This window comes from Leuresthes tenuis, unplaced genomic scaffold, assembly GCF_036924035.1.
Source record: "Leuresthes tenuis unplaced genomic scaffold, fLeuTen1.0.hap1 SCAF_17, whole genome shotgun sequence".
In the NCBI taxonomy this organism is placed as follows: Eukaryota; Metazoa; Chordata; class Actinopteri; order Atheriniformes; family Atherinopsidae; genus Leuresthes; species Leuresthes tenuis.
The window spans coordinates 17,227,905-17,339,152 of record NW_027325371.1 but is presented as its reverse complement, the minus strand read 5'-3'; the positions used below and the strand labels follow the sequence as shown (position 1 = coordinate 17,339,152).

Here is a 111,248-nt window from a genome sequence, read left to right as displayed (position 1 = left end):
CTCAACCCACCTGTTGGTGGCATCAGACCTGCAAGCTCCTCTGTTTTTGATGAGATGCACACTCACCGTTTCACAATAGGAGGCATGTAAGCATCTGATCCTGTTCCAGAGCTTTTAAACCATCAGCATGGGAGAAAGATATTAAAAGAGGAAGTAAGTTATTTGCATCTTATTTCGCCGTTCCAAAAGACTTGTTCCAAAGACCCAGGTCTCTGGAACAAGTCTTTAATGAGTCCTGCCCACTCAAGAATATATAGGTGTGGCTATAATATAATTAGACTAATGCTGGTTCCATGAACCCAATGTTGATAGCAACAACTCACTTAATATATACTAACAACAACTGCTCCACAGAGGGAATCTGTGATCAAATGAGCGATGAGGAACCAGAAGAAAAAGACTCATTACACCACTTACAGTTCAGCTATTTATAAAGAGAGACTGGGTCTCGTGGGGATGACAGAAGAGGAAGAGAGGAGAGAAAGAGAGCAGAGGGAAAAAATAGTGAGAGACTCTCTACCCTCTCTACCTCCAGCCTGATGGTGATCTCCATCTCTCATCTGGCAAAAAACACCCACACAGCACCTTATGACCTGGTTCTCTCCTTCACTCAGTCCCTCTCTCATCTACAGTATGCCTCTCAGAAGCAGGGAGATTGATCCAACATTACAAAATGCTGCTCTCTAGTGGCTACAAGCTGCAGCTGAATTGATGTCATACTGTAGACTGTTCTGCTTCTCAGTTGTATACCACGCAGCAATTTCAGCCCTTTCTCTATCTTCTCCTTGGAAAACACATCCTTTGCATTCCTTTTTATCCACAGCTATCTGCATTTTGTGAGAATCTGGACTTTTAACATGTCTTTGCTCAATGAATCTATCAAGAAAATAGAGGGACAAGATTTTTGAGAGAACATATTTTTGACACTTATTATTCTGTCACTAGAGGGAGACAAAGTTCCATATTTGCACTTGATGGCTGTTGTAAACTGACACAGTCAGTGCTCACTGACTGGAGTTAATCCTGGGTCGGTTTTCATCTATCATTCCAAAGACATGGACAGCTGGTTAACTGGCAAATGAAATCTAGCTGTAAATGCTGTCGTTCTTGGGTGTTGTGGACGACAGGATTACCTTCAGCCCCGTTTTACCCTCTACATGTTAAAGTGGATATAACTAACGGATAGATTGATGACACTATTGTGAGCTCAGTTTACGGCCATGCAGAGCATGTAATAGTTAACATGTTCTAAAATATATAATTCATTCAACATGTCATGGAAACATATTTGTGAGTGGAAAGACAGTAAATTGTGGTAATGCAGTAGAGTAAGAAGTCATTGTCAACATTTATTAGATTGCAGTGTGTTAGAAACCATGGCAACAGAAAGAAAGTTGAACTTTGTCGAGAAGTAATAAATCTAGTTTTCTCTGGTTGCTGTTCCCACTGGCTATTTTTAGTTCACTGATGTCTTTCAGGTGGAGCTTTCATTCTCTCAAAAACGAACTTTGCAAACACTTTGAACTTGTTTTTGAGCCACCGGCCTTCTAGGATGTATGACTTCCTCTTTGGCGTGCAAGTATTTGTATTGTCAAACAGTTTGACAAAAGCCAAGAACTTATAAAACACCATCTCTCTTGTCGTTGCTTTCATGCCAGTACAGTCAAAATGAAGCGATAAGCCCCAGCAAATTTGCATGGCTTGGCACAAGGAGAAGGAGAAGGAGAAGGGCCAGCTTTTTTTAATGTCTTGACCAGAAGCGGCTTCACTGCCAAGAGGCTCTCCTGGTTGCAAGCCTTGATCAAAAACTGACTGAAGCAGATCTTTTCATTTAGTTCTTCATTGTTTTGTTCTTGAAAAAACAAAACAAAAAAGAAACTCAACTGATAAAGAAGTCTGTGTCTGTGCTCGGGACTGCTCTGGAGCCACGGGAGCTGATTGTGCAAAGAGGCATGTTGCAGAAGCTGCTCAACAAAAAGAACAAAATGACACACTATCAGCGATCAGTCAGAGGCTTCTTCAAATTCATTGTAAAAATGACTAGTACTTAGCCTTATATGATGACTGTACTATCACTATTTTATCAATAAGACAGTTTGTTATTGTTCTCTTTCATATTTATTGAATTAATTTGAATTATCAACTGTTCACTGTCAAAAAAAAAGAAAAAGTTTCTTAAGGTATTAATGAAGAAATATTTTATACTCTTAGATTTACATACAGACATTTGTCAAAGACCTGTGGGCATCATATTTCAAGTTAAATGATTCATGGTAAATGGTTCAAGTTAAATTTAGAGTTAAATGGAAATTCAACTGAATCTGAGATTAAAATCAAATGTCATCGACAAACAATCTGCTGGTGGTATCAGGGACTTGTCATCAAGCTAACTGAGAAAAAAAGAGCTTGTTGCACAAAAAAGGTGCGCTTGTTATCATGGTTCATTTTCTTAATCCTCATCCCAACCGTTTATCTTATCATAGTATCAGCATAAGCACACAGAGTGCTGGGTAGCATATGAAAAGTTGACAGTGAGTCAGGATGCCTGGATGTTGGCATTATTTGTGATAAGCTAAGGCTGTTTGCTCAAAACTCAATTAAACACAGACAAATGTCAGAGTGGTATCAGTCTTTTATCTCTCATTCCATTTCTCAGCAAGGATACCAATAAGCAGGCTTCCAAAAGATCTTGAGCTTTTCCTTTAGAATTTAACAATAGCCACCAACTCCACCCACAAATGAGTTTTCCTGTACGTTTTTCTTTTCTTCCCTTTAAATGGCTCACCTTGGCTTTCAGACCTCTGTAACGGCAGAATGTATCATTTCTATTTCTAATGCTCACTGTGACAGTATGCCAGCACTCATGATGCCAGGACCTTAGGCCACAGCAAATGGAATCCAACTGTTAGTCATTTCATCACACAGCCTTGATTTGAAACAATGGCTTGTGATAACTTGTGAATTTGAAAACAAGCCCAAAGTCAAATATGCACTGTCTCATAAACAGGCATGGCTGAGTCCATGCAGAACACCTCCAGTTTGTTTGGCATAGGGTTTTGTTTGGGGCATTATGGCCTTTCCCCACCATCTTGTTTTTGTGCTGAATAATCCAACATTATCCACGTATTCAGCCAAACCAAAACTGGTATTAAGCAACTCCTATTTATGCTTAATGATCTATAACCTTTCTGTTACTACACTGTCCTTGTTTTTAAAGATCTGGCAAAGATTAATGAGCTGAACCAAATTTAACATCAAAACACATGTGAAACTTCAGATGACCTTTCTTAAGAGTAATTTACTTTATAAACCCAAGTTCTAAATTTGAGTGGTGGTTTTGCATCTATCTGCCTGTACTTACTGTAAGCACTTTACAGACATCCTCTTTTTCTAAAATTCAAAATTATTATGGAGAAGTGTCATTTCCTTTTTCTATGGTTTTGGATGCCAAACCAAACTCAAACTCACACCGAAACCTCTGTACCATGGGCAGAAAGTACTACATAATATCAGTCACTGTTTTAGTTTCAGCTTATTCCCTTTTCTGTTAAATGACCAGCAGCATTAAGCTGAAGTCACTTTCTTTGCATCTTTTAAGTGCTTTGAAAGTCATCTGAGCGATTCCAGGAGCATTACATAAGCATTTCTGGACAGGCACTTGTCTTAGTACGAAAGCAACGTCATCTATAATGGTACTATGCTAAATGACTGTTATTGGAAAAGATCTACCATGAAGCTATTAGCAATGCTCAAAGAGATCAACGGAAACAAGAAAAAAGAAACACTCACGGTTCGAGTGTGTATACCACACACACCATTTCCAAAAGTTGGTATGTTGCACTAAATGTGAATAAGTATAGAAAGAAGCAATGGAATCTTGGCAAACTATATATTCATCTGAAAAACTTCAAATGTAAATGAGGGGTCCACAACATCAATGCATTTTTCAGATTAGTAGTTGGGTGAATTAAAACCTACAACCAAATGCTACTAGGTTAACAGAAGATCACATGACTTGTGTTGAGTCAATGTGGAAGAAGGACAATCACAGATATGTGGCATGATAGTGTGTCTGAGTTTTTCTTTGTGTGGGCATACTTGTGTATTTGTCAAAGGTTAACTCATAACTATTTGTTGGAAAGACTAGGCTTATATTTAGCAGCTAAATCTGTAACTGTGTGTGTGTGTGTAGTATTAGTAGTACTATGTGTGACATGTCTTCATGACAACTATTGAGAAGTGGAGTCATAATTCCAGTACTGAAACATACATATGTGAGTTGTAAACTTAAGTTATTAGAAAACATTTAAAGACAGCATCTCTAGTCATAGTAGTGATAATGATATGCAGACAGCTGATTTGGAGTGATATTTAATGTAGTATTAGTTCTTAGTCTGGGAGCTGACAAAAAACAACAAAAATAATTTTGTTTTGAGTCCTGTCCTGGTTTTGATCCTTTTTCCTGTCTTCAGTGTCATGTTGTCTCTTAATGCTGCAGCATCATACATTAAAGCACTAACAGGTCAGGGAAAGCAGGTCCCCTAGTCACAGTGGGGAGTCAGAATCTGATCAAATACACAATACTGTGCCTACATAATACTAGTATTGGTACTAGTCACATTGCTGGCAGCTGTGCAATAGTCTTGAGGCACTTCTCATTTCTATATAATTTGCTTCGAAGATGCCAGACTTCCTAGTTTCTTTTAAATAGGTCTTGAGCAATAGTTATCCAGGATTTGTGAGTTTTTTTTGTTTTTATGATCACTGTTTCCTTTTTCCACTTATTTTCAGTCCATTTATCATACCTAACAAAGAACTGGCCAATGAATCTAATCTAGGAATCATGTGAGCTTAGAAAAGGCACCTAACTCAAGGAATGCGCCAGCATTGTATCTACGCATAACAGCCGATTTTAAATAGTATTTTCCGCCACTTTGGATACAGCCTGGATACATCATTTGTTTTAGCTGCATCTGAAAAAATTCAGATATGGATATTTTTCATTCAATTCGCCGTATGGTTTGGGCACCACGACTAGCTCTACTTGGTAAACTTTAGGAGAAAAGACTGAGGTATGCCAAGGAAACAATTACTAAACTGAAAATTAGGGTAACAGGTCTTATGGAGGGATGAATCCTCCTCAGAGCCCAGACCTCAGCACTGGCTTGCAAGTTAATGTTTCCAGAAAGGTCTTCTATGTTTTCCCTAAAATTCAAATAAATGGGGCATTGTACCAGGTAGCACGGAGTCATAGACTTTAAAGGCTTTGTTTCATTACCTGTTGCCATGGTATGAAGACTTTCACTTTCACCTTCCCAGAAAAAGGACCATTTCTGACTAAACAAGGCTGTAAGAATGAACGCACATATCAAAACCCACACATATAAATAAACTCCCAGAGCATACATTGATTTAGTGTGTGTGCATGTATAAAGAATATAGAATATAGTGCAGTTATCTGCTGTTTGTGATAAACGTAAGGGCATTAGTCACAGCGTGTTTGTGAATCTTTGAGTAGAGTTTGCCTCACATGTGTGCGTGCTGTCAGTACTGTCTGGTCATTATTGCATACACAGAATGCATAAAAGTCCACGTGATACAAGACGATGGTCCCCGCCCCTTCCCAGAACACTTCAGGACGAGTGTGCTAATTGGCAGATGGTTAGATTTTACACTGAATTTGTATTTAGAGTTTGAGACTTTCTTATTTTTTCAGCAAAGAGCAATCTCAGATTTTCACCACTTCTGTGGCAGATGAGGTCTGGGACAGTCTGGGCTTCTCCATCTTCCCTTCTGGCAAACTGAGTTTCTGAATATCTGCATCATAGTTGAAGCTTATCAATGTATTTGATTTTAATGACTAGAAACTTTGTTTGCATGTGGCTGCAAAGCCAAAATAGATACAAAAGCTGCATTTGTAAAGCAGACTTCATCTCAGCTGACCACTGACCCTGTAGGTCAACGGTATCCATTTTTTCTCTGAAGAGGGATTTTTGGAAATGATTGCCTGTTAATCTTGTGCTCAGACAGTTAAACTGCTGTGTGTTTTGTCTATATAGTTTATAGAGTAAATTTCTTATTGATCCAAGTGAAAAGTTGTTAAGCAGTATGGCTGTAAGTTAGCAACAGATGCTAGTAAAGAATGCTTTGGGATCAATTGTACTGGTCCGAGCCGGAGATGTACACAGCTTAAGCTGTGTGTGTACTGCTTTAAAGGGAAAAAAATCAGCTAATTACACCCTGATTACTTATTTATATATTTACACGTTACATCCAGTGTTGAACAGGCCCGAGTTGGTAGAACATTCTGGTGAAAAGCGGTTGCTGCACAGACAGTCTTTTGTTTTTAAAGGTTTTTGGGGACTAGCAGCCTTTTTTGAAAGTAGGAAAGGGGGGCACAGAGAGTGCAGGAAGACATGTACCAACGGGCCCCAGGTTCGTGTCCTGGCCGGGGGGGCTGCGTCGAGGAACCACAGCCTCTGTACATGGGACACCTGATCAAGTTGTTGAGCTAATAATAACAAATATCTTATCAGACAGCATTTCTTCATTAACAGTCAGAGTACTGTTTGTAAAATGTACTGATATTCAGGTTCACGACGACAATGTTTCATCTCATGCTTTGTGGGACAAAAAAACAACAACGACTTAAATTTCAACTTCCAAGGTTTAATAGCCCGTGTGTAGGAAAATGTTGCAAGAACACAACAAAAAAAAAAAAATACAATTACGTATGCCTTTCCATAACATTTAGAATTGCTTTAGTCAGAGATTTGTACACCTGTACAAGAAAAACATAGCTCAGAAATGATGTAGTGCGAGCAGGCCTCTAAACCACAGCTCACTCCCCCAGGTCTTAAAAACTTGGGGAATTTTAATTTTTTTTTTTTATCTGGTAGACATCCTGAATGAAATACAGTAAACTTTATGGCTGGCTTATTACTCAGACTCAAAAACCACAGACAAATACCATGAGAGCAGAGATGTGGCTGAGGTGTGCTAGGTTCCAGTCAGAGAAAAGGCTCGGTCAAAGTGAAGCTAGCAGCAGATCCAGAGAAGCTTTTTGGGCCTGATTAGCAAATGAAGCGGCTGAGCAGGAGGAAAAAGAAACAAAAGGAGAGGAGGTTCCTCTAAGGAACTAGGAACAACTAGGATTTATAAGGGTGTGGGAAATGATAGATCTACTAAAGCTACTAGATGTAATAGCCTGATTTTCATATCTAAAAGCAACCAATGAAAACAGCACAAACTCTACCTCAGAACTGGAGATCAATATAACATCAATAGCACATAATTACTTTTTTTTTTTTTATTTAGCTGCTATTTAGCCAAAACTCAAAGATTGGATTCTGCTACCCACAGTCAAAAGCAGTAGCAAATAACTGACTCATGTCAACTGTGGGATTGCTTGGGAACATAACTTAAAAGTGATATGCTATGTGTGTCCAAAGTTAATAACTACAGAATCATTTTGTTAATGACAACCTGTGTCACCTTAACAGGAAGAGGTTTGAACAGTCATACTTATATTGTTGAATTTTATCAGCACTAGACCCAAAAGGCTGCTCAAATGATGTAGCAGCAGCTGTTTTTCTGTCCTAATTGGTCCTTCGAGTCATAGAAAGTTCTATTTGTAAGCATTTAGATCATAATTAGTGGTTTTTGCTTTGTGATTTGGTTAACCGAAAATCCCCAAAATTAATTATTTCGGCTCTCAGAAGAATGTATTTGAATGTACTTCAAATGCTGCACTTTGAGTTGGAGACACCTACAGTACGGTATTGGTACTTTTACATTATTTAACTTCTGGGTATTTACCCCAAAACAGTGCTTTGTCTGTGCTTTAAGTTGAGGTTATTATGTCAGCATCACATGATTTATGGATATGATCATTTACCCGTGCTGTTTTTTATCATTCCGAAAAAGCCACAATGAAAGCATAGCTGTGCGATTTTCTTTCCCAGCGCTGATGTCGACGATAGCAAAAAAATCATTCTTTGACCTCTCATCAGGCCTACAGCACTTTCATCAGCAGTTAGTACTGCTGCTTTGTGTGGAAATAGACAACAGACTCCAATGTGGTTAAATGCTGGTTAACAGTTGAAAGGCTGATACATTTTTCTGGAGAAGAAGCTCCACCCTGTTAGTAATATTTGTATGTCTTGTTCAATGGCTGTGAGATTCCCCAGTAAATACCTACTATTTGAAAAGTGTGGCTGTTAGACTGGTTTCTGAGCGCCACTCTTGTAAATGAGCTATTCAGGAAATGCAATTTGAGATGAAATTCAGCTTAACATATGTGATCTAATGAGGAAACTGATGTCTTGGGAGGTTTTGTTGGCAACCAGTAACACTCAAAAGTGTAATGGTTCCCAGATATAGAAGGAGTTCATTAATAGCTGGTTTAACTTTTACATTAAGCCAAACTGCATTAACACACTATTATCAGAACTGAACAACAGATACGGATACGTTTATCTCCCGTGTCTTCTGCTTTGTAAAAGAGAAACATTACTGTGTGTGTCCCAGTGACTTCATAACTTCCTTACAATAATTGCCAGAGATTATCTGAAATGCAGCTGGAACTCCATACTTTCATTTTCATCCAACTGTAGAAGATGTTTTTCTACCGGACCAAATGGATCAAGTTTACTGCTTTGACTTCAGCCAAATGCACTCCAAGGCCTGTTGGCTCTTCTCTTCATTCAAAGTAACAGTTACATACAAAACAAAAGAAACTGTCTTGGTTTCAACACTGTGCAACAGAGGTTGAAATTACTATCTTTTTTGGCAAAAAAGCTGTTTTTGTCCAAAGGATAGATAGCGAAGATTCCAAAGTTACAGCACTGAAAGCTAAACTAAGAAGTGTCTCATTATTGTGTGCGTGTGTGTATCTTTTTTAACAGCCTTATTTATTTTGTCTTGATCACCATATGTTATTGTTTTATTTCACTGCATATGAGCTGTCATCATTGGCTGATGACTGACCTGAGTCAAAATGAAATCCAAAACCAAATCAAAAAGGCTAACCATAAAGTTTTATGGCATCTTTAATATGTATCTGGTTTACAGCACACTGCGAAACACACCCAAGGCTCAAAGGCTTGACAAGAGCTCTGTAGCCATTATATAAAAAGTGCACTGTTTACACGATGACACTCACTATTCCCTGTAGCAGCCACTCGTGCCTTACTACTGGACATCAGGTATACAAAAATGAAAGCATGGCAAACTGAAAGGGTTAGAATCCTCATCCCGAAAGTACAATTTATTATGTAGCAAGGCAGAAAGGGGAGGGTGAGATTCCCTTTACTGTAACACTAGGGACTGTAATGATGAAAATGCAAGATTAAGAAAGACAAATACAAATGAAGAAAAGGTAATGACCAGTCTTTCAACACTAAAGAATGAAAGTAACAAATTATTAAACATTGGCCTCATTGTAATGATCTTGATATTAAAAAGAGTATAAAATACAAATGATGATAATATATGTATGATAATATCATGATCTGACCCCTGCTAATAAAATCTAAATGCATATAATTTTTGTCTTACTTATAAAGTTACTTAACTCGTAGTTTGAGTATAAATCAGTGGCCAAAAGACAAAAAGCTCAAAGGTCAAAAATGGCACGAGAAGTGTCTGAGAGCAGGATATTCATTTTAAATTTCTACTGATATCGCAATAATATTGTTATTGTGAATGCTTTTGGCCACAATAATCTTGCAGTAAAATCCAATATTGTGACAGGCCCAATGGGGAATAATACCAGTCACACCTTGTCACCAGATGTGTAAACGGTTATCGCAGGTAAACTTGCAATAAAAACAAGGAAACTGTTGTCTTTAGCTTTGAAAAATCCACACGTGCAGAAAGAAAATAATCTCTTTTCAATGAAGATGACAGAAGAGGAGTGACACGTGGAGCACAAAAGACAGTTTACCTCACACAAAGGCATAGCTGCTGCCACACCACCACAGACTCACACACCCTGTTCACATTTTATTTTGCCAGTGCTGTTCCAACATGTCACGGGTAAAACCAGATTCAATCTCTTTGATTTAGATCCAAACCAAAAGTCGATGGGACAAGTTGATTAATGGAGAAGTGACCTGTTACCAGTATCTCAGATACAGATCTGACACATTTCAAGCAAATGACACACAGTATGGCTGTGAATCTGCTAAGATTCAGCAGCAAATTGAATGGTAGTTCAAAGGTTTCCCCTGCTCTGCAAATAACATTTGTAACTGTTTTTATCGCCAAATGAAGATATATTAATAATTGAAACTGCTTCCAGGTAATCTCAAAGCAACATACTGATATGTGTATTGTACAATCAGAGCTGTTAGTTTTGTTTTCTTGCGATCAACGCATGCATTGGATGCAGCTTGCGTGCGGTCATACACGCACAGTCTCATTATTCTGCAAGCATCAGTGTTTAGACACAACTCCCGCTCTGCTCATGCCGGCTCTCCTTCAGTCTCTCCCCGTTTCACAGAAATGAAACTTATGGAACATACCAGGAGCCAAAATAAACACGCAGTGCCTGACCACAGGCATGCAAAGCAAATGTCCATGTGTTTGCAGTGTTACAAAACTGCGTTACACAGAACGAGATGGTGGTTATTTAAAATACAAAAGCAATGCATGAAGGAAATCCATAAAACTAAGCAACAGAAGCAGGATCTGAATAAGCTGTACACCCAGTGCTAGAGTTAGGATGTGTTTGTCATTAAGTTTTATCCTTTATCTCATTACTATCCGAACAAGACAGAACTGAGCAGAGAATGTAGTACTCCCTTGATCTACGCCGCCCTCTTTTTCTCTCTTTTTCCTTTTTTGTATCGAGCTGCAGCGATCGTAAAAGTAAAAAAAGATCAGACACACAACTTGCTCGAGTTATCAGCAAGTCTTTTATTGAGTCATGAACGTATCTGTGCTTATTGGAGCAACGTGCACACAACACACAACAAAGATGCCCGCACCAATATATTCAAGCTGGATGAGGTGCATACAAATAAGTGGCAGGCCTCTGTCTGCTGGCTCTCATTTCACAGTAATGAAGAAGTTGTGTGGCTCAGTTTTATTTTGATGCAACAGGCAGAACATGAGCAGAGCTATTGTGTATAGTAGAACCACTAATCTAATCTGAGACACACTGAGGTCACACAGCTTGTATAAAAGGCTGTCTGCAGCTGCTTCTTTAAACAGTGTCAGCTGACCTTCAGTGTTTCCCTAACTTTCATTTCATCTAACTGACTCCTTTGGAACCTAACAACATGCCAACTTTGGGGTTTGACATTTCATTACCTGAAATGTGATGCCCACAGCTACCATCAGCAGCCTTTTACATTTTTACATATCATGCAAAGATGACTTTAACAGCAACAGGATTCTGCAGCAGGGAAAAAAATCAATTTAAAAAAGTTAATCACAAAGAGTAGGAGCACATATCCAAAGTCTGGGATACCTCTGTCATTAAGCTATAAAGACGTCACCACGAATGTGAATGGAAACACCTCATTATTCTGCAATGAGCTACTATGCTATCTTTTTTTCTAAAGCTATCAGTTAAATGCATTATTCCTTTGACATGAATCACAAATTAAACCATTTATAGCCAAAGCACGGCTGCACTGTGAACAAGCGTCTGTTTTGTTTGCATGCAGCTAAAATCAAACTATAAAAGGCTGGAGACGTCTGGAAAGGGTCCCTTCAGACTTCCAATTATTTTCAGCTCCATCCATTTCCTCATGCCTCAATGCCTTGTAACGTGCACAGTCAGTCGCACACAATGAGGAGAGATAAAAAGAGAAGAATAAGGAAACACACTGAACGAGTTACAGACCTACGTAATCACGCTCGTCTGCTTTCATTTCGGTTCGCATGATATAATTAATTTATATATAAAGCAGGCCAAACGTTATGGCAGCGGCCTGACTTACCGAGAAATTGTACAATCAGTTTTACCCCGGCTGATCACATCTAATGCTGATCATATGTCATACATAAAAGAAAGAAAAGAAAAAAGTAAATAAATAAGAATTCTGAATGAAAATAGCTATGCGGCGGCAGTGAAACACATTTCTGATAAAAAAAAAAAAGAAAAAAGAGTGAGATGTGACATCATATGAGCTTGTTAGGGATGAGTCATTCTTCATGTGTGGTCTGTGCAACATATTTTAAGCAGAAGAGGTTCCAGTTCAAATGGAAGCAGAAGTTCCGCAGAAGCAGCACCAGCAGAACTCTATTTGCAGCCCCTGGCCAAATAATTCGCCCTCTATATTTCTCTCAGAAAGATGCGATCCATCGTTTGATCGTGCAAATGTTTGTTCTGTGACCACGACGTTTGGGTGATTGCTTGGCCATACAAATTTTATGCAGCAGAGATCATAACGCAAACAGCGATCTTCTGACTACGCTCACACATTTCTTTGTCCTTATAAATATTAGGAGCCTTGTCTACATGCAAAATCAGCTTAAACTGCGTTTAGCTTAATATGTTGTTTCCATAAAGAGATTCCTGGCATGTGCCTCCAACGTCCTATAAATCGGCAATAAAACAGCTTTAGCGAATCACAGAATTTGCGCCAAGAGAGCGCATGACGGTACACCCTAACGCCAAATCCAGAGATTTAAGGAAAAATTCGAATTACTAAAATCTGTCACCTGTCTTTCTGTAAACGCCCCGCTATCATGTGGCTTCTGCCCTTTTCTTGAAATTCTCCAAAGCATATCGGAGTTCAATTGAACTGAAACAGTATGGGGACGGCTCGGCGCTGAGTTTCACTTTCGTTTCTGTTTCAGGGAAACTGCTGGGCTGCCGCTAAAGCCTGCAGCTCTGGGGGCGGTGCGATCTGCGATGCACATATATTACCAAGTTGTGTTTACAGCGCATACATGCACAGGTACTGACGGGCGAGGAGCACAGCCAGCAGGTCTACGGGTCACCTCCGAGCTGTCAGACACGACTCTCCCCGTTCAGCCTGCGTTACGGATTACCTGCTGGATACTTGCCTTTGGGGCGCAGCATCGGCACTTTGGGATTATTGATGAAAGGATCCTTAAAACGTCGCTGATAGAACAAAACGGTGAGGCTTTTTTTTAAATCACTGGAGTTTTGTTGCACTAATAGTTTTAAACGGGGTGAATGAGGGGGGAGGGAATAGTGTTTTGTTACGACCCCCCCCCCCCCCCCCCGCACCTCCCGTGGGCCCCTCTGCAGTGGAAGGAGAAGAATACAAAGTGTTGTACAAGCTTGTGTTTCTTGGAAAGGATAAACCATATGGATAAACCAAACAGGCTGCTGAAAGAGGATCGATTTGCCCTTGTGTGACGCTACAGGTTTTAGTTTTTTTTGGGATTGGCAGTCACTAACAAAAGAAACAGTCTTGCGATCACAAACAGTTTTAAAGACTCGGCCTGTAAGATGCTCAAAAAAAGGCCAGAATTTTTTTCCACATTCAACTACACTTGTCGATCATGGCCTATTAATGTAATTTTTTCTTAGCTTTTAGATCATTAAAGTTTCAGCTTAAAGAGATGGATCACTCTTTACATAGACTGCTTAACTTGTTGCATTTAACTAATGCGTAATGAGAAGTATTGTCTCATCCTAAACAGCAGGTTCAGACAAGCCCTGGGGACTCATTATGTAGCTTTTTGTTGTAGTGTTTCTATCCCTAAAATGTTACTATGGACAGAAAATATGCTTAATTTGGAATGTTCAAATAGCTTCAATTTGCTGATCACTTCAAAGAGGGTTGTTTCTGCCTTGTAATTAAATTCTAAAAGAAGAACTGGTACCGGGAAAATGCTGCTATAAGCACGATAAAAGCAAATGTGTGTGACCACAGAACAGCGAACTGAATGTGGGTGACATCAGAGCTGATTGGAATTCAAGTCATATGAAACACAGCACCTTTAAATGGAAAGAGGAACAAACTCTCTTCTTATCATACAGAAACTGAATCATACACATCTCTTCTTTTAAGTGTTACAAAGTTCCAAAGCTTTTAAACTTGTGTGTTATTGGTATCAGTCACATTTGTTGTCTTCCTATCTTTAATTATTCAGGAACAAATTAATAACCCTTTCTTTGTTCTCCTTTGTTTCTTTCAGAATGTCAGTGTGGTGGTTAGAGATGGGAGAGAGTCTGGGGCCTCTCTCCTCTGTAGGATGGTAGCCGACAGCACAGTGGAAGGCCATGACAAGACGTCAACCTTGTCGACTTCATCATCACCTCGTTCAGAGTCAGAGCGGCTTCAGCGTCAGGCCAATCCTAATCCAAATCCAAACTTCACTCCTGCGCCTACCCGCTCTGAATATCAGACTCACTTCCGCACTTTCTCCTCCAGAGAGGACTGCAACATCATCACAGATACAGCAGCCAAGCTTGAGCGCAGCGGCTTCTACTGGGGCCCTCTAGGAGTGGAGGAGGCCCACCGTATGCTGCAGGACGCTCCGCTGGGCAGCTTCCTCATCCGTGACAGCCGGCAAAAAGACGTCCTCTTCACCCTGTCCTACCACGCTAAGAGTGGGCCGGTCAGTGTGCGTATCAACTACAAGCAGCAAAAGTTCTCACTGGTCGGCAAGGACTGGTCTTTCCCGACCCTCTTTGCCCTCTTAGAGCATTACATCAATTCACCCAAGAAGAGCCTGAGGATCCCGTATAGGAAATGGAAGCCGACGCTGCAGGAGCTGTGCAGGAGGCGCGTCATGGAGCTGTGTGGCGGAAAGAGCGGGATTTCAGAACTGCCAGTCACACATGTTGTCCAAAACTTCCTCTTGGAATTCCCTTACAAACTGTGACCAGCTTGCCATGTAAAATTCTGACTGTTTTATTTCTAATTTCAAGATGGCAGTTTTTACCAACCAACGGTACACTGGAAGGGATGGTAAATCCCGTCCATCATGTATCAGAGGTTGAGGTCGCATCGCCGTGGCTACTGATGAAAGCATCCAACTCTTTAGTGCTGAAAAGCTACGAAGTGCATGTGAAGAGACAATATCATACAGGTCAGATACAGGCAGCCACCAGTTGGTTCTCTAATAACATTTCAACATCTATTACCTCTAGAGACTCAACTCCCAGTTGCACATGGACGGAGCATCCTATGGTCCTTATGAAGTATGAAAAGTGGGAAAGTGCTGCATTAAAAAGAAATTACACTCACTGTGGAGCTAAAGAGGAACTGGTGGGCACAACTGGGACTGTGGTTGCCCTGAAACGTCAAAGGACATTAAAAGATTGGACTTCTAAATTTTCAGAGTCATGGTGGAGGGTACGGTTGAAGCCATCACAAACAGATGCACCATTGAGATTCAGTTTTGTAGCAGATTTTAATACTCTAATGTTGTGTAATATTTACATCCCACCTGAATGTTTTTCACCACTGAAGACTCATATCAGTGAGTGCACACTCTGTAACCCGGATGCGATGTTCTGGAGGGATGTCAGGTGGCACAGGAGACTTTACCTCTGACATTTCCTTGTACTGTACTGTATGCGGAGGTATTTCACCTCTTATTGAACTGTCTCTGCTAAGCAGATGTTTGGGCTAGTTTAGCTGCGAAGCTGAATTCCACATCATATTTTTATATTTTTTATTTTCTTCTGTCATATTTTGAATAAAATGTATTTAAATTGACTCTGCTTGATTTTTATTTAGTCGAGTATGGAACTTCTGTTCGTGTCATGTCGTGTCATGTCGTGTCAGTGATTGGAGTTCTTTAAAGTGATACAACGAGTGAGGGGACTATCTCACACACACCCTTACAATACTTGTCAATACTGCGACACGGATCATTTAAACAGACAGACAGGCAAAAAAATGTAGACAGGTATTGTACAGTATCATCACCGCAGTGAGTCATCGCTGTAGGGCAAAGTGGCGGGTGGGTGGAGCTGCTTTGGTAGTAAACCGATTGTCACATTTACACACACACACATACACTTACCAGAAACAGGCCCAGGGCTGACACATGCTGATGTGTGTGAGCGAAAGAATGTGTGTGTGTGTGTTGCACTTTCAAGTTAATGTGGACACGGTGCAGATTAAAATTTCCTCAAGAGGAAGTGGGACATTTTTTGGGTTAGTGGTTATGTAGAGAGACATGCTAGATCAAGGTCAGAGCTGGTTCAAGTTTAATTTTAGAACTTTACGTAATAAAATAGTAAAGACAATCTATAAATTGTATGTAAATGAGCAGGATGGAGTACAAGTAATGCGAGAAATTCAGTTTAGAACTTTTGTCAAGCCAACGGTGTACCCACAAGCAAGCCTGTAAAAGTGAAGCTGCTGCTGTGGAAAAGATCTTAAAGATGGCTTTACTAAAGCAAAGATACTCCAATGATCCTGGCAATATTAATCCATTCAAACAGACGTAGTGTGGGTGTGTGATTCATAAATGTGCGTGTATTTGACAAGGATATTGCTCAATATGCTTTGTTTGCATTACGAGTTCCACATCAGTGATGCAGCTTTCCCAGCATGTAAGTCATTACTTAGTCATTTAGCCCAGTGCCAGGTGGTCGTCCTTAATGCCAGACAATAAGAAACCCACACTTGATTTAACCTGAAAGTAAATTACTCATGGGTCTAACCCAGCAACCTATTCAGTCACCTATTGACTTGGCTAGGTGATATCATGGTAAAGTTGGTCACCGGCAAATAAAATTAGCAACCCACTGGGCGGTTATGAGGCAAGATGAGACAGTGTTCACTTTTCCATCATAGCCTGCTATCCCTAAATTAGGGCCTGAAGCCATATTCTGACTTTTATGGCAACAACATTTAAACAGCAAAGACTGGGCAAGATTCATTTACTGTTTTTCAAAGAGCCCATATTCAAAATAGAAAGACTTTTTTTTGTATTTATAAGGAATATTTTTAAAAGGTTTCACACTTCCTGTAAATACTATTTAGTTCTGCTCTCAACACCATAATCAACCATAAAACGAGCTGGGGTAATTTGGACTCTCTAAAGAATGCCTTAATTTCCTAGATGTAGGCAACAAAGTATCCATCATGCCACTGAGCATTGGCTGAAAGGATGTGTTCTCATTCCCCTATTGTTCACCCTGATGTCCCACTACTGTAGTGTAAAGTGGAGCACAAAGCAACTTGTAAAGTATGCAGATGCCATGATAGGGATGGGCATAATTCAGAATAACCAGGAAGATACATACAGAGAGGGGGGGAAGAACAACCCGTTCCTGAATATCAATAACACCCAAGAAATGATGAGTAATGTCAAGATGAAAACCCCATGCACACCCAGATTTTAATCAAAGGATGTGCTGTGTGGAATGCTCGACACCCAGCTACTGTGCTTTCGTGTGGCAGACTATCCTGAAGCTATTCTGATCCACACCTCTCTAGTGAAAAAGGCCCACCAGCACAACTCTAACATTCCAGACAGAGAGGCCCTGAGAGGAATGGACGAGGACAGCAGAGATGATGATTGGGGTCACACTGCCCTCTGCAGAGGAGCTGGCCCAGAAACACCTACTCAGTAAGGGGGTCAGTATCTTAAGGGACCCCACTCATTCCATGCATTTTACATACATGCTATTACTCTGTATCAGCACCTCATTTAAAAAAAAGTTGCATGTGTAAAATGACACTAACCAAGCCAAATGCGGAAAAAGTCTTATGTGGTTCCTTTGGGGTCAATCTTAGTTTTCACTGCATCAGAGTAAAGCTGCTATTGCTCCATCTCAGCAGTCAAAGTGTGCTTACCAAAAAAGGTTAGAATATCAACATACTTCGAATTTGGGTGGTTAGTTTGACCACAGATGCTAATAGCAGCTGAGACGACCTCAGTACCATCCACTGAGTTGTAAACCTTTGAGTGCAAATGCTTATGGAGCCAATTCTGGGTTAAACACATAAATAAGTTATAGTTAGAGAACAGTTTGTACTCTAACTATAACAACTGTATCATGGGTGAGATCAGTTGCTGGCTACTGTGTGTGTTTTGTCTAATCTGATGTTAGAACCTCGACATGCTGCCAACCTGCCTCTCATACCCAACCAGGACTCCAAAGCTAAAATTAAACCTTACCATAAGGCTTTGTAATGGGGATTTTTTCTTTCTTTCTTTCTTTTAACAAACTCTCTTTGGTCTAGACAAGCTTAACCAAACACACACACACACACATACAAACAGGTGAGTCATATTGAATATAATTCTCACAACTTGATTAAAGTAAAGGTTTACCAGTGAGAGGCTATCATTATATGAGTAAAGAAGAGGCTTTTTAAGTGTGGAACACTTAAGCCACTGATTAACACACGTGTCACTGTAACACCTTAAATTATATAGTTGACGTCAATGCTTCTCTCACTTTTTTTTTTTTAAATTAAATTGAAATAAACTATTCAAGCACCAAGTGATATTTAGGTGTGAGATCTGCGGGCCCAGTGATGAGTGAATCATGTGGCAGTTTCATTCAACCCCTCTGTTTTCAGGACATTCCCGACTATTTTGAGAAGTGAAAGATGAGGTGAGGTTTCTGTGAGTCTATGCTTATCAGCCGATTTCTGTGGAATCCCATGTCTGGAGTTTTCTGTTCTTTAATCAGACACACACATATTCTTCTACATAAATTAGTTAATGTCAGAGACCTTTAGACACATTGCATGTTCTTATAAAGAATAGGGACATGCTGTTTGCTGAATATATCCTAACACCATGACTTGAGAACTTCTAAATTGGAGGTTAAAAGCTCCACAGACAAGCAGCAATGCTGCCTCTGGCCTCTGTATTTCTCCTTGAGATATGAAGAAAGAATTCCCAGAAGTCTGTTCAGTCATCCTCTTCCCTTGTTTCCTCCAATTCTCCTTCATCAGGCAAGTCAGAATTTGGTGCCATAATCATTGTAGATGTACAGGAAGAACTAGTCATGTAAGATAAGAGGAACAAAAATAACCTTCCAAATGGAGGTGCTGCCACTGCACCAAAAGCCACCGAAATCAGCAGAGACGTCGCAGTCTGATCTGTCATACTGATGTTGGGAAAAATAAAATAAAAAAAATTCTGCTTTTAAGCCGAGCTTCATCTAATTTAATGGTTTTTCAAACAGCTTCTAGAGCGTGGCCCCCAAGAAACTCAAAACATCCACCATGAAATGTTCCTAGTGTGGCAAGGAGCGGGGAAAAATAAGGAATTGTATGGGCCAACAACACCACATGGGGACTTGCACCCCAAGATATAACAACTGGAATACAAATATGTATACGAACACAGGGTCGTGACTGAGGAGGCAGAGACAGGAACGTAAATAAACAAATGCATTTATTGAAAACACTGACGAATAAAGCAAAAGTAAAACTGCTCCTGCAGAAAAAGGAAAAAAAAAGGTTAAACACAAGATACATAAGTAAGATGAATTTTATTAACAAAAAGGAAGCTAAAAGGCAAACTATAACAATACTAAATTCCAAACAACAGAAAACTAAAATCAGTGGGCTGGAGGCTCAGTGGGAGGCAGACTACTGGGTGAGTGTGTCCCTCCTTCTTAACCTGGGATGCAACCCTACAAAAAGAAACCACTACAACCACACTAGAAGTGCCCCAGTGTCTACTTGCATGCAAAATGGGAAATGAGGCCCTCACCACGGTGCCTAGCCTCCCACCTGATGACAATCAGGCCACACTGAAACTCAAAAGAACAACAAACAAAGAGGGTTAACAAAACCAGCAACTTAATCCATAAAAACAATATTACAAATGTAAATGGGACAAAAACACTTAAACTAACCAAACTGGATAAACAAAGAAATACACAAAACAGAACAAAGAGAAACAAGCCAAAAACTGTATAACAGAACTGTAGAAAACAAACTAACAAAACAGCACAGCAGCAAGGAAACCTAAAAGACAAAACAACACATGTTAGTGAGAAGCCAGATTTTAATGACCCTACTCACCACCTTAATCAGGTAACCGCACCAGCTCAGCAAGAGGCTGAATGGAGCCATTTTGAACCTTTATATAGTCACCCCACACAACATGGAGAGGAGCTAAGGGAGGTGCCAAAGAGGTGGCCACCTGGGTTGCATTATACAACCCTTGGGCCCACTACACTAGCACTACAATATGCCATGATCACATGTATGTTGCCTTGCTAATTGCTAAGCTAAGTTAGCTAAGTCTGTTTTGCTGGTAAGACCCTTTGGTCCTTAATTATGTATTTGTGAAACCATTTACAGTATATAAAATACTAATAAACAGTTCAAACTCCAAACTTTAGTCCTTGACATTAAAACATGTTATATGCTCAAATGTAATTTCAATTCAACAGCAATACCAGGAAAACCATAAGACAACCTTCACCAAACGTTCATATTTAGAGCTGCCATACGTGAAGACGCAGACGCACGGTGTTCGAAAAAACCTGACAGCACAGAGAAGTCGAATCTGTCTGAGATCTCTTCAGTCAAAACTTCAATTAATGCTGCGACTGTGGTTTGGTACAGAGAAAACACACATGGTATCGCTTCAGTACCAGGAACCTATTCACGCTTACGCACACACAACCAGACTTCCCTGAAGAGAGGAACCGCGATAACACATGCAGACCGCAAGATGACTGGGGGCCCCTGCAGCAACCACAGACAAGCAGAGGACATGTCATTTCCTTAGACTACAAACAAGTGCTCTCACGCAGGAGTGAAAAAAAAACCCAAAAACTATTGTGTTTACACTCGTTTGTAGAGCTGCAGTGCATAAAGTCAGTTTCCTTGAAAGACAAAGACAAGAAGAAGACAAGAAAAAGAGTGGCAGTGTGTTCTTAAAGCTTTTGCAGCTTTGCCATTATAATCAAATTTGGGCATTTAAAACCCAATCTCTGCTTTGCATTAAATGGAATACATCAGCCTTACAGACATTCAGTGAGCCCCTGCGGATAGCATTTCTGCTTTAAGTAAAAGTTTTGCACAGTCATGACGTGTGTGTGTGGTTGGGGGGGGGGTGCCTGCAAAGACAACGACAAACTACACCACGACTGTTCTTAAGTAGAATAATTTATTGCAGGTCTTTATTTAATCCTCTTTCAGTTCATTAACAATAATTACAAGTTTAAAAGCACAATGCATTTACAAAGCATACAAATATAATCACATACACACACACTCACTACAATCAGATAATAATGGAAGCTTGTCATGGCATGTTTTAGAGGTCTCCAGCGGTCGCAGGTAACGTGTTCCTCTGATCAACTCTACAAACTGCCCACAGCCCCCCCCCTCAGCATGTCAGTGATCACCACTATCAGCCTGCTGCTATTTACAGTAGCACAATGGAACGGTTTAGAGACCCCCACTCATAAAACAGAGTATTGCTCTGGATTTCTCATTTATAAACCTGCCGAGGACTGAGCGGAGTCGCAAAAACAAGAATGACTGAGCAGTCAGACTTGAGCCGGGGGATGATGGCACAGAGAAGCGGGAGCTGGAACAGGGAGGTGGGAGAGAAAAGAGGGCAAAAGGGAGGAAATGAGGAATGCGAGTGTGCTTTGTTCTTAAAAATGCATAAATCAAGTCAAGAATTAAGGTTAAACACACCAATCCCGTTGATGTTAAATAAAAAAACCAAACAAACTGCTGTTTGGAGAGAGAAGTTATTTCTTACATTCACCTCTCCCCTCACTGGTTAGCGCTTATGATTATTGCAGTTTATTCGTCCGATTCAAGGAGGGATTTGCCCTTCAGGTCACATCAGGGTAGTGTCTGGTCTCTTTAAAACTGAATAAATGGTCTCCTTCCTTTGTTGGTCTCAGTAACATTTGAATAACTGGTTTTAACCCTCAACAGTGACCCCGCTGTGTGATCCAACCCAAACGCAATGTTTTCGTCGACCTTAATCACTACTTAAGGGCACATCGGCAGCTGGGCTGGATAACCCCTTAGATTTTCCCCTCCCGATGAAACTGAGCTCATGTTATCGTCTCAGAGGCAGCCAGCAGGTACATTCAACCGAAGTGTTGCAGCTGTGATGTGTGGCGAAGCCGTAATTCAGACGGCGTCTCTTTGAAGTTGACACACAAACCTTTTAGCGTATAAGACACTGCAGAACTCTACAACCTGTCACTTTTATTCACACCAACACATATTTCACAGAATCATCTTCATATCTCAAACAGTTACTGGCCTTTCAGTTAGTAACCTGCACAGCTATGGCCTGAGCGAATGACTGCATGAACTGAACAGAGACGACGTTTGAATTGTGGCGGACAATCATCACCATTGCTCCCTGGCGTGAGTCGTGGTGACGAGTGTCAAACCGTCTCCACCAATGAGACGATTACCTGCAGGATTTCATGTACCGATTTGAAGTGAAAAAATAAAAATAAACAGACATGGTAGTAACTGCTAATGCATCTGACGTGCAACGACGAAGAGGGGAATGCAGCTAATAGCGTGTACAGCGTGTAGCATAGTAGTGACCACCCCTGCAAAAGTAGTGGTGATCTGTTATGTGACCATAAGATGCAAAAATAGGTCTTTGAAAGTGGGTGAAAAAGCTCACAGAATTAGCATGTGGTGGGTGGGTGCGTGTATTTGGGCTGACACACAATCAATCAGATGAGTAGAAAAGGTTGCTGGTTGCGCGGCTTGACGCGTGCCGAAACCCGGCCCAACACACTCGAGTGCAAAGACGACCAAATGTGCTTTGAGCCCTGCTGGAGATCGACCGCGGTCCGCCTCGTCCTCTGTTCTCTCTGGGAGTAAAAAGAGTCTTTCTTCATGTGCAAACACAAACGATGAGATGCCTCCAAAAGCCTCTTAAAGAGTATTTACATCACACACTACCGACGGGTGGCAGCATGAAAACACACTGCAGCCAAGCTGGATGTTCTACCTGTCACACTGCACTTTCCCGTGTGTGTCAACGAGAAGACTGCACAGATGTGACCGTGTCCACGTTCCTTAATCCAGCTCAGGTGAGTCTGGCGTTTCAGAGCGCATCTCTGCATCTTCTGTCTTTAGCACAGAGTCTGTCGCTGTCATGTCGTCCCCTTCGTCCAGCTGCTCTCCATCAGCAGGTGCGTCTTCCCCATCTGGCCCATCTGCTCCCTCTGGAGCCTCGTCAGTGGGTGTGATCAGCTCAATTGTCTCAGTGGTTTCCTCTTTTACCGTTGCATCGGTCTCGGTCTCATCAACAGGCGACTCAGACTCCTCCTCTTCATTGACCTCTCCTTTCCCAAGCCATTCTTTCTCTTCCTCCTCCTCGGCAATGATGGCGTCTGGTCTCTGAAGGGAGAGAGCCGCCGCACATGGGTGGAGGTGTGGCGAGTCGGCTGGGGGCAGCAGCGTCAGTGACTCCACGCTCAGGGTGTCTGCGCTGCTGTCCGTCAGGAGGGAGATGGTGGGCTGTGAGGCCGGAGTGAGGCTCGGTGCCAGAGCAGGAGCCAGCGCTGGGGTAGAGGAAACCAGAGCTACTTCTCCACCTCCTCCTTCACTTTCTCCACCTGAAGACGAGGGCGGGGTGTGCTCCAAAAATGTACCATCGTCTGAGGGAAGATAAAATGAAGCGTGAGACAACTGAGGAGAACATATTCTTAAGAATTGTGAGACAGATGGGTGGAGTCTCAGTGCAGTCCTTAAAATGTTTGGTCTCTTTTGCTCATGTCACTGATTCTCACGGTGGAGACCTGAACAAGTGGAACATGAACGAAAACTTTGCAACAGACACCTATACAACGGATTGAACTTGACTTGGACGATAGTTCACTCGTTTTCTTTCGCTGAAAAGTGCCCTGAGAAGGTCTTTGTTGGGAAGTGGCACAACTGAACTGAATTTAATGGGGAAACTATATTCAAATAGAGACCCCAAACCCAGAAACACTTTCCAACAAAGGTGGTTTGATAGTTTGTGGTTATCGAAGCAGAGAGGTGGGAGTGTGATGATAAGGGGCTGTTCCATAGATAACACTTACTAATGGTGCTATGAATGACAGATGTAATGACTCATAAGATGAGTCTTAGAGTCTGCAGAAGCATTGGAGAAATGTTTCCGTGTAATGACCCAAAGCACATAAATCAGCTAAGTTTCTAATGAGGGAGTGAACACTATGGTCTGGTCTAATGTGACTGATCGTTTTAGGTATTTTAAAAAGAAGGGTAATATGACAAGGCAACAGGGACAAAGAGCAGCTGAAACAGAATGTCTGTCGGAACAGGGAACCTCTGGAAGGAAATGGTGGAACAATTGAGTCAACCATAACAAACAGGCTGAATACTGAAAAAATATTCAGTACTAAAGACAGTAACAAGAGACGGATCTTTTATATTGCATCAAGATCCTCCGGCAGAGGCTCCATTTCAAGCACAGTAGATCTAAACTCAGTTTGGTTGAGCTCCTTCTCTTCTTTGCCACGTTGAATAGCTGCCTTTGTAAATGTAAATGTAGTCTTACTTGAAATTCTCAATGCTGTTCTTGGTAGAGGCAAATCCATTTCCTCCAACGTGTTTTTTAATGTTTTATTATCTCACCCTGCTTTCTGTTCTGTATAATCAGTACAAAATGTAGGCTTAAGGGCACCGGGTGTTTACATACTCTCATATATCACATACACATGTCAATATGCCACTGTGACACTGTGAAACACCCCTACAAACTAATGTGGTTTTGGTGGTTTGCGTATTTAGTTACACCCAGGAAGGTATGTAAATGCACAAGTAATGCACATATGCTTTTGCTCGCTGCATCCGAGCCTCGAGGAATTTACTCTGTTATGAATTACTATCTTCTTTACATTGGAATGTGCTTTATCATCACACGTCTGCATATCTTTAGTCTGCAAAAAAAAAAAAAAACCTGCGTACCACCTGTGGGGCTCTGTGCTGATATGGTGCTCGCCGTAACAGAGTCGCATCTTCCCGTGCTCCCGCTGCCACTGGAGGGCGGCGAGGGGGATGAGAGGGGCGACGGACTGTGCTGAGGCACACAGTGGGCCACTGCAAAACCTGCAGATGACGCAACATGGAAACGCACACATACCGGCTGATTATCACTGCGGCCACGTTTATCTCATTCAACCATTTTCAACTCCCTGACAACACGCGAGCAACGCTGAACACGGGGCAGAAAGTGACCTTTGCCCTGCTGACAGGTTTCTTTCTCTTTGTGTCCACACAGCTGAACCTCATCATTTCCACTGACATTTTCTCACTACAGAGTTAAGAGTCTCCAAGACTCAAAATTAAAAGTCTTAACAAACACATCTGATGTTCTTTAGTGAGTAAAGCATGGACTTGTAACACATCTTTACAATTCATATATGAACATTAGCATGCAGATAACTGTCACCTGGTACTTTGTCGACCGAGGCAAACACAGATCTGTTTGCCGTGGGGTCGTTGGGGGCCCGTCTCGACTGCTCGTAGAACCGGAAAGGCAGGCCGCTGGGTGAGGCGTTGGCCGTCTGACCGAATCCCAACACGTCTGTTGCACTGGGCTGAACCGGCAGGTCGAGCAGAGCTGAACATACAGGAGGTGACACAGAGTAACATTAACCCTTGGGAGAGCTCGTGTTACAGTAAATAATCAAATGTAACCTGAGAAAAAAAGCAGAAAGATTCTTTTTTTTTGGTTTGTTTTTGTTTTTAGTTGGCAAGAACTGTTGGTTCTGTGAATGAGTTGGGAAAGAGACATTTTTTTTTAGTGCAGTGGCTGCTCCCACAAGGCCAACATCCTCTTTGATTTGCTGCATTGACAAGATTTCATATTTGTCAGCTTTGCGTGTTTTTCTAAAGATTAAGACCACAGCAGATGGGAGCAACGGGTAAAACCAGTGAACATTTACATAACAAAAGGGTTCCTTAAAGTTTTTGTATCCAGGCCCCCTTTGGCCAGTAACATTCACACAAGATTTACACATTTATGCTCCTGACTAAGATATTTAAAAGCACCCCAAAGGGAAAAGACAGAAAGGAAAGATGCAACTTTTAGATGTTAAAGTGAGTTTAAAAAGTCTGAGCCGATGATCATCCTGGAAGGTGGAGGTGCAGGAAAAGAAAACAAATTAAGGAAGTCATTTTTAACAACTCAGACAACATCTAATTCAGGGGAATGACAACACGAAGCCTCTGAGTAAGATTGGTTTTCACTTCTTTTGTGCAGTAGTTTCACTTGTAAACTGATTTAGCTTTTTTAAAATGTGGACTTTTCAATCCATTTCTCAGTTGAGAATAGCGACAAAAAGATTCCTTTATGTAAGGTGAGCTATTCTCACTGGCTTAGCTGCCACTGAGCATCTCTTGATATTCTTACTGTTCTGAATACTTTCTGAAGGCAGCTTCTGAAACACTTTCAGCCACTTCAGCAGCGTTTTTGGTCTTTCACCTGCAATCCTCTGCATCTTCATGCGTCGGGCCTGGATGCGACCTTTAGCCAATCTCTGCTTGGCGATGATGCAGCGGATGTGGTCAGCAAAGATGAAGGTGGCCTGCAGGATGGGCAGGGGCTTGGCATGGGGGTTGGAGCTGGGTTTGTGAATGACAATATTCAAAGCTCTGCTGTCATCCTCGACCCCAGACACCTGCATGTCCTGTTGAAAGAGGGAGTGAGCAAACAACAAGAGAGTTAGAGTTCCAACTCCTAGACAGAGAAGAGGAAGAAAGGCACAGAGACTGGAAACAGAGGGCAATGAAAGGAATGAAAGATTCAAACGGGTATCAAGGGAGATGAAAATGGAAGAGCGTATTAACTACAGTAACACTTCTTCAACAGCGGTTTCACAACAACATACCCTTTACAGACACTACATTCCATAACCCTTCTAAATAAATAAAAATGAAATAAATAAATCCAAGGTCAATTTCGCTTGAACTGTTCTGGAGTCACTGACACCACAGTCATTCTCAGAGTTGTGTAATTCCCACGAACAGTGTTTTTGTAAGCTTGGTCAAGGCCGAGTTCCAGTGAAAAAACCCCAAAATGAGGAACCCTGGAAACCAAAAAATATTAGGACTGTGACGACTTCAACAGAACAGAAGTTATGAGAAACAGGAAGGATTGATGTAAAATGACTGATGAGGGAATGAAAAAGGCACATAAGGGCAGATGGACTTAAGAAGAAAATGACATGGATAAATGACTCAGAAAAGGCTGGTTAGGCCATATGAGGTTGTGAGAAAGATGGAACTCTATTCTCATAAAGACACACACACAGACCCCAGAAAAAAAACGAACAACACTTTTCTCTTACTTGCAAAAGGCCGGCGAACTTGACGACACCCCACCCAAGACGTTTGGTTTCCGGTTCAACCAGACTCATCTGGTACACGTCTACAGCGAGGAACCTCTGGGCCTGGCCGCCATCTTTGCTGACCACCATGCAGGCAATCAGGTCACTGTTATCTGACAAAAATGACAAGCACGGCGTCAACTCTGCTCCCAGAACGGTTTGCATATCTGGAAGACTGCAGATGAATCATAAAGACTGTCGATTTGTGATTTTGCAAAACCGAGACCACACAATGCATACAAAATACAAAGTGAGAAACATGGCCGCTCGAAAAAAAAAAAAAAAACTAAGAAAGTGTGGACAGGAAGCATCCCGTTTTCAGCATTCCAAATATATTTGATAGGATTGATGATCTTTCTCGAGCTCAGACAGGTTTCACTGGTGAGAATCTTTGCATCCACACAGTATGCTTGTATACAAAGACAGATAAAGGTCAGTCTAAAAACACACAGACATGAAAAGAATGGCAAGGCTGCTTTGCTCCCACGTGTCTCAGAAGAGCATGAAGAAACGATAAGCCCACACCTTCACCTTGGTGCACCAACACACAATCTGGAACTACCAATTACCTTATCTGACACTTCTGGTTTTGTCTGACATGCCGCCCACTCTGACTGGCTCCATGTAAACGATGCAAACGCATTTCTACTGTGACTAATGCTATTCAAGAAAAACTTGTTGGATCCATTTACCCGAGTAAAGCCGAGTGCTTGTTCATTCGGGTAGTGCCAACAGTACACATACGGAAAGTGATACGCTTGCTCTGAGGACATACCAGCTCTAGTTTTGGTGGTTCCGTCAAGACCAGGCAGCTGTGGGACACACAGAAGCTTCAGTCTATCTTACACGGGGCCTATTAAAAGATCAAAGGGGATTGCCAGGAACTCAATAACTACTGAAGCAGAAAGCAATGAAAAGTACCTGCAGCTTGAGAGGTAGTCCCCAACTTCCTATGCTAACAAGGGTAAACTAACAGCCAAAGAAATGATGGGGAAGTTGGACTGCCAATGCTGAGAGGAGATGGGAAATAACCCCCGCCACCTTCAATGTTTTCTAAACCTAACTGCAGAACGGTGGCAGTAACCCTCTGGTCACATCGTTTCTTCATTTGTATCTCCACAGAATTTTCACCAAACTTTCCAAAGTGGAAGCAACGCGTAGAATAAGACGGTTGAGAGGAAGAGAAGCTGTGGCTGTAGGGCAAGGAGGAGGAAATGTACACTTTTCTTCCTGTATGAGCTCACCAACCACCTTTGCACAACAAAAGAAAACAATTACCCACCAACTACAATTGAGAGGGAAATAAATTTGGGCTTCTCAAAATCAGGTTGTCACCTGGGTGTGTTTGGGAATTAAAGCACTCATGTATACACCCAACCAGACTCAACTGGGCTAAAGGCTCTCTGTGCATGCCCCAAACTTCCTTGTTTTTGCGTCTTTTTGTAAAAACAGTAAAGTGGAAGTGTATATAAACAAGTTTTAAGTTTCTTTTGTCACATGGCTGAGCACATCAGAAGCTCTGACTGAATATCAGCCCATTAAGACTTAAGGATCAATTTGAAACGGCGAATATACTCACAAGTGCAGCGATCTCTCACAGAGAAAGTTCGAGACGCCTTTTATTCACACAGCAGACACGCTTAGATCAACAGCCAGATTCCGCTCCCGTGCATGTACGAACTTTCACCCCGGCTCTATTCCGCTGCGCATGTCACCATGGGGACTGGCAAACGAAATGAGCAGGGCTCGCACCACTGACCACAGAACAGTGGGAGTGCAGTGCTTTCTTTTTTTGACATATGGTTGCATTTTTGCACGTGGCTGCAGGAGCACATTCCTGACTTTGAGAGCTCTATAACAGGCCTTCAGACTGTTTGGAAAGACAAAGACAGCGGACTAAAGAAGGGGGGAGGGGTTCGCGGTGCTTGTTAACAGATGCTACACTCTTTTACACTTTCCAACAATAAATTAATCATTGTTTCTTAATAATTTACACTGCAACAAGGCAAGGCAAGTTTATTTGTATAGCACAATTCAACAACAAGGTGATTCAAAGTGCTTCACAGAGACATTAAAACAGAAGAAACAAAAAGCATGATTTAAAATTTAAACAAAAGAAGGAAATAAGAACAATAGATAAAATCAGAAAAAATTATATATATGAAAGAAAATCAATAGTTAAAACATGATTCCGTTTTGAAACTCAAGCTTATTCAAATGCAGCTGAAAATAGATGTGTCTTCAACCTGGACTTAAATACAGCTGATCTGAGGCTTTCTGGGAGTTTGTTCCAGACATGTGGAGCATAGAAGCTGAATGCAGCTTCTCCATGTCTGGTTTTGACTCTGGGAACTGATAAAAAACCGGGGATACAATTTCTTCTTCGCATTACTCCATTCAACTTAAACAGAAAGCGGTTAACTGGTCAACGAGGACAGAAATGAAGTTTTTTTTTCTTTTTCTTTAAGGGTAACTGAACTCGTGGTGGTTTCAACCACTGACTGTGTTCTGAAAGTACTTTCAAAACAGACAAATTGCAGGGAAGCACCTCTCGGTGACATATTTGGTTTCATTAGGTGCAGAATACCATTTTTATTAGTCAAGTGACATTTTATATTCCTCTCCAAGGAGCTACTCGAAAACGTGGTTCTTTGTGGCTTCTTGGGTTTTGTGACCCGAGTGACAGAGGAGAGTAACACAAGAAACAAAGCAAGATATGACATCAGCTTTTCAGTAAAACAAACAAAAAAAAAAAAACGCTCAGATGACTGCTTCCCTGTCACGAGGACAGACAACAGACCCATTGTGCTCACTGGTGTGAGAAAAAAAACATGTGACTCCGGATGATTGGTTGCATTTTTTTTCACCGTTAAGAACAAGATCCAAAACGTCTGTTGTAGGATTAATAACATGTGACTTTTGGAAGTATTTAAAAAAAACAAAAAACAGCCATATCGACGATGCAAAGAGGTTAGCAACACAAAGAAAAACTGAAAAAAGTCCAGAGGGTGCATCGTGAGTTTTATTAGCTTCAAATCCATCTGAAAGCCGTTCTCCCACGTACAACCGTACTAATGTGAAGCGATTGTCTCAGCTATATGAAACCAAGACCAGGCCCACTGGCTCATATTTTATAAATTTGGGCAACCGCAGACGCAGTGCTTCACATGCACAATACGGAGGTACAGGCGAGGAGACACTCCACGATTCATCAGTCATTAGATGATGTGCAGGGAGGCGCTGTCTAATGGTCAGAAATAAACGTCTGTGGGCGGTAGGTTTACCCCCCCCCACCCCAACCCACGCATGAGGGAAAACCCTCAATTAGTCTGTAGGAGGGTGTTCTTAGTCAACCTTGCTTACAAGCAGAGCCACCATAGGAAAGTCTTTTTCAATCACACTTCCATAGAATTAGAAGCAACACAGTTCTTCATTATTACTAACTGTTTAAGATGATCTTTTAGTGGGAGGTCAAACTAAAGGGCAGTCACGCCACACCTGATGTCATCTTAGAAACTTGTCCCCGACCCACATCTGCCACACAATCTTCTGGCATTTGGAAGGAGAAAAAAAAAAAAAAAAAAAAAAAAATCAAAGCAAGCAGTCTAAACCTCTGAACTGAAAGTAAAGCTGCGAGGAAACAATTTGCTTTCAGTAGCTTTTCATCTTTCATCAAGTGTTTTCTTCTATTCGTTCTATTTAAAGAAAGAGGAAAAGTTATTGATAAGTATCGGCTTTTTATGTCTCATCCTACGAATGTAAACATGCAGAAAAAAAAAAATCATTTGAATCATTATTCGCTTAGCAGATGACTTTCCAAAAAGTACAGAAACTCCAGCTGACTCAACACAGACGAAATGATAACGTTTAAAAGGCCACAACTGCCCACATCTGGTACAGATGGCAGACTCACCGCCGCTAAATAAATAAAACCGTGGAACCGAAAAAGAAACAAAAAAACCCACCAGTCGTCTCTGTTTATAATTCAGTTTAGGAGACTTAATGGTATGCTAATACCATAGAATACAATAGAAATGGCAGGATGTTTTCTCACACAGTCTAGTGCATCTGTACTTGGACAAGGAGAGCGGCCCAGTCGACCTGCAGCTTGACTCAACTGTGCGTGTAAACTACGGTGGTTCTGCATAGTCCTGCACCAACCGAGCTGACCATCTTAACTGAACACGCTGATTTTGTTTCATCCGACCAAGATCGTTCTGCAGTCCAGTGGAAGCCATTTACAATCCCTTTCATTATAATGCAATCAGAACTCAATTAGTATCAGTCTGATTCATACACAGCGACTACTACTGACTCTTTTCATTTTAAATGACAACAACAATAGCTGACTATCAAAAGGATGAGCATACGCTAATTGTGACTTTGCTGTTAATGACATGCGGGCAGCTCCACGTGGACAGTTTACATTATACGATTAGCTCAGTTTTTAGCACAAACACGGCAGCAGACATGTTAACACTGTAAGGCTGTGACAACATTTTGGTTCTGCGTTATTGCCAAATACGTCCACTTTAACCCACCCGCTGTTCCTTAGGGAATTCACAAAAAACAGTTATACACCATCAATGCACACCGCAAGCCAATATTGTGGAATCAACTGAGAGAAATTACAGCTACAGCACAAGCTGCATCCACGATGCTGACGTTACAAGAAACGTCTGCCGGTCCAGATGAAAAGTTCTGGATCAGATTTCAGCCCTGTGCAGCCTCTAAGCTGTCTCCTGCAAAGAGAAGCAACACCAATATTTACCCCATCTTTGCTGCTTAATGTGGTTTTCTTTGTGGGAGGCGGTGGTGTTCATTTGTTAGCAGCATCTGCTATTGTTGCATTAGCCAGTAGGTTATTCGTGGGTTGGCCACTCTTCCTGTCCTTCTTTTGTTAGCGCCGAGGCAGACTTGACACGTACGTGTTAAGCTTTTCTTTTTCTTTGTTTTTTTTTTTCACCTATAAAGAGAACCTTTAACCCAGTTCTCATGTATAAAGATCTTCATTGGTTAATAGTTGCCACTGGAAACTGAAAATGAACCGACAGCCTCTAGATTAATCTGCACATGCACATTTGCCTGGCAACGTCCCACTATCTCCCAAATTGTTTCCAGATGTCCCTGAATGCAGCAGTTTACCTCTTTACTCCTAGCTGTTAGTAGGAGTACCCTACCAATAACTCAAGTATAGTATATATATATGATGTATACATGCGTACAATACAAAATAAGAGACAAACACATGCATGCACAAATAGTGTGCATGAATCTATGGATTTGCAAAGTTTGTTTACTGAGAGTACGAGACTGCGTCATCACTCCGGTTTACATGGCTGTGCAGCTGAACTTGTGACAGCAGCAGCAAACCACATGAGAGTTTCTATAACATCAGTTTCACACCTGAAAACTCTTCAGGTTATCGCAGCTTGCGGGAAGAGCGCCTGCGTGCTCATCGTTGTGTTGCTGTGATCGTCAATGATGACATACGCCTGTATGCAAAGATGATTTTTAAAGACGCCTCATGCATGTGCGTTAACAGGTTAGTCCCTTCTCTGCAGAGAACAATCAGTGCAGATCGTTGAGGTTTTGCCAGACATCTGTATGCTGCAACTGTGGACTGAAAAACTCTTTTAGAAGAACTCTGGCTGCGTTTGCCATTTTATTTTCATTTGTTGTTAAAGGAGCAGTGTGGAAGTTCCGCTGTTCGTCAGATTCTGTCATTTCCGATTGAGCATTGAACGCAACATCCATGTTGTGAAGAAACAAGGCCTGAGGCTGGTGCAGCACACACTACCCAATACATCCATCACTCAAATGTGTCAAGATGTCTTCTCCATGGAGTGAAACCACCTTCTCAAGTTCTGAGGTTACTTTTAGAGATATAAATTATAAATAGATGTTACATTTGGTTCGATATTCTGTGAAAAGATAACATACAGTGAATGTCACTGTTCGTTGTTCTGCATTAAATTAGTGTTTTGTGTACCCCAGGCAGCTACCTGCATGGTAATAAAAGCTAAAATTAGCAACGTAAGGCTAAAGGCTGTTTGTATTTAGTCTGATAGAGGGATAGCATTAGCAGACAACACATTGTAACTGGCTGACATTCTCTTCAAAGCCTCTTACCATCAAGTTACACTTTCATTGAAATCAGCTGATCTCCGTAACATGACGCAGAGTAATTTCCAGCTAACAAAGCTACTTAGTAGTTTGGTGCACAAACACACGTGAATCAACAGTTTTCAACAGGAACTGTTTAATCAGATCAGCTGATTGTATGCAAAGGAGCGGCGAATCGCGCTTGCGCCATCCTTTGTCCCTTCTAGGCCACTGTAATCAATATGGTGTCCTTCCGGGTAAGTAGAGCGGACCGCGGTAATGTAAATAAAAAGGCAAAAACTAGTGATAAAAACGTAACGACTCGTTTCATACGTCGACTATATAGCACTAACAACATAGTTATATGTATTATATTCCATTTCTGTTAATAAAACCATAATCATTATCAATAATATATCAATATCAATAATCAATCACAGCTCCTTTAAGGTGAAACTGCGCTAAGTTATTGTTTTGTTTTTTTTGCCATGAAGCATGACTGTGCTACTCCGTGTGGAACTTACTGAGGTCTAAGACATCATCCGTCTTGATGAGGTCTTCAGGCCGGGTCAGAGGGAGCTGAGTCTCCGGCTCTCCCTGAAGCTGCAGCGACAAGGACCGCAACATGAAGAACACTCGGATCGCCTGAGTGAGACGGGGAGAGAAATCCCACGTTACAGCGAATGACTTCTCTCAAACTTGCAGTCATAACAAAAAAATCCCACAGTAAATAGGACACAAGCACTTTGACGGTAGATATTCAGACTGTATTCAAAGAAAACTTTTTTTCCAATGAAGAGATCTGCTTTGTCAGGAATCTGATAACCTGTCGGACTCTTAAATGTTGTGTGAAGTGTGGACTGAGCTGGAGCTTGTGTGTGGACGCACCCTGCGAGTCTTCTCCACGTCTCCACACGGCAGTCTCTTCACAAAGTCGATGCCAGTCAGAGGGGTGCCAGTGGGTGGCAGCAAGATGGAGGCGTCCATCAGCAAATACTCCACATTTAGCGGCTTGCTCTAAAAGAATCATAAGGGGATGAGTAACCAGACAAATATGAATCATCATTAACAGCCACAGCAATGTGTGAATTCAGGACCACAACACTAATAACAATCACGACAAAGGAAGGGCTGACCAACCGTCATGCTTCTGTATTCATCTTCAAACATGTCGAGAAAGATTTCTTCTCCCTGTGGCGATAGAAACCAAAGATCGTTTAAAAAAAAAAAAAAGACAACAAAGACAACAAGTGGGATTCAAGCAATTCATGACAAAAACGTCGAGCGCGTTTCTACAGCGCCACCAAACCACAAAAACTCTTATGGTCACAGACACAGTGCCTGGAAAGTCAACCAAAGATTTGTGACTCAGGATATGAAGTGCGCTCATCTCGAAAAGTAAAAAAAAAAAAGGCAACAAAAAGGTTTCAATCTCAGTAGAAACTCTCATGATAAGTTATTTGACGAGTCCTGCTTTATCTTTCTTGCCTTTACCACGATGCATTTATCCTTTACGTCTTTAAGGTGAAACAGCAAAACTGTTTCAACTGTTCCAGTTTACTAACACACTACACTGGCTTTTTTGGAGTTGATAATTGCATTACTATTCACATCCCATCTTAACAATATAAAACAAACATATTTTGCGTACAAAGTGCAAAAAACAGAGTACCGAAGAGCACGTGATTACTTGGCAGTGGCTGATAACTATCACTCTCTGCTGGGACAATGCAGCGAAAGCTCTTTTTTTTGCATTTGTGGTCAACCTTGATTGCTTCACACTAAAACTGTGCACCTGGGCTGCTGCATGCAACACAGCCCAGAGACTTTCAAAACAACAACGGTTCCTTAACTGGAAAAATGAAACTACAACAGGCCCCCTTACTGGAAACCTGACAGTAAGAGCAGCATGCAGTGGTGCTGTGTTTTCTATCACTCACAGAACCACGGGAGCCGAGGAGGACTTCTCAAATGACACCCCATGAAAAACATGCCATGACCCATAACAGGGTGTGGATATGCAGCTCTGAGAGTCTACAGCATGGTGCCTGTTTGTGTTTGTGTGTACACACGCGTAGTTAATCTTATTCCATTTACTCGTCCGACGATGCGAACACATTCAAAATCCCCTTCAGGAAAACTTTGGAGACACCACATACTTCTTTACAAAGCCTTGCCCCCATTAGGCACAAGATACCTCCCATGAAGTCTGTTCCAAAGTAAAGTCATGAAAAAAGGTCAATGCATCCCATGGAAATTGCAGAGAGCAGAGTATTTGAAGAAAGATGACATCTCCGGGGACCTCAGGAAATCATCTGTGGGCAACTGCTGGTATCAAAGTGCGTTTCATTGAGAATGAGGGGGCACAAATGTGGACTGAACGAGACAGCAGAAGAACTCTAGAACAAAACAGCAGCTCGCCAACGGAGCTGTAAACAAAGACTCATGTGTAAACCATGCACACATACAAAGAAAATGCAAAGTCCCCAAATCATCATACATGAAATATCAGAAGGCAGATACACAACTGGTTTTATCATTTCTGAGAACCAAGTTTCACAGGCTAAAACGGCTCCAAAGCATCTGGCATAATTATTTCCATTTTACTGGTACTCACAGCCAACAGTGAGCACCAGTTAAGTGAGCAGCATTTCCTGCTGCTGTGGCGTGGACATATCCACGCATGTCTGGGGCTGCGGTGCAGAAATGAACCATAAGTAAGACACCCGCTAACAGGTATGTGAGCGCACAATGAACAAGACAGAGGAAGTGATCCTGTCAAAGCTGCGTAATAAAAAAAAATAGAAAAATTTAAAATCGGTAAGATGTGCGTGACAGAATGCATAAACGCGATCGTGCGTACTCCGTGAACAACGTGTGCTCTTTGGGTGCAAGAAGATCGCACAAACTCAGCGGCTCAGAGGATGACTGGCTTATGGTCTGGTTTTTGGAAACAACGGCTGCCGCCCTGCGTTCGTGCTCCATCGGCTCCGCTTTTCCAGTGCCTCCAGCTACGACACCCGCGCTCAGTCGATGCACACGGACCTCTTCTTTACCCCGTTACATATCAGAAGGCCTCTTTTTTTCAGATTTCGACAGCTCTGCGTTTTATCGATGACGCTCTGTGAGTCAATCTGTCTCAGTCTAATAATACATAAGACATTGTTTTCCAAGCATCTACATCCGTGATGAGCATTTTCATCTCACTCTTACGCTCTTCGCTTTTCCAGTGTTGGTTGAACAATAGGTGCATGAACAATGGGAAGATTTTCTCTAGTCCTGTTCAGTCATTTCTGTGCTCATTCCCACATTAGGATCAGACATGAGCAGTTTTACACACGTGGACATTTCTGTGTGTCTATGCATTCTTTTCAAAAGATGCAACCACGCCCTCTTTAAAGATAAAAAGCTGCACTGTGCCCCAGGCTATGAACTGCATACCAGACACACAACACATCCCGTTCATTTCACTGACACCGTATGCAGTGAAACACACAGCAACAGTTGTAAAGACTGAAAGAAGAACTTTGCATCGGTCTATCTTGCTAGACCATAAAGGAGAAGGCCAAATCTAAATCCAGCATCTGATTCCAAAACTTATATCCAGAGACAATCAAAGTGAAACAGAAAGCTGCAGCTGCAATGAAAATAAAGTGTCCCATTATCTGTTATCTTATCGTGTATGGAAAAACACACTTTCAGTTGTGCCTGCCATACTTTCAGAAAAATCCCTCGACTTATAGTCATACCGACAACAGGCTCCACTTTCATTTACAAGGTTTTTTCACACCAAACTTAAACGGTTTTTGTTCAGCTTTTGTTTTGACACTGGTCTGTAATACAAGAACTTCCACTTGTTCCATTTCCCCCTTCGTCCGTTCCCTTTGCCAAGACCGTCCCATTTTCTGTATGAGAGCTGCAGTCCTGTTGTGTAACAGAAATCAGCAAAAGAGGAATGTAAATTATTTTGCAACAATATGACTTGCAAGACAATGCGCCCCTAAATGTTTTCAACTGTCTACTGCACTGTCCTTCCTTCCACTTTCTTTCTGTTTATGGAATGTGTGTGTGTGTGTGTGTGTGTGGGAGACAGGGAGACAGGGAGAGAGGCACTTATTTTGTCGCTCAGCGGTGCAGATGCGTAGCCACTCGGTTCACGAGTGTACTGCACAGACCGTCTAATGGGTTGTGTTACTGCGTGTACTCACTTTGTAGAATCTTCGCAGTAAATGCAGACTCTCCTCTCGGGCGCCCTGCGGAGAGAAACACGACAGTCCGGGACATCTTTTAGCTTGGACACCCACAGAGGTAGACAATAAATATGCGAGAAAATTGGATATAGGATTTGATAAAACAGAGGGGGGCAAAAGGTGGAGCTACATCAGCTCATAAATGATATATTTGCAGCACTTTACTTGCAATGCTTTATCCGTTTTGTTCAATCCGTTAAAAAAAAGAAACCCACATCTATCTGATGGACTATCTATTGTCTCTGGACTTCTTCTGTCAAATAGCGAAGACTAAAGTTCTAGGTTGCTCACATAAAAAGGGATGTCAATCTATCTTCTCATCCAAGTCGGCACCCTATATGTGCCAGTAATCCCAGTAAAAAAAAAAGTAAAACGCTTTACTCATTAGGGGAAGTTACGCATTCACGGACTGTTGTTCCTGAGAAATTTCAGCCTGCGCATGAAACAACAATCCAGGGCATTAACGGGAATCCGAGAGGTTGAACTCCAAGTAAGATGGTGTTATTCCTGTAATGCATGTTCCTTAAACAATAAACCGGTTGCCAGAGAGCTTAGCAGATAAGTTACAAGGATATGATTTTCTTCCTGTAAGGAAGAAAATTATGATTTATGGTCACCTTTCAGCAATGGTGTAATTGAAAGTGAATATCAATGCTGGCATGTTGTACAGTAACTTTATCTGTAACATGGTTATTTCCCCTGCAGTGAAGCAAAAAGCGAACCGGTAGCATTTTGGATAAACTGGCTGAATCTATAAAACAACTCTAATTCATCTACAGTCATCTACAGTTTTCAGGAATTTTGCATTCGCTGGTCAAGTGATTAAAGGCTGGAAGTTGAAAACAAACCAACCAAAATAAAAGCAAACTAATATAATAAAATATTATCGCAATTTCTTCCAGAAACCACAAATATTGCAGTCTCCTGTTTAATGCTACTGTGTAAGATGGGGGAAATTCCTCATTTAGAAACCCCCAGTGACACTGATAGCAGTAGTATAGCGGTGAGTATCCTCACCAGGTCTGCTGGTAATGTAATAACAAATCATTTTAAAATGACCAAGCCATAATTTCAAGTCTAGTTTAAACAATGTCAGTGTTGCAAATGATTGACGCGTCGACAGCTGCTCAAGCACTTCCTGGAACTTGGTGTGAAAGAAAGAGACGGGGAGGATTACACTTAAGTGACTTTAAAAGGAAATGATCGTTTTTCCCAGAATTAAAAGCCAGAAAAACCTGCTGCTGTGCAAGATGGAGTGAGAAAGAGGAAGAGGAGTCAGAGGGAGTATGAGGGAAGGGCTAAATATGAAATATGAGTGCCAGAGCATCGGAGAAGATGAACCATAATATTTTAGGTCATAACTGAGCTGTTACTGAGAAACTGCAGTTCTGAATTCTGAGAAAGTGCAAATTCATATGGAAAGGAGGCGTTTAACTTGTATGATTGAAGCTGATTTTCACTTGCTTCTTCTGCCCTCTTTTACCCGGTATTTTACTTTTTTTGGGGGGAGGGGGAATCGAAACACACCTCCAGGCAGGCCAGATGGACATCTTTGATTATACAGTGGTTTCCAGACAGCACAGACTGCTTTAATAACAGGCAGCTCAGCTCAAGGGTAGCCAGGCGCACTTTGCCATCTAGACAAATGAAACAAAGACAGATGAATAACGTGCGTAATATTTCCACACCAGCTAGAAGAAGCTAAAGGATGTTTCCACAAATAGTGGAGTCATTTCTAATCTGGAGCAAATGAATCAAAAGTGCTCTTATCATGAAATGTTCTTGTGGTTTTTGAGCTACAATTATCTTACATTTCAAGCCTCCAGCAGAGAGACAGCTAATAGTGTGTGTGTGTGTGTGTGTGTGTGTGTGTGTTACCTGGCTGTGCTGCCTGGCTCATGACTCTAATCAGTCTTTCTACAAGCACCAGACTGTAAGAGTTCCTCTCTTGGTCTGGAACTGGCAGCTGCAGACGCTCCAGAAGATCACGGTTTACACCTAATGAATGAACAATGACAAGTTCAGTTCTAATCCAGTATCAAAGGAGGACTGATTCTAGTTCACATTACAATACTAATATATACATATTGAGTAGATTTGAAGCCCAACCATCTGCAGTATGAGAAAATAGTAAGGAAATCCTTCATGGTGCACTGTCTCAATAAAGGTAATAAATAACACAACATTTAGGTAATTAGTCTTAGTTTTACATTAGAATTCCCCATTCAATCAAAGGTCAAACTGTTAAGATTGTCTGAAGAGAGACGAGACTCTCAATGGAACATTCCCCATTTTTAAAACCAATGAATTGGTCTGGAGGCGGTGCTTTTAGGTGCTTTTCCAACTCAGCAGCTCCATAACAGGTGTGATTTCCATCTTAAGCTGTCACGGGGATGCGTGTTGTAAGAAGTGAACCAGCTACGCGACACTTAAAGAACCTAAAGTTACCTCTGCAGCGTCAAGCTGAAGTTCAGTTTAGAACAAGACACTGACAGCTTGATAGCTACGTTACTGTCGCTGTCAAGTCACGAAGATGAAAACGTATTCATCTTAAAGCATTTAGTTTGATTTACCAGGTTCCCAGAATTACAATTAGAGACATGAATTTACTCGCGTGCATGTAGTTCAATGCAAACTTTTGGAACCTTTGGGTAAAGTCTGCATTTCGTCAATTAATCCTCAGAGGTTGCCATGAACAGATCAGAGAAAAAAAACTTAGCTGATGACGAGTTGTACATGCAGCCTCGTCTCTCTGAAACAAATGATACTTCCTTCCAGATATTCCTGTTGCATTGTCATCAGGCCTGAAAGCTCATCCACTTCATCTGCAAGTGATCTCATATTTTCCGTGAGGATCAAGATAAAAAGACGTAACTTCTTTCTGTTTTCCTCTCTGCTTTGTTCCTGCTCTGAAGCTCTGAAGCCTCGATGTCTCCTCTTTAACACATTTGAATTTGGGGTCTTGTTCCAAGCATTACTTGGGCTTTTGAAAGGCCAATCAGCTGCTCCCTCGTGCTAACAACTTATGTTGATAAAAGTGCAAGAATTACCAGCGCAGATCACCCCAGGAAGCACAGCACCCAAACCAGGGTTGAGAAATGTTTACAAATCTGTTTTTTTTTCTTCCCCCTCAGAAAAAGGCTCGCTCTCGTTCTCATGAGGATTCAAAGAAAGACACAACATTTTCCGGAGCTGCTGCAGCAGGCTGCCACTAATGCATTCAAGAACAAGGGGCCAAGAAACAAAAAAATTCTGAGAATAACACTAATCAATGCCTGCAAGCAAATAAGTGCTATAAAAAGACAGAGCACTTAAAGCTTGCAATTCCGTGAGCTTTGCTTTGTCTATTAAAGCAGAGGCTTCACAGAACTGTGGGGGTGAAGATGAGGTCCAAGACAAGGGAGAGCAAAAAAAAAAACCTGTAAGATAAGAGTACATGTCTTTTGTCTGACTCATGGGATGCCAACCACTGTTGACTACTCACTCACTTCAAGTGAGTCTTCGCCTCTTCAGCTATCTATACGCTACCCTTCAAGATCTCCTCTCAGCATTCCGACCACCATGCAGCAACCTACACACTAAGAATAGCAGCTTTGACATAGATTTAGGGGTGGGCTTTCTGTGAATGACTGTAGATTTAAAAATAATCCGTTCACAGCACTTGCAAACCCACCCGCTTCACCAAAATATGTCTCCACTTGACACAAGTGAAAGAGTCCAACTTTCACCGCGACACGGCTTTAGTGCTACACATCATCGCTGTTTGGTTTCAGTTCTTTTCAGCAGGAAAATGGAAATGACAAAAGAGTGGGGCTATACAGTTCTATTGTGCAGCTCTGGCAAATGGGTGTACATACGACAGTCATCATATGGAAGCCTTACCTACAACCTCATAATCAACGAACGCGTTCACTGAACACGTTCGTTTTTTTCTGAGAACACTGAACTGAGCCTTTATTCGCAACCTAGATGCAAAAAAAGAACTTGAACTCGTTCAGATTACGTGAGGTCCTGCAACAACATGTCGGTGTCACTGCCTACATTTTCCCAGCGCTACACCTTCTTCACACTACGTTCCCCACGATGCATTGCGCACTCTGGCATGACAAACCAGCAGTGCTCTGCGGCAACGCCGGTGCATTCCTGCTGTAACAATGGCAAGTGAAGGTGAAAGGAGAGAAGCTGCAGGTGCATCGTCTACTTGTGATTATTTAAGACTCCTCTGGTCACACTGCCTGCAGTCTCCAGGGGTGGGATTTCCCAGCAACAGGTAGACAGATTAATAATGAACTACATTGTTGGGGAAGAAGTTATTCAGACATATAAAACAAAAAAATACAAACAATTTGGTCCCTGTGCATGTCCATTCGGTGTGATAGAATTTAAGGTCTATTATAATTGATGCAACTGACTATAATTTCTTCTCTTTCTCGAGTTCAGTCGTTCATTCTCACTTCTAACCTTTAAAAAAAAAAAAAAAAAAAAGTAAATCAACTGAACTTTGAACAAGTTCAAAACTGAAAGGGTGAACTATGAACACGAGCTACACTTCTTTAACCCGTGGGAACTGAACTTTGAACCAGTTCATGAGAGGCATGAAGTTGCACAAAACCAACCTCAAAATGAACTCTTTATCTCTGAAGAAACATTTGAATAAGCTACAGTTGTTTTTGGAGAAGGTGTAGACAGACGAAGTTCATACAAAGTTCAGAACTGTGGATGAACAGAGAGACCCACCTTTGCTGTGTGAGACAGCATAAAGCAGGCAGAGGACGAACAGGGCATGGTAGTCGTCATGGGTGCAGTCAAGGGCACTGTACACCATGTCTAAGAACGGTCTGCGGGGAGAGAGAGAAATCAGTCCACAGATAATTCGGTTCACGTCTGAACATCCATGTGCTGGGCATGATTAAGGTGCACACGCACCTGCTCCTCTGTGTGTGCGTGCGCGTGGCAGCCGCCGTCTTCTCCTCATCGGTGATGTTCTGCTCCGTCAGCTCGGACACTTTACACTTCTCCATCACAACCATCTCGATTTCTGTGCACAGAGACACGCAGTTTGTACTCACTTACATAAGCGGGCCAATATTTATCATGTACAACGACATCCTGGACCTTCAACACACGCACAGCTCTGAAACAACTATGGCCTCTTGTCACCAACGACTATTAAGGTCTGACGTATGAGTCTGACGTAATTCCTTCTCTCTCTTTGTGGTTCGGAAAAAGATTAAATGCATTGAAGCAGCAAAGAAGAGTTAGAGGTGTCCTTTCTATTGAGCACAGAGCAGGTTAAATTTACTGTATGGAATAGAAGGAACATCTAATTCAGTGTAAACGTCACTAAACTTACCATCTAATCTTTCAAAAAGTTTTTAATTTGATAACTTATTTGATCAATCTCATTTTGAAACCAGCTTCAAAATGAGACCAGCTTCTAGGTCTGCAGTCCACAAATCAACACAAATCATTTATGTGCTCAAATCAACACCGTTGCAAACAGTTATGTTCATTTGGGCCTTAAGATTGTGTATCCCAGCAAAGACTCCAACAAAAGGAGTCAAAGTCCAGAAGAAATAATTTCAGATGAGTGAGATGGTCCTGTTAAAAAACAACCAAAAAAAAAAAAAGCAAACAACAACAACAACAAAAAACAGATGCTGTGCTAACAAACAAACGCACGCACGCACGCACGCACACACACACACACACACTCAGAGCAGGAGTGAGGGACAGGCGGAAAGGTGAGGAGCACAGGATGGGTGGTGTGTCACTGTGGGAATGGGCAGTTTGTTGTCATGGAGACCGTATTGAATATGATCAGTCGTAAACATGGGAAAATCAAATACCAAACAGGGGAAAGAGGGAGGCCTCATCGTGCTTCTTCATTTTTTTTTTTTTCTTCTCCTGAACTGTTTTATAGATTTAACCGATTCATCTTTTTTTGCAGCAGCAGAAGCATGGAGATGATCAAAAGCAACAAAGCGGAGCACACGTATTATCAGACATGTTGTCGATTAAAGTAAGGCTGCGTCGTCTTTTTTAAGGAGCTCTCTCTTTTCGGTTTGGAGACAAGGGGTGGCTGCTGTGGTGACTGTTGGAAGACCAGGCTGTATGGGAGATTACACATCTGACTGATGGGAGAGAAGAAACACAAACACAGTCCTATACTGTTGTGTGCAGTGAGACACACACTCACCTTCCGCCATCTCCCCACTCGCTCTGCTTCCCTTAGAACTCCCACCTCCTCCTCCCTCTGTACCTTTTCCCTTCTCCCTCTCTCCTCCTCTGCCATTGTCCTCATCCCAGCCCTCTTCTAGTCCTCCTCCACCACTGCTGCCACCTCCCCCTGCTCTTTCGTCATCCTCCTCCTCGCCCAGGTTCTTATAGTTTGGCCTTTTCTGTGTTCTCTTGCGGCCTCGATGGCGGGACAACTCCAGGGAACGCTCCAGGGACTCGGGCGGTTTGATGAACCGGCGCACTGCTCCCGCACTGGCCTGCTGGGTGAGATAGGGGCAGAATGGACAAAGAAGAGAAAGGTGAGAGGAGTAGGATCGAATATCTGGAAGTGAGGATCACAAAGAGATGATTTAATCAACTCAGCAATATTTCACATCATGAATTCAGTTGATCTTGGCTGTTCGTGTTTGTCACTGTTGTAATATAGCACAATACCGCTGAGTAAGTGCTGAATAGGTGATGTGGATGATGGTTCAAAATGGGTGAGTAAACAGGGTTGAGCTTATTTTCTGAGATGATTCAGTTCTGGAGAAAAATGTGCAAACTCAAGCTGCTTGGAAGAGATCTCCTGTTTAGTAAGAGCAACATCATTATAACCCTTCTCTGGTAAATCTACAAGCAAAAAACACTTGATCGGACACATTGTTTAAAAGGGGCGTCAGTGTTTTCATGCTAAATATGTAAAAAAAAAAAAAAAACGGTTCCAACTGAAACTTATCCGCAAAAAAGCAGACTGTTACCGTAAAAGCCTCCGCACTATCACGGTGATCGAAGTCCTTTAAAGAAACAAACCACTTCCTGCCTGAGGCACTTTTTCACAGTCCAAGAATGATCAACAGACACAGACACACACACATACACACAGATCTGATCACTGGTTTGGAGGCCATTTCTGTGAAAAGACATTCTTCTCATACAGCCTATAAACTTGCACCATACCACACATGCACAACCCAACAGGAAGCAGCTGGTAAATGATAAGATGTTAAGCAGCAATGGGAACGCTTATTTACAGTAAACCTGAAGAACTGTGACAACACCAACACCATAAATTCTTATAATAAACTGCTTATTCAGAACTTCACGTTATAGTATTTGCACCATTAAAGAGAACACATAAAGTCAGCGCGGGGGCTGAAGCAGTTGGCTGAGAAATAAAACCAGAAATAAACCTGTTCAAATCCTAATGGATTTTTCTAACTGGGTGCTTTGGCTGCGCTGAAAGGTTCAATTGAACCTTAAAGCCTTAAAGCCCTTAAATTGCACCAGTTTCGGCACATTCGGCACGCTGCCAAATGTCTTATCAGCTAAAACTAAAGTCAGCGGACCAGCTACAGCTTTACTGTTACTGCACCTTGACATCCATTACCTAATAAATTCAGTATATATCGATAGAGAGGTAACCGGTGTGTGCAGTACTATGGAATGCTGTCTATGTCTACTATTTTTGTCAAGAGCCATTTGTTCACTATACACTCCAGAGGAGAATAACGTAGATAGTTTGATGGTTAATTCAATGGTTTAATGGTAAATGACTGTACTTAAAGCAGAACTCCAGTCGAGTTGACACTAAATGGATTTAGCAGGTAGAGAAAATGGATGGACTTCCACTCGGGGGAGCCAGGAATCAAACCATTGACCTACAGCCGCCCCTTAAAACTGATGGCTACAGGTTCACAAAGATGTTGCTACCTTTCTTGCTCTGAGCTAACAGCAAAATGAACGTCTGACTAAAAGTTATGGTTGGACAAAACAAGACATTCAAATCCAGATAGGATGACGTCGGTCGCCGACCAATTAATCAAGAAAAAAACAACTAATTAATAGATTTAAAGAATAATGTTGGTTGCAACCCTAAAATCAACACGTTAAATATTGTTCCTGAGTTCAGTGGTGCTGTTGAAACGAGAAGTCAATAAGTATGGTTACCAGCACGGTTGGGTGGAGCGACAGTAAGAGTTCGATCTGCACATTATAGTGATTCGCCTTCCCTGTCCCAGGATACGTGCACAAGAGGGGCATCGACTTATTGACCGAAATACACTCGTCACTGCCGCTACTCTCCTCCGCGGGAGGCCATCGCACACGTAAACATAGCCGAAGTCACTGGGTCTGGGTGTATTCGTCTGGTTTAGAGAAACTCGATTTCGCACACTTTCACATGCATTTTAGAAAGGTGCGGTTCTAGTCCGACTAACACAGTTTGTTTGATCCCTGTGCCACTCAGGTGTGCTCATTGGACTCCAGTAAGATCCCGTCTGAGCGGTTTCGTTTCTTGAAAAGTTGCAGCTCTGTGACAAAAGACTAAGAGGAACATTGAAACTAGGTGGCCCCATTTAATTCAACAGCGTGCGCTCGCACAAACCACCAAACACATGCGCACATGGCCAAGCTGGAACACACTGTATGTGGAGCCTGCTGTACAGGTTCAAATCAAAGGCCACTCACTTCAATCCTTGCACAGGGTCAGCAGCAGTTTCTCAGCATCACTCCAGCTGAACCACAAACAAACGTCGCATTATGATAACCTCCTTCCTTATTCTCTCTCCACCTCATCTTGCGTTCTTCTTCCACTTTGCTCTCGTGAGAGCAAAACTGGTCTCATCACAATTAAGCACAACAGAACACCTTTACTTTAATTCGGCCAGCGGAGAAGCATTCACTGAGGTATTCTTTAATAGGATTCTGTCAAAGGTTTTTTTCTCTCCTTTTTTTCCTTTAGCAGGTTTCTGTTTCAGATCAAGTCGACTTTATTTTTAGGCTTTTAGCCTGAAACTCGATAAAGCCTCAGACCTACAGGTGAGCTGGAGAAGAAACACAAACGAAACAGCTAGATGTGCCTGAGCAGGACTGTACTGGAGCTGCTGCTCAAAACACAGCGTGCATGCTGTCAGACACAAACCACACACTAGTAAAGTGTGTGTGTGCGTGTGTGTTGCACCTGCTTGCTGACAATGTTCTGGTAAACCGCTCACAGTCTCAGCCGATGCTGAGAAATTAATGGAGGTCAGGGAGCATGCCCTACGCACACAAACACATGCACACACACATGCTTAGCAGCCCTTCAAAATAGGGCATCGTTTGCAGATCAAAGATAAACTCGTACATATAAATGTAAAGTAAACCAGCTGCATGCGCTTTGACAAAAAAAACAACAAAAAAAACCCAACAAAACCCGGAAAAAAAAACAAAAACTTCTATGCAAATACTGACATTATGTATCCAGCTGGTGCAAATGCAAGAAAAAACATCTACAAAAGCAAGAGAGAAAGAAAAAAAAAAAAAACACTTCTTCCAGGAAAGAGATCTGGGTTAGGTGAGCCAGCTCTGTCAGTGTTCCATCATGTGACCAAAATTTCCTGCCACATCACAGACAAACAGGAAGTGCCATTTTACCACCTGCAAAGACACGGAGCCTGTGCCTCATCTGCCTGCTTTTCATCTACAATAAATCAAACAATAACACAAATCTGATGTGGCAGACACAATCAATGTCCACCTTCCAACATACATGATAAATAATAATAAAAAGAAAAGAATTAAATACTCAGATCATCTGTTAAGCAATATTTGTAACCCATCATAGCTTAGGTGTTATGTACTTGAAAAAAACGGAATGGAACTGACATCAGTGCAGGTTAAATCTGATTAACTACAAAAAAGCAACATGGTAACCGGTTGATAAGCTTATCCGACTCCTTAATGCAAGCTCGATACAACCCTGTGTGAAAAGAATAGGTAGAATTAACTGTCCCAAAAGTCTATCACAGTGGATTCACCTCAATTCTACTTTTCTAGCTTATTTCACCAGTTAGATTTTAGGACCAATAGTTTCAATGGTTTCTGTAGTTTGGAAACGCTTGTTTATTCCTCCACTAAATGCAGGTACAAGTTTGGGTATGCCTCTCCTTTTGTGGTACACCATAACTGTAAAGATATCACGCCTCGTGTCACATTCACTTAAAAGGTAGGCTGCTTCTTACAACAGCCACAGACTGAGCATATACAGACACACACAGCAGAGAATAACCACAAGGGTTCTCAGAAACGCTCACTATTTCAGCACACCCACCTGCCAGTACAAACAGATGGTCAAAACCAATCAAAAGTGTGTGTGTGTGTGTGGGGGGGGGTGAAGGAAGAGAAACTGCATCGAGGGAGGAGAAGAAAAAGCGAGAAAGAGAGAGGTGAGGGGAATCGGATGGGGAAGTAAGGGGGACACAAGGGGTATACTGAAGACTGAGAGCAGATAGAAAGGGGGAGAGGGAAATTACACGACCGTACAGACTGAAATAAAAAGAAACATTCAGAGGAAAATATTACAGAAGCAAAGTGCGAAAGAATGATTCAATTCAAGGCCTAAACAGGAGAGAGATGGGCAAAGAGAGAGAGAAAAAAAAAAGGGCGTTTGAAAAACCAAAAGAGCAAAAAAAGGTTAAGGAATTTGCATTTTGTTATTTTAATGTGGGTGAAGTATGGAGAAAACCAATGACCAGGCCATCTCATAACCACCCCCAGGCGCTTCTGGAACTCTGATGTGCGGTTGCACGTGTAGGTGTGCGCTTCTCATTCAAGCACTGTACTCCCAGGTTCATTTTTTCATCCCATCCACGGCACAGTCTACACCACTGAGCAAAATGTTGTTATGGTTATGTTCAAAACTGTGTCGTGGTTAGACTGCATACTGCTCAGTCCTGTATGCTCACGTGAACGTAGCATGAGACTGTGGGGGGAAATGTACGCCTGTACATATTTAATCATATACGTGTTGTTTCGAGTGCCTGTGGTACAGATATATATGTTACCGTGGCTTTCTGCGCGCTGTGTATATCCGTCTGAGGGGTGAAGACGGACAGGTCTCCATTAAGAATAACATCTGCGAGGGCGTGGACCAGTGGCTGATAGTGGATGATCAGAAACACCTGGAAAACAAGCAGGAAACACTGAAACTTACACACATTTACCACAACAGGGTTTAAATGTTTCTTCTCTTTAAAATTAACTATCAAGAAAAGGCTGTGATAAGCCAATGACTAAACTTCCCAGAGAAAAGCAACTAAAACATTTAAGGAGACAAACGTATGCCAACTTATAACAATTTTACAGTTTTTCAGTTTAAGTGGGAGGCATTTGATCTTCTTTAGAATGTAAAATGCTGACAGTCTATTCTACTCTTTGAACATAATAATAATTGACCACATATTAGGGTTTAACCTGTACAAAAAATAGGAAGAATGACCACTACACCAGTATTTTGGTGATGGCTGGTGGTCGCATCTAGAGTGTGTGTGTGTGTGTGTGTGTGTGTTGCTTACTTGAGACAGCAGGTAAAGGGACACTTGAGGATTAATCTTTCGCTCTTCAGACTAAGAAAAGAAAAGGCAGAATGCATAAGATCAAACATGAGGAGAAACAAACCAGTTTGAAAGTCATTTAGTGGTTTTAGGAGCTTTCGCAGTTTTAAATACTACTACTACTAATAATAATACTTTTATCTTGCACAATTACCCAAAGCTGTCCCCCCTTTTTTGGACAGAAATGGAAAAATAAAAAATAAAACACTCAGATGACACACACACACAATAGCTCATAGTTATCATAAGTATGTTGCGTTTCCAAATAGAACGCGTGACAGAGATAAAAAGAGAAGCTCTATGGTCACTTCTGCATCTGAGAACACGTCACTCCAGATTTGAATGCTTTCAAAAATCTGAAATTAAGCAACTTTAATCAAAATGTCAACATCGGATACTAAAACGGCCTTTAAACAACACAAGCTTTCCGCGCCGGACCCGTGAAGCTCAGCGTGACAGAGTGCATGTCAAAATGTGCTGGAGGCTGACGCACCGTCTCGGGACTAACCAATGAGTACACGTAGAGGGGCAGGAAGAGACGGTTGAGGAGGTGGTCGGTTAAGACGTCGTTAAGGAATTCGCAGTTGATGATGAGGATGTCGTTCAGGTAGTGGAGATGGTCGAGGTGCTCTGCCACCAGGTCGCTTAGCTTTCCTCTGTTCTTATGCCTGCCATAAAGCAATAAAAAAAAAGGCACTCAGTGAGAAACACTGACACAAAAACACACCAATTACAAATAAATCCATCTTAAAATGCAGAATGTACAATCTTGTGCTTATCTAATGAACTGCAGGAACTTTAGCGGCCGAGAGAAGCCTGACCCCTAGAGGCTAAAGCGAGGAGGAGACCGAGGGAGGACTTACTCTTCGTCCGTCTGCACACACTTGTCCAGTTCAATGACATGGCTGCCGATAAACCACACCAAATTGCTGAAGTAGGGAACCGCAGTCTTATCTCGAATGTAGTGCAGCATGTGCTGGTTGTCCACTAGAGAGAGTGGGGGTGAGGAAAGGGAGTCGTTACCACGGTTGTCCACAGACGTCACACAACACACACACAGAGCTACTCATCTGTAAACACACCGAAATCCCAGGGGAAAATACCAGAATGTGACGGTTACATGTGATCGGAAACCAAAACACGGACAAAATAAGTAAATCAACCAATACAGAGTTAATAATACAAAAACAAAACAATCAATCGGTAGTATAAATGAAGTAAATACTACTGGAAACAACAGCTTGTGAGTTTCCAACAGTTTTTCTGTCCACTTGTTATCAGAGCGGAGGCGGGAGTGCCTGAAAGCAGATTTCACCCAACACTACCTCGTATTAGTAGTGCAGTTCTACCAGGAGTTAACTCGAGCCAATTTTATGAGGTTGAAAATTTAATAAACTCTTTAACTTTAACTACTGAGATGAAAAAAATTAATTAAAAAAACCTGAGAGCGTGGAGTTAGAAAGGGGTGAGATTGGCTCTGGGAAGTAGCTCAAGGCTACTTTAGCCTCCAGCGACAAAACTAAACCAAAAAAATATATATAAATACTAACCCTAACTCATCATCCCCCAAAATATGAAAACAAAACAAACAAAAAAAAAAACATGTGGGGCTCAGCTAAAATTAAGTGATCTGAACAATTTGGCCACAAAAAAACCCCAAAATAATAAAGCATGCAGGTTTTTCTGCATGTAAGCAGATGGGTGACACATGATAAATGATTTAGCCGAATTACACACACCCGTACAATTAAAACAAATACACCATTAGGAACAAACAGGGCTGGGTAACAACAAACAAGGGATGAATATGTTTTTTCTATTTCTTTTTTATTTCAATTTGAATCTTCCAAAGGTAAAAATCGGGTGATTTGATCACTCGCTGTAGAAATGCTCGCTCTTTTTATTAATTTTTTTTAAATCAGTACACCGTATGAGCAGCTGTAACAGCGTATTAATGTCCATTCAACATGTTGCTTGGATACCCAGCCCCAAGAAAAAGACTGAATGAATGGAACCAACTTACATGAAACTGTAGTTAGGCAGATGGGGCGCGTAGAGGGAGAGGAGGAGAGAGACAAGGAGAGGAAGAGTGGGAGGAGTGGTTGGAGAGGGGGGGGGGGAAACAGACACAGGGTTAATGTGAGTAAAGGGGCGGCTGTGGAGGGGTGGAGGTTGGGAGGGACCCTGCAGGCATCAAATAAACTGCAAATAATGACACACTTGGAAAAGGAGTTTCAGTGTCATACAGACATGTTAAACCTCCATTTTTTTTCTTTTCAGTCCCCCCCCCCACAGACTTTGCTGAATGTTCAAACCTAAATTTGATCACAGATCAATCAACACTGGTGCTGGAAGAAAATCCTCTCCCAGGCTGTCATTTGTTGCAGTGACTGTACCAAGGAATCAGTCAGCAGCATCAATCAGGGACATGTTCAACATTATGAAGCAGCAGTTGTCTTCTCTGGAACATACTCACCCATTCTCAGAGCTATCCAAATCATTTTAAACCGAACTTAAATAAGCAAGAATTTGAAAAAGGTAGAATTTGACGACTACTGATGCCGTGTAGTCGGCCTTTCTTCCCGATGCTTATGTTCTGGATGGTAATATGACCATTTTAAGACACTGGGGAGAAAAATGCATCGGTAAGACTCGCTGTATTCACCGATTCTTCTCTTTTTGACAAAACCCTTGCTTTAACATGGCCCCTGACCAGCCCAAACCCTACGGTTACATCATGGGATTTCAGTTCAGCTGTAGTGAAAGTCAGTTGCGCTAACTCTAAACTGCTGGGAGTTGCAGAATCAGGATGCCAGAGACGATGCAAGAGAGCAGAGCTGTTAGGGTACAAAGTGTTACATGCAGAACAAGACTGAGTAAGAAAGGCCAGTGTTGAAGAAACTTTATCACGGAACACAGTTTTAACATGTATTGTGGAAGGAAGCATGATGTGGGGACAGAGGCTAGTTCCCCTTGAATGACACAAGCCGGCGGTGTCCCCTCTGAGGAGCCCAGAGAGACGCACAGAGAAGAACAAAGCCACTGAAGAGAGTTAGTAAAGCATCACTGCGGTACTGCTACATGACATTTTGAAAACCCCTGCGGTGCACGAAAGACCAACAACAACAACAACGTTACATGCTGGGCGGAGTAGATTTGATGAGGATTTAGTTTTGTCAGTGAAGCAGTGATGCTGAACTCTGAGATCAACTTAAACCCCATCGGCTACCGTGGCAGGCGTTTTAGTGAAGGCAAAAGCAAGATTCTTTTAAACTTGAGAAAATCTCTGACATCTCTCTGAAATCCACACATATTGCTGAGTTTAGAGCATCAAAATCAATGATAGATGGGTTGCAGTGGGTAAACAGTTAGATAAGGCTCAGTATTTATCTGCACCCAACGGAAATGTGATTCTAAGGAACCAAAACTCATTGAGACTTCAGACACTAAGTGTACTAACATGTTGCATCAGGTCTTAATGATTTAACATATCGTACATTAACTGTCAAACAGGCTTTTCGCTTGTTGAAACTGCAGTCACTTCCAGGTTGAATGATATATCTCAACGCCTGTAAAGACTGAATAAACTCAGATACACTGTCAGATTAACAACTTGCCTCCTCCCAGCAGTGAGCAAATATTAATCTGTATTCTACTCTGGGCCACCACAAACAAAGACCTGATGTCTTGACGCTGACCTGCATGACATCACTGCTGACATCACACTGCAAATCGAAGGCAACGGAATCTCAAAAGTCAACGAAAGAAAAGAAAAGCATCAGACTGTGTATTTGTTTCAGCGGTACCTGTTAGTCATGCTCATGCACCAGAAGAAGAAGCAGCAGCAGCAGCAGCAGGGAGAGGTTGGGAGCAGAAACAAAGGCGGTAGGCAGTCCCAGCATCCCCCGAGTCTGTGTGTGTATGCGCACGTGTGCGCTTTTGCGTGTGCGCGTGCATGTTCTTGGCACTCACCTTTGTAGACGTTGAGTGTGATGGTGCGGACTGCGATGCGGACCATGCTTTCAGGGTGGTTGAAAAACTTAATTGCTTCGGTGTACAGGGCAAAGTCATTAGTGTGCTGTGTGTGGGAGACAGAGAGGGGGCGCCGGTGAGCAAGGCATTGCACCGCCGCACTCAGGCCGTGAATGACCACAGAGAGAGAAAGAAATCAGCTGGATAGGAATGCTGGGCATTATCTTAATTCCATTAGGCTTAATGAGAATAACACCAACATACTATCATATACAGTATCTTCTACTGAAAAATGCAGTAATTTGCACGGGAAACAAAAGGAAGAAAGGAAAGCAGAGGTTGTGTTGAGGTGTAAGAGACTCCCACCAGGTGAGTTCTCCAAAAAGAGACTAAAGTTGGACTTCTCTACCCTCATTGCAAAACTAGCCGACAAGGAGACCTTGTGAAACGAAACGAAACTAAAATCTGACAAATTAATCTTAGTTTAGGGGTTTAGCATTTAATCACGCCGCACAAGGCTGCCGCAAATCTGCAAATAACCAACAGATAAATTAAATCTCTCTCTGTGCCCGAGCCTGATCCACCACCCTACCCTTCTTCAGTCACTGCGACTTCTCAGTTATCACAGCTGAGACTCAGGGGGGGGGGGGTTAAAACAGTCAGAAGTCACAGCAAAGGAAGAAAGTGTCCCTGAAACCAAAACCAAACCCAAGAGCTTGTACTCAGGATTTGAAAATCTGACTTGTGTAGGCCTGACAAGAAGAGCGGACGGCAATCCAATGGCGCCATCTGGAGGAAAATAAACTTTAAATCCAAAGTGTTCTTATAACAAATGAAGAGAGAAAACCATTAGAAATGTGTTAATCATAAGAGGTTTTAAACTGCGGGGGAGAACGAAAAAAACAAAACTGGACAAACTGCTGAAACTATCAGCATTCCAGAAAGACAGCTTGTAAACCGGTTGTTAACTGGCACAAAAGTGAAGTCAAACTAAATAAAGAAACTAAATAAAAACGTGCTCTCAGATCTACACAACAGGCTTGGTTTCTGGCTTCAGGGGTGCAGCTTCCATCGACAGTACACCATTAACTTTCCCCGGCGCACGCGGGCCCAGTGGAAACACTAGAGACACCACTGAGAAAGAGACAGGCGACAACATCAATAACTGCTGAGGTGGTCGAGAGCATTTTGGATTAACATTCGTCACCCTGCACACACACAGGCTGCAGCGAGTATCTGCTCTTCGTCAAACGTTTGGCTCGTGTTCTAAAGATGAAAGAGTCTGCTAAAGCGACCACTCTTCACAGGAAGCTGCCGTTTTGACAGGAAGTGTGCTGCACATTAGAGAAGAGATGCGGCCTGATAAGGGCCAACTGACGCGAAACGCATGAGACAAACAAAGCTTTAGATTCTTAACAAATACGCTGCCTTAAAAAAAAACATTGGGAGAACTCTGTTCACGTACTGCAACTTTTATGCATGGTAATCAATCTGGGAAAAATCCACACTTTCAGCTGGTATTAGCATTACTCCGATATCGTTCTTTAAACTCATCCTTCCTTCTTCATAGACTGCCATGCAGAGTGTGCATTTTCTCTCATCCACCCATCCCTCTGTGGCCTCACCTCGTTGTAGAAGAAGTGCACTGTGTGGTTGTTTAGTTTGAGTGACAGAGTCTTGAGGAATGAGATATAGTAAGCCATGATCTCCTCGTCTGAGAAGTCAAACTTGTGGACGATGATGGAGTTGACGTGGTTGTTCGACAAAAGATAATCTGTAAGCGGAGAAGGGGAGATTAAAATCTACCACAAAGGTAACTTGAACAGACTTGTTTATGGGGCACATAGTTTAGCAGAGGAGGCTTTTTCTGATCTGGCGACATTCTTGGTAATGGTAAGAATCTCAGAGTCTTTTCAGAGTCGCACACCCTTACAAGACTGTTCCATCACATGTTCAGGAAGGAGTCTTAGAAGCATCCTTGAGTTTTAGAAATAGATAGTATGTCATCTGATGAGTTATTGGTTGCCAAGTAACAAGAAAGACAAAAAAAGAAATCTGTACCAGCTGCTATGCACTGAATATTAAAAAAAAAAAAGGCTGGCGACATGACTTGCATTAGTTACCTTACAAAATGCAAGAGAAAAGTGTGTGAAAATCTGCAAACGGTACATTCTGGAGCAGTGTTTCTCAATTCCGGTCCTCAGGACCCACTGCCCTGCATGTTTTCGAAGTTTCCCTCCTCCACCACACCTGATTCAAATGATCAGCTCGTCATCAAGCTCTGCAGTGGCCTGATAAGGAGCCATTCATTCGTATCAGGTGTGGTGGAGGAGGGAAACCTCGAAAACGTGCAGGGTGGTGGGTCCTGAGGACCGGAATTGCCTGCCACAACACAAAAACTCTCCACTCAGTACAAAGCATGGAGTACAGACGACACTTTATCCAAAGGACAAGCCAAACAACCGATCAACATTAGTTAGTTACAGCTGACAGTCTGCTGCTGGCCATGTCTGTCGTTTTAGTTAGTGACAGCTGAAAGAAGAAAGAGGAAAAAAACAGAGACAAAAGCTGCCTCTTCCTAAGTGCATGTAAATACTTACAGAGGGAAGTCTCATGGCTGATGTTTTCAAAAAGTATGTTGAGTGTCTGGAGGAGCTGGACACAGACGTAACGACCAGACTTCTGACGCAGGATGTTCAAGAAGAAGGCGAACATGTTCTTCTCCAGGAAAAAGCTGAACACAAACGATAAAGAAGTCTTTTCACGTGTAAAATGTAAAAGAACATTCACCTTTGTTTCATTGTTTAATTTAGTCTTAACTTGTTTATTCTGTTTAGCAGAGATATGGAATTTTCCCACGCACAAGCATAAACGTTGAACTTCGCTCAAGTCGAGATGAGTACGATTCTCAACATAAACAAGTCACAGCGTTGGACAAGAAAAGCTCCCAAGTTGATGCAAATATGCCCCTTTAACTCCCACGCTGGGCCACATCTGGAGATTTTTACAGCTAAAGTCGAAAGGGGCGTTCACAAAGAAACTGAGAGGGACTTACTCGAACACGGAGCTGTCATTCTGGTCCCCCCAGATGAGGATCTCTGTGATGGAGCGGATGGTCTCGACGAGGAGATTTCGATTGTGGTCCGTTACGGTGGTGTTTTTTGTCAGAACGTGGTACATGTATCTGACAGAAGGGGCGTAGAAGACAGAGGTTGAAGTGCAGCTCTGTAATCATTTTCTAATATACAGCTTAATGTGCAAAAGTCCATTTCTGTACAAGTATCCAAGAAAATGGATGAAGCCACTTTTTGCAGTTTGTGTAAACATAAATTGAAGTACAGTGTGTAGAAGGCAAACAATATGAGGCAAAACAGAGTTTGTGCGACGCTAATGGGCTTAAAACATAATATTCGGTGTGAGCACAATATTTCTTCAAAAACAAACGAGGTAGACAAGCTTTCTTGTCATTTCTTTAAGTAATCTTCAGGGCTAGTACTCCAGGCTTGTTGAAGGACATTCTGGTGTCATTTGTTATACTTCAGCCTTTTCTCCCCGTTTCCCTTCCTTAAGAATGGCTTCTTGACAGCCGCCCTTCCAATAAGACCATTTCTGACGAGGTAAGGTTGAACAGCAGATGGGTCAAGTGAAGTGTCAAATGCATCTGTCAGGTCCTGTGTCAGCTCATTCCCAATTTTCTTTTTCACATCTCTTAAGGACACCACTTTCAGATAATCCGCTTCCTCAGCTTCACGTCGTTTTTAAGGCTTGCCACTTGTTCTTTTACCCTCTGCTTGTGTGCCCATCTTTTAAACGAAACAGTAACGACACATTTTGCAGTTGTTCAGGCACATATGAGGAAGCTGTTCCACCCGTCTGGTCGATTAAATCAGATTTACACCGATAGCCTCAGTTCCATTGAAGTTTCCAGCCTATGAGGAATTTGTCTTCATGCAAACTTTATACAGTGAGTTAAACAAAACTACATCTTCATGTCTACATTATTTATTGTCAACATGGTGTCCAAAGAGCGTACCGTGATAGCCACCACACCTGTGTGCACCCACACATGAATTTCCACTTATTCTTAACAGGGCACCTATTGGGGTGGGACGACTTTAAGTTTAGCCCCTCTATTAAGTTCGTGAAATCCAGCTACCCAGATCATTTGCAGCATAGCCAAATTCAACCTACCCCGTGGTCTAATTAGCCAGAATTAATAAGACCCATGCAGACTCTTGGGGTGTAGATGCCCAGGTTTACAGATGGTCGTGGATCTAATATCTAACAATATAATACACTGACTTTGTTCAAAACTATTAGCAAAGACTGCTGACAACCTTTACGTGCTAGCTTAGATTTAGTCTAACCAGAGCTGACAAAAACAGAACCACAGAAAACTTTATTATTATCTAAATGGGAAAGTAATTAGTTGACGTGTCTATTGATATTTAAACCGTTAATAATTGGGCTAATGTTAACGCTGACAGTCGTTTTCAACTGGTGATTGTAGTGGCTAACATTAGCTTAAGTGATGCTAACTACTCACTTTAAATGGTCCAAGGAGTGGATGTTTTTCGTTTTTCCCTGTCCTCCGACCCAACTCCGTGACCGGCCAAACATGTTTGCGATCTAAAGGAGGCTGTTGCTTCGCCGGGCACGTAATTTTGTAAAGGTTAGTGGCTGCACATATCCATAGCACCCACTCTCCCGTGCGGATGCCTTCTTAGCAAACAGAGGGTGACAGGCGGAGATGGTAGCACTGTGGGGGTCATTGCGTAACGCAGTTTATAGATTGTGTATGGGAGTTGCTGTTCTCTCCGCGCAACTTGTCCATTGAGGCCCCACAGAGAAAGCGAGGGGGGAAACTACAATGTTTAATGTTACGAGTGACGATTAAAACACGCGACTAGAATTTCGTCACAATCACAACACTGATTGACATCTCAAAAACCAATCAGGGTAGAGTTTGCTAATCAGTGAGCCAATCACATTCTGAGGCTTCAAGCGTCGTTTTGTTGTCGGCTCTGTTTTGATGCGGTTAGCAAAAATGTTAGAAGCAATAATTAGACGTTAAGATTTGTTAGAAGCACGTGTCTCTGAATATCTCGCTTCGACTGGGGATGCGTTTAAGAAAACTCCCAGGAATTTTTGTGTAGAAATGTTCGCGTTTGTCTCGGCTAACCTTGCATGCTACTGTTTTTAGCCCAAGCCAGCTGGCATGGCGTGAATTCCGCAAACCCAAGGAACCAATGTCAAGAAGTCTTCGAGCGAGCTAACTTGACATTTTAACACTTTCCGACGGTTATTATTAGCAATGAACATTGCGTCGTTGAGTCTACCTGCTTCCCTGTTGTTTTCTTCTGGACTGTACAGATAGAAACTGCCACCGAAAGGCTTCTTCGGTCGCCGTTGTAGGACGGGATTACCCGAAATGGACGCATCAGCCCCATCACCCCAAACTGATTTCTAGTGGTACAAACAGCAGTTCGACCACCACATCCAAACCATCCATACACAAGAACTCGTGGCTGTCTTTCTTTTCTATGACACATCCAGTTTATGCCCAGCTAGATTCGGTGGAATCGCTCTTGGACGAACTCCCATATATGTTTTATTTGGGCCTGTTCTTTGTGAACGTCCTCATCCTCTACTATGCCTTTCTGATGGAGTATATCGTCCTGAATGTGGGTATAGTATTTCTGCCTGAGGATATGGACCAGGCGCTGGTGGACCTCGGGGTGCTGTCCGACCCCGCCTCTGTCCCCTACGACACAGACACGGAGCTGGATGTGTTTGAGGGATACCTGGAATGACGAGACGCGTCTGTTGAAGCAGGGGTCTGGGCCAGTGTGATGCTGTTGCAGCCTCCCTCTCACAGATACATTTGAGTGAAAAAGTAAGAGACCGTTTCATTGTCGAGATTTTAAAGTCAAGTTGGATCCCTTTTTATGTTTTCTACATGAATTCTACAAAAAAAAAAACCTTTATTTGTGTGTCTGTATTCTTAGGTCCCTGCTCAAAGGAAGGTAGCCTAAGGGAGCGATTTAATTTTATTGTTTTCTTTTTAAACACCACTGGCCATAAGATGAGTGACTGTCCCATGGGAAGAGCCCTCTCTGCTAGATCAGCAGTGTTGACTCTGGTTGGACACCAGAGGGTCAGCACTGGCACCTGTGACCCTCACTTTGGACACAATGGAAAAGGACGCACGACGTGCTGCAAACCGAGAGGGACAGCCATTCCCTTTATCTGGAAGCTGGAGCATGTTTCTTGTCGCCGCATTTGTTCAAATCCAGCAGCTTGACATCTAAACCAAGCATTGATCCAGGCTGTGCGGGATTCGGTAGTTTGCTCAGCATGCAATCCTATAAGAACTTGTCTCACTCACAGTGTTATGTCCTGCACCGCGAGACATTTCAGAGGAACTGGCAAAGAGCAGGGAGACGACATCCCCTGTCGGCATGTTGCTTCCGACACTCTGAGATCAACTTTTCCCACAAGCTTTTATGCAGAACACAGAATTCATTGCTGCTTTGCAGGCCTCACCTCATTCTCAAGGCTTTAATCAAACTGTGTCTTTTTGACCTTAACCATACTGTATTTCAGCGTCAGGGATGTGCACTCTCTCAGGAGCATGGTTAAGAGGTTTGGGTGTCCTGGCAGACATTACACTGCCACTCGAGATGGGCTGTGAAGCTGCCGGATGGAAGAGAATTCAATCCTTTTTTTTCTTTTTATTATGTCCTTGTCACACTCTTCACTGTTATGCAGAATGTATTCAAGTCACCAGGCAGAGGTAGATACAGTGCGTCTGTGTTTCACCTGTATCACGAGCAACTGGGATCAGTAAAATGTCAGTTTCCACGGTAGAATAGTATTGGCTGAACGTGCCAAATTTCAAACTTCAAAATCGGCGCAAGAGATGTGTTAAAAGTTGTCATTCTTTCTTTGTTCAATACTTGTTTTCGTGATGACCGCAAGCTCCAGCAGAGTCGGTGCATGATATTGTGCGTTTTTAAAAGATTTGGTTTAGGAGAGAGAAAGAAAATATATATGTATATATTATGTTTTATTTGCTTCTGTTTAAATTGTTATGAATTCAGGATTCCTTTTATGAAATGTATGTTTTCAACAGCAATAATAAAACATGTCAAGTGAGGGGCCAATTACATAGTTAATGAGATCGTTTGTGTAATTGGGTTGTTTTTAACCTTTCTGCTTGTTGGATCATGAATGCTGTGAAAGATGGCAGCCGTGTATGAGATGATGATGACCGAAGGATAACTTAAAAAAGAAAAGAAAGGTGAGGAGTTAAAGCCCAGCTAATAATTAAACACAATTTCTTGCAAAAAAAAGCAACTGCACCAGTAGGGACAAAAAATTAATAAATATATGTATATTTCTATACACATAGATCAAAGGTGCCTCAAAGTAGTATATTGGAGGAAGAATGGCATTGTTTACATAAACCAAAGTGTGCCTGTAGTTAGAGTTTTGACTGAGCAAAATTTGCTCTTAACAGTAGCCTAATCTTCATTCATTCAATCCCCAGTTACCCAGCGAATAGTTATGTTTGATTTTCCAGCAGCAAGGCAAGGCAAGTTGATTTGTGGAGCAAAATTTGTACACAAGGCAATTTAAAATGCTTTACAGCTACATAAAATAATTCCATAAAACAGAAAAATATTCATTAATTGAATCAAAAGGAAAGAGTGCAGATAAAATACTTTCAGTTGTCATATGCACAGCTAAAAAAAGCCTGGATTAAACGTTATCAGAGTTGAGGCTTGTCTCACATCTTCTGAAAAACTGTTGCAGATTTTAAGAGCATAAAACTGAAGCTCAGCCTCACCTTGTTTAGGCCTGACTCTGCACACCAGCGGGAGACCGAGCTGGTTCATATGGCTCTAACATGTAATTTGGCGCTAGACCATGAAGAGACTTGTACACAAGCTGAGCAGTTTTAAAGTCTACTCTCTGAGCGACAGGAAGCCAGTGCAGAGACCTGAGCACTGGACTGATATGGTCGTATTTCTTGGTTCTAGTCAGGACTCAAGCAGCAGCGTTCTGGATGCACTGCAGCTGTCTTACAGCGCGTTTAGAGAGCAGACCGTTACAGTAGTCTAACCTGCTGGAGACAAATGCATGGATTAGTCTTTCTAAGTCTGGTTTAGACACTGTTCCTTCGATTCTGGCAATGTTTTTTAGATGGCAAAAATGTCAATGTCAGTAAAACGAGTCAGCAGGCTAATTATACTCACTCCTCATTTTTTAAAATTAGTGGCAGAGATGTATACAAATATGTTTTCGGTAGCCCCATTGAGGCGTGTATAAAATTCAACTAATGTTCGTGTCATTTAAACTGACTGACAGTAACTCGGAGACAACGCGACTCAGAGGATGTTGAAATTTTTAATTAAAAGGGATAAATATCCGATGACTGTGAACCGATACAAGCAACAGGTTTCAAAACCGTTGGGTGGGTCTGGAGCTCACCTGCGTGAGTCTGACGTCGTGAAGTACGTCACCGTCAACTATTTGCTTAAGATGTATTTCGCGTTGGCAAAAAAAACAGGTTTGGCTCGGTTCTTGTTAACGCACAACCATTCTGTTGGCAATCATTTACCATCTTTTAATTGGATAAGTTCTGCATGCTTCGGACTTTTATTTTATTTGTAGCTGTTAGAAAGATAGAGACAATTGGAAAACACTTAAAATACATTAAGTAACTCACAATGGAGCAGTGTACCGTGTTCACTGCCGTTGCTGTAGTTTCATGTTGATGTTAAAAGATGTTTAACCGAGTGCGTCTCTGACAAAGCTATATTTCATGTGGCTGTCATTTAGGCAATGTGAAATGATAAAAATCACTGTGAACACGTGTTACATTTTTCATTTTTTTTAGAAATCAAACAGCAAATTGTTTTGAATTCTTTTGTAACGTGTGGCAAAGCAAAAAAAAAAAAAAACAAAAAAACGCACTGGATTTGGCCATTCAGGTAGGAAAAGTATTGAAAGGAAATAAATCTTCCCACAATAAGCGTAGCGGGACATTAGTGCGTTGAATTACCACAAGGGGGCAGCGTTGAACAGGTAGAATTCCGGCAGCAGCCAGCTACATCTACTCTTCCATTTGGTGCTGAAGACAGCGCTTCAGTCACTTGCGGTTACCTAAAAAGTTTTATGTTCAAAGGAACGCATTTTTTTAAAGTCTTTGACGGCACATAACCTGGCCACAATGTACATTTCACAACAACTACTTATTGAAGTTTTAAGAACTTAAGTTAGCACGTGGGGCACGCCGTATCAGGCCGGGACTCGAACCCCGGTTGGCCTCGTCGAGGAACGAGAGTCTTTGTGCAACTAGTTTAGTTATACGGACCCCACAGGTCAGTATCGTCCTAATAAAAATAAGTAAGGCCCTCCTTAAGAAGACAGTATGGTAGTGCATGCAAGACCTACCTCCTGTAAATCGCTCAGCATTAATGTTCCCTACATAAATCAAAATTATTCATGTCACGTGCACTGATGCACACCACCATGGATGTTAACCTTTGAACTCTATGCTCATAACAACAGGATTCCTACACAGTCTTAGAAAGAAAGGGGAAAGTATGAAATTCATTCTGAAGTTAGTTTGGATGTGTATGGAAAGAGAGGCCTTTGGGTTTCCAGACTAGTTTAACTTTTTTTTTTTTTAAAGACATAGAACTGTGAGTCTATCAGAATGCTTTTCACATAGATTGTATAGAAATGAATACAGTTTCCATGATGTCATCTACAGTTGCAATCAAGATTATTCAACCCCAAAATTAGCAACTAATATTACAAGTGGTTTCTCCAAATCAAACACAAAATGCTACTTTTGACTAATGCAGTCACAAAAATAATCAACCCTGTCTTGTCAAGCATCTTCAGTACTTAGTGGAGCACTCTTTTGCCATTGTTGACCTGCTGCGTAGCCAGATACCAGCTTCCGGTGCTGTTCCTGAGGAATCTTAGCCCATTCCTCATAGGCAAAGGCCTCCAGTTCACTAATATTCTTAGGTTTGTGTCACCTTCTTCAAATCCCACCAGAGATTTTCCAATGGGGTTCAATCAGGTGACTGATGGCCACTCTTGCATCTTTCAGGACTTGAACCAAGCCTTGATGGACTTTTAGGTATGCTTGGGATCATTGTTCTGTTGTAAGGTCCAATGACGCCCAACCTTCAGCTTCCTCACAGGCGGCATGACATTTTCCCCCAGGATATCCTCATACTTGTTTGAGTCTGATGTTGAGGGTTTTTGACCGCCTGCCTCCTCTGGTGGCAACTGTTGATAGCTTTCTCTGATAGCTTTCTTTTTCTGCCACACCCAGGTGACGTAGCTACTGTTCCTTTAACTTTAAACTATGCTTCCAACTGTATCTCTATGAAAATACAGCACCTTTGCTATCTTTTTGTATCCTTTTCCTGGTTTGTGCAAGGCAAAGAGCTCCTCTCTGAACTTTTTGGACAATTCTCTTGACTTAGCCATATTTCTTTTTTTTTTTTTTTTTTTTTTTTTTTTTTTTTTTTTTTTTTTTTCTTCCCCTTGTCCTGTTCAGCATTATGGCAGCAGAATTGTAGTCTGAATACCTTTGATGCCAAACAGATTTGCTTTGCCAAGGGAAGTTTTATAAATGTAAAGCTCCCCTTGATGCCCATTTATTTATTTTTGTTTACAATATATAACATGTAATAGAACTGAACCGGACCGGGGGACAAGGAAAGAAGAAGAGGAAAGAAGAGGAAACAGAACAAAAATAGAAACAAAAACCAGACAACCAGCTGCTACACCTGTAAAAAACAAAACAGACAACAATCCATGGCCTCTGAGGGGAATCCAGCCTTAGAGCCACCAGGAGCACCTGAAAGCAGACAAGCAGAGAAAAAACAAACACACAAACAAACAAAAACAAGCACAAGAAGCGGCAATCGCATACAACACAGCTGTGGATAGATGACCTGAGACGACATGATAACACATCAACTGCTTAGCGAGCATGCTACTGGGCTAATGAATGTGTGTGTGTGTGTGTGTGTGTGTGAGAACATGCAACACCCATGGCACAGGATCTACATGGTAACCGTGGTTAGTTATGAGTGTATAAGTGTACAGGGCCACAATCCACAGCCCCCCCCCCAGCAATCAGAAGCAGGCAGAGAGGGCCACAAGACCCAGGCCACCAGCAGCCCCCACGGAGCACAGAACCCAGGAAGCCCACCGCAGGGACAACCACGCATCCACCCAGAAGACGGCAGAGGAAACCCCCGGATAGAGCCCCCATAAGCATAGGGCAGAGGCCCTCAGAGAGCCAGGGGCAACAGCCCACCGACCCCGCCAGGTCCCAGCCGCCCAGACATGGGCCGTGCACTGGACCCGGGCCCCGGGAGCCCGAGCGCCCCCAAACCCCCCGGCAGAGGCCCCACCCAATACCCAGGAGGGCCAAGTGCCCCAGACAGCCACGCAGTGGGTCAGCGCCTGCCCCAGCACCCCTGGCCAAGTGCCCTGGGAGCCAAGACGTGCCCACAGGTGGGTGAAGTCGCGAGCAGCGGAGAGAGGCAATGCCGCCCCCCCATCGGGAGAAGCACAGGCAGGCCAGGCCAGGCCAGGCGACAGCAAGTCCCAGATCCAGGCCCAATCATTACCACACACACTTTCACGTCCCATACATCCACACATCCTCCCTCCCTCGACTCTGCTGGGGTGTAGTGCAGCGGGCACACCAGGGGGCCAGCAGCCCCCCAGCCACCACAGACCCCGAACCAGCAGAACAATTAATTAATCCTCTTGGCCCCTCCCGCCTCGAGCAGCAACCAGGAAGCAGGGGTGTGGGAAGAAGACCCCTCCCCTCACCCTTCTGGCTCTTCAATATTTTCTAATAGTGAGCGATAAAATTGAGGGGCAGCCAAACTTGTAGGACTGGGAGCGCGGCCCTCTGGGCAGCCTACATACCCAAAGAGCCCCGCCCACCAGATGCCACTCAGTGTAACCACCCCCCAAGACCTAATGTGTGTGTGTGAGTGTGTGTTTGATAAGTAGTAATGTCTAAGGTGTAATTAAAACAGGGGCGGGGAACTGCAGAGTGCAACCAAAGGGGACCACCTACGTGGCCCCATCCACTACACCCCACCGAACACACACGGCCCCAAAACCCTTCATGTGTGAGTGTGTGCTGTGTACAGGAGCCAGAAGGGAGAGGGGTATGGGGATATACACCGGGGGGAGCTACTCTCCCCCGGAGAAGGCAGCCAGGGACTGGCTGCAATAGGCATCCCCGCTACCTGGGAGCCAACACAGGGCAGGAGGGGCTGATGTCCACCAGGCTCGGGGCCTGCAGCGACCATATTGCGGGAGCTACTGTACCCCCAGAAGGTACCCATCCCGCCCCACCCCACCCCACCCCGGAGGACCTCTACAAACAACAAACAAACAACAACAAAAAACAAACAGACAAACAAACAAACCACCCGGTCACACCAGTCGCAGCAGCCCGGGCCTGAGACCCACCATCACCCAGACCATCACCCAGGCCCCCCCACCCACCCCCCCAACAGGGGAAAAGCACCGCCCCCCCCCCACCGCACGCCCCAACACCCTGAAAAAAAAAACAACCATCTGCGGACACCTTGGAGGTCCCAGAGCAACAAGCCCGGCACCAGGACCTGCACCAACCCACCCATACTGTGGCGCGTCCAGGACAACCCAGCCCCCCCAGGCACAGGCAGGGCCCCCCCCCGGGCGCAAGGCAGCGCCCAGCCACCAGGGCCCAGGCCCAGCACCACCACCCATGCCGGAGCGGCCCAGCCACCCGGCATAGAGCCAGCAGCCACCACCCCAAGGCCTCTAAGGGACCCCGCCCCACACCGCAAGACAGTCCCACCCGCAAGCCCCCAAAACTGCCCTCCAAGCCTGACACACAGTCCCCCCCAGCAATGACCAACCCGGTCCCCACGACCCGAGAGACCACCAGACGCCCGAAGCCACACAGCCCCCCCCAGCACACACCCAACCGCCCAGAGCGACGGGACAGCAACCCACCACCACCACTAAGTGATCAAGCTAATCAGAGGGGACCAGAGAGAATGAAATTCAGCCAATTGATGTTTTGAGGAGGCAGACATTGTTTCCATGCTAATATAATCTAAAAGAAAATTTCTAAACTGGTTAATACACAGATTGTTCTTCGCTTTCCAGTTCATGAGAATAGTTTTCTTTGCGATACATAACACTGTGAGAACCATGTGTGCTGAGTTAATTTCCATGTTGATGTTGTCTAAGTCACCCAGTATGCACAGTGTGGGGCATGCAGGGATGCTACACTTTAGCCATGTTGATAGGTCCGCACAGACTTCAAGCCAGAACTTCTGGACAGGCGCACAGAACCACAAAGCGTGTGCATAATCATCAGGTGTGTTATCTGTGCAATGTGAGCAGATGTTTGAGTGTGTTAGACCCATCCTGAACATCCTTTGTCCTGTATAGTGTGTTCTATGAAGGATTTTGTATTGTATGAGCTGTAAATTAGAATTCTGAGTCATTCTAAAGGTGTTCAAACATATTTGTGGCCAGAAGCTATGACTAGAACTGATGGATAAATCTGCCTCCCATTTTGAGGACGGTAGAGACATTGTGTCATCTATTTTAGACAATAATTTATATATTTTTGATAGTAGTTTTGGGGTGCAGATGCTTAGAAATTCTGCTACCCTAGTCGGGAGTTGTAAGTCTGGTTGGTGGGGGATATATTTCTTTGTTATTATAGACTTAAGTTGTTGATATTCTAGGAATTTATTGCTGCCTATCTCGTGTTGTGATATGAGCTCATCAAATGAAATAAAATTTCCATTTTGGATTATATGTTCCAGATGTTTGATTCCTTTGATCTTCCACAGAGTAAAGTTTAGCATTTTTTTGTTTTGCAGTATGTCAGGATTGTTCCAGATGGGTGTAAGCTTACATGGGACAATTGAAGACTTTGTTATTTTAAGAAATTCCCACCAGGCTGTCAGAGAGGTGCTGATGTTAATGCTTTTGAAACATTTGTGATGTTTTACGTTTTGACTAATAAGTGGCAGGTCAGAGATTTCCAGATTATCACACAATGCTTGTTCTACATTTATCCATGGTTCATCTATTGGGCTAGGTTTAAACCATTTTGATATATACTGTAACCTATTGGCTAAGGAATAGTGCTGAAAATTAGGTAAATCTAATCCACCACAGTCCTTGGTCTTCTGTAGGGTTTTTAAACTAATACGTGGTGGTTTGTTTTTCCACAGAAATTTGGAGATGCAAGAATCTAGTGACTTAAACCAAGTAGCAGATGGTTTTATGGGGATCATTGAGAACAAATAATTAACTTTTGGTAGTATCATCATTTTAATGGTTGTAACTCTCCCCATAAGTGATATAGGTAAGGACTTCCAACGAGAGAGATCGTCCTCTACTGTCTTTAATAATTGCACATAATTTAGCTTTGTTAGCTCTGAGAGCCTGGAGGAAATGTTTATGCCTAAATATCTGATATTTCCTGACTGTAAAGTGATTGCTGGTATATTCTGGACTCTGCAGTTAATGGGCAGAACTGTGGTCTTAGACCAATTGATAGAGTAGTCAGAAAGTGCTGAGAATTTATTTATGAGTGTGATCGTGTGAGTGAGAGACGTTTGAGAGTTCTGAAGGAAAAGTAAAACATCATCAGCATAAAGACTTATTTTATGCTCAATATTTTGGGGTTGGATGCCTTTAATATTTCTTTCTTGTCTGATAGCAGCTGCTAAAGGTTCGATGAAAATAGCAAAAAGTGATGGAGAAAGTGGGCAACCCTGTCTTGTACCTCTCTGCAGACTGAAGTTTGGAGAGGTTTGATCATTTGTCCTCACACACGCATTTGGGGAGCTATATAATATCCTTATCCAGTTGATGAAGTGTGACCCAAACCCAAATTTGTTTAATGCTGCGAATAAAAATTTCCAGTTCACTCGATCAAATGCTTTTTCTGCATCTAGAGAGACTATTGTGGTTTCCAGGTTGTTGATGTTAGAATAGTCTATGAGATTAATTAGCCTGCGAGTGTTAGTGGATGAGTGTCTACCCTTTATGAAACCTGTCTGGTCAGGATGTATTATAAGTGGAGTTATTTTTTCTATTCTTTTGGCGAGGGCTTTACAAATTATTTTGAGGTCTGCATTTATTAGAGATATTGGGCGGTAGCTGGATGGAAGTATGGGGTCTTTTCCTGGTTTCTGTAGCAAGATAATGTTAGCAGAGTTCATGTGTGGGGATAATCTGCCATTCTGCTTAACTTGTAATACCATTTTGTGAAATGCAGGTGCCAAAACAGTCCAAAATTCTTTGTAGAACTCTGCTGGAAAACCATCTGGTCCCGGGGCTTTGTTACTAGGCATATGTTGAAGGGCTTCATGGAGTTCTCCTATTGAAAGAGGTGAATCCAGAGCCATTGCCTGTTCGGTTGGTAATTTTGGAAGGTTGATATTACTAAGAAACTGATCTATGTTACTATCTGATGGATCATTTTGTGATGAATATAAGGTTTTATAGAAGTCCCTAAAAGCATTGTTGATTACATCGGGGTCATGGGTGACATTTCCTTTTGAGTCTTTAACAGAAGTGATTGTTGTTTTCTCTTTGTTTCTCTTTAGTTGGTTAGCTAGGAACCTTCCAGATTTATTTCCGTGCTCAAAGTTCTCCAAGCGAAGTCTTTGTATGAGAAACTGTGTTTGTTTATCAATAATTTTGTTTAATTCAAGTTTAGCTTTTCTTAATTCATTCAGTGTGTGTTCCTCTTTGGAGGTACTGTAGACAATTTCTAATGATTTAATCCTGAGTTCTAAATCTGATATCCTTGAACTTTCCCTCTTTTTCTTATTTGATGAAAAAGAGATTATTTTGCCTCTCATAACTGCTTTTCCGGCTTCCCAAAGAGTACAAGCTGACATTCCTGGCAGGTCATTATTTTCTAAATATACAGACCATTCCCTTTTGAAATAATTAATAAAATCAGGGTCTTTTAGTAATGATGTATTAAATCTCCAATTCCTAGCTGGTGGTGTAACTCTGTTATTCTTCAGTGTGATAGAAACTGGAGCGTGATCACTGATAGTGATGGGGTGGATTTTGGTGTCTGAAATATCCCTCAACAAGGAACTGCTAACTAACAAATAATCTATTCTTGAGTATGAGTGGTGTACCGGTGAGAAGAAGGTGTATTCTCTAAGAGTGGGGTGGTGGGAGCGCCAAGCATCACAAAGACCAAAATCTTTCATATACTGTTTAACAATATTCGTGGACTGCCAGTTCCGCTGACTTCCTGAAGTACTGAGTCTGTCTAGTCCTGAGTCTAATACCATGTTAAAGTCCCCTCCTATGATGAGTGTGTTATCTGAGTGATCAGAGAGTGAAGTGAAAAAGGAGTGAAAAAATGAGGGGTCATCCACATTTGGACCATATATATTTGCAATGCATAAATTCATATTTTGAACAGATAAATTAACTATTAGAAATCTACCTTCTGGATCTATAACTGTGTTGTTTACGGTGAAATTTACTCTTCTATTTATCAGAATGGCTACACCTCTTTGTCTGGAGTTGTAACAGGCTGAGTACACATGAGGAAACTGTGCTGTGGTGAGAACATCAGCTGCAGTCTCTGATAAATGAATCTCCTGTAATAAAACAATGTCCGCCTGTAAATCCTTCAATTTATTGGAGATTTTTAATCTGTAATTTACTTAGCCATATTTCTAACGTAATGCAATGACACGTCGCCATCAACAGTCCAAGTATTTGAGGTGTTCTATCTCAAGCACACCTGATGCAACTAATGACGCCCTTGATTGGTTGTATCAGGTGCGCTTGTAACGCCTAGTTTGAGGAATTGTGTTCAGGGGGTTGATTAATTTTGAGACGACAGTAGTCATTGAAAGTAGGATTTAGTGTTAAATTTGGATTTAAAAAAATCCTTAAACTATTAGTTTTATCTAATTACTGAAACTGTTTTTATGTAAAATGTGTACTGCAAACACCTGAACAATTTAAAACGTTGCCAGGAAACCTAATTTGGAGTGAGGGTTGAATCATTCTGATTGAAACTGTACATGTTCACCAATGGATTTCACAACAATTTTATAAAGATCTCTGGTAAACATCTTCAGTTAGAAGTAAAAAAAAATGTCTGGGAAAGTATGGAGTTTTGAAAAAGACAGTACGTAGGGCTGTATGGTAGACCTGCAGTTGTTTTCAGGGAAAACAAACCATTTTGGGAACAGGGTTTAAAATTCCAGATCAGTTGCAGGTACAAGACTGTGCCATTTCCCAGGCATGACATCACACCGTGCTCATCAGGGTCTGATCAACTCTTAATACTCACCATCAATGTACAGCCTGTAATATCCTATTCCTCCACAACTGCCTCTTAGCAAACATGCTCCCATTAGCCATGAATTGTGATTGTCATTTTCAACGTTTAGTCAATAAATCCTAGGTGAGTGCCACCTCTAACTGAGTCATCTCAAAATGTTTATGGTGCCGTGTTGGGGTCGTGTCACATTTTACCCACAAGAGGGAACTAGACCGTTCCAGAGGAGCAGCCACGATGGAACACAGGCATCAGTGCAGGTAAGAGCCCAGCTCTCAGATACTTCAAAGTATGCCAGATATGTACTTTGTAAAATGTCTGTGACTGACAAATAACACTACCTAATGGTTATATGTGTTGCACTTTAACTGTCTGCTGATACAGGAAGAGCAAAGTGGATAGAGCTGTGCAAGAAACAAATTCACAAATACAAAAATAGTACAGACAAAAAATAATTTGTGTCAAAAATAGGAAATTCAAGTTTAACCTGAACCAGTCACATATAAGCCAAAGTCTAACATTTAATGAATTACACTAATATTGTAATCGGGATTTAATTCCTGGAGAGGCTTTTGACATCAAATTATCACTTGATCAGTTAATTCTAATCTTGAGCAACTTACAGGAGGAACACATTTAACTATGCAGCCCTACAGACAGCTAAATACTCTGGAAAGCCACTTACCACCAAAATAGGGAAACGAAACATGCAGGGAAGGAAGTGAAAGGGGTGAGTTTAAAATAAACCAGCAAATTTAGTGTAGATAAACCTATTGGATGACAGATATGTGGTGGCAACAGCAGTCACCATTTTATATGGAAGTACCAGACAATGAGCAGTCTACGATTTAAAGCCACACAATGTGCAATCAAAAATACTTTATGTAAAAGAAAAAAATACATGGACAAAACCAAAAAGACAGTACACAACACCTTTCACGTAATATATACAAAAAAACTCTAAAAAATAGTGCAATGTTGCTTGTTAAGTTTGTACAAAGCATCATACAGCTGTGTGGTGCAGATGTGTTGAAGTATGGGCAGGATCTTAGACAGAATCTGACAAGATCACCTGAGGAATAAAGCAGCAATTTGATTCTTTTAGAGCAATCTCACACACACACACACACACTCTCTCTTTGTTCATGTCACTTTCTCATAAGCACACACTTTGCAGGAAAACTATTGTGTAGTGTTCACCATGCATGACACATGTGACTTTTTTTTTTGTCATTCTAATGCCAAAGGATGCGGCTGTCCTGCTGCTGAAGTCGCTCAAAAACTCCATATGGAATACACTGATTCCACATCCTGTGATGAGAGGAGACAAAAGCAGGTTAAGAAAGAGAAGTAGGTTTGGATAAAAACTGAAGATTTCGTTACGAGGCCAGGGCGCTCACCTCAAAGTCTTCATTTTTTTACAGTTTCTCAAACTGGCTCCCAAGCTCTGCACACCGACGTCTGTCAGCTTGTTATACTTCACACTGTCGAGCACAATGAAGAAAAAAACAACTCTATCAGATGGGATTTTAGAGCATTCTAATGCCCACAGATGGTGCTCAAATCCTGCATATCTGGGACAACAGACCAATAAATCAACTGTAAACTTTTGACTTCAATAGCTATTATCATCACATCCATGTGGTTTCTGTACTTGTACAGTGTACATGTGGTTGGAATACAAACAGACTTCTATACGACGACGTTGGCTGTCAGAACAACTTACTCAAGGTCTGTGAGAGAAGCCATGTGTGGGAGAACAGCTGCTAAACTCTCTGCCCCTTCATCAGAAATCACATTGCTGTAAAGACTGGAGAAGACAGAAAGGGAAGTGAAACTTTGTTGATCTCAAAAGGGGTGCAATTTATAGGTGTTGTGTCTCATATGTGTGCATGAGAAGACATAATCTACCTTAAACAGTGAAGTTTGGGCAGATCCTTTAGTGTAAGTGCCAGTTTCTTTACTCCGTGGTCTCCAATGCAATTCTGTGGCAGACTGAGGATTGGGGGGAGAAAACCTTTTTTTTTTAGTTTGTCACAGAAAAAAATCTAATCGAAATGGTCAACCTTTTTGTCTCCCCAGACAGACAAAAACAGGGTGATGTAGGGGTGGACTCACTTTAATATCTCAAGAGAGTGGAGTGAGACCAATGCAGTCGCCAGTTTCTCTGCTCCTTTGTCCCCTATCTTACTGTTCTCTAGGCTGAAGAAAGAGCAGGAAAGACACTGTTAGATACTAGACACACATCTCATAAACACAAAGAGAAAACTGGAAATGAAGCTGTGTACACTTACTCTAAGTGCTGTAGATTTTGCAGCCCTGGCAGGAGGTCCCATAGCTTAGGAAGAGCCAGGGGACCATTTTCTGGACCAAGCCTATTGGGAAAGGCAATGTCATCATTACAGTCATTCTCCTCCCGTTACATTCTAATAGCAAATGGCAGAGCTACTCACTCAAATTCCAGCTTGTGTAGCTCTTTGACTGCTGGTACTCCCTCGGCCAGGATGGAATCAGATTGGCCGGAGCTGCAGTTGAGCATAACTCACATTTCAGTGACCAAACAGAGAGCCAGTGTGTGCTACAAAGAGTAGCTAAATATATCGTATCTGTATGCCCCTGTGTGTTTTGTCTCACCTGTCCAATAGCCTCTTGTGCAAATGGGTGTTCACCAGCTTTTCCAGGTGCTCGATGTGACACACCTGTGTGGCTTTCAGAGGGTGGATCTTGAACTTGGACACCGCTTCTTGAAGAAGCTCCCCTTCACCGCTTTGCTCCAGCTGCTCCCACAAGGTGATGACATCAGCAATGCAGGCCCTAAAGTATACACAAAGGCTTGGTGTCAGAGGGTCTACCATTAGCATCAATGGTTTATGCAGTGATGTAGTCGAAAATACCAAGGAGGCTTTTCGTATAAGTCTGTTTTGCACTCTAGGCAGAACACAAGTATCCTTCCCAAACTTGATCCACTACAAATACATAGAAGGCATTCCTCTTGTACAGCAGTGTTCATTTCCTCTTGATCTTTCAAATATAAACAAATCAGGTGAGCTAATTTATAAGTAAGTTAGGTAAGTGCGGAAGTCAGTGAGCTACTTGGTTGGACGAGCTAATAATGGCAACTAACATGCAAGTAGAAATAAACACACAGTTTAACCCACTAGCCTTTATATGCTGTACTAATACTTGCAATGGTAAATTCAACAGAACTCGTACTGGTTAGGTCTTTGTACTGGTTAGGTCTTCAGGCCTGTCTTTAGAGGATTGATTTTTATTGAACATTTTGAGGAAGTGGCTAAGCAAATAAGCAGTTGATATTAAACAGCTTATTACCTGTATGTTTTGATGTTGTCGAGGCCCACCAGAGCTCTGAGTCCACAGATCCGTACCCCAGAGTCCTCCAGATCCAAACAGAAAGTTCTACCTTCAGCTCCAGCCCACTTGAGAGCGTTCTGCACAGTGTACACATCTGGAGGGCTGAGTGGAACTCCGTGAAACGTCAGGGATTCAGGAAGATTTACTGCCAGATGGGTCAACAGTTGTGTGCTGCCAGAGTCTCTGCCTCTCTCTTCATGTGTAAAACTTGCCTCATGGACACAGTGGCATGCCTCCAGGATCTGTGCGGGGCTCAGGTCGCCATAGGACAGACTTTCCAAGTGTTTTGTTACTAAAGCCTGCTTGTTGGCCACCATATCGCTGAACACTGTCTCTGTGTATGAATGTAGCCTCTGCAGTTCTGTCCTCTTGTGGAAAAGGAGGCTGACTGCAAATCGCTGAGTGAGCACAAGCTCCTCCCCTTGAGGTCGCCGACGGACTTTTGCACTGCTCTGGAAAGGGAGGTTCTGGAGAAAGGAGCGATCTGACACAGTCCTGGGGAAATGGAAAAGTAAGGGCGGGTGAGGGAAAAGCAGAAGTAAAACTGGTAGTGAAAGGATCGATGTGCACTTTTTTTTCCCACTCTAACAACACACCAGAAAGACCAAATATCACGCCACCTGAAAAGGAGAGCTATGAATCAAGGTTTCACAACCACATTTTACTCAACCTTTCAGTTAGCAACTGTATCCTAACTATTTTATGATGAATGCAGAAACAGTTTATTTTTACCTTGACAAAGACAAATGGACTGCAGCCAAATAACTCTGAAGGAAAGGGTTGGCCCATATCAGGACGTGGTCACCACAGTCGTCAACGACATCAGTGTCTCTGCCATTTTCCTTTTTCTCTCCTTCTTCCAGCTTATTTTGGTCTTCTTTTCCTCCTCGCTCCCTCTCTCCTCTTGAGACCACCGGTCTTGTCTTCAGGTTATGAGAGAGGAGGAGCCCCGTCCTGACACTGAACGCCTCGAGTTTGGCAGATATGCCTCTTTCTGCAGGAAGGGAGGACGAGTTTGTTTTGACTCCCTCCCAGGCCAGAGAGCCCAGCTGTGACAGCAGCTCTCTGGTCTCGGCTGTTTCTGGTTCCAGGCCAACATTCTCCTCATCCTCTCCGTCTACCTGTTTCTCCTTCAGCCTCCTTGCTTTTCGGGAGCGAGATGAATTGCACACCAGTGATCTGGACTTTGTCAGATGATTTTTCTGAGAACGCCTAATTTGAGAACAGTCTGAGCTTTCTGTTTCTTGTACAGATTGCTGAGATACTTCTGTCTGATCTTTACCGTGCAATCCTCTGTCTTTTTCCATTTTCAGACAAAGCACTTGGTGACAGAGCCCAGTTAAAGTTCTTGGTAGAACCTCAGAATTTTTGGATTGCTCTAAAACCATACACACCAATCGGCACAGTCCAGGGATCCAGCAGAGGAGATGTAAGAAGCTGCTGCTTTTTAAACAGTCCTGAGCAGATGCACTGAGCACAGGATCAGTGAAGTACTGAGACAAGTATGTCTCTACATTTGATGGGGTGAAGCCACACACCTCTAAAAGGCTGTCTACACGCCGGAGTAGCTGGCTGGCAGCGCCCCTTGGCCGGCTGGAGAGTAGAAGAGTGCAGCCTGGAAGTAGGACTCTTTGGAGGATGGCAGAATACAGCTGCCTTACTGTGAAGCTCTGTGCCTTACTGTCTTTCTGCAATGACGTTACCAATTCTTTTTCTTGAGCCTGGAGCAGAGTTTCGTAGTGCCGCAACTCGTCAAACCCATCAAAAATGATAAGCACACGTTTAGGAGCAGCTAGGATTTGATTGTATACTGCTTCAGGGTCCATACAGGAGGGGGCAAAGGAGGACAGGCTGAGGAGGAGCGTCTGAAGGCTATAGGTGGGTTCTGTTAAAGGGAGTCCTTTTCCATCTAATAAGAAGACAAAGTCAAACTGCGGAATGCAGTCTTTGGACCAGTCGAGACACAGCTTCTTGATGAGAGTGGTTTTTCCCATGCCAGCTTTGCCAAGAAGCAAAATGTAGCTTTTAGACTTATCTCCATTTGTCCTTTCAAAGATCTGAGAGGAAAATAATTAACATACAATTACATTTAATAATGTTTTCACTGACATGCACAAATCAGTATGTCCGCTGCAGTTCCACATTTGCATATTGTATGAAATTCGGCTTTCCTGAAGTCGTATAAGTCAAAATGATGACTCTTACTAAGTAAGACTCTTACTTCACTATGTCCCAGTGAGCTTTTCTGCCGATCTGCATCTCCAGTGATGACCAGTTCCTTGTCCAGACATTTGTTTGTGTTTTTCCCCGAGCGAGCAGTCTCTCTCTGGCTCACTCGAACATCTACGTAATGAGAGGTCAGGCTCAGTCCTGCCTCCATATCCTGACAGGTTCGACACATGTGTGCTTTGGCCTCCTGAATGTGGTCTCTTACACTCTCTACAAGACAGACAAAATTGAACGTAAATCTACTCCTCCACAAAACGGGAGCTGTGTTTTGAGGAAATTGTGGATAGAATAACAGAAGAGAGCCTTGAAAGCGGGTGACTTACGTGGAATATCAAGAACAGTGGGAGACTGGGGTGGATCCTTCCACGGGGACGTCTCTGAAATATGACAAATGATATTGTTCATATGCCCAAAAGTCCCCTCAAAGACAAATGAATGGCAAAGATAGTGATGCTCACCATTGCTGGGGGAACGCGGTGAGGCACAAGCGGGAGACATGGCTTTGCTGGCCGTGTCTGATAGAGAACCTGGTGGGGATGAACTCATCAGAACTGGTGCTACTGCACCATCCACTACAAACACAAGAGAAAAGAATGGCATCACACAACCAGAGGGACATCTGTACATACATGTGCATAAAGTAGACATTGGCTCATACACACATACACAGGGCCTCTGTACTCACCAGGGGAGAGTGGAGGAACTTGTTGTTTGCAGGGTGGTGAGGCGGAAGGAACTATAATAGAAAAAGGGTTAAAGCATATATTGAAGTTACTGTATATGCACAGTAAATAGTTATGCTATAAAATGTAACAAAATAACCTCAAGCCAAATATAAAACAAATGAAGCCTAAGATGTAGTCTTAAATTAAAAGCAAATCTCATTGAGAGCTTACTCCAGCTGCTTGCTGTATTCATCTGTAGCCTAGTAACACCTCACCGTCTCACAGTTTTATGCTCACCAGTTGTGCCACTACTACTACTACATCTTAGAAATGTGCACAAACTTGCCTGTTACATGTTTTTTGGTGAGACTGGGCTGGCATATGAGCGGGAGCTGCACTCGTACAATGTAATGAACAATAGCAACAAACACTGAAACGGGCTAAAGTGAGAGTTTTTCATATCCTTGCGGAGTCAGAAATCAGAGCTGCATAGAAAATAAACCCAAGGATTGAGGCCTGAGAAAATTCGGTTCGATGTCTTGTGTTGCCCTGAGCAACTTTACTCAAATGTCGACATTTTCCCTTAAAGGAGCAATCAATCAAAAAGTTCAGTGAGAACGGATGATGCTCACACTATCTTATACTCTCATAGATAAACTCACCTATTATGTATGTCGGTGTAGTAGCCGTGTTGGGTATTGGAAGCCCAAGTAGAGGAGGAGAAGAAGATAGCTGCACCACCTGATACCGTGATGTATCTGGGATCGTGATGAACTGAATGGGAATGGGAGACACTGACTGGGAGGGAAAAACATGAAGGATTCTTTGTGGAGTAGTGGAGACACCTGTCATTTCAGTCTTATTTGGAATTGGCACCGATCCTGCTTCAGACCCTGCAAAACAACCAGATGAATCATCATTTCTATAATTTCCTGCAAACAGGTTGTGTTGACTTTAAAGACACCAGAGAGAAGAATGGGGGGGTAAACAAGCACACAGTACAGATATGAACATTTCTGTAAGGAAACAAGGAACTGAAATCAACAATGTTCCAGTTGCAGACACAAAAATACATGACGACATTACGTCTGACCTACGTGCGACTGACCTAAGCAAAGCATCTAACTTTCAGCTTCTCTGATCACGCTGTTGAGTTACCAACTGTGGGCAGATATAAAGTTAGACATACAGCTATGGTACAGCTATACACGTAAAGGTCAACAAGTTTTTTTTTTTGACAAATGTAGAGGAAGTTAAGTGAAGTGGGAGTTCTGCTTTTGATTTATCAATGTCACAGATGACATCGATAGAATGATACTTCCTGTTTCTTGGTCTGCATTCCAAACCATTGAAGTAACACAATAAACACGAACAACCAGAGTGCCTTTCTCCCTCAAGTCCAAAATATTGTAACATCATGTGAAATGCCTGCTTTGTAAAATAATAAAGTAGTTATGTAACCTCTAGTGTGCATAGAGCTCGGTTGTTATTGTTGGTTTAATTTATAACATTAAGATTGAATATGAAATGTTTTGTTTTTTGTAATTGTGCAGTGTTGTAGCTAAAATCTATGTTCTCTAGAGAATGGAATCAGTTTTAATTATCAGTCACAGAAACTTACCTTGAGTGATGGCAGGCTCAACGTTGACCTCTTGGGTTTTTGAATGAACTGCAAGAATCAAAGAGCCAACATTCAAACATTCTTCTTAGCCAGACTCATATTGAAAGTCACAAATGTTACCATAACTCATAGTTTAAACCTCATACTTCACATCAAAATGGAAATTACCGGTCCTTTCCGATTGAGATTTTCCTATGTCTTACTGAAAATTGTTGTCTCATCATACAGCTGGATTTAAGAGTTTCAGCTCCTCAACTAGGATATGGGTGAATTGAGCTGCCATTTGCTTCCATTCATGATAAGGTAAAAACCAAGAGATTCCAACATTCAAACAATCAAGTCAACATTGACGTAGGCTCTACAACTAGCCTGAGCCTCATTGGGACAACTGAGGCCAAAATCTGTCAAAGGCTCATACTGGCATATATTGGCAAAAGTAGAAACCAATGGCTGCTTTGAATTGTACTTTAATAATGACATCATTATAATTATATTATACTATAATCAAACATTATACTTAGAATATTTTGATAATCATGCAATTTTTTGGTTCTGATTAAACACTCCCTACATTGCACAGACACTGTTAGTATATGAATCTGGACTCTGGAGTATCATAAATGATGATGAAGAGATAAAAATGGCTATGAAACATTATAATTTGATAGTCAACAGGGTAATTAAACATTTGAACAGTGAGATAGAAAATCAGGGGAAGAGTTTGGATTCGTCACCTGTTCTTCTCTGCCTTTTTGCCGCTCTGGCATTCTCGTCAGTACGTGGTTGAGACTGAGGAACTGAACAGGACAAATTGACTTTGTAAGCAAGCAGGTACTATACGTTCAGGCATGCAATATTTATCGGCTGCCAACCTAAAATTAATTTGTTTACACGACTGGATATTTACCACTTGGTCTTTTCCTCCTGTTTTTTGTTGGGCCTGTTAGTTTGTTCTTCCGCCTCTGCTTCCGGTGGCTGGGTGCGCAGGGGACCTCTATTGGCATGGAAATGCCACCTGAGGGGAATGGATAGAGGGGAGCAGTGAAGCAGCTAAATAGTTATGCCTTTCAGTAGTGATCTGAGAAGCATGGCCATTAAGTGAGCTTTTTCTAGACATCCTTAAGACAAAAAAAGGAAGTGATACACAGTGTAAAAATGTGACCTGAAACAGGAAGAAACTAAACAAAACAAAAAAAACCTGACTTGTCTTTCATGGGCACAGGCTTATTTTTGCATTGAAGTGTTAAAGACCAGATTAATAGATCAGTGACACCATCTTGAAATTATTACATTACATAGAAATCAATCAACTTATTAATTAAGGAAACGTTTTATCCTTAATTTGTTACTTGGGCAGCAAAATACCAAGAGGAGGCTCTTACTGTGGAGCTTGGGTTCATCCACGGAATTAAATCCGCGATTATCAAGGAACACAGTTGGATCTAGGTGAGTGAATGCAAAAAAGATAATCAGACAAGTATGTAAGTCAACTCACATACTTTCATCACGTGTGTTACTTTTTGCACAGTGTACACAGACAACATTTTCCAGACATTTAGTTGCAACTTACCAATGAAATCATCATCCAAGTATTCAGATAGATCCTCTGAAACAGATATGATAATATTCATCAGACAAGACACTTGCAACAGTCCGTTTTCCTATTTTCTTGCAAGTAATGTCAATTCGTTGGGCCAGAATATATTTTTCTGTTGCTGTGTTCCATTCCACAGTGTAGTTGTGCCCAGAAAAATGGGTATACCTTTAATTTCTATCACAATGTTTTATTTCCCTTTTAAAGAGGGCTGTAAAGTAAAGAATAAGCACCTGTGTTAAAATACTAACATGTAAGTGTGCATTGCCATATTTAATATGCCTATATATATATATATATGGATATATATGTGTATACATAAGGTAAAACTTTTGCAGGTAAAACTTGCTAAAGGACATCTAACCAAATATTAGATGGGATGTATGTATATATTTATGCCTGCATGTATAATTTTCACTGTGTGGACTAGAGAAGCTGCTTAATAAATTCAAACTTGTGCACCAAATTCTGTTCCCTGTCACACCGTGGTGAGGTTTTTTGATTTTTAGTTGTTTTGGTCTCTTCATTTCCTGTTTTATTTTGAAGGATTAACTCTCCTCTTGTTTTAGGTCACTTGCCCTCCCTCATGTGTTACCAGTCTGATTGTCTTCCCTGATCCCCAAGTGTTTTCACCTGTTCCCCATTTCCCTTCATGTGTATTTATAGGCTGCGTTTTCCCACTGTCCGGTGCCATTGTGTTTCGTTTCAAGCCTTGTGTGAGAACGTTCATCCTAGCCTTGAATCCCCCTTGTCTAGACTCACGCCATAGTGTTTTGCATTTAATCTCTCTTTCAGAGTGTTTTTTTTGTTGCAAGTTTATTCATCTTTAGATCTAGTTTATCTATTGATTAATAATTCATAGCATTTTTGGTTTCCTCCGTAAGGAATGATTTTGAGTTCATAACCTTTCATAGAGCCTCTGATTTTATAGGAGAGATTTTGTTTCTTATCGCCTCTTTATAAAGTGTGCCGCTTTAGTTACTGTTAATATTTATATCTCTTTTTGTTTTCCTCCTAGAGTGGAGATATTATTATTTTGATCATTTTATAGCCACACTTCTCTCTTCATAGACACTGAGAGAAGTGTGATAGGATTTTCATAACCGGTTATTTTCTCTCTGACTTGGAGATTACTGAGTGGTCTAACTAAAGATCCCTGTGCTTTTATCCAACCTTTGTTTTTTCTTTACGACACAGATAACCTTTCAGGAAGCTTTGAAAACATGTAGCAGTGCATACCTGGCAGATTAAAGTCAAATAGGAGAAAGGGGTCTTGGTCCACTTCTTGCATTTTGGCATCTAATAACACAAAATAGACAAAGAGAACAAGGAAGGTGAGTATTGATTAATTAAAGAGTGGCGGTATCAAGGAAAAGTTGCCTGAAGAATGTACTGATATCATCATCTAGAGGATGATTTGACACTGTCATTCCTGTGGTAGCAATCTCTGTGATCAGACTTTGCTCATGTCCTCACGTTGGATAATTCTAGTAATTCCTATATGCTGTTGTTTTTGCCCTCTTAAACTTGAAGGATGAAAAAGGATTGAACGTAATCCACATTTGTATGTGTTATCAACACCAAAGAGGGGAACCGTTAAATGTGAGACTTCCTTTCACTGAATGACACAGACCACCACAGCAAATTAGTGCTGCTCACAACCACTGCACTGTAGAAAGCTCGTCTTTTTGGCTTTCTTTCTATCTGACATACTGCACATAAGGGCTTGTATTTACTAGAATGTATATATGTATCACGTACCTGCTAACACTTCAGATTTATCTGATCTCTATGGTCCTATCTTAGGCTCACTTTATAAAATGTTCCCTCCTTAGTAAAGACTTGTTATTATACTTAAAATCGGGACAATTCTATGCTTTACAGGGTGTTGGTTAGTTTAGCTTGTTGAGAAGATGTCCCATACACAGAGATTGAAGCTCCTCAGTGTGGGAATCCCCTGGTTCGAGTCTTTGGGTTCTTTGCAGCATGCACCCTCCACACACAAGAAACACAGCAAAGGCCACAATTGCAAACAAACCCCATAAAAGATAAACAAAACTCTGCGCTTTACCGGACAGCTTTTAAGATTATCCACCTAACTTTTACTAATGGAGGCTGTTTTAGATGATGGAATATCATTTAAGGAGAAGCAGCTATTGGACACCTCCGAGAACAATAAGTTGGGGAATTCAGCTGCTGAAAACAGGGGAAGACAAGTGACGATTCAGAAAGTATGTGAGGAGGAACAACAAAGTGATCTTATTATTGAAAACCCTGAGGCATGTGTGAAAAGATAAATCCTGTGCCAAAACTGTTGCACTTCTTGTAGGAAATGTTTCAATTTCATCGCCACATTTTAAGTTGCAATGTTTGATTCTTAATCTTAAACAATGACTCACACAGACTGGCTTAGTATTTGTTATCCAAATTCACATTTACATGAGCATGCAAAGATTATCTTTTTTTTTTTTTTTAGCCCTGGGCTGTCCTTCAATCTTGGTGTAGAATTGTCTTAAAAGGCAGCCATCTGTCTGATAATGGCTACTCCCATCGTGTTTTGTCCAAAATCAAATGCAAGTATAGTCATACTTCTCAAGGTTACTGGTGTGAAAGTTTAAGAGGAAAAAATAAAAGGTAACCCATGCACTGGTTTTCTATACCGTTCGTCCAACATCAGGCATGTCTTAAGCTTTGCCACTCATGGTGGTTTTCAGGGGAACCCTTGCCTTGCCAAAACACATCCCTGCCTTTTGTATGGTCACAGTCAAAGTGCACAGAAACTTGGAAAGGAGAGCAGACAACATTCTTGCACAGGGTACAGAGATGCTTGTCTTGATGCGTCATTATCTTGTAAATGAATAAAAAAACTAAACTGGGCACTGATCTGAGTCAGTTAGGTTGTGGGTGGGAAGACTTAGAAATGCTGCCTCAAAGGCTAGCTGATTTTTATGATAAGAGGGGAGACTGAACCCATGTCATTGACACAAAGCAATGAGAAAGAACCATCCGTGAAAAGGGGATTCTGCACTGGTCCAATCAACAAAACCATTTCAGATGGGATTTTAGGGGTCAAACTGGATCTTTGTTAAACTGGATTTTTGTGAGAAGTTAAATGACACACCCCCTTACACACACACTGCACACCCCGTCTTAGTGTGATGTTTGAAAGGTTTTAAGCCCTAAAAGTAGATAACTAAAACTCACTTGAACAAATCAGACAAAATCTTTAATTTGCTCACTTACCAAAAGTATTCTCATCTGCCTTTACACGCATATGAACTTAAGTGACATCCCATTCTTAATTCATAGGGTTTAATATGATGTTGGCCCACCCTTTGCAGCTTTAGCAGCTTCAACTCTTCTAGGCAAGCTTTCCACAAGTTTTAGGAGTGAATTTAATGGAATATTTGTTGGACCAGAAGGCCTGGCTCGCAGTCTCCACTCTAATTCATCCCAAAGGTGTTCCATTGGATTGAGTCTGTGCAGGCCAGTCAAGTTCTTCCACACCAAACTCGCTCAGCCATGTCTTTATGGACCTTTCTTTGTGCACTGGTGTGCAGTCATGTTGGAACAGGAAGGGGCCTTCCCCAAACTGTTTTCACAAAGTTGAGAGCATGAAATTGTCCAAAATCTCTTGGTATGTTGAAGCATTCAGAATTCCTTTCACTTGAACTAAGGGGCCAAGCCCAGCTCCTGAAAAACAAGCCCACACCATAATCCCCCTCCACCAAACTTCACACTTGGCACAATGCAGGCAGACAAGTACAGTTCTCCTGGCAACCACCAAACCCAGACTCATCCATCAGATTGCCAGATGGAGAAGCGTGATCCATCACTCCAGAGGACACGTCTCCACTGCTCTAGAATCCAGTGGCGGTGTGCTTTACATCACAGCATCCAACGCTTTGCATTGCACTTGGTGATGTATGGCTTGGATGCAGCTGCTCGGCCATGGAAACCCATTCCATGAAGCTCTCTACGCACTGTTTTTGAGCTAATCTGAAGGCCACATGAAGTTTGGAGCTCTGTAGCGATTGACTCTGCAGAAAGTTGGTGACCTCTGCGCACTATGAGCCTCAGCATCCACTGACCCCACTGACCTAGTCTGCATGCCTTGGTGCTTGAATTCATACACTTGTGGCCATGGTGACTGGAACACCTGAATTGAATTATTTGGATGGGTGAGTGAATACTTTAGGCAGTATAGTGTATTTTCCGAGGAAAATGATCCAACAATACACATCTACACCTATAACCAAAACTAAAATGTTTTACGGTAACAGTCAATCTTAACCTTTTGTGTATCAGCTTGGAGGGTTATTTTTTCCACTCCTCTATAGCGAACAGCTTCAGCTCTGGGATATTTTTGGGTTTCCTCACATGAACAGAAAGGTTGACCACTCAATTACCACTTGTTGACCATTAACTTGACCAATTGACCATTTAAAGGAATTTCAGTCTAGTCCTTCTCCAAGTTTCCAACAGCTGAAATTTCAAATGGGCACCAATATTTATTTTGGACAGCAGACTTTCTCCTTGAAGTGCTGCTGCAGCTGCTAACAAATGGAGTGCTTAGTTCACACCCACGAACTTGCGTTCGCGCAGGCCTTGTTGTCATCGGACTGAAAAAAAACATCTGTCTGAAAAGCATCACCCCTTTTTCCCCTTTAAATGAGCTGCTAATACACAGGTTAAAAAAACAACAACAACTAAAATGTTTCTGATATGCTTTCAGTACGTACGTGAACATCTGATGATGATTTTGGTCATATTAAAGCAGAAAATACAGAAATTCTTTAGCAGTGTAAAACAAACAAACAAACAACAACACAAAGAATCCCATACTCCCAAACTGTGGACTTTCAACATTCACATGAGGTCTGTTTGTCTGTGACTCTATAAATCTTAAATGTGTTACTTGCACTATATAGAGGTACAGCTTCCTGGTACACTGAAGCTTTCTTCTGTATTTACTGTACAATCAGAGGGCAAAGTAAGAGGAATTGAAACTTATCACTCAGTTTAATGGCACAAAACAGCCTCAACCGTAGAAACAATCACCAAACGCTCCCAAACAACATTCGACAGCTTGAGGGAATAAGCTTTAAACACAGCTACAGCCTGACCGTGAATATGAGTAATACCTTGCATCTGCTATGCTTGTGCGCATTCTCATACATGTGTCCACACACGCTCCCGACAACTGTACCATCAACAAACCTCCTTTGATATACTTGACCAAATTCCCCACACAAAAAGTACACATTAAATTCCTCCGTGCGAAAGAAGCTGGTGGGCTTAACGAGAGAAGCACGTGCGTAATAGTTCATTTGCTTTACTGTACAATGACTGTTTAAAGTTTTTCTTTACTGTAAATCTACCTAAAACATGGCTGAAAATGTCCAAACGGCAACGCGTATCAAGGTAACATAACTCCAAGTTTCCTACTGAAAAGTGCATGTATCTTTATAAATTTTAGCTTGCTCATGCGAACGCTCTGATAACGCAAGTTTGATTAAAACGGAGGCCTATTACTGTACATGATTTAAGAAATCAGCATGCTGCTTATTCAAATACAGTCCATAGAAGTAGATGGAAGGGGAAAACCCCCAATCTTGTCACGCACTTTGGATAAACGCACGCATCTAGCCCCGTTGAAAGAGGATGATATTTACCTGTCGACTCTCACTGGAAGAGATGCTGGGGTCGCTGAGCTCTCTGCTGTATATTCACTGTGTGATAAATTCCAGCCACAGCAATGCACATCAAACACTGCATATAGCTTGTCCTGACATGACCCGATCATAGTCAGCCACTGCGCTCAATCTGCGCGCAAGATGCGCCCATCAAATAATAAAGGGTTTTTACTTTCACTTTAACACGGATGCAACACGCCAAGCGTAGAGGGAATGGCTTGAATCTGAAAAAAAGTCATTAGCAGACTAATATAGAACTCTTTCGATTTTATGTACTGGGTGTAGGCTCTCCCCCACCATTTTTTTTCTTAAAAAAAGATGTATTTACAATTCAAATAACCAGGAACTTAGGTACAAGACCCCTGTTGTTGAAACAGAATTAAATTAAAGTTAAAACCGAAATAATAATAATTGAAACTCTATTATCACATTCACAAGAAGCTCAAATGTTACTAACTCAACACTGTCAGTTTAAGAGTGGAAGAAAGGTAACAACTTTCACTTCTCCTGTCCTCAAGTCACTGCAAGGGCCTTGGCACATGTTTTAAGGATTTGCAATTCTATAAAAGCAACATATGAGTCACATTAGAGAATAGAAAGCATGTCAAATGTTGTAAGTGAGACAGTTGCCCCTTTTTTAATGAAAAGTATAAGCTCATCTTAAAATTCGATGGCATCAACATGTCTCAAAAAAGGTTGGGATGGGGCCTCGTTTATCACTGTGGAGCATCCCCTTTCCTTTTAACAAAAGTCCCGAAATGCCTGTGAATATACCCTGGGTGAGGTTGGATTTCTTTGGCCTTAAATTAGAAATCTTTCACTGATCCGTCTGGCGTTTGTTAGTCCAGTGGCAAGTAAAAATATGGGCATGCACTGTAGTGTTCAAACTTTTAACCTGGCAAAGCATCAGGTTGGATTGAAATGTTGTCAGTAAATCATAGTGGCGTGAGGTAAGAGTGCGAGCATTTTCTTTTCATTTTTCTGCTTTAAACGCAGTTCCAGAGCTGAACATCTATGTTTTGAAGTCTTGTTGCCATCTGATCCAAAAATGATGAAATCAATTGAAAACAATTAAATACACAATTTACACAATCTCCTATCTCTTTTGGAAACAGGAGTGTACATCACAACACATCCTGTTGAAAACAAATGACTACTGACACTGGATTAACATTACACCTGACTTAAAAAAGAAACAAACAATAGCTCATCAGGAGACAGGAACAATGAAGCATGTTATCTATAAAGTGGAAAGTACCGGATCTACCGGTTTACCTGTTTTTCGGTAAATGGCTCACCCAAACACATGCCATTTTTGTCACTCATTTAATTCTTTGTGGATTCCCCTTTAATCAGCTCAATTATTCTTGTTCTTTCCTTGTTGTTTGTGGAACAATTGATCTTGCCAGGATTTTGAAGCTGCCCTATCAAATGAATAGTTTGACTAATCTATCTGCTGGCTGGCAGATAATAATATAACATTTATGAGTTGATACAGAAACAAACAGACAGGTCACACCCTGAAACTTGGGTCCACCTTTGTTACTATAGCAGCATTCCGCACAGAGCTAAACATTACTGGTACTGGTGCGCTGCCAAAACTTTGTCTGATGTACACCAGAGACAGCTTCTCACAGCCAATTCCACCAAGGCTGTTCAATGCCCTGTGCAACACAACTTACAGAACAATCAATCTAAATCTAAAGATAAAGCTTTTGTGCTGCAAAGTTTCTCCTCCACTAGTTCACCTGAAGACGTGCACTGGGGCGGCTGTAGCTCAGGAGGAAGAGCAGTCACCCACCAATCGGAAGGTCGGTGGTTTGACTCTGGCTTCCCCAGGATACATGTCGAAGCGTCCTTGGGCAAGACACTGAACCCCAAGTTGCCCCCCCAGTGTATCATTGGGGGTATGAATGTGTGTATGAATGAAAAATGAAAAGCACGTAGTTATGAATCTTAAGACGTGCTGTATGAATGTGTGCGAGTGGGGTGAATGAGGCATGTAGTGAAGCGCTTTGAGTGGTCAGCTAGACTAGAAAAGCGCTATACAAGTACAAGTCCATTTACCATTTACTTAAAATATGACCGTGACAATTATGATTGAATACTTCTCCCCTGTTAGCCCAAACGAGTGCCCCCTTGTCCACTGTGATTCATCGGTTGCACAGTTTATAGATGCAACATGCTCAAATGACCAAATGATTTGGAAAGGTTTGAGGGGGGTGGGTAACTGTGTAGCAGCTTTGTGAATCCACAGCCATACTGCACCCTGGGAGGAACTCAAAATGAAAGTGAAAGCTGGCCATACTTTTACCACAGGGCATTTATAGAATGAAGTGCTGAAGACAAAAAAAAAGGAAAGCACCAAGAGATTTTGCCAAGATAAACCAACTGCCTGTTAGTCATCTGGTTACACCCACAGAGACATGTAACACAGGCTTTAGCTTTGTTCTCACAAGTCCCGATATTTACAGAAAACAAGGGCTCACAGAAATGAAAGTGTCGAAGAGAAAGCAAAGAAAGAAAAAACCTGAGCCAGGGGGACACTGGATTGTTGGGACTAATACAAAAAATTGTTTTAAAGAGGGAAAATGATCATATATTAACCAAAGTAACTTTTCTTTTTGCTACATTAAGTTCTAGTTTTTTAAAAAAAGAGAGAAAAAAATGTGCACTTTCTTTAATACTAAACAGCATATTGATTGATGGAATATATCTGTGAAAGGCCAGGCCTTGGTGGACATAAGATGATCATGAATGAACTTACCTCGGCATGAATCCACATTATTAAAGATTTCTGTTAGTCCGTCTGCGCCGCATGTTGCTGCACTACATGCACTCTTGTGCACATCTTCAGGGTCACCTGTGAGGCCCTCTGTTGGGCTGTAATGTGTGTTTGAGTAATAAGTGTCGTTAGCGTCACTGGAAGAAGGACAATATGTAAAAGCATTTTCTAAGAGTCCAGAAAGCGGCCTGCGTTGTGTCTCTGCTGGCAAACAAAGCAGGTCTTCAGCTGTGTTTGAGGTCATGTCAGGTGACCAGTAGACATCCAGGTGGCCCTCCAGCACGTCGGTAGAGTGCTTTGTTTCTGTTGCTGTGCAGGCTTCAACAGGTAAGGCATTTGCTGCTCCTCCGTAGATTCCAAAATAATTCATACCTATTTCAGTTATCCCAGCGGTGTCGAGTGTAGAGAAATAAAGCCCCTCGTCACTGGCTGCTTCTGCATTGTGTGTGGAGCTTGTGTCTGTGATCCCCAACTCTGCACACTCAGAGTTACCAGTGTACACATCAAGCGTCCTACAAGCGGTTGCAAGCTCCATTTCCTCCTCCACATTCAATATAGAGCACTGGGCTTTGCTGTCCGACACCATGTCGTCACCTGTTGAACAGCCAGCAGTCATCCAGGGAACCAGATGCAGCAGCTTCCCTCGCCCTCTGTCCCAGTGCTGCCACAGAGGAACAGCTATCCTCCTAGCAGCTTCCTCAACCTGCTCTGACCACTCCTTCTCATTCTCCAAATTCCCCTTATTATTCACTCTTTCATTATCACTTACAGGCTTCTGCATTGGTACTGCACAGCTCAGCATTTCTACCATTTCATTATTGAATCTGAGACTGCAGCGGCAGTGAGATATTGTTGGTATGGAGAAGACACTTTCATTGAGGAAGTGTTTTTCCTTTGCTGTCCCTTCCCTCATTTCTTGAACTTGCTTTGGGCCGTCTATGTAAGCATCTTGTGGGCTCATCTGTGGCCTGGACCCTGTGCTGTTCCATTCACCCATTGATGAGACACGCGTTGATTCTGCCAGCTCGTGGCCCTCGACAGCAGATTTTGATCCACCCATCCTCACCTTACTGATCTGTCCACGGTTGAGGTGTCGGGAGGGGGGTTTTCCTCGGGAACCTAACTCCCCGTCAACGTGGTCCCATCCAAATTTACTGGCTGTTTCCCTGCGAGACGATTCAGTTGAAAAGCCCCCCTTCAGCCGATGCAGACTCAAGCTCTTGCTGTACGCCTTTGAGATGATTCGCTCCTCCACCAAACCTTCCAGTAGAGCTTGGACCTCGACCGGGGAGGCCCAGGTCAAAATCGCCCGCATTCTGTCCAGAACCTCCGAAAACTGAGCCATGGCGACGACGCCTGCTCCCAAAGAATCAAGCTCGATGATTGATATTTAGTTTTTTAATTTTTTTTTAAAGAGACACTGATTTCGTCTAGGAGGCGTTCTCACAGACGGGGGAGGTGTTTGTGTGGCTGGATGGGAAGTCTGATTTAATGACTATGGGAATATATGCGAAACTGACAAGAGGTGGCAACATCATCATCATAATTACCATCAGGAAGTGAATGCAATGCCGATACAAGGAGAATTGATACGAGGCATAGTTTCGGTTTTTGTGTTACAAAATTCCCTCCAGTGGCTTATAGCTGCATTTACTTTTATCTAATGGCAATCATCGTTTTTTTTGGCCCGCAGAACACAAATATACTCGTGATCTTAAAACGCCGTATCACACACCGATCACTCAGCAACGGCACGGCATCAAAAGCAGTTCGTTTTGAATTGTTCAAATCGTTTCAGCACAGACACACTAACAGAGTCACCTGATCTGCTGCAAGTATCTCAGAGTTAGGAACTTTCTCACAGCGCGACGGGATATAGGCAAAACATTTGGTCACTGCCCCGAAATGAAAACCTTTAGCCCTCTCTTCCGGAGCTGGCTAGGACATTTTTTTTTTTACACATTTACCTGTAATAACAAAACATTTACTAACAAGCACCGAGACACAGAAGGCCTTCAAGACAAACGTGTTAACCGGTGCCAACATTAAGGCTCCACTGATGGATAGGAACTTGTTGGGCAAACTACTGCATGCCCACATCATGTGCCATGCCAGGATGTTATCATAAAACAAGTTTTGCATGAGAGAAGTCAGAACTACTGCTCCATTACCACAGAAAGTCAACTTGGCGCCAGTCTCAGAGGTTTTTAAAAATGTCTTTGGTGCCGATCGGTACTCATAGTTTGTTTCAAACGTCGGAAGACACCGACACAACCGAGACCCCGAAATAATCAATAATTGGGAGGAGTTCAAGGGTCCAAAAAGCCTACTCACAAATGTTGGGTTAACTACCAGAGGCACAGATGTTCTGATCAACATATACGTTACACAGTGTGTGTCATTACTGTGGCAGACGAACCGTGTGGCCGTGGATACGGTTGTTTTGTCTGTTAGCAGGATGCAGATGCAGTTTCACATGTATTTTTCGGTGAACTCTGGAGGAACTACGTCTAAAAGCAAAAGACACTCTCCTTTACACGCCCACACACAGAACATGCTGGCACAGTTTGTCGAAAGGAAAAAAAAAAAGACCTAGTGAGCCTTTTGGCTCTGACACTTGAGAGACAAGGGGAGTCTTTATGTGCCTCCAGATTTCTAAATAGGCTCATTAAAAATGCATGCCCACCACATTTGGTCAGTTTCTTTGCCCTTTTATTTTGTGTACAAAATATGAAGGAGCACCAAAAAAAACCAAACATGTATGAACGCTCGTTTTCACGAGTCAACTCAGAAATCCACCTTTAAACTTTACGTTTCTGCTGACATATTTACTGTAAACCTGGGAAAACAGTCACTTCAGCTGGAACTAAATGTAATGGAAAATTGTTAATTGTGGCATTAAAGTTTTCAGAATTCAGCTCCCTGCCCCACACACGTTGGCACCGAATAAAGGGGAGTCCATGAACAAACTAAAACCATCTCGATGGATTTAGAAAAAAACAACTTCTCATTCTGAGTGAGGAATGGTTACCGTGGTTAAGACAGTGCTGTCCAATAATATGTTGAGATTTCAGTTTGGGGGTAAAAACGGGCTGAGAAGTCTTGATAGAAACAGTTTTTCCGTCTTTATTGTCATCTAAAATGGAGTCTCTTTTCGGTCGTAAAATAAAGGAAGTGTATAAGAAAATGATAACAAACAACACTATGATAACACGTCATGTGGAGTCCAAACATAATGAGTCATTGGGCCTCGGCAGGTCTTACACAAAAGGCCTTCTCCACAGAGCAAGACGCAATTTGAACTGTTCACTATTGTGCCGTCAATGTCGCTGCCATTTTTGTAAAGACACTAAGAAAAGTGTTTCTAGAATAAGAAAAGACTTTCAGCAGGATCCTTAGTTGAAAGTTTCTGCTTTATTAGGCTTTATCATAAAGCTGTAATCAAGTATTTCTTTACAAAAAAGGAATTAATTTCAGATATATTAGAAATTAATAGTTATCGTTCATCATTGTATAGTTCTCTCTTTTTTTTTGGACATGTTTGTTACGTGGCGGGGGAATAATAGTGCAGCGAGGGCCAATCGGCTCATTAAACTGATAACAAAGCTGCTGCCTGACAAGAACTAGAGATTGTTTGTCCACATGTGGGTTTGTTAGCCAGAGTCAACCACACTCCTGTCACGTGATCGGCGTCATCATTTGGGTTAAACGAGGCCACCATCTGACGCGCTCAGGTTGTGCTCCGCTCCTCTGTCATTCTGTTGGAACAGTAGTCGTGGATACCTGATGGAGGAGAGTGGAAATGAATTTTTAACGTGTTAAGGATTCCTGCATGTGTGCATTTTCTGTCAGTCGCACGCATATTAATTTCCAAGAGGTTTAATCTAATGCTGAAAACAAATGTGCCAAATTTCGAGACAACTCATCTTCTTCCTCTTCAGTCGACCGCTTCCCATTTGTAAAGTGAATGCTTCTTCTTTCATTACTTTTAATCAGGAATTGAGGCATTAACTAAATAATCCCGTCATCAAAAAAATAAAAAAACAAAGGACTTCGCTAGAAAAGGAAATACGTCTGGGTGTGCATTCGAGTTCTGTACCAAGGAATGTGAGAAAACCCACAACATTTTGTAGGAGACGACAACTGGTCACGGGCAGCTGACTCACTTTGTACAATTCTCTTGTAGACCTCCGCAGCAGGAGAGTCGGGCACTTCACTGAGGAAAGACTTGCCCTCATCGCAGCTCCGTGCTATCCTCGGGTCCAGAGGCACCTTGCCTAACAGAGGCAGATTTAGGTCTGCACACATTTTCTCGGCGCCTCCGCTGGAGGGAGGGAAGATCTGTGATGTGTTCTACAAGAGAGGCCAAGGAAAAACAGATGGTTAATATGCATTAGCATGCATTAGCTACCGTTCTGCTCAACACATGTGGAGTTCAGGGATCACTATCAGGGATAATATCTATAAATTAAGGTTCAAAATACCTAAACCCTGGTGATCTTGAGCTACACTATCGCAACATTTGTTCTCAGTGTTGGCACAGCTTTTGTATTTTGTCAGTGACCTTGCATTTGGGGCACACAAAGCCGCTCATGTTCTCCACCACTCCGATGATGGGCAGCTTCACCTTCTGACAGAACCGGATCTCCTTCCGCACATCCTGCAACGACACCTCCTGCACGGAGAGCCGAAGAAACAAGAAGCGTGTTGGTCAACAGAGAGAGGCAACACCAGGGTGAGGGAACAGGACACCATCAGAACAAAAGCCTTTGACAGTTCTAAAGTTAGAAGACCAGGACAATAGTCTTCCTTCTCCGGTTAATTCCAACCTGATGTGCGACTAGCTATCGCACTGAAGGAATGAGGAAGTGTTTGTGTTATGGTTTCATCCATGCCAGTCTATTTCAAGCATGCCATGTTTGAAATAGTTTCTCACGGAGTCAAGTGATAATAGATTTTGGGACACAAATGAACAACTAAATATGCCTTCCACTTATTACAACGTTTGAACACTTGTTGCCATAGCGCCTTTGCCACCAGACTCTGAGAAGAGATCTCAGAAGAGAGGCGGAACAGAATTCTGTTGACATGACACGGCTGAAAATAAGGTGCAGTTAATGTGCTAATGGACTCACTTAACATATTGCATTTATGTCAATCACTGCTATTATGGTGATCCATTGTTTGGTTAGTGTTTACCACGACTTGTGCAGTCCTTATCAGAGGTCAGAGGTCACACTGAGTGCAGTCAGAGATTAAAGCCTGACAGTACTGTGCCGTCGGATTTTCAGAGATATTATGTAACGCATACCTGTGAACCGACTGTTAGCGAGTTTTAGGTTTCTCCACAAAACTTATTCATTCTACGCCGGCGACATTTCTTTTCTTCTTTACCGTTGAAGAAATAAAATGTCAAACTCGGTCCCGTTTACGTAGACTGTTATTGGTTTATGGCAAAACGGCATCATGTAACAGGATACAGTGGGATTACTGCCTGTCCAGCAAAACTGCACCTTGTGGAGATGCTACTTTTACGCATTTGAAGGGAAAATAAAGAAATAAATGTTCAGACATTATTAAAACATTTTTTAAAGGTGTTACAAAATGTTATCACAATTCCAAATGATTCATGAAAGTGTAGTTCATTTACGCCAATAAAACAGTTTGGGATATATGAGCTGGCTGATGATCACAGACCCACAACCAGCCTGGTTACTGATACACAGCCATACCTGCTTTTCAATCATTAACCTCAATTGCAAACTTACAGTAATGTGCTGTGGATTAACATGAGGTTATTTATTAATTTCTTACAACTTGTTGTGTTCTGTTGTCCCTTTTCTGAATATTTGCTGGCGAAAATGTTTTCTAAAGCACTAAAAAATGCCTTAGACATGTGTGGGAAACATGTCATCATGCCGCGTGTCACAAAGAAGAACAGGTGCCAGAGATCGATGCGAGGAGCAGTACGAAGGCGGCGCAACGCATCACACAAACCGGCTCCGGCTGTTGCACTCTGACTACAGAGGGATCTTTGGTGCTTTTCAGCGCCCACCCGAGCAGCTCCCATTTGCTGTCTGTTACTGTTGTGGTTTCAGTGTCGCTTCCATAATTGTTCAAGTTCCATGTAAACCACCGGCTGTATGAAAAACCTCACGAGGTTGAAAATCATTTCGAGAAAAGTGAAAAAAAATAAATAAATAAAATCAATCAACTGAAGTCAAAGGCCACGAATTAGAAGGAGTGAAAGACCAGTTTACAGATGGGAATTCCCCCCAACAGTCTCTGATAGAAATGACTGCTTTAACCGTAAAACAGCACAGGCTCCGGTCTGTAGTGGTGACTTGAAATTCTTTCTTTCTTCTGGCTCTGTGCATCAGGTTCAAGGTTTTTTTTAATTTTTATTTGCCATTCGCGCATAAACCAACAGTCCAGACACACTGGAATGCTTGTGAAGAGGCTCTCTCCTAGTCAACAGTTTAGGTAATAAGACATTTAAATGAGTATAAAAGTATAAAACATAGAGACACGAGACAACGTTAGGAAAATAAGCCACTCTAGTAAGAAAAATATAAATATTTACACATTGATCAGACGGGAATATGATACAGACCTGTTTCACAGATAATAGTAGTAATATATCCCATATTGCACATGTAAGTAAAGTGACGTAATGTTATGTTGTTTTACACTTATTCAGTAGTTGTGCATTAGCACACACAATAAATATGCAATAATATGAAATATGAACCTGTTTGCGTACCTGTGGTGTGGTGATGATGACTGCTCCGTCAACATGGGTGGAGCTTAGGTACTGGACAATTGACAGGTGTTCATCCGAGGTCCCAGGCGGAGTGTCCACAATAAGGTAATCCAGCTCCCCCCAGTCGACATCTCTCAAAAACTGCTTGATCATCCCTGATTGGAGCAGAACCCCACAGTGTTATGACATTTAGTCGTAAATCGGAAGAAATATTGCACACACATGTACACACACCATTCTTCTTTGGTCCTCTCCAAATCACAGCATCATCAGGGCTACTAAGCAGGAAGCCAATGGACATGACTGCCAGGTTGTCATCAACATACTGTAACAAACAGCCAAAAAGCATCTTAAAGTGTGAGATCCTTCATTTAAAAATGATATTAAACAAATCACACATCAAGGATTTAAGAAATGCCTGAAGTGACTCACCACAGGAGACCAGCCAGAGCCGCTCTGGTGTACCTAAAAGATAAAGAACAGGTGACACACCTGCGGAGCATACAGCTGTTTTGCTTGTGTGTCCTTTGTGAGTACAGCAGGTGATGGAGAAGCAGCTGTGCACACAATGAGGAATGTATGACGAAGGGAACCTTAAAGTGGGCCGCTAAAAAGAGAAATCACATGTAGGTTTCATATGAAGATCGTCATCTGTTGTACTCCAAATACTGTTTATTCACTCTGGGGGTTGATTGGCTGTTGACATTTCTGGGGACAACTTGCCTGCTCTCCCTCCAAGCCCATTATCCTGGGAATAGACGGACCACAGATGTCTACATCCAGCAAGGCGACCTGAAGACAGAAGAGAAGAGAGGCAGAAAACAGTCTTAAGTCTGAACTTACACTTAGAAACGGTTTTTGGTGTCGCAAAAAACTCTCGACCACAAGCGCCGATGATGAGAAAGCTGACCACCGGACAAATCTTTATAAATAAAGAAAGATTTTTTTCTTTCCCAGGGGATGTGTTAAGTGCAGGGGATGTGTTAAGTGCTGCCTTCAACAACAAATGGAAGCCCTGCGCTGCAGGAAGTCCGCAGCCGGCTCGGCTCTCCCATGGCTGTGTCTGAGGGTGACTCACAAATGCATTAAATCCAATGAAAACAACTCAAGTATGGTCAACAAACTAGAGGAGGAAGAAAAGAAAAAAATATCCAGTTACAATAACCAGTGTTGATGTGCTGGCCAATGAGCCCACCTGATCTGAGCCTGGTCAGATCTGTTCCGGTGCCATATGCCCGTTAATATTCTTTGTTACTATTGTTATTAGTTGTGGTCGTAGTAGTTGAAGTAGTTCTATTCTTATTACCAAGATCCAGGGGCGTAGCACGAAATTCTGGGCCCTATGTATAAACCATCTTGGTGGGCCACCATGCTGACTTGTTCAATAGTTCTCAGGCATATCATTAAGACAAAGATAATAAATACGATCTCAGTTTTAACATCTATATTGAGAAAAACATAATAAATAAGCATAGTAAAAGTCAAATGGCCAGACTTATTCATCATTCATTATGGCCTTAAAGTTGGAATATTCTCCTCCTCGGTTTCATTTTGAAATGGTAGATCAACCGTTACTAACATTACAGTTTCAGGGGTCTGGTGCATTCAGTTTTTCAGACAGCGGCATCTTCACAATTCTGAAAAGACAAGGAACCCACTGATACTAAATATGTCAAGATCAATTACTGGAAAAGGGCTAAAACTCCAAGATAAATTTGAACAGTTTTTACTGTGAGGTCAGAGACATGTTTAATGATGGTCTTCATTAACGTTGATGAATTTCTGGTAGTAATTAATCTGTGCAGCCGATATCGCCTCAAACTGTGTGCGTTAGTGCAGTTGTGCTGCTCACCTCTCTTCTCAAAGAAACGAGTAAGAAAGCTGCTTCCCCTCCCTTCATTTTCTCTCCCTCTTCTTTCTTGCTTTCCTTTTCTGGCATCCAGATTTCGCTCTCTTAGGGAAAGACACGACTTTCTCCTCTGCCTGTACTCTATACATACATAACTCGGCTGAACTGACCAGTGGAGATATGGACTAAACCATTTTGCATTATTTTAGAGGGGTGATGGGGCCCTCTGCACCTGCAGAGTCGGCCCCGCGTGTTCATGCTTGCTGCGCAGTCGCTGGGGTGATACCTTTTTTAGTGATTAAAGCTTGTTGGTTTTGTTTCCTGTTCAGGCGTTCACCAACAGACGACAACCTTTGCACGTGTATTAATCTCTTCGTTATCATTTGTACTGCATCCTGGCCACTTCCACATCACTGACACATTGGGACCTTTTTTTTGTCAACTGCTTCAACAGTCTGGGTTCAGTCTCACTCCTGCCCTCGTGGTCATTCTACCAACATACCAACAACAGTAATGAACAGACATCCTCTTTTACCCAGACACGTCCTCCGGCTGGAACTTCAATACCGTTGATTTTGCTCTATCTCAGCCTCACATATGTTTACATCGGATTCGAAGTGCGTTTCATTCCCCATACTCGCTTATTATTATACACTCTGCTCATAGCCTTAGAGCATAGAACCAGTGGAAGTGAGTATGGGAGGGGAGGAGACAAAGCACACGTTTTGGACAGGGTCCCTCTCTTTATTTCCCATCTTCTTGCGCAGTCTCTGACTATAGAGACTCAATATCATTGGTCGATCACCGTCTCTCTTCCAACATTCAGTCGGTCAGCACTATGATGAGCACCAATGACTGCCTTCAGCAGGAGTTTCTCTGTTTACAACAGATCTGGACGAACTACAGAAAAAATACTTTGGTCGTGATGCATGGGAAGCTCAGTGCATGACATGCAAAGAAATGGCCAACTTATTTGTTTTCTTATTTCAGTCTGTGGCCATATCATTTTTTTTTATTGTTATTGCTTTATAACGGGGCAAACATTGAACAGAAAAAAGAAACACTTGGCCAACAGTTATCTTCTTAGAGGACATTAGAGCGCCACACTGACAGGGGACTTTCCCCACAGAGTTAAACTTTATCTAAGTTGGTATTTTGGCTTTCATCACTCCATTTTCGAATGAGCACGAATTCTTTTGTGCAGATGTAGTTACTGCTCTTAATTATAGCCTTTCACATGAGTGAAAAAAAAAAACCAAACCATCGTATGAAAACAGTTTCAAAAGCCTTTTTTTAGCCTGAGACACTATCAGCTTGTTGACTATCTCACTTGAATGGCCAAACAAAATGTTTATAGTGAAAACTACCTTGCTTGCTATGGATTTAGGCTGCCACCTATTGGATATTTGCTCAATCTGCAGGTTCAGGCTGTCAGTTTAAGGACAAAGTCAATGCAACATCAGCTACTACCATCAGTTTATGTTATCCTGTTTGACGATAGACAAGCTGTATGTCGTCCAATACCGATGTTAGGTTGATCTGTGTATACCTGGTGATCATCCATCCACATGCTCTTAAGCTGAAATCTCAAAAGCAAAAGATTCCTCCTACAATTGGCTTGGGTTTAGTCCGATTGTATTTAATTTCTGGGTCAGCTTCTCAGTATGCTTTTGAACAGGCCAGTTCTGAACCTCTCAACAGTGACCCTGGTTGTTTTAATTTACATCTACATGACACAAACAGATCAAGATACAATGGTCCTCTAAGCTGTGTTGATGGCTGATCTAGTTTGGGGACACTTGTCCACTTAAAAATGAGGATCACCAACCTTGTTGTTTTTGACTGATCATTTTTGCCCTGATGGGGGTGGTCTCATCCAAGATAACAACGCATCCATCCACAGGACACAAGGGGTCACTGAATAGTTTTATTTTTGATAAAACACCTTTGCTTTTTCCTTTAATCTGTCTCTCCCAACAGAGAACTTAACAGCAGTGATAGCGGACACAGTGGACGACACCGGTTTCCCAAACTCTAAAACACGAAGCTGTTATGCCACACTAGCAAATTAGCAATAAATATTTACCTCCTTTGTGCCATCACTTGCTAGAGCGTGGGCCAGATGAGCACTAAAGGTACTCTTCCCAACTCCTCCTTTCCCCGACAACACCAGGATCTTGTGTTTGACGGTTGACAGCTTTGCTCCTATTTCTGCAATAGCTGGGATGAGACAGGAGGAGACAAGGATGGGGAATGTGTTTGACAAACCGCAGACATTAGGATGTCGCGAACACGAGGTAGTAAGACGCAGTCTTACCAGGGTCGGGGGCTTTTGTGGCTCCAGAGGCACACAGTTTCTGGTTGGGACAGCCCTCACATGATGAAGACTTCCCTGCTTGCTCACTTGTGGTACCCGGGCAGTCTAAAAGGATAAAGAGCGCATTTAGAGTCCTTTTCATATCTGTCTGACCATGATAAGCTAATCAGAACTCTGAACATGTTCTGTTTGCTCAGGATTAATTTAAGAGGATTTCTCTACACAATGCTACAGAAGGCATCTAGTATTATGCTACTGGAAGGACTGATATAGAGAAATAGCTGAACAACCTAAACAAGGTAGCAAAGAAAACTATTATTTCACGATTTCTTAAAGAATTGATGAGAACTAACAGATCATATTGGTTATGATCATTTAACACACCGATCCTGAATGCTGAGTCAGCCTGACGCAGCAACTTTTACATAAGTGTACCATTTTAGCACACAAGCATCTTCAGGACTGCTTTAGCCTTTTACATTAGCTACATTTAATTTCTGACGGTTTATTTTTTGCATTATATTTTCCTCAGACAAAGGCCCCAGTGTACTGCACTTTCAAAGCCCTTAAACGCCACATTTCACTTCCGAATTAAAGGGGGAATTATTGATTAAAACGTCGCTGAAGTGGTGCTGTTTCAACATTTACTACTGTGTCACTTCTCAGCCCTTTTCAAGTATGATATAAGTAACATTCAGGGTTTTAATCGGTCTGTTTAAGCGCTGGGATCCAGTTTTGAATCGCATGTGTTAATGTTGTGTTCATGTTTCCAGTGACAGTGAACTTCGGCGGGGAGACGCAATTATTTACAAGTGCGACATTAATTCAGGGAGACAGCGGTGTGAGGGGCAAATATTGACACTCGTACAGAAGTCACCACAACTGTATGCTTACGACAAAACTTTGAACGGCCTAAACACAGAACTAGCAATTTTAAGGAGAATAATAAAAATAATAAGTTAATATGCTCACGCTCCGGTGCATTATCTGGTACGTCTGCCATCTTTGCCTGAGTGTCCTCTTTCTATAGTCCTCCCTTTCAAAGGTTCCGCGTCCGTGTATTTCTCGTTAAAATCTTGTTCTTGAATAAATCGATGAACGAAGTATAAAAAAAAAACCCACAAGAGACGAAACATGTTTGATTATTATTGTAATTAGTAGTATTAGCGTGTATTGTTATTGCAGGATTTCGTTGCTGAACAGGACTATGTCCTACAGGGAGCAGTGTTTATTCAGTTGTGCAAGGAAAAGGTTTGAAGTTAGAAATATTAGGGAACATACTGCGTGAAAGAAAGACAGAGAATAGGTAAACTGATTGTAACCTTGTTCACAATCACCAACACTATACAATTTACAATCAAAGTTACAGAGTGTGTCTCCAACCTTTTATGTGTGTTGACACAAAGTAAAATCCAGTCAAGTTCAGTTTCATAGAAAAAAAGCAACACCTTTCACCGTTTTTATTTCAATATGAATGTTATACGCCTGTTAGACATACGCCTGATGGGTTCTGGAGTAAAATTACAGTGGCGTCTTTCTACACTTCTGTCCAGAGTCTCTATTGAAACATGTAAAACTTTATGAACAAACTGCGTTATTGACTTGCTGGCAATGGAGAAAAAGCTGACTGGAGGACTTTATTTACTTGGGTTTGTAATCAAAGAACAAAGCAAATGTGTTCAGTGTGCAATGAAGTGCATGTGTGTATCCATGTGCCTGCAGATATTATGTGTTAGTTTCAGAAAATTACACTTTAATTGCATGTGCAAATGTCTTACAGTAAAGTTTGTGTATCTCAGTGGTATTGTAAGCATGACTTTGTGTGTGTTTGTATGTGTATGCCCCCCATCCACCCATAACAACTGTTGGCACTGTTGAGACAGTGTAATGTGATATTTTCTTTGTGTTGGCCCATCTGTCTCAAATTGTCAAATGTATTCATGCAAACCATTAACAAGCTTTGTTCTCTCCCCCATTCTTTTAAAAACATGCTAGGTTGTCTTGTACCGAGCACGGTATGAAAAGACTTAGAGCCTCGGTGTGTTGCCTGAGCAGTGAGCTGTGTATTGTAGAGGAGGCATTCAGTCCAAATAGAAAGGAATGCATGTGAAAATCAAATGGGATTTTAAAGATTACGCATTGCATCAAGAACAAATGGAAGATTCCATGAAATATGTTTTATGTGTCATGGTTGTGTGAACTGCTTTAAGTTATATGAGGGAAAAAAATATAAGAATAGCTGGATTCTGGACTTGAAATTGTTGTGACATCCTTCCTCTTTCCTCTTCACTATCGTCCCCTTCCTCCCCACACCCTTCAATGGAAGTTGATAAGTTCAGTAAGAACAGCAAAACAAAAAAACACGGCATTTTACAAAATTTAAAAACAAAAAAATGTCTAAACTAAAGCAAACTCGAAAACCAAAAGTAAAACATTTCAGTCTTATTGTGTTTTCTAAAGCTTTCTTGTGCTTTCTGCTTTGTTAATGTGTTTTATGAAAAACACTTTCCTGAAAGGTTGTGTTTTTGGTTTCGCTGTTGCGTTTTGATCACTGTGTAGAGGAAGCTGCGGCTCAGCAGATAATGTGGTCATCCAGGGCTGTGGTTCAATCCCCTGCTTCTCCAGTCCAGATGTCAAAGTGTTCATGCTTACGATACCAAACCCTTTGTGTGCGTGAGTGTATTTATAAATGTGAAAAGTTAAAATTCTATATGAATGAGTGGTTAAGAAGACCAGAAAAGTACTGTAAATGCATTTATTTATAAAGGCTATGACATTTTCAATTGTGTGCACGTGTGTGACATTTGAGTGATGACGTTATCACAGACACATCTTCAGTTGACATTCTGCCTATTCAGCAAGAGGTGTGTGCACACATTAACGAGCTAAAATATACCACAAATGCACTTACATATGCACGAAACAGCTCAGGTTATATTCTGGTAAATTACTCAGCAGAAAAGTTAAGCTATTACTCTTAAAACAATGCCATACTTACACATGAACATTCACAAAACCAGCCTTAACATAAGGATAAGCAGATGGATGTTTGAGAGTGAGTTTCACACAAGTGAACAGGAAAGAGGAAGCAGGCCGTTTATGGAAAGAAGATGGGTGTGACAGTTTACCACTGTGACAAAAATGAACCACTGCTGGAGACAATGTGTTTATTTTATTTGTGTTTATGCGTTTTGGTTTGACTTTCTGGATACTGCAAGTAGCTCATAAACTACACACCACACAAACTATGGTCTCTATCTCTCTCTGTCAGATTAAATTCAATAACTCAAGTATTTCACCCCAGAGAGCTATGTTCAGATATACTGCACCCCAAAGCAGAATGACACAATCTTAGAGCTTCATTGGTTCTGTTTGGTTTTGGTTCCACCACAGTTATTCTTCTTCTGCCTCCGACCTGCCCTCTTTAGTATATCTATCACCTCCTGTGTCCTCGTTTCTTATGATATTCTGAGCTGGGTCATCTTTTCTGATACTATTTTAGAAGTTTAACAGCACCTAGCTGGCATACATGCAACTTGCTGTGTGTGTCTGTATACAGAGCTTCTAATATTCATGCTTGACATCTAATGAAGTAAAACCCAAACTGTACAAAATATTTCTTTGCCTTCAATGAAATTCTGCTACAAATGTTAATGAATTGGAATGGTCGTTACTCTACACAAGCAACGGAAATGCAAAGTGACACGCACACATGAGGAATAATGATGGGCTATGCAAAACGACTACACACAATTACACGAAATACATTGTGTACATGCATGATTTTTTGTTCATGTGCTTATATGGGTGAATAAGGATTCAGTCCCTGACACACATGCAAATGAATTAAATCGTTCGTCCAAGTTCTACATGAATGGAATTTGTTTTCTTCTTCCTATTTAGATTTAAATGAGTGGTTGAAGTGTGAATGAAATTATTAATTTCTGGGTAGACTATCAGCTATCAGCTTTAAACGTGTCACAATTATTGCATTCTAATAGCAATACTGGAAGAATATGCAAGAACATAAATGATAAAGATTGTCCTGTTTTGCAGGGACCATACCATGGTGCTGAACAGCCTGTATAGGCATGATGAAGATGCAGATAGCTACACGCTTAGCATGAAGTTCCTTTACGAGGACATCAAACACTCCTGACAGGACTCGGGTAAGAAGATCTACAGTGAACCACTTTAGTTGACCTGTATTTGTCCAAAGACATCCAAACCTGCTGTCTTTTACTTCCAAATATTGGTCATTTACTTATGTCTCATCTGTGACAGTGGTATATGCTGGTTTATGCTCTCATGTTTGTATCAATGGATGAGACCTGTTCTTCAGGGTATGAATAAACAACCTACATGGTCATTTTGACTGGAGGACTTATTGCACGGGATGCATGGTGGTGTGGTGGTTAGCACCGTCGCCTCAGAGCAAGAGGGTTCCTGGTTTGTATGTTCTTCCTGTGTGCACAAGTTTTCTCTGGGAATTCCAGCTTCCCCCCACTGTCCAAAAACATGTTAGGTTAATTGATGTCTCTAACTTGGCCCTAAGAGTGAGCGTGAGTGGTTGCTTGTCTCGCCCCCTAACGCTGTGTACCAGTGACCCTAAGTTGGAATAATGGAGTATAGAAAATGGATGGACTCATTGCACCCAGCTGCTAGCCTAACTGTAGGGGAACGCAAACGGTTGACATTCAAATGCTGTATTTGAACTATTATGTTTTCCTAAACCAAACCAAGCACTTCTAATTGCTAACACAGTTATACAAGAGCAAATAAAGGCAAAAAAGAAACTGATAATGAAGAGCAAATTAAAAAAAGGAGTTGGAAAAATGATTCCTGATGCTTGTCCATACTATGTACATGAGTAATGGCATTATATGAACCAACTTGTACCTGCAGGTAAAAGGGGAAAATACATCCATTTTTTTTTTTATACCCACTTAATCCAGTTCAGGGTTACTCGGGGGCTGGAGCCTATCCCAGCTGCCATTATGCAAGCGGCAGGGTACACCCTGGACAGGTCGCCAGTCCATCAAAGGGACTGAGGGGGAAACTAAATTGCAGTTAATTTTGGTCAGGTTGCAGTCACAGGAATCTGAGACATCAGCTCTGTCTTCATGCTTACACCCCCCGGCCTCACAACTCGAACCACTGACCACAAGCACCCCCTGTGTGCACCTCTCTGAATCAAGCTAATCAAACAGCTATATTTTCAACCAAACTGTTGAATTCATCATCAGAATTCAACCCCAGAGAGCTAACATGGCAACTAGCAGAGGATTTACTCCGTGATGATTAATTAGAGGTAATCCCAGAAGTTTGTGTGTCAATTGGGAAAATAGAAGCAATTCCTCACCCTAATAATTAGCAATTTACGTTTTGAGGACGTGTTTTTTGTTCCAAAATGGATTGTGACTCTAAACATCCAACTCACAACATTATTATTACGAATCACACACCCACAAGCACAGCTAGGGGCTGTTGGAGAGGTCATGTGTTGACTGACAGGAAGCCCCCCCCCCCTTTGTGATGATAATGAAAATATCTTTGTTCCAAAGAAGGGAAGTCAGTTGTAAATGTGTGTCCTTGCGTGTCATGGTGTTTGGGTAAAGGAAGGAAGATAAGCGAGGCTAGCAGCCTATTTATGGCAACACGGACTTCGACGACACTGTTTTCTTCTATATTTGTGTACAAAGGGATTTTATTTAGAAGACAGGCTGACAGCTGAAAACTAAAGACCTATAACAATGAATTTGTTCATAGTCGAAGATGTTACTGTTCTTCAAAATAAAATAGAATCAGTTATGAAAAAAAAATACATGGATACTTTTCACAAAATATTCGGTTTGCAAAGGTCCATGTGATTAAAACTATGTGAATCTGTTCATAATGTGTGTGTATTTCCTGGGTGTGTCTGTGGTTGTGTGCTCATCATTGGAGGGATATAAAGTGCTGATAAACCATGATACAAATTACAGATCTTTAAAGTCGGCCTTATCACATCGCCAGTGGTCATTTTCTTGTTGACTTGAAGTGTTTGGGTGGCTTCACCCTTTTTCTTGTGAGTATTTACATGTTACAAACCCTGACATTGCCAATCGCTCCTTGTTTCCCATCATTTTCAGTTCAGTTTGTACATCTGCTGTTCCCCCTGTGTCTGGAGTTCTATTCCTCCTTCGTCCAGGTGCTACGCAAATTAATGAAAATGTGAGGATGCAAATGCAATGGAAAGCATGTGCTTGTGTTGCACAAATCCAGTTGAACAGGTTTGGGGTGTGGATATGGTGCGAAAAAGGGAAGGTGGAGGTTGGAATTACGAGTGATGTTGAGTGGATAATCCTTGTCTTCTGTTTACTTTTTGTAACCTCATTTTAGCCCTGGGTCGATGATCCAAATATAACGTAAATGAAGAAAAAAATACAGTAAATAAATCATAAGAATTTTCTTAACGTGATCATTATTAGATAACCTCTTTTCATTTCAGCCAACATTTGGATCGCTTTGACTATCAAAATGGAATCATTCAGGAGTAGTTGTATTTATCTTTAAAATCAATATTTTATACTTGTAAATGAAAAAAAATGAATGCATTTAGCATTAATCACAGTCAAAAAGTTATGGGATAATACAACCTCTTTTAGTTTTAAGGTTTTACATATAGGGACATATTAAATAGTCATCTGGGCCTTACTGGGTCTTAAAATTCAATAAATGCACCCTCAGATGAACAACAATACCACATATAACACAATATCATCATTTATTTCACCAAACTAAGTGGTCAGACAACTAAGTACACCCCTAATGCTTCCTTAATAATTAAGAGGGTAAGTTGCAGCCAGCTGCTGTTAATCAATTGCAGTTCATCAGCAAGTCAAGTCCAAGCACCTCTATAGAAATGATTTTAGGGAACCAGTTGTTGCCAAGACAAGATGAGACCAAACAGATAACCAAACTCAGCTACACACGCATATCACCACAAACCGCTCATACAGCATACAACTGTAAACACAACTGTGTGTGTGTGTCTGGCATGCATCCAGGTGGCAAATATGGACCCAAATCTCCAAATGTGTGGAGATTTTTAGTTTTAATAGTCACTCATGAGATGAAAGAAGCTGATATACAGCACACAACAGCGGCAAGTTTCAGGTGTAAACTACACAAGCAGTCGGAATCGCTTTTAAAGCAATCAAAGGCTGAGATGCCTAAAAATGTGATGGGACCAATTTCTCACCACAAGTTATTTAACAAGTCATATTCTCTAGACTCAATAGATTCAATAGTTGTACAGATCATTTTCTCTAATGTCCTCCCTCTATTCTATGCTGCAGTTAAATTAATTTTCAGTTAAAGGGAGCGCTCATCAACATTTATTAGGCCCTCATGTGCTCAGAGAGCTGGAGTTACTTCCAGTAACTTTTGCTTTCAGTTGCAGTTGCAAAGACCAGACAGAGAAACTCAGCCGAGCGGTACAGAAAGGTATGAAAGCTTGTGATACTGCACAACCCCAAATCAGATAAAGTTAGGATGGTATGAAAAAAATGCAAAATAATATAAATAACAAGTATGATTATTATTTTAGGTTTTTTTATCATCACATTAATTTGATGTATTAATATACTTCAGTCCTGACATAAATCAGGAGAGTAAAGCTTTGACCACCTTTAACCATTTTTCCTTTCGAAATTCTCCACACATTCTCTAAACACCTCTGGACTGCAGCCAGGCCAGTCCAGTGATCACGGGTGTGCAGCTTAGATTTTTGCCCTTCGTCCTTCATACACTGGAATTCCTCTACATTTCTTGAATGGTTTCATCAAATGATTCCCTGTAGAAGGAGAAATATGCAAGAACATTGCTTTAAAACTTTTTAAGGATTTTATTTCAAATTTGTTTGTCAAACTGGAGATCCCGTGCCCATCTTTGATCCTGAAAGACTAAGCCCTTTGTGGATGTTGCTTTTGTACCAAATCATGCTGGAATCACCTGTTGAAATCATGTGTTTGAAATAAAATATTACCTCGAATCGCCTTCTGTTTCAACTCGTTTTGGAATATGTTGCAGTTCTGTTAAAAGTATTTTATTTGTATCTATTTTTTTTTTCAAAAGAATGTAGAGTACTTACTCTTCCACTGATCATGCAGGAAGTACATATAGATTACATATTGCAGGAGCTGGATCTCCTCCACCTTTATCATACAATACTGTTTGCTCCTGGGCTGTATACTCATACTCATATATTCACAGAGCCTAAAGCACTGTTTCATGAACTCCTTTCATGCTGATTGTCTCCCAAACATAGTGTCCATGACTGTCCATATCCATTAATGTTTTTTTTTAAACAGGGTAGCTTTGCGTTGAAGAAGAATTTTAAAACTTGGTTCATACAGAGTTAAAAAACAAGTAAAGGTGAAAACTATACACAGAATACCAAGAGGAAGCCCTAATCTGTTTCTGCCTAAGGTGAGATATTAATGTACTAAAAAAAAAAACGTTTTCGAGAGGGTTTTGGGTGGAGATGTGTTCATTTTATTGTTTCCACCCAAAGTTCTCCAACAATAGAGTTGAGCTGATATGTGTCCACAGGGAGTGTATAGTATATCATGTTTTTGTATTTGCACTAGTGAATGTCAAATGTTAGCTTTGTGTTTACCTACGTGATGAACACCTAACACCAGGCAGAGGAGTTAAACCAGTTCCCACCACTCGTACAGTCTGTGGGTGTTTGTGTGTGACAGCGGCGGTGGTGGGAGTCAGTTGCCGGAGGGGCTGAGGGAGACGGGATTGATGTGTTGGTTAAACAGACTCCAGGCATTTGTGGATGTGTGTGGGTGGGCTGGTTTGGGTGTTGAAATGAGGTGTGCAGCAGGCTAACACAGGTGATGGATGAAATAATGGTTAAAAAAAGAGTTTAGACAAAGTCTAGGTTCACATTCAAAACACCAATTCCAATTAAGTCGAGGCGCTGTGTGATATGGTAAATAAAAAACAGGATGCAATGATTTAGAAATATTAGATATCATAGACCATAGAAAACAGTGAAATTTGTAAGTCAAAGGGAAACACTTGACCTATTCATGAAAATTTGAGCTCAACTTAAATTTGATGGCAGCAACATGTCTCAAAAAGGATGGGATGGGGGCAACAAAAGGCTGGAGATGTGGCGCAGAAATAAACTAGAAGATGATGTTACTACTAATGAAGTTAATTAGCAACAAATGGACAATTGGGCATAGAAAGATCACCTTGGAGAGTCTCTCAGAAGTAAAGAAAAGCAAAGGTTCAACAATCAGCAAAAGACAGCATCTTCAGAATAATGTTCCTCAACATTAAATTGGAAGGACTTTGAATATTACATCATCCACAGTCCAATATATAAAAAAATTCCAAGAATCTAAAGACACCAAGGGACACAGCTGAAAAATCTAAATTGGATGCCTGTGACCTCAAAGCTTCAGGTGGCAGTGCATTAAAAACAAGGATGACTCTGTTATGGAAAGCACAGTTTGTGTTCAGGAACACTTCCAGAAAGGAAATCAGGGTGGCAAGTTTGTTTTCTTGAACTTATGGAGCGAACCACCAGAGTAATGAAAATGTGCTGTTCAAGCAGGAGTGTAAATGAAATAATGGGACATGGAACATGCTAGAAAAGTTGTATCTCTGTGTGTGCAAACTGTGTGGAAACTGAGGAGCGAATGAATTCATTGTGTTATGTGTTACTATGTGACATCAGCAGCTCAACTTACATATTCTGTTCATACCTTTCCTGATAGCCTCCAAATAAGTCTATATGTGTTATTTCCTGTAAATGGATACTGGCGCATAAACAATAGCATTCTAAGAGTATTGTGGAATCTAATGAGAATTTTTGTCCGTGGTAACCTACCTCTCAGGCAGCTATATCCTAGCAGCTTAGCTTTACAGCTTTGTCTGCTATGTAAACATGTCCACACGGAAAGGTCAATCAGTATCCCAGCAATTTTTCAAAGCTTTCAAGTGGCATTTTAAATTCTACACCTGCATTTCGATGTAACAACGAAAAATGTCAGAAACTCTTTAGACGTCAGCATCGAAGCTTTATTCAGCTTTATTCCATTTTTTACCTGCTTTCATCACGCCTCATCATTCACTCTCATCCTCACAACATGTGACTGAAAGGAAAATGCGTGGCATTGTGAGCAGCACAACGAGCTGTGACAATGCCCTCTTCACTACCTCGTGCCTGTCCTAACTAACAGTCTCCTTATGACCACAGAAAAGAATTTCATCTCGTCACAATGGCAACGTTGGCCCATGAGGCACGGGGGACAAAGAATGTGACATCCTGAAGTCCTAATCTCAGCTTCTGCAGGTACAAAACTAGTTACCAAAAAAAAGGGGGTTTTGCACGTCTGATAGTTGTTGAGGATTAAGTGTAAGTGTTGGTTTGTCAGTTACCAATTATTTGTCAATGGCAAGTCTTTGATGGGAGAGTTGTTTGCCATCTCAGTCACACAGTTGAAGTGCCATAGGAGATGGGTGTAGCACTGTGTAACTTCAGGCTTTTTTATTCCCTCAGAGGTGACTTAATAGGACTGTGCTACGAGACTGAAAGAAGTGGAAAAAATCTGAGAGATACCTGATAGCGAAATCTGATAGCATCGTTAGCACAGATTATGATTAAACTATCCCCATTAAACCCTCATCGTATTCCATAAAGACCTGTTTTATACGTTTATCTGGCTAATGGTAATCAGATTATCAATCTCGGTTAAAGGAAGTCACTCAACATTTTTAAAAGTCTGTGACTCAAACATCAGACTGGGAAGTTTAGCCCATGCAGACATCTGTCCATTTTATATTAGCCTGTGTTCAGAAGACTAGTTTGAAATGGTGTGAGACAACAGCTATTCTCTGTGCAAAAGTTGAAAACATCCACGCACCATCATCTTCTCATCAAACATGATTCTGATTAGTACAAATGACGTATATTTCTGCTTTATAAGGAGTTAGGAGCTGGACTCTTCTTGGTCTTGTGCGGTGACTTAATGGAGTCTTGTCATGAGCATGCTGATCAGTAGGACATTGTTCGATTTGGAGAAAGCCTGTTGAGCTTTCCCCCTGTTCCCAGTCTTTGTGCAAAGCTATGCAAACCAGCTTCTGGTTGAGACTCAATATTCCTAAACAATCTGTTACCATTGTTGCTATGTACATGAATGACTACAGGAAGTGAGGGAAGACAAGTTTGTGCAGCAGCTGATGATGCTTTTCAACAGAAAACAGCGAGATTTTGATGCCAAAGCAGAGAAATGAAAAGTTAAAGAGGGAGAAAAAAACCCTCTTTGTTCTGTGATTGCACTCTGTAAGTAAGTGAACCATATCTCGTCTGAGGAGTGATGGGTTGTGTTTCTGCGGCGGGAACTGAAAAGAAAAACTTTGAATAAAAAAGAGCAGCAAGCCAACAGAGAAAAGACCCAGCATATCTGTACAAACCAAACACTGTGTGCAGTTCAAACACCACAGCAATGACAAGGTGAATAAGAATAATCTTTAAAATGCAAACAGAGAAGCTACACAAACACTGCCTCTTAAACCAAATGTTTAAAGAAGGAGTGGGCAATAAGGGAATATAGAAGATTATGTACACAACTTGCACAAAACCATTGCTCGGCCATTTCCCTCCCTTCAGCTCCTTTCCTCTTTTCAAATTTCCTCCTGTACTTCATCCCCTTTCATCTCTTCAATTTCCTTTCAGCTCCTTCTCCGCCTGACCGGTCCC

At 41.8% G+C, this 111,248-nt stretch overlaps 6 protein-coding genes across 12 annotated transcripts; 2 read left to right on the top strand and 4 right to left on the bottom strand.

Moving 5' to 3' along the window:
• Positions 1-12,896: 12,896 nt before the first annotated feature.
• Positions 12,897-14,905, top strand: socs1a (suppressor of cytokine signaling 1a). Its single transcript, XM_072369225.1, has 2 exons — positions 12,897-13,097; positions 14,128-14,905. Exon 2 carries the CDS (start codon positions 14,185-14,187, stop codon positions 14,815-14,817), a length of 633 nt encoding a protein of 210 aa, XP_072225326.1. The 5' UTR covers positions 12,897-13,097; positions 14,128-14,184; the 3' UTR covers positions 14,818-14,905.
• Positions 14,906-21,022: 6,117 nt separating this feature from the next.
• clec16a (C-type lectin domain containing 16A) lies at positions 21,023-57,947 on the bottom strand. Of its 7 annotated transcripts, none has more exons than XM_072368041.1 (23): positions 57,733-57,947; positions 56,242-56,370; positions 55,787-55,920; positions 54,812-54,960; positions 53,187-53,292; positions 50,078-50,201; positions 49,708-49,882; positions 49,176-49,226; positions 48,666-48,782; positions 43,820-44,120; positions 42,547-42,658; positions 42,358-42,458; positions 39,499-39,618; positions 39,148-39,257; positions 37,579-37,623; positions 34,511-34,561; positions 34,259-34,387; positions 33,895-34,015; positions 27,227-27,378; positions 26,362-26,566; positions 25,327-25,497; positions 24,843-24,983; positions 21,023-23,527 (listed from the first exon to the last, which is right to left on the bottom strand). In XM_072368041.1, exons 1-23 carry the CDS (start codon positions 57,804-57,806, stop codon positions 22,944-22,946), a joined length of 3,402 nt encoding a protein of 1,133 aa, XP_072224142.1. In that variant the 5' UTR covers positions 57,807-57,947; the 3' UTR covers positions 21,023-22,943. The 7 variants fall into 7 exon arrangements, with proteins under 7 accessions (XP_072224142.1, XP_072224143.1, XP_072224147.1 ...); XM_072368042.1 differs by having other exon boundaries at positions 24,846-24,983; XM_072368046.1 differs by having other exon boundaries at positions 43,883-44,120.
• A 687-nt stretch (positions 57,948-58,634) lies between these two features.
• dexi (Dexi homolog (mouse)) lies at positions 58,635-60,352 on the top strand. The gene is made up of 2 exons (XM_072368161.1): positions 58,635-59,082; positions 59,195-60,352. The coding sequence occupies exon 1, from the start codon at positions 58,730-58,732 to the stop codon at positions 58,997-58,999; it is 270 nt and encodes an 89-aa protein (XP_072224262.1). The 5' UTR covers positions 58,635-58,729; the 3' UTR covers positions 59,000-59,082; positions 59,195-60,352.
• An 11,256-nt stretch (positions 60,353-71,608) lies between these two features.
• ciita (class II, major histocompatibility complex, transactivator) lies at positions 71,609-88,675 on the bottom strand. Its single transcript, XM_072368141.1, has 22 exons — positions 88,535-88,675; positions 81,311-81,370; positions 80,048-80,083; positions 79,860-79,919; positions 79,385-79,492; positions 79,212-79,274; positions 78,478-78,525; positions 77,519-77,749; positions 76,877-76,927; positions 76,650-76,763; positions 76,515-76,568; positions 76,184-76,401; positions 74,695-76,019; positions 73,921-74,457; positions 73,225-73,404; positions 73,044-73,115; positions 72,885-72,965; positions 72,709-72,792; positions 72,502-72,585; positions 72,317-72,400; positions 71,991-72,074; positions 71,609-71,901 (listed from the first exon to the last, which is right to left on the bottom strand). Exons 2-22 carry the CDS (start codon positions 81,360-81,362, stop codon positions 71,826-71,828), a joined length of 3,642 nt encoding a protein of 1,213 aa, XP_072224242.1. The 5' UTR covers positions 81,363-81,370; positions 88,535-88,675; the 3' UTR covers positions 71,609-71,825.
• On the bottom strand, positions 84,531-89,919 carry LOC140273921 (uncharacterized). The gene is made up of 2 exons (XM_072369583.1): positions 88,535-89,919; positions 84,531-84,556 (listed from the first exon to the last, which is right to left on the bottom strand). The coding sequence occupies exons 1-2, from the start codon at positions 89,895-89,897 to the stop codon at positions 84,531-84,533; spliced, it is 1,389 nt and encodes a 462-aa protein (XP_072225684.1). The 5' UTR covers positions 89,898-89,919.
• A 1,419-nt stretch (positions 89,920-91,338) lies between these two features.
• Positions 91,339-100,550, bottom strand: nubp1 (nucleotide binding protein 1 (MinD homolog, E. coli)). Its single transcript, XM_072368152.1, has 10 exons — positions 100,454-100,550; positions 99,482-99,586; positions 99,251-99,384; positions 96,039-96,107; positions 95,748-95,780; positions 95,550-95,640; positions 95,316-95,470; positions 93,117-93,227; positions 92,719-92,905; positions 91,339-92,335 (listed from the first exon to the last, which is right to left on the bottom strand). The coding sequence occupies exons 1-10, from the start codon at positions 100,482-100,484 to the stop codon at positions 92,283-92,285; spliced, it is 969 nt and encodes a 322-aa protein (XP_072224253.1). The 5' UTR covers positions 100,485-100,550; the 3' UTR covers positions 91,339-92,282.
• Positions 100,551-111,248: the final 10,698 nt, after the last annotated feature.

Coding starts and splice junctions, on each gene's coding strand:
- socs1a (XM_072369225.1), top strand. CDS start 14,185: ATGGTAGCCGACAGCACAGTGGAAGGCCATGACAAGACGTCAACCTTG.
- clec16a (XM_072368041.1), bottom strand. CDS start 57,806: ATGTTTGGCCGGTCACGGAGTTGGGTCGGAGGACAGGGAAAAACGAAA. Junction 50,202..53,186: donor CACACTCAACGTCTACAAAG/GTGAGTGCCAAG, acceptor CACTCTCTCTAG/TGGACAACCAGCACATGCTG. Junction 34,562..37,578: donor TACTGCGAAGATTCTACAAA/GTGAGTACACGC, acceptor CTATCGCCACAG/GGAGAAGAAATCTTTCTCGA.
- dexi (XM_072368161.1), top strand. CDS start 58,730: ATGACACATCCAGTTTATGCCCAGCTAGATTCGGTGGAATCGCTCTTG.
- ciita (XM_072368141.1), bottom strand. CDS start 81,362: ATGCAAGAAGTGGACCAAGACCCCTTTCTCCTATTTGACTTTAATCTG. Junction 76,764..76,876: donor AGTTCCTCCACTCTCCCCTG/GTGAGTACAGAG, acceptor TTGTGTTTGTAG/TGGATGGTGCAGTAGCACCA. Junction 76,569..76,649: donor ACCGCGTTCCCCCAGCAATG/GTGAGCATCACT, acceptor GTCATATTTCAG/AGACGTCCCCGTGGAAGGAT.
- LOC140273921 (XM_072369583.1), bottom strand. CDS start 89,897: ATGGCTCAGTTTTCGGAGGTTCTGGACAGAATGCGGGCGATTTTGACC. Junction 84,557..88,534: donor TAATGTGGATTCATGCCGAG/GTAAGTTCATTC, acceptor TTGAAATTTCAG/CTGTTGGAAACTTGGAGAAG.
- nubp1 (XM_072368152.1), bottom strand. CDS start 100,484: ATGGCAGACGTACCAGATAATGCACCGGAGC. Junction 99,587..100,453: donor ACCAGATAATGCACCGGAGC/GTGAGCATATTA, acceptor TTATCCTTTTAG/ACTGCCCGGGTACCACAAGT. Junction 95,641..95,747: donor GCTCTGGCTGGTCTCCTGTG/GTGAGTCACTTC, acceptor TGTTTGTTACAG/TATGTTGATGACAACCTGGC.